The sequence below is a fragment of the Oenanthe melanoleuca genome, chromosome Z (assembly GCF_029582105.1).
Source record: "Oenanthe melanoleuca isolate GR-GAL-2019-014 chromosome Z, OMel1.0, whole genome shotgun sequence".
NCBI classification, from domain to species: Eukaryota; Metazoa; Chordata; class Aves; order Passeriformes; family Muscicapidae; genus Oenanthe; species Oenanthe melanoleuca.
The window spans coordinates 8,600,255-8,709,818 of NC_079362.1; the positions used below are offsets into that span (position 1 = coordinate 8,600,255).

The following is a 109,564-nucleotide window of genomic DNA, read 5'->3' on the forward strand; positions in this document are numbered from 1 at the left end:
ATCCCTGACAAAGATGGGCTGCGTTAATGGGCAAACCGATGACGGTGGGCAAACATGCTTATCCTCAAATACAGTTGCTAATCTTGCACAATTTCTCATTTAAAAATAAACTCAAATTTTATTCAGTGGTCTGCACGTTGTACTTTCGCAGCAATTACTTCAGTTTATTAAACACATATTTCCACATTTTCATTTTGCATCTACATTTTCCCAGCTCCTTCAGTTTTATTTAATATTTCCTCTACCATTTCATTGTCCTTGCATGTGCTAGAAAATGCTTGTGAAAGTTTCCTAATGTTTTCTAAATGCCCTTTACCTCTGAAATGGAACCTTTTAGTGTCTTCACTTTAGAGTGTACTGTACTTAATTTCTTGATTCTTCCATACTTTTAACTGTAAATTTTAACAAGCTGGCTTTAGATCTGTGCTTCAATACTGTGCTTCCTTCCATCTATTATGGAATGACAGATATGCCTGCCTTGCTCTTCATTGGTATCTAAAATGAAAAAATAACCAAAACATAAATATTAAACAATGAGAAGAGGAAACTATTTTAAATGATCAGTGTTTCAGCCCCAGACGTCACCATGCCAGAGAGGATATGGTTCTGTGCATCTCCAGGACCCACAGGGATCAGGGGACGGTAATCACTGCCACTGTCCTGCCAGCTGTAAGAGCAGGAGCCTCAAATAACAGGAATATGAGTGGATCTACGAGAGGAGGAAAGGTTGAGTGTGTTGTAAGTATACTAGATACCCCAAGAGAATATAGATAAATATTGATACAGAATAGAACACTGATAAAATGGCATTAGAGCACCATCCTGTTGTTCACTCATGTTTGCTTTCTGCAACATGGTGTAACAATAGGTCAAGGTTCACCAAAGCCAAGGCAGCGACCAGGGCATGTGGTTCCTGTTCATTTTAATGTATTTTATTCTCTACGTTATTTTCTCAGTGTTCATTGCCAAAAATGTATTTTCTTCACTTTCCTGGGCAAATGCCTTAAAGATGCCTCTGCTCTATTTTTAGAATTGTTTCTGAGGCTGTATTTAAATGTGGCCATCTCACCAAGCAGCTTCTGATTCCATGTGGGTTTTTCCTGTATGAGTGTTACCACCAGCCTTCTACTCAAAACACTAAGTGCTTTTTACCTCTCATTTGTCATAACTGAGGCTGCAAGTTGGCATGGCTTTTTTACTGCATTTTGTATTAAGGAACTCAGTAGAAATATTGTGTCTATACAGAAATAAAATCAGAGTTGTATGTACATATAATGACAATTTATATCCTTAAGCAGTAGTCAGAACATCTACAACCACAGAAGTGTTTTGAAAGTCTGGGCATTATTTTCTAAATTATTAATTAATTCATATGTGTTTGGTTTTTAAGAAATCCTTCCATGCAGGATGATGGGCTCTGTACAGAGTTCTGAATGTGCTATATGCACTTGGTTATGTCATCCATTCAGGAAAGATGCTGTCCAATGCACTACATCCCCAACTAATAATAGCACAATAAATAGGAACAGCTTGCTCAGCAGCATCAGATGGAGTCAAAGATAATTGTTTTATGCTTCATAAACAATTTAGGCATGTTGTTGATCAGTGAAATATTTATTTAGTCCCTACTGCAGCCAGGTATTCCACCTGAGTGTAAGATCAGAAACAAGCACAAATACTTTTTCTTATTTATAACTTCAGTTTAATATGAAATTCAAGGTAGACCTGCTTCTAGGAGATCCACATCCCCTCTGCACATGATGCAGAGGGTTTTTTTCAGTGTGTGGTAGCATAGTGGGAATTGTTACATTTCCCAAGCAGAAATATAACCTTTTAGACCTAGTGCAAAATATTTCTTTGCTCATAGTTACGTTATCTATCAATACAGCATGTAACACTGAGGACGAAATCCTAAATTACAACAGCCAGGAATTTAACTGAGTGCATTTTTCTTCCTTATTGTCAAAAGGCATGTAAAAGTTTGAGGCTGTAGCTGTGTTTTTGTACCCATTTTTCTGATCCTTCAAAGGTTTGCCCATGAAAAAGGGAGACAGGCAGATTTTGAAAAGCCAAACTTTTACACAAGACACCCTATTTCCTTGCTTGTTAGTAGACATAACTTATTTAGAACAAGTAATCCTTATTCAAAGTTCAAGTCCATAATCTAGAGCCCAGCTCTCTGTTGGCTGCAGTGGCATCTCTCCAGACATCTGTTCTTGGTGTGGGCATCAGTCTCTGCAGCTGGTACCCTGTGGCTTCACCACGTCCACACTGATGTCCAGCAAACCCATCCCTTGAGTCAGAATGCACTGAGGAAGGCTAGAGGAGTTCAGGAGCTTCAGCAACTCTGAATAGTGGCCAGAGCTCTGTGAAATTTATCTGTTACAGGTTGGGAAGCACAGGCATGGAGCTCTGCAAGCTGTGGATTGAGAAAGCTGTCACAGAAATGAAAGCAGGAAGAGATAAATTGAAAAAGATACATTTCTTCTTTGCACCTTGGAGAAGAGGAGCAACTGTCTTTTTGCTGAGGCAGTTAAGGAAAGAGCAGAGATAAACAGGAGCAGGACATAAAAATCAAAGGCAGGTAAAAGCACCATGTTTATCTGCAGGAAATTCAAAAGGGTTCAGGAGGCTGTCACTGTTTTATCATTTTTGTTTTGTTGCAAGTATATTTTGGACGAAGAAAGGTATTATGTAATGACATTTTCCTTTAGATCAGTGGTAATGTAAAAGCCAGGCAGAAGATTCATCTCTGATGTCATACCTTGATTAATCCATTTGATTCTGTAAGATCAAGCTAAGCATATTTTGTCTACCCACAGAGCTTGCTTTGAATAAGTAAACTGAATTTAGATTAAAATACTGGTTTTTGATGGGCAAAGAATAAACCCTCTCTGTGAGAAATCAAAAGAGGTTTGTTTAGGGAGCAGGAGGAACATATCCTGTTACTGAGTCCCTGCACACATTGTTGGGTTGACAGAGAGACATGAGACCAGAGACAACCAAAGCAGACTTGTTCTGTCCACCGCAAGCCTTGCTGTGACAGGAAGAGTGATGCAGAGACAGAGACATATGCTGGGGGGAAACAATCAATGCACGAGGATCAACATTCAATCCAGTCTTAGACTACATATTTTGGGTGCTGATCATCACTAGCCTTCACCTCTTAAGTGTGGCCCCCCAGCTGTTCAGCCATCATTCTTCTTTTATTTCTCCCCGAAGTGCATTCACCCAGGAGAACAAAATCTTGTAGAAAACCTGTTACATAAAGGGATAATGTATGTTTCTGCCTGCAGCTCATTCCAAAATCTTCCTGGTTTTAACACAGCAAGGCCGGTAGGTTTACATGGCTGTTGGGAGCTAAATGCTTTTGTTTCCACATAAAACTTCAGGCTATAAAGTATAAAACCAACAAGAAGTTGATATTATTTTACTGATTCTATTTGAAGGGTCCAATCTGAGGGTGTTAACACCATTTGAATGGAATCTGTGTTTTATGTAGCTTTAATTTGCTAAGTCTGGGCACCAAATTTTAAAATGAGAGTAGCTGGAAATGCAGTTTGATGCCTGAAGTGCTTGTGGTGGCTGCTGCAGTTTAATTAGGTAAATACTAAAAAGGGCTGTGCTGCTTTTATTTAATTTGGCTGTGGACCGAAGAACACTCTTGAAACCCACTCCTTTACAGTACCACTATTTCTTTTTTCACAGAAGCCAGCATTACAAAGCAGTTGAAGGATGGCATAAAAGAGGTCATATGTGCAGGCAATCACAGAGGATAAGGGGGAACACCTGTTTTTCCATCAATTACAGCCTATGAGCTCATGGGGCATATTTATTCTGGGGGCATTACATTTGCTTGGGTAATAGTGCATGAAACATTTCCAGTTTTATAGCAGACAAACCCCGAGAAGGAGCTAATCATGTCTGCACAAATGAAACACAAACATACCCTCCTGGCCATACACGAGGTTAAACGTGGGCCCTATATACACCAGGAGCCAGCAGGAAGCAGTTGGGGAACAACCACTTGTTTGTGGCCACCTGGATAGTACTATTTGCTCGAGGACTGAGGCCAACACAGGCAAAAAAGCCCTGGCAAAATGCAATAGGTGGGGCTGGAGGAGACATGGATGCCTACAGAGAAATAGCAATAATCTGTTTATTTGGTAAGGACAAAGTCCAACTCAAGTATTTTACTGACGGTAATAGAAAGAGCTATTATTTGAGTTCATAATCTGAAGGGGGGCTTTGAAATCCTGACAGAAGAAGTGACCAAAGAAAGAAAATATTCCAAGGAAATATTTTATCATCTTTGTCTACAAACCTGACATTTTAAATTTCTTCATTCTTGTGTTACACATTCAGTAATATTTTATTTACAGTAATGTTTTTATTGTCCTTGATTGCAAGCTCTTCAATAAATCCCTATAGGAAGAAGAATAAATTAATAAATCTGTTGATGATTTATTTTAATAATAACATAACTAATATTTAGCCTTGATGAAAACATTTCTGAGAATTCAAAATTACTGTTTTAGTTACACATTTATTTTAAAGGGGGTGGTTTTGTATGAGTATTTTTAGAAGACTAAGTACATTGATTAATTATTTTAAATGGCTCTTATGCTGTGTTCCTCCTCTTCATGTTCCATTTCAAGTAGGATGAAACAGAGAAAAGACCGGAAAGAACAAAGAGCATGAATACATGAGAGAAGAGAAAAAAATAGATGGAAAAACAGATTAAACCCCATTCAGAGCTATATAAAAAGCTGTATTTAAGAAATACCTTGTCTCTTTCTCTCTCTCTGTTCTTTTTTTTTTTTTTTTTCTTAAGTAATGAATGGGTAACAAAGAATGTCAATAAATGATGAATTTAGGTTAAAATTTCAGAAAATATTTGTTTTGAGGAAAAGATAGTCCAGCTGAAGAAAACTGGGAGAAACTAAATTGCCAGTGATCTTTACCAAAGTCAGAACTGACTGGGTCTATAATATACACAGATAAAAGAATCACAGAACAGAACATGATGGCCAAGGTTGGACAAGACCCTTAAATCCACCACACCACTCCCCAGCCCACCACTCAGCCACGTCCCTAAACTTGCTTGAAATTGCTCTCATTTCTTCATAGAGCATAAAATTCCTCTCCTTATTGTTTCACTGCTTAAAGCACTTAACTTTGGCTGTATTATACCAATGAGGAATAACTAACCTTCCTTAAAATGAGATTAAAATGTCCCCATGCTGGTTTGGCCAACATAGCATCAGACTGCAGAAAAGCCAGGCCTGTGCCTGGGTTTTGCTGCTCCTTGGGGCAGCATCTCAACTGTCTGTGTGACACAACCTGCCCTGCTGGATGACACTTGGCCACACATTATGCTTTTGGGTGCTTTTTCACGTTTTTGGTTGCTTCAAGGGCTGTGCCATCTAAAGGCTGTGCTTAGATGGCTGTGCCATCTAAGAATTCAAGCGGTGCTTTATATCAAATTATTACAATCTAGCATCAAAAGTGCAAGAGTTTGGGCTACTGAAGTACCAGTGATGGTTGGAAAAGGTTTCTTCAAATATCCTTTGAGTCCAGGTTCAGGTGTGACAAAGCAATGGTATTTCAAAGGAAATCATTCAGCCCTGTCCAAAGCTGACAAACACATAAAACATGTCCTTCTGTTTGTGTGTGATGCATGTGGTTGGAAGCATTTTTACTAGTGCTGTGGCAGCCAAAGCAAACACAATTTTTAAGGGTAGGGTATGTATTTTAGAAAACACCTAGGATGCACTAGGAAGCTCAGAGGTTTCCCACAGCACATGGTGATGCACCCCTCCCTCTAACTCTGTCCCATAGAAGGTCTATCCAGGGCCTCTAGGTTCCATGGGTCTTCACCATCTCCTTATCATAGACTTTTCCTGAATCCAGAAAGGAATGCCAAATATGTTTCTTTTATATCATGTACACACTCATCCCACTAAAGCTGCCTGGATCTTGTTGTGCTGGGCTCTGCATCTGTTCTACTGCTGAATTCTTTCCCCGGGGGATTTCCTAGAGAGGTTTTCAAAAACCTGCACCACAGGAAATATAAACTCAAAATAACAAAAAAACCCCAAACATTTAAGGTGTCACCTTAAATGAAAGAGTATAAAGTGCTAAGAGTAAAAAGCTATTAAATATCTTCATATGTGTGGTGTGATGGCCAGGACTGCCTGTCAGGCCTCTACCCTGCTGCTCTCACCCACATTCTTCTCCAAAGGGCAGTGGAAAAGAAATAAGCAGCAGCAGCTCAGGGGTTGAGATAAGGATAGGGAGCTCACTACTTGCCAATTACTGTTGCAGGGTAAACAGATACAATTTGGAGAAAATTAATTTCATTTAGCTAATTCAATTGAATTGGCAAGAATTCATGACTGCTTGGGAATAAGGGTAGGATGGTGAGAGACAAAAAGGAAAACCTGTGCTTTCCACTTCATGGGCTGGAATACGTGATCCTGTGTTTAAGTGTCCTGTGCCACAGCAAATGGAGCTGCTCTGGCCCTGCTGATCTTAGGGAGGCTTCTAAAACTAAGAAGACTTCTGAGAGGTCTCCTTACCAGTCTGTTGGGTCTTGGCTGTATCTGTCCCAGCATTCAGCACCATTAGAGGGGCATGGTTGAGACAGGGACCCATGCCAGCAATAAGCACAGAAGAATGGACTGAGCAGCTTCCCCTTCAATTTCTGCTCATGGGCTTTCAGCTTAGAGGTGTGTCATGGTGTGACTTGGGTTTGCCAACCTTAATATATTAATTTTCTTTTAGAGGCAGGACCAAGGAATAGAGACAAGGCAGGCTTAAAACTTAGAAAGGTACAAGAAGAAATTTATTAATAACACAAAAAAAATATTCATAATAAGATCCCTAGATTGTTCCCTCCTCCCCTTCATTCAACATTTTTTACCAATCAACATTCCAAGAGCACTTCAGTCAGTTATATATCCAAATAATCAGTTCAGTTCACTTAACAGAGAAAAGTCCCTTTTTAGTTATGGCTTAGGGGGTGTCTTCACCTTCACAATCCACATTCGCCCGGGAAAATATTGCAGATTATGATTCTCCTCTCATTCTTTCACAGTCTTTCCAGACCTGTGCATGTTATGTTACACACATGGGGTATTACTTTTAAAGGCAGGCTGCTGAAAAACAAAATTCTCTTCATCTTCTTCTCTATCAAAAGTCTCTGTTCCTATTCCAGTCCCAGAAACAGAGAGAAAACTCCATTCCCCGAGGCAAAAAAGTCATCTTTTTCTCCCTTACATGTCTCTGTTCACATTTCAGTCCCAGAACAGAGAGCTCTATTTCCCCAAGGCAAAAATAAGGTCTTCTTTTCAAGCATCCAAATCTTCCCAAGTATATTTCACAAGTATATTTTTTAGTGAAGTCACAATCCCCTTAGCCCACAAAAAGGTTTTCAGCTGCTTATCAGTCGCATCTTTTCAATCTCTTCCCACCAGGAACTTTATCTTCATTCCGCTGACCTCCGTAGTCTCCATGCTTTATTTCTTCTCATTCAGGGGAGCTTAGAAAAATCGAGGATCTTATCCAGGCATAAAGAAGTTACAATTGTATCCAGATCGTGAAGAACAACAGGGGCAGCTGGAGGCCTGTTCTCTCAGAGTGAGGAGGGGAGGGGGGAAGGGAGAGCCTTTGGTAGCTCCCCGATCCCCCCTGCTCGGCCATGCCACATGGAGAGGGAAGCTCCGGGACGCGTGGAAGCCATGTGGTCAGGGAGGGGGTGCCGGGACCATGCGGCCAGGCCGGGCCCCCCACCAAGCTGAGGCCGGGGTCCCAAGCTGGGCCTCCCGCAGAGCCGGGCCCCTGCAGAGCTGAGGCACCGGGCCGGACTCCAAGCAGAGCCCAGAGCCGGGTTGGGGCCCCAGCCAGGGACCACCACCCCTGGAGACCGGAAGCCGAAAGAGAGCCAGCAAACCTGATCCACTGTGATCTGTGAAAACGAAATAACTTTTCATTGGTTTCTCGAGCTGACAATCACCAAATCAGCTCTCTGATTGGTGGCAGCAGCCCAGGGGAAGCTCTCAGAGACGGGATAGTCCCTCCCACTCCCCAGCCTCATAGAGCCTGTCCTGAGGTGAATCCACCCCTCCCCCCAAACACGTGAAACCAACACAAGGTGGTTTCGCCATCTCATTTTCCCATCTTCTCCCCCTGGAAAGTAGGAAGAATAAGAGGATGGCATCTGGATTTGCTTTTCCCCCTTCAGTTAGGAATAAGAAGGATCTGGTCAGATATTTGAGATAAAGACAGCAACTGGGAGAGGCAGTGGACAAAACTTAGACTGGTACCACCCAGAAGAGTGGAATAATTGTGGGGAATATTTAATTGTTGCAATATTGTGAGGGGCCAAACACTGGAGTTTTATCATGTTTGTAAATTGGCCACTTTTGTTGGTGTTGTGATGGTACTGCTTTTGTTTTGATGTGGGGAATGTGTGGATGTGAGGAGAGCTCCTGTGCAGGAACTCATTCTCAGCCAGGAGCTGTGGCTTACAGAGCGAACACACACTGGCATGGGCTTATCTGAGGGACTGCAGCACAGGAAAAGGGTCTGTGCTGGAGCAGTAAAGGAAGTCTGAGGAGAAAGGAGTGTCAGAGGGAACGTTATGAGCTGCTGACTGTCCTCATTCTTCATTGCCTCACATTGCTTGGGTGTAAGGAGGTAGAAGGGTTGAAGGGAAGGCTTTTTTAGCTTCCATCTTAGCTAACCATTCTTCATTTCTACTTGGCACTGATAATATAATTTTCAGCAAACCATGTCCGTTTTTCCCATGATGGTAATCAGTTTGTGAAACTCCTGTCTTTATACTGATTCATTACTTTTTCATCTCATTTTTCCCTGCTGCACTGAGGAAGGGGAGTGAGAGAGCTGCTGGCTGTGTGTCTGTCTGCCAACCATGGTCAACCCACTCCAGCTCATCTTGATGCCAGTCTGGCTGGGATGGAGGTCATTTTCCTCACACCACCCTGTGTGATGCATTGCTGTGAGCTGTTGAGGTTTTCTCTCTCTTCCCTCCACCCTGTCCCAAAGCAAGGCATCTGGGGGTGTGATGGAAGTTAGGAGGGGACATGGAGATATTCAAGCTGACCTTGGGGCTATCCCATGCCTTATGATGTCAGGCTCAGCAATAAAAGCTCAAAGAAAGGAGAAGGAAGATGGCATGTTGGTGATTATGGCACTTGTCTTTGCAAGTGACCATCAACCAAGCTGAGGCTCTGCTTCTCAGGAAGCAGCTGGACATCTGCCTGCCAATGGCACATGCTGAATGAATCCTTTATTTTGCTTTGCTTACATGGGCAGCTTTTGTGTTGCTTAAAAAACTCCATTATCTCAACCCATGAGTCTCTTTGCCTCCCTTTGAATTTTTTCCTCCCCATCCCCCAGAAAAAGGGAATGAGTGAAAAGGATGCTTGGATGCTGGCTGGGGTCAGTCCATTACTGTGTCATCTATAGATTACTACAAAGGTAATGTACCTGTTGAAATTTAGGATGTATAACATTTGCAATGAAAGACAGGGGAGTCAAAAAGAGACACAAGACCCTTCCCCCACCTGTACTGTGTCTGCATCCTGGACTGCCACATGAGAGGGCTGAAGTCTCCCACAAGCAATGCAGAAAACAGGTGCTATCCAAGAAGCAGTCAACTGTGCTAGTGGAATATAAAAGGAGGTGCTGCATGCTTTAAGCAGGCACAAAAACTGCTTCTAGACACATGTATTGGCATTCCTGAATTTACTGTGTAACCTGAATCCATCTCTATGGGTTTGTTTGAGGTGTTGTTTGTTTGTTTTTGTTTGGGTTTTTTGTTTGTTTTGTTTTGTTTTTGGTTTGGTTTGTTTTTTTTAATATTACATTCCATACAGTGTCTTCAATTGTCCGAAGAAGTATTTCCTTTGTGATCTACAAAAGTAGCAGCTTCATGCTACACTGGATGTTTTATTATCATCCTGTATTTGAGGGAAACCAAAAAAGGAAGAAGCGTGTATGTCTTAAAAAGCATTCCCCAAATCACCTTTCTAATGCCAAACAATCACAGAAATCTATTCCTTCTGCCTAGAAAAGACATGTTGGGATTTCCCCAGCTACCACTGTTGGGTCCAGGGAAGAGTAATCTGCCATCCTTTCCTCCAGGAAAATATAGCTCAGGCAGAGCACAGAAACACAGGATTGTGTAGAACCTTGCAGGACAAACAAAGCCAACCACATAGGCAAAGAAAATTCAGCTCTCAAAAAGCTAAAATTAATTCCAGTGGCAGCTGAAAATATTAAGCATCTTTCAAGATGATGGTGTCTAGCCACAGGCAAAAATATCCTTTCTGGGGAATACAGTCACTCAAGCATCATCAGAAGAGAGATATAAAAGGTTAGAGAATTCAAAGCACATGCATTTGAAACTTCAGTCATCTCACACCAGTATTTCAGTAGTCCTGCAAAAGCCACCAGACTGGGTGCAGAACAAAAGGTATCCTACCATAACATTGCTGGGGAGTTGAATGGAACTACATAAATAGAAATACTTGAGAATTCTTAGAATTTTACAGAACATTTAACAAGTCCTCTTCTCTGAAATAAGCCATTATGGACAGCCTGCTTTTCTAAGCTGCTTTCCATCAACCCATTTCCTTTGTCTTCAGTTGTCCCAATATGTTTGAACAGATGTCACATAAAGATGTATTTAATCACACTAAAATCAAAGCCTTTGTTTAGGTGCAGGCAAGCACTCCCAGTTAGTTCCCCACAGATCAAATACTTTCAGGTTTGTATTTTATTGTTCAAATCTTCCCAGGAAAATAGTTCTACCCAGGATTAAAACTAGGAACGTTTCTGGAAAAGGTTATGCTGAATCATATTGTTGGGTGTTTTTGTGTTTTTATGTAATCCACATGAGATCTTGTTGCTAAGCAGAAAGCAAAATCAATATAGAAAGCAAGCCGTACCAGCTCATCTTTGAATTGTTGTAGACATTTTACTTTCTTTTAACTGCTTCTGTTTTAATGGCTTTCCCCCATAAAAATCTGACTTGACTATGTGACTAGTGTTTTATATTTCACCATATTCTAGAATATATCACATAGGACATTGTGCTATTTGGCTTAAACATACCACTTTGATGAAACTGCTAAGACACTCTCCATTATTAAATTACCTTCTTTATTGAATGAGTGAAATGGGATAAATTTTAATTATAGAATTCTTCAGCCAAAAACAGCTACTCTGTCAATATCTGCATGTGTCTTTTTCCTCCAGCCAAATCCCAGCAACTTTTATTGAAGTTCAATATTGCAGAAAATTTCTTATTTTCAGTCACAAGAACCACTTAAAGGTTCTCTCTAACCATCAAGTAAATAAAAAGTTTCTTTTATTTTTCTAACAGAGTACAATCGCTAAACAATCAATCTCCTGTTTCATAGCTGCTAGTAAGGGTGATGCAGGTGAGTGGAGTTCCTCCTTTGTAACTCATCCTTTTTCCTTCTCATGAGTCTGGCAGAAGTGTCCTGTTCACACCAGCACACCTGATGTGTGTTATAGTCCAGTAATTTTAGCCATGTTTCCTTTACAATCATAGACTCATTTGGATTGGAAAAGCTCTCTAATATAATCAAGTTCAACTTAAACCCAGCACTGCCAAACCCACCACAGAATCATTTTCCTTAGTCCCACATCTGCATGTCTTTAAATCCCTCCAGGAATGGTGACCCCATCACCATTGTCCTGGGGTGCCCTGGGAAGCCTGTTCCAACATTTGACAGCCTCTTTGGTGAAGAAATTTATCCCAATTCCAAATTAAAACCACCCTGGCACAATCTGAGGCCGTTTCCTCTTGTTCTATGGCCTCCAAATGTTTATCCTCCATGGGGTCTGGACTAAGATTATTTTGGTGCACAGTGTAGTACTGGTTTATGATATAATATAACAGTGTTTCTGGTTGTGAAACTCACCTTGTCTACGTGTTCAGTACTGCAATCACCTTCATACTTCAGGAGTCATCTAGTAGAAATATTTTGCTTCATTTTGATCCTTCCCTGAAGAAATGGGCATTGACAAAGTCATTGGGAAAGTGACAAGAGCCTCTGACAATTTGGCTGCTGCCTGGGAACAGCTCCATAATTGGAACCCCAAGGGCACATTCCCGCAGTGCTTGGAAATTCAGTGGGGATGGTGTGCACCACCTGCTCATGGCCATTAACCAGAGCACTGTCACAGCACTGTCTGTGCCACATGGTCCTGCAAGGCTCATCTCTACCCACTGCTCTCTGCACTGTGCTCTAAGCTGTGCACAGGTCTGAAATGACCTGCCAAAACTAATACTAGCACAGCCAAATGCACAGTTCAGCATAGACAACAGCATGATCAGAATGGTCAGTGACATGCCAAGACCTGGACTGGTGCCTGAGCAGTCACAGTGCTCATCCTCAGCCACAAAAAGGAGAGAATGTTTCTGGGTGTCTGGCATGTGCATCCAGACTCTGAACTACGAGGACACTCATGCTATCACACTATGCATGCACTTCAGTGTGGTGTGAAGCTCTGGACAAAACCAATCAAGCAAACAGCCTCAGCTGACCTTCTCCCTTTTAGACAATAGGATTGACAACCATGCTGCTAAATCTCTCTTCTGTTGCAAGAAACAACTGTGTCACCTCTTTAAGCTGGAAATTCCTCCCAGTATTTGTGAAAAAAAAGAAACCAAACAAAAACAAACAGACAAACAAACAAAAAAAGCAAAAACAAAAAACACACACAAAAACCAAAACACCAAACAAAAAAAAACCAATAAAACCAAAAAAAACCCCAACAACCAAACCAAAAATATTCCATCCTGAACACCCAGAATAGAAATAGATGTCTCGTGATTGAGCAGATATAGCACAGCTTTTGCCGGATTAAAAGGATGATTAATTCATACACTTTATACTTACTAAGTTATTTTGGAAAGAGCATGAGCAATATATGCCTGGAAATTCCCTATTAGATTCAAGAGCATATTGGAGTGAGCAAGCCCACGCCCACAGGAGCAGATGTTTGTTTGCACTATCACAGTGTCATGTATCACCTACACAACTGATTTCAGAGATGAGAGGGGTGGTTAAACAGCTCTGCATTCAAAGTGACCATGGCATTCATTTCAATTTTGCACTTCTCAGAATAAACAGTTCTTGAAGAAAATTTCAGAACAAAATGCCAATGAGAGAGAGAGAGAGAGAGAGATATATATAGAGAGAGAGAGAGAGGGAGAGAGAATTAAAATTCTAACCCTCTTTCCTGAGTGAAGGGTTTCTGTGCTGATATTTTGCTTGGAGGTAAAAAAAAAGGTCGGAGGGTGGAGTATAGGGGAAAATGGAGGAAAAAAAAATGTTGAGCATGGTGTCAACCACCTGACAGTTTTCTAATTACTTTATGGGCTTTAGTAGGTTGGAAATGGTCTCTGATGCAATTCCCTGGCCTCTCTGGCATCCTGGCATACAGCTCCCCTTCTGGATTTTGGGGCACTTGTGTTCCTGCTCCTCTGTCCATGTGCTTCTTCTCTTCTCTTCTCTTCTCTTCTCTTCTCTTCTCTTCTCTTCTCTTCTCTTCTCTTCTCTTCTCTTCTCTTCTCTTCTCTTCTCTTCTCTTCTCTTCTCTTCTCCTCTCTTCTCTTCTCTTCTCCTCTCCTCTCCTCTCCTCTCCTCTCCTCTCCTCTCCTCTCCTCTCCTCTCCTCTCCTCTCCTCTCCTCTCCTCTCCTCTCCTCTCCTCTCCTCTCCTCTCCTCTCCTCTCCTCTCCTCTCCTCTCCTCTCCTCTCCTCTCCTCTCCTCTCCTCTCCTCTCCTCTCCTCTCCTCTCCTCTCCTCTCCTCTCCTCTCCTCTCCTCTCCTCTCCTCTCCTCTCCTCTCCTCTCCTCTCCTCTCCTCTCCTCTCCTCTCCTCTCCTCTCCTCTCCTCTCCTCTCCTCTCCTCTCCTCTCCTCTCCTCTCCTCTCCTCTCCTCTTGCCTTTGCCTTTGCCTTTGCCTTTGCCTTTGCCTTTGCCTTTGCCTTTGCCTTTGCCTTTGCCTTTGCCTTTGCCTTGCCTCTTTAAACTGATGAAACTTAAGAGATGCTGTGTCAGCACCTTGGTGGTCTTTCAGGTTGCTTCCTTGAACAAAAGCCCATCCGGGTTCCCAGAGCAATGGAGGTTCCAAGACAGGCATCCTGGTGTTTCATTTATCTGTTCCATGCTCATTACGTGCTCGTGTGCCCACACCATGGTGTCCATCCCTCTGGGCTCCTCATGGCTGCAGATCCAGGGCAGGGGATGGTCCGTGGAAAGGTGGGATAGGCTGTCTATCCTTTCTACCTTTTCTTTTGGCTTGTGGAAACTATGGATGTGGACTCAGCCCAACCAAACACAGAGCTGCAAATCAGAATTTTCTCACTGTGTACAAGGTAACAAAACCCCAAACCTATTCAAGCATAAGGTTCTGCCAGCATTTCTAGAACCAGTGTGCCAGCTCTTATTTTGGAAACAATGCCAAAAATCATAGATCTGTTTCAATTGAATAAACAATGACATCTGCTCTGGTTTTACAAATGTAAAGCATATCTTAAGGAGAAATCCAATGGTTATTTAATATGTACTCTGACAGCATCCCGTAATTCCTCTTGGGAGAAAGACAAGTTAAAAGATAAAACACGAATACATCATGATTCATCAACTTACTCTTTACAAGGAACAGAATTGTTTTTCTGTTTTATTCAGAAAGAAACCGGAGGAACAGGCAGATGCCATGACTTTGCAGGGACCATGCAGGCAGACAGATAAAATCTCAGCACCCAGAGGAAAAGGCAGTTCTTTATCCAGACAATGTGTTAACTTTAAAAATCGGTTTCATTCCTTATATCCATTGGAAGTCAGTTTTCAGGCATTAAAATAGCTTAGTTAGCTCTTAATTTTTCCACTAGTGTGAGTTGTTTTTGTCCCTCTGCAGAGAGGAGAAGGTGGCTGTTTACTGATAAGCAACAATCACCATGGTGCAGAGCTTTGAAATCCCAGACTGTACTCAGCACTTTGCTGATACCAAGAAAAAGTCAACAGATGTCCACCAAACATCAGCAACATATTCAATTTTGGGGAAAAAAACCCTGGCAAACATTTGTATTTACTGGAACCTAATTTCTAGGATTTCCTTCAAAATCCTCTTCAAACTATACTGAGGACAGAGATAAAATAATGTAAAGTCCCACCACTGATCATGTTGGCATAATTTTGGTTAAAATGTGGCCTTAGATTTGAATTCCCCCTCCATAATCATAAAACCATAGAATTAAAGAAACATTGAAACATTGAATCATAGAACAGTTTGGGTTGGAAGGGGCCTTAAAGACCATCCAGTTCCACTCTGCCTGCCACTAGACCAGGTTGGTCAAAGCCCTGACCAACCTGACCTTCAGCATTTCAAGAGATGGAGTATCCACAACTCCTCCGAAAATCTGTGCTAGTGCCTCACCACCCTCACAGTGAAGAATTTCTTCAAATGTGTATTTCTCTTAAATAAAGTTTTTATCTAAAAGCAGAAAAAATCCATAGCTGTGTTGTTTTGACAGCAACCCTGCCTGGTTTTTCCTTGTGTAGCTCCAGGGGCTGCCCACATGTGTTGGTTCATGCCCTGAGAAGAGCACAGAGACCCTCAGAATGCAGCAGCAAGGGTGCCAGCAGGTTTTTGGGAGTGTGTGGCCCCTCACCTGCCAGTGGTAATCCCATGTAGCCCACAGTTCTGCTGCTGGATGCAGCAAAGGATCAGGGCAGCACTGTGAAAAAGATCTATGCTCAAGGCATTTGGGTCATTGTGAACACATTTTTATCTGCTGCACTCCTGTGACATGAAGAAGAGCTTGATCCTGGCCTTTTTTTATTACTGAGGATCTGTTGTGCTCTGTCAGGGCAATGCAGATCCTGCCCTGTTTTTCCTTCTCCTTTGATGTGAAATAGATGAGAATCAAGGCTGCTCTCTGGCTCCCTGTCTGCTGTGCTAATAAGGGTGCTGGAGAAAAAGGCACAAGAAGGAAGGATGAAAAAAAAATTGTATGAGAAAAAGTGGAAGCCCTAAAGGAAAGTTTTTAATTTCAAAACATTTGTTGGCTGCTTGTTTGGAGTGCTTCTATTTAAACAATATGCGAAAGGCAGTGGCCTGAATCCTCCCAGTTGGAGCCTTGGGGAGACCAAGGGAAGTGCCACAGCTTCTGCTGCTCTGTGCTACTAAGCAGAACACAAGATGCTCTTGTTTCAATTTATTTTTAGATATGGAAACCTCTGCTTCTCTCTGATACACAGCATTGCTGCACTGGGAGGGCTGTCAGAAGAAATTCAGTTTCTATGCTCCCTTTTGCTGTGAACTTATAATCTACAGCTCTGAGCTTTGCTCAACATTTCCAGCAAAATCTTATTCTTCAGACTGTCTTGATGTTTTTTTAAGCACTGATGCCACTCATAAAATTTCAGAAAAATAAGATAATTAGCGCTGCTTGTAAGTAACTTTTAGGGAAAAGTCAGCTGCTCTGCATTCAGCATATGCTCAAGCAGCGTTCTTCAAATGCTTGAAATTCCATCTACAGCTTCCTGTAGATGAACAGGTCACATCTAAACTGTCATAACTGAAGTGGCACCAGAAAATTATAGATATCAGAAACCTGCAGACTATGTTAAATATGGAAAACTAAAATTAGCACTGAAGAAAATAGAGCAGGTGAAGTGAGATTTGTGGTAAGAGCATTGTGGTAGTGGAGGATTCTGTCAATGCTTTTAGGAGGTGTGTTTACCAGGAATTTTGGTGTTAGCTCTGATCTCAGTTGTCATCTGCCACAGTTAAACAATTTACAGTTGTCCTCCTACCCCTTTTCTTTGGGGTAAACAGCACTTCTGAGCCCTTCCAGCTTCCAAGCTGGCTCATGGTTTCTTGAGAGGAAAGGTGTGGGTGAAGAAATCAGCCAGTGGTGGCCACCATCCACAGGACACAGGTCACTGCCAACATCCCTGCTGCCCCACAGGCACCACTTGCCTGGCAGACCATTAACTTTCCCTGCTGGATTCATAAATACTGTCTCATTCTTCTCAAACATTGCAGTAACCCCATGCTCCTCCATGCATGCTTGAAAATTACAGAAGTAATCAAAAACAATGTTCCCAACATGAAGGTAAGAGCAAAATAACCAAGCTAAGCAAGCTGTCAGATAAATAATATTAATTTATTTTTCAATGAGCCCTGATTCCTTTGAAATCGGTTGCAAGCTTGAAAGAATATATTTCTATATACTGAGTTTCCTGCTTAATTGCTGCAGCTAACCCATTCCAGGCAGGCGTCCTTTGCCCTACTTGCTCCCCTTGAGAGAAGCAACAGCCTGTTCTAATGAAGAAGCATTTCTCTTGATCTCTGTAGAGCCTCTCATCCTAATTGCAGCTATCTCATTTAAAAAGTCTCCTTATCATACCAATTAGAAATCAGCCCCAGGGTTGGATTTCTGTCCTCTCAGCTCCCCAGCAGGGAGCTAGAGGCTTGCAATTAAGCTTGAGCCTTGTTCCCTGTCTCCTGAGTTGACAGGTTGGTTCAGAGGAACTGATGAAGGCAGAATGTATTATTTGTGTAAGGTCCCTATCAGCAAACCCAAGATACAACCTGCAGATACCCACCTGCCAGCACTACAGCTGACAGGCTGTGCCATAATAGCTGCTCACTTTTACAGTGCTCTCTAATCCCCCAAAAAAAAAAAAAAAAAAAAAAGGCAAGAAAAAAAAGAAAAAAGAAAATAGAAGGGAAGCGTTCTGCATACTAAACACCCTCCACTTCTCAGCATGGATGCACAAACGTGTTTCCAGTTGTTCCTCAGGGGTGGGGAGTGGAGGTGTTGCCAGATGTGGGCTTGGGAGCACATTTCTGAAGTCACTGATGATAGCTAACAGTGGTAGGCATGGGTGACAGAGATTGACTGCCTTCCAGGGGCTGAAAAAGACTCAGATGTCCTGCTTCCAAGGGCTGGGAGGACAGGGCATGCTCCCCCCAGCCTTCTTCAAAGCCTACTCTTCCATTTCAGTCCAGACCTGCCTTTTTTCTTCCTCCCATATTTACCCTTGGAGTCTGACTCAAAAGGCCAGTTGTCTCACTGCAAGCCTGGATAATTTCTTTTTCTGAAAAAAGCCCAAACCCATGCAAGTGCAGGATTTACATATAACTCCCACTGACTGCCAAGAAAGAGAAAAAAACCCCCAATGTTTAAAATCAGTCTTTCTCACTGATGGGAGAGGAGTGCTTAGTATTCAGGACACTGCATCTGAATGCATTGAGTAAATTATATGTACCAAAGTATTCACATTTCGCCTGACTATAAGATCTACTCACACAACCAGCCACAGAAATGACATAATTAGAAACCTTCAGCTTATTTCCAGAATACAGATATCCTGTCTGGGGAGCCAGCCTGACAAGGTAATTTGTGCTCCAGGAGAGGGGGGATGTACTTCTGCTATAGGTACTCATTTAGGGAATCCAAAATCTGGCATACCAGGCAGATCCTGGTATTTCATGCCTACATGACCCAGGCAACCCTGTTCTCTTTGCATACAAAAATTTCACTTTTTCTTTTATCTCATCTGGGGCTCTTTCCTGCTCAAACAGGCTTAGGATGATTAAACTGGATGTGTCAGTAGGTCTGAGGACTAGTACCATTTCCCACAGAGCTGGTAGAGGGAAGCTCTGACAGCTGGATGCATGTACAACCTTCCACGGAGGCACTTCAGGAGCACACTCAGGGAAATAAAACACACCATGCAGTAGCTACTAAAGGGAGGAAAGAAAGAACAGTGTTTTCAAGTAGCCTCTACAAAAAACAGATGTAAAAACGCTACCTGAAGGGTTTGGTTGCATTTCTGGCTCTAGCTCACACTCTGAAGGGTTTTCTCCAGCTCACTGCCATGTGGGAACACTGATGGATGTGCTGTCTCTGGTAAGTGTCTGACACAAGCCACCTGTAAGAGTCCATCTAAGAGCCTCTCCTTTGTTCTGCCCAACGACCCTCACCTGAGGCCTAAAGAACTGCAGTTTAAAGGCGCTGGCCAGTGAAGAGAAGAATGCCAAGTGACTTGTTCTCAGGTGGTGCCCATCCCAACCAGGCCGGTCTGCTCCCACAGGTGTGAGAACAATGAACTGGTCACGGTGTGTTGCTCCTACGCAGGCTACTTGCTGCAGAACTGGTCACAAGGACTGTTGGTATGCCTGGAGTTTGCCATGATGCACTGCTCCTACACAGGCCACTTGCGCACCATCCTGTTTCCACCTGCTTCTTGGAGCAACGATCTCCACATACCATAGTCCATAAATCTTCCCACCTTTTGGCCAGTCGCCTGACGCCTTGGAAAAGACTATAAAAGACACCCTCAAACTAAAGAACCCCGAGATCTCCCCGGACGGCAACGGACATCTATTGGCTGGTTCCACGAGGATTGTCTGCCCGTCTTGGTAGCTATAATCCCAACCCCTTTTCTCTCTCTCTCTCTCTCTCTCTCTCTCTCTGTCTCTCTCTCTCTCTCTCTGTTCCTCTATCGCATTTTGTTGGCACTAAATAAAAGTGCATTTTTTGCAAAATAAACTGTTTTTGTCCCCTGCTGTGTCTTTTGCGCTTTGAGATCCCTAAAAGAACCTATCAGGACTCTGCATGTGGTGTGGACCCTGACACCACCCCAAAAAGAGTCTGAGACTCACTTTGAAGTGTCAAACCTCTTTAAACTGAAATCAAATTCAATGAGGGACAGGATCTCCATCCTTTGGTTGTGGGAGATTATAACCTGAAGTAGCCTTTACACACACATTACCTATCAGAGGCAATGTGGGAGGGGTGGACACACCAGAAATTCCACTGAGACGGCAGCTGTTTCCATAACCTGTGTTGCACATATTCTATAAAGCCATATTTTCCCACCTGTAACATTACCCCTTTAGCGGAGCTTTGGAGAAGACTGAGAACCTGGAGTGAATACAAACTGGATATGAATAGACTGAAGCAGGCTGGCCAGCCAAGTCCCAGCCTCTGTCTGCTGTTCAAACTTGTTGCCTCCTGCCACCTGTCCAGCATGTTCCAGAGTGCTCCAGAGTAGCCCACAATCAGCAGGTGGCTGGGAAATGGATGCCAATGAGATCAAAAGAGCAAGCAGACAGACTATTCTATATTTTCTGCTTCAGAGAGAAGGTCCAGAGACAAGGTCACAGCCAAGGGTGGGTGAAACACCACGTCTTGGCTATAAAATGTGGGAAGGACTTAAGAGGAAAGGATAGGGTGTGTGGTGTGGCCCACAGTGCCAATCATCTCACCATATATAATATGCACAAAGAGCAGGGAGGAAGGGCTGATGAAGGCAGCTTGGAAATGGGGATAAGTAATCCCAGAGAGCAGAGATCAGGGTGTGTGTCACAGCAGATGGCAAGTCTGGTGATGGCTGAGAGAGCTGAGGTTGCTCAGCCTGGGGAAGAAAAGGCACTGAGGAGATCTCAGAGCCCTCTTACAGTACCTAAAGGAGCTATAAGAGAGCTGGAGGTGGACTTTGGACAAGGGCCTGGAGTGAAAAGACAAGGAAAAATGGCTTTAAACTGACAGGAGACAAGGTTAGATTTTGGGAAGAAAATATTAACCATGGGAGTGATGAAACACTGGAACAGGTTTCCCAGAGAAGCTGTGGCTGCCCCACCCCTGAAGTGTTCAAAGCCAGGCTGGATGAGGCTTGGAGAAGCCAGGTCTAGCGGAAAGTGTCCTTTGCCCATGGCAGGGGTGGAACTGGATGGTCTTTTATGTCCTTTCCAACCCGAACCATGCTGTGATTCTTTAATCTGCATCTTAATTTTGCCTCAGGCAAGTGAAGCTGCAGAACATTTGGTCCAGCCTCAGATGGGTGAGAAGAGTAAGGATCTTATTTCCATACATACATTCTGCATAGACTGCATACCACACTTTTTGTATTTACTGTAGCATGATTCTCGAGAGATGTGCTGCCCTGCAGGGAGGCAAAGACTAAAGCTGAGATCATTAATCCTTAATACTAAGTAGATGCAGCTTGTTAGTTTGCATTTCACTGTGTAATTATCTCCGCCATGAAGCATTCTCAGAAATGCTGAGCCACTATTCCTCCACACATCCAACCCGAAAAGACTGTGGAAAAGGGGGCAGAGGCCAATGACATGATGCTGGGAGCATTGCTCACTCATTTGTGGGGCAAAAGCTCAGCCATAGACATTATTTTCAGAAGCCTCCTTCAAGTCTGTGTCGGTGAGAGCACACTGACAGCAGCTCTGAAATTGACTTGCAGATTGAAGCAATTAATCTGAATTTAAATACAATGTGTTCAAGGATTTCATAGGCAATTAATGATCCCAAATGCAATCTTCCCAAATGAAGTCCTAGCAAATTCTTCCGGGATCCTCAGCCACAGCCTCCCATTGCTAGGTCCAGGACGGCAGCACCAGGTTTGATTCTGTTGATCTTCTTGTACAGACTTACTTGCTCATGGATTTATCACACCCACCCCAGGAATTCTCCTGAAGCATATGACAACATGATACACAGGGCTACCATCCCCCCCTTTCATCTTCTTAATTGTTCTATTCAAAGCAGTTATTCAGCTCAGAGTTAAGATGCTTTGTGCAGTATTTTTTAATTAAAATCTGAGTCTTGAAAGAGGGTGACAGTTCCACCCTGGAGGATAGATCCCCCACTGAACAGACACAAGGCAGGCAACTTGCCCTGTCTGCTTGTGGAAGCGTGAAGACAACTTCATACTTACTGGAAAGTGATGTGACTCGACTGGGAGGAGGAGCAGCCCTTGTGCCATCAATTGGTAACCAACCAAAATTGTCTCCAGCCACAAAGGTTTTACTAAACTACCACAGGGCTCTGCAGGAGATCAGTGAACATGTTTGGAAAAATAAGTCTCTGCTCCTACCTGGCCAGGAATGATGGAGGGAGCCATGCTGACACCTGTGGCCACAGTAGGACCAGAGAGTGAATGAGGCAGCAGTCACAGGGATGGCAAGGTTTCTGAGTGGAGTTTTGGGAAGAGATTGTACATGATAGGGGTGCTGTTATGCTGTTATGACCCCCTGGAATAATGTTAAGTTCCTGCTTCTGAAACAGCATTAGGATCTGATTAATAAAAGATGCCTCTGCCAGAGTTATGGTGCAAATGAGACCATATGCCAAAGCCAATAGGAATGGATTTTATTTAACAGTAAATGTGAGGTAGAGAAGGGGATAGAGGGGGAGAGAAAGAGAGAGAGAGACAGATTAAGGTCACCACCACACAGGTTCCTTGGTGTCCTGCTGGCCCCTCTTCCTCTGCTCAGTGGAGTGGGTCCCTGAGTGTTCTTCTGGAGGTACAACTTTTATACAGCCCATACCCATAAGCCATATGAGCTGTTTCCACAGCTTGGGATGGAATATATGGAAAGAGTCGCTTCCTTTCCCACAGTTTGCCACGGTGGAAATTTTTGTCTGGATGAGTTACCCAGAAATGCCTCACCAGGTCTGGCATCTTCCTCTTGCTCCCTCCCTGCTTTTTCCAAGTTTGCTCAGTGGAATCTTGTCGAGTGTGCTAATTCCAAGCCTTTCACCTCAGTGCAGTCCTGACATTAATGCCTTCCTGCTTGCCATCTGTGCCTGTTGTGACAGCTCACCTTGCAGGAATATCCTCCTCTGACAGTCTGGGAGACAAATTGATGGCATTCTTTATGTCCCAGCAGGTGTAGACAGGGATCCAAAGCCTGGGAGGACCTGTCAGACTGCAGGTGACAGTGAAGCCACTGGCTTTGCTGCTCAGCTTCTCCTCTTGCTCTCCTGCAGAACACAAATCATCCCCTGATGCAAATACTCTGTGCCTTGCCTTGTCCAGACTGCAAGTTACCACAGAAGTTTTTGTTCTTCATATCCATTGCAAGTCAGTTTTCAAAACAAGTTAGTTATTTGAAATATCTTACTTAGCATGTTCTTAATTTTTCCACTGGAGTGAGTTGTTTTTGCCCCTCTGAAGAGAGAAGAAGGTGGCTGTTTACTGACAAGGAACAATCACCACTCTGCAGAGCTTTGAAATCCCAGGCTCTATTCGGCACTTTGCCGATACCAAGATATGTCAAGTCCCACCTCTGCCTGTGGTCATGCTGGCATAATTTTGGTTTAAAAGTGACCTTAGGTTTGAATTCCTCCTCCAAAACTGTAGAATAATAGAATTGAAGATGCATTCAAGCATCAAGTCATAGACACATAGAATCACAGAAAAATAAAATCATAGAATCTTAGAATGGTTGGAAGGGGCCTTAAAGGCCAACCAATGGCAGGGACATCTTCCACTAGACCAGCTTGTTCAAAATCTTCTCCAGCTTGGTCTGCAGCATTTAGAGAGATGGGTTTGCACAGCTCCTCTGAAAACTGTGTCAGTGTACCACTACTCTCACTGTAGAAAGCTTCTTGCTTTTTTCCAGTCCCAGCCATGTTAGAAGTACAGTTAGGATAGCACAGGTTCACTGATGGCCCCAACTAGCATCCTCCCCTCCCTCAGCACATCCTGCTAGGGGGGATGTGCAGATCTGACATTAACTAACAGGAAAACTCTTTTTTGCCAGATCCCTCTGCTTGCCCTGCCACAATGAAAGCATTAGGGCAGGAAATCTGGTGCTGCATGACTCAGGAGTGATCTGCCAGGCTTGCTGCAGGCTGCTGCCTGACGTCCTGCATGTCACCATCGTGATACAATCTCCTTCTGCAGAAATTTAATTAGCACACTGAAAGAGCTGACCTTTACCAAGATTTTATTTTTCACACTATGCTAAAAATATCCCACTGAGTATGTCAATAGTATCCTTCCTGTGCAAAGCACTCTGACAGCCTGTTGTAAAGGGAGAGGAATTTTAAAATTATGGTTTTCATAGAGAACGAGAAAGAAGCTTTTAAATACCCTTTAAAATGGGCCTTGAAACATTTGGAATCAAAATTATTATGATTGTCTTATGTTGATAAAAAAAGCAAAACAAAACTAAGCAAAACAAAACAAAAACTGAAAGAAAACCCAAACAAAAATAACCCCAAAACCAAGCAACCAAACAAAAAAAGAAAAAAAAAAAAAAACCCACAAAAAAATCACCAAAACAAAACAAAACCTGCAAACAAACAAAAGAAACAAAACCAGCAAACAGCACACCATCTTTATCATGGTGCATTTACAGCAGGACTAGTAATCAATATTGCAAGACATTTTGCAAAAGGATTTTATTTCTTAATCCATCACTCAAAGACAAAGGGGCTGGGAAAATTAAGCTGATTTTAATCTTTATTTTTTAACTGATTTTAAGATGGACATCCTACAGGCTGTCCATCTTTCAAGTTCTGATCAACAAGGATAGAAATCTGTTTCTTTACCACTTGCTAATGTTGCATTTGCCTTCACTGAAAGAGCACCAGCTGTTGCTGTTCAGTATGCTAAGTGCCTATATGTATGTATAAAATGTGAATTTATGTATAAAATTTTATGCATATATATAGAAAATGAAACTTAGATTGTTTTAGAGCATGGGCTGCCTATATGCAATTTGCTGGTAATCACACTGCCTCATAGCCAGTGATAATTTCCTGCTGGAAATCTTAGTCTTCAAAGCTGTAAAGATAAATAAAACATTCATATTTCCAGATTTATTATATTTTTTCTATAATAAAAAACATCTATCCTCTTTAGTGTCCCTTTTCTACTACTTTCGTGTGAAAGAAAGTAGCAGCTGGGTGATCCAGCTGGGCCAGGACCCTCTTCTGCCCCCACAGCAGGTAGTGAGCTCACATTCTGAGCTCACAAAGCTCAAATCTTCATCTCTTTGACAGTAAATAAACACCTCTTCTACAAAGTAAACACGCATTTCAAACCGGGAAAATGCTTTTTCTTATGTATTTATGGGAGTATTATTTATGTATTAGTGTCTTGGTTTGATTTGGGTTTTCCAATTTTATATACTCAATTTCTCTTGGAGATAGGATTTATGAGGAAAACAAGGCAGGCCTAAAACTTAAAAGGGTATAAAAAAGAAATTTATTAATAACACAGAAAAAAATTTAAGAAATTCAGAATAAGATTTCCAGATCATTCCATCCTCCCCCTCCACACCTTCCGTATTTCTGAACAGCAACATACAGAGAACACTTCAGTTAGTTTTCCACTTAAATAATCATTTCAGTTCACTCTAGAGAGAAAAGTTCCTTTTTTGGTTTAGCCATAGGGGTTTCTTCACTTTCACAATTTTCATCTGCCCAAGAAAATCTGCAAATTGTGGGACTCCTCTCATTTTCACAGTCCTTCCAGAGCTGTGCTATGGGTTATAAGAAACACATGGGGTATTACTTTAAAGAGCAAGCTGTTCAAAGACAAAAATTCTCTTAATCTCTTTTTCCATTAAATGTCTCTGTCCATCTTTCCAGTCTCCAGAACAGAGACCTCCATTTCCTCAGGGCAAAGGATTCTTTTCTCAAACACTTCAACCCCCCCAAGTAGTTCTCCACAATTTAAAGGAATTTTCAGTGTAGTCCAGTCCCCCCTGCCCACAGCCCACAAAAAAGGTTTTGCAGCCAATTTATCTGTGGCATCTCTTCAATCTCTTCCCATCTGGAAACCTGGCTCTTATTTCACTGACTTAGTACACTTCCTGCTTTATTCTTCTCATTCAATGAATGTCAGGAGATCTGCAGTCTTATCCGATCATCAGAAGGGTTAAAATTGTACACAGAAGATGAAGGGAGCCGGGCTATGCCATCTTGGAAACCGTGCCAAGACTTTCCGGCTGCACGGGCTGCATGAGGGAGACTCGGCTGGAACAGGGCCCGGCTACAATTTCTACCAAGCTGGGTGGGCAGCTGGGGGGGGAACTAGGATCTTAGCAAAGGTTTCTCTTTCCCCTGGCCATCCGGGCCCCTAGCTGAAAACAGAGAGAGGGGCTGGGGGGGCCCAGTAGCTCCCCTACCCCTGCCTGGCCAGGCCGCATGGGGAGGGGGGCCAGCCCAGGCTGAGCCGAGCCAAGATGGTTGGCCTTACCTCCAGCAAGCCAGAAAGCAAAAGAGAGAGATTAACTTTACTGGCGTAATTCATGAAAGTGAAATAACTTTTTAATTGGTTACCCGGCCTGTCAATTATTAAATCAGCTTTCTGATTTGTCCCGGCAGTTCACAGAGGATGTTCTCGTAGAGGAAAGAGCCCCTGTGTGTCTCTGTTCTTTGTGCTTGTCCTCTCAGGTGACTTTTCATGCACAACCAGCACAATTAGACAGTGCTAGTCTTAAGACACAAAACTTGGCTCAGAAAAGTTAGCAAATTTTACAGGTAAAATAAACCCAGATTTTCTCCTGCACCTGTTTTTGAGATCTCTTACATAGTGTTATAGACTGAGAGTGAAAACTCAATCAAGTCAGTCTTAATCAATTAAAGTTTATTACAGCAAGCAGCAGTAAACAAAACAGCGTTGGGCGGCCGGGGAATCTGTGCTCCACCAACGGCACACGCTTCCCTCTCCCTCCCATGGTATTTTTAGGTAGCTCTATTTCAGCTGGCGTGTCCTTCCTTGGGGTACTCTACGTCTGCGCGGCCCGTTGCTGAGGAGTCATAAGTCTGTCTGCTGGTGGTCGCAGCGGGGGGAGGGGGGAAGTGCCCGATTCTTTCTTCCTGGTTCCTCCTGGCCTAGGAAAGAATTCTTAAAAACCGGTTAAGCAACTGCTGGTGTCAGCAGAAGTTATGCATACCGTGCTCAGTGATCTGAAACTATGTGGTCAAAGTCTACACTCGTTTCACCTCCTGCTGTAATTCATTGTTCCTTACTAGGAGTTTTAGCAAACAAAGTGCTTATACTGTATCACACATAGTATGCTTCTTTCCAAGAAAAGTTTGGAAAAGAAAGTGGATCCACACTTTCAGGATTATAACTTTTGATGGAGTTGTAATATATATTATAAAATAATTTGTGTTTGTGTGAAATTTATGTGGAATAAAACATGCCTGTATGAAAAAAATAAAAATCTTTAGAACACACACAGCAGTTGGGGAAAAGGATTGCCTCATAGGATTGTAAAACTACAGCTGGTGACAAAGAAAAGAGATCTAAATTATCAAGTTAATAGATGTGGCTCCAGCGGAGATGGACCATTTCTGAGACAGTCCAGGAAACACCCAAGCGATGAACACTTGATAAGTATCACCAATCAAGATAACCAGAGTAGTCAGGAACATACATCTCAATACTGGATTCCCATAAACCAACATCAGCGTTCATCAACGTTAGTCCTTCCCAGAAATGGTTTTGTCCAGCCCATCTCAGAGAAGGGAAACTACATGAATATGCGAAGCAACGAAAAGAAAGAACCTCTGCTCCAGGGGGGGAAAACTGTATAAAACCAACCCAGCAGAAACGACATACGTGAACAGAGGGGATCCGAAGCAATAGAGTTCAGATCAGTGTGTTCACCTAGCACTGAACCTGGACTCCAGAAGTTTGATTGTGGCTAAGACCGTATTTTAGTCGCGAAATAAAAATATTTTCTTTTGATTATTCTTAATTCGGCTTGATCATTTTATTACCTGTAACAGAGTGAAAAAATAGTGAGTGTCAAAAGCCTGTGCCATGCCCATGTAAATTATAAGAGTGACTTGGTTCACCTTGGCATCATAAAACTGGCATCAAGCACAACAGCCTTCTCATTTGCTGGCAGATATTTATGATGCCTTTTAAAGCTCTTTTGGCATTGCTCAGGGAATAAAACAGCAGTATCTTGACTTTGTATCTTATTTTACTGCAGAAGTTTGGAAGCCTGGGTGGCTGTGAGGTAGAGAAAAAGGTAGTGCTCTTTATCCAGGGGCAATAAAGGCAATTTCCATCTCTTGGACAGCAGGAATGCCACTGGCAGTGGGGAGGAAAGGGATGTCACCATGATCCTTTTGGGGATGCTTTTCCTTACCAGCTTCAGGGCATGCAGGACCAAAGCCAGCACTCAAAACTCACCTTCTCCTTGGGGTTTGAGCTTCTCTGAGGCAAGGAGGAGTTTTACAAATAGGCTGCAAAGTGTCTGCCTGCCTGGCCCTGTGGCCAGCACTCATCCATTGTGCTGACACAGCCTCTCAGGCTGTATTGATCTGCCCTGAATGTTGGCACCCTCTTGGCTGGTAAAACAGCTCAGGCAATTTAGCTTGTTGTGGACTCTGCCCCCTGAAACGTGAAAGTGTTTGTATTTTCTATACACCTTAAAAAGAACAATTTTCCTCTGATTTTTGGGGTCACACAGCAGCCCAAAGCAGTACCTGAATCTGGATTTTAGCAGATATAAAACAAAGGAGTGATTGATTTGAACATGAAGGATTAATCCACCCTGAAGGATTTGCACTTCTCTTTATGCAGCACCTGAGATGTTATAGTAGCATGAAGACACATTATTTGTGATAATGCCAGGTTCATGAAGCACTAGTTATATGCATTAGTTGTAGCACCACAGTTTTTCATCTGTTTTGGAGGGGATAATAGGGAAGAATCTGTTTCTGTAGGCACTCACATTTTTCTTGGTTGACTTGTAACCTTCTTAGTGGCTCAACGGGGTCGTAAAAGAAAATGCCTGCTCCTTCCACGTGAAGCATCCCCATGTCCAACCCTCCCCTCACGCTGAACAGCACTTGGCAGATCCCCAGGAGATGGGTTAAACTCTCCAGCACTGACCTCTTGGTGCAGGAAAAATGATAGCAGGACCAACAAAAACTGGAAAAAACAAGGTATTTTTCATGAAATTGTGATGCTTATTTGGTGTGCAGTTCCACTCAATTGAGACGCTGTTAATTTAAAATTCAAACGGGAACTGATGTAGAATTTACCCTTCAGTGCTTTCCCTGAGGATTGATAGCATCCTGCAGGCCTGAAAGATCTGCAAAAGCAATTCATAACAATAACTGTCACGCATCAGACATAATTTTTGGGGTGGTGCTGAAACACAAAATGTAGCCCAGCCAAAACCAGAGGTATATAGTTACTCTAGCAAGGTACACTTGACCATTTATCTCCTGGGCTGCTGCTTGAACTTCTGCTTGAAGGCATTTAATATCAGGGTATGCAAAGTAGAGAAAAACTTTCATATGCAGAGAGAGTAAGTGTCAGGCAATGAGGATAATTTAAGGAGGCTGATGCAGTAATGGTTAGTCATTTTTCAGATATCCTTTGCATAGCCATTTTTAATAAAATCTCTATTGGTTTATGGAGTGCAAACTTTCACAAATTCTAGGGAAAGAAATGATAACTAAAATCATCTTGAATTAATCTTCAAGAATATTTAAAGAATTCACAGGGGCAGCAGTGAGGAGGCAGAGCTTGCTGTCCCTGCTCTGATAGCTGATGTCCTGCAGCAGCCACTGACCAGCTGCCATTTGTAGACATTTTTGGTCTTTTTGTTGTGGTGTTTTTGTTTTGTTTAGGATTTCCTTTGGTCAGTTGGCTTTTTTTGTTTGGTTGGATTTTTTGTTTTGTTTTTAAAAGGGTTTTCACTGACTTTAAAATGTAGAGTAAATATGATTTCCCACACAGTATCATAGACAGCTCAGCCATCTCTGTATGTGGCTCAAGCAAATTGAGTTGCAACATTCTCACCTAGAGGATGGGGTGGGGTGGGATGGGAAACCTCATGCACAGTTCACTTCAGGAAAATATCTTTCCACTGATTTTTCCTGCTGGATCTTCATAGCTGTCAGTGGACCTGCTCTTATTTAACCAGCTAAACTCAAAAGGTGGAGCTAATGCTTGGTATTGTCTCAGAGCCATTCTGAAATTAACCATTTATGGTAAATTTGCTATTTGGTAAATGACCACCAAATCAATGAAGACAAATTCCAGAAAAATGTGAGCATAAACACAAGTCAATTAAGTCGTACCAGAAGGGCAAAGGAATGGCTCTACCTTGCATAAAGTGTTCAATGATAAATCAGTTATTTTAGTGTGTGATCACACTGCTTATTTCTTATTTTCATCCTTGATATCATGGCTACAGCTCTTGAAAGATGAAATAAATTATTCCTATTGTTTTTACCATTACTTTACTGCTAACATTATTTTTCTTATTATAGAGTAGACCAGTTGTGCTTGTTTTCTCACACATACCCTTGTTGATGGTGTAAGAGACACTTTTCTTCATTTCACAGAATTTTTTAAACCCCTTAGATGATTTTATCAGCACCAAGAACTCTCTCCCATTGCAACGCCAGAGCTCCTTTGTCTCTCATCTTCTATTAAGAAACAATGAGTCACTTTCTGACTCCTCCCCAGCAGTTGTACCTGCAGAATAACACGAATTAAACATTTATGAAGAGTTCTGCATAGTCACAAAGTTACTATGAAAATCAAAGACATTGAAAAAAGTGGTAAATGCCCTGTGATGCTGGGGTTATGTAATATTAGGTAGTCCTATGGTAAAAGTGCTATTTATGAAAAAACAAAGTGGTTTAGTTCCCCATGTCCAAGAAAACGGTCAGTAATTCAATCAGATGGTCGTAGCATTCTCTGCTTTCTCAAAAACTCAAAAAACAAGACATATGCTCTCTCACATGATGCATAATAAACCATTTATTAATGGCCAGTAAGTCAAATATCAGAAAATTATGTTTGATTTTACTCCCTAAAAAGCTGTCTGTGAATGCTGCTTTCCCAAGAAGGCTGATAATACTTTCATAAGGATGCTTTCATAAGGATGCTTTCACATCTTCCTTGGCCCAAGACTGTACACATTCTGTTTTAGGCAGTTTTGTCTCCTTCCCCCCCATCCTTCTCTGTTTTGAGTTTTTTATCATTTTTTGTGGGGTTTTTTTTCTGCTCTTGGGTTCCAGGATACAGAAATACTTTATCTGCTGATGCATTACACCAGCTTTCCTTACCAGTATGGATACTAAATGCAACCTGTACTTCACTTTTAGGATTATTTTTGTTCAATGGCTTTTTCCCTTCCTATTAATCCTTTCTTAATTTTAAAAAAACTACAGAGACTTGTACTTTGTATGAGATGTGAGCCCATTCAAGACCTGAGAGGGGGTTTTTATCAATTAATTTGAAGCTCTTTCCCTCCATCCCCCACCTCCCTCCTTAAAACAAAACCAAAAAAACAAAACAAAACAAAACAAAACAAAACAAAACAAAACAAAACAAAACAAAACAAAACAAAACAAAACAAAAGAAAAAAAAAAAAGAAAAAAAAAAGAAGAAAAAAAAAGGCCTGAGGTAATACAATTTTTATTTCAATTGCTATGCACTCTAGAGAAAAATGAAGAGTTAAAGGCAAGATATGCTTGAACAAGGAGCATTTTTGCCATTTGCAGACTTCAAGTTACGATGTTTTAGAGCAATTCCCATTTTTCTCTAGAGTTTAATATAACCTTGGGACAATATTTTATTAGAGTAAATCCAAATATCTTCATTTTGCTGCTGGTCACAAATTCAGGTACACCCAACAAGCATAAGGTTGATTGATTAGCAGGAAATAAAATGAGAAAATTGATCTCATTATGGACACCGAATAACTGACAAAACACTTTTATCAACATAATCAGGTGTCTTCCCAAAGCAGAATGCTAGGAGTGCAAATGACACATTAAAATTATTTAGGAGGTGCACATAGAGAATTGAATTTTCTTTAACTGCGCTCACACTATGGATCTTTACCTTCACCAGTCATGAAAGGTCACCACCAATGCTTTGTTATCATGATTACTCTTTGGGGGACCATTTAAATGTCTCTGCTTCGTGGCCCACCAGGAAGACTGTCTGTCCACATTCTTAAAAGCAATAAAAGGGTTGATGCCACCCTGTCCAACCAGGAGCCATTTTTATAATAGATCTATTTTATCAAATTAAATAAAATAAATAAAATAAAAGTTTACCCTTGGAATAAAGGGATCCATTTCTCTTTTCCCATGATCAGAACATAAGGACAGCAGAGATATGGCTGTGGCTCCTCTCTGGACATTGATTTTTTAGCTGCTGATGTCTCTTAAATCCTGTGCATAATCCTGTATATAGAGAATAATCCTGTATATAAAGAAGGGCAACAGGGCTGTAGAAGGGTTTGGAGTACAAACCTGGTGAGGAGTGTTCGAGGTAGATGAGCATGTATAGCCTGGAGAAAATGAGGCTCAGCAGGGATCCTACCACCCTCTTAAAAAAGGTTGTAGCAAGAGGGAAGTTGGCCTCCTCTCACAGGTGAGAAGTGAGCAACAGAATGAGGGAATGGCCTCAAGGGGCACCAGAGCACCAGAGGAGGTTTAGATTGGATATTAGGAAGGAATTCTGCACCAAAAGGGTTGTTAGGTCAGGTTGTGTTGGCACAGGGAAGTGGTGCAGTCACCATCCCAGGGCAGAATTTAAAAGATGTTTAGAAGTGGCTCTTGAGGACTGGTTAAGTAGTAGCCTTGGTAGTGCTGAGACTCGGCTTGATGACCTTAAAGCTCTTTCCAACCTGAATGATTCTATCCCTCTGTGATTTACAGCTGACACAAGGGCAAAGGCTGTAGTTGAGTACACGGTCTTTATTAACCAGATTATTCACAGTGAGTTTGTTCCTCCTAAAGTTAAAGGAATTGCTGTTCCTCCAGCATGGGGACCAGCAGAAGAGCCTGGTGTTGCAGTTGGCCATGTGTGCCTATTCAGGAAGTCTGTGGAATGAGGATGAAGAGAGAGGGAAAAGGAAAAATTGACTGCTAGTCCTAAGGAAAAACTTCGGAATCCCTGCACTAATACTTGTGCTCACTGACATTAATATTATTAGAGGGAACACACAATTTTACCTTGATTAATATTAAGGAGGACTAGTGGATAAGATAGCTTCCCTATAAATATTAAATAGAGCAGGTTTTCTAACTCCCATGAAGTACAATGCAGGCAGGAGAACACCAACACTGCTCTCAAACAAACATTAAGGAGGAACATTTCAGCTTGCTAATCATGCCTATTTCTTTCCCAATACTTCATCAATAAAATTCCCATTTGCCTGATGTAGAATATCCATTTCCTTGTGGGCTGTTGCCAATTATGGTAAAGAACTGATCAATGAAGTAAAATTATTGAATTCATGAAAAAGTCACACATAATTTTCAGGCCATGCTTAATTCCAGCCTGCTGGAAATGAGGCAAATGTAAACCAGCCTAACTACCATGCTCTTCAGATCATAGGAAAACCAAGCTGAATTTCTGCTTTTGGTTAAGGTGTAGAAAGTATTTTCCTGATATTTTTAAAGCAATCAGGAGATATGGACATGAACAAATATTTATGACTCTGATTATCTTCTTGCATGCTGACGTAAATTAGTCTTGTGGGAAATGAAAGTTATTTCTCAACATGCCCTTAATGGTCTGAGTCAGAGCTGCAGATGATCTGTCTCCTACAAGGGTTTTATAGTAAAAATAGAGGTGACAATAGAAGTAGGAACTGAAATATTTCATGAGTGTGAGCTCATCCTCAAGTGCGTCACAAGCACTACAGCCTAGCAAACAGGGCTCTGGGTGGACATGAAATGTTTACTTTTCCGTTTGGATCAGGTCAATGGATTATTCCAGCCATTGACATTATCTCTGCAAACAAGGAATCATGCCTTGGATGGCAGTCAGGATTTTCAAGGTGGTGAAAGTTGCTGGTTGTTGAGATCACCCCTCCCCCCGTGTCAAGTGTATGGGATGACTGATGCACTCCCACATCCCCTCTTCTGATCCTCCCAGCTCTGCAGCTGGCACCAGCCCAGGGTCCCACCTCACAAACTCCCACTGATGATGCTTAGTGCAGGGTAACAATTTTGGCAAGCCACCACAAAGCCAGGAAAGAAGGGAGCCATGAAACCAGGTCATTCCCAAGATGTTTCCTTGCTGTTTCTGTTTCTTCATGCTGTAACCATTCCATGTACAACCATGGTAAGTAGAACTGCAAGTTGTGAGCACACAAGGTTTGTAAGGCCACCTGCCAATGAGCTGAGCTATGAGGAAAACCTCTAGAATGCATTCAGATATGCTTATCTCTTTGCCAGTGGGACATCTCTCCTCATGACAAACTTCCTGGGTAGTTAGAACAGTATGTGGCCTTGGCCTGAAAAAGGGTTGCAAAGGTGGTGATCAGATGCTGAAGCAGGATGATACCTGGAAACACAGGTAATTGTCAGCTGACCCCAGATGTTCCTGTTATTTGGCTACTCCAGAGCAATTTTAAAAATAATTGGTGTCAGGGTACTTTCACAAACTTCTGTTCCATTGAAATGTCATTTATGGGCATGATGAGACAAACTAGCATCAAATTTTAAAGTTTTGGCTTAAAACCAGATAACATGATAGCCCATGCTCCCACCCATTGGTGCAAAGCGGGTGGGCATGGACTTTGGTTCAAGAGATCCTGTCTTGGTTTGAAGGACAGTTATCTGCCAATAAAGGCAGAAGCTTCTCTTTGAAATAGAAATGTAAACCCCCTCCCTCCAAATTATTATAAATTTGAAATTAAGGGACTCTCAGGCAAAGATATGGGAATTAGGAATAACAGTTCTTTACTAGGAGAATTAAAATAGAAATAGAGTATTACAAAAACCAATTCCAACCCTAACAGAGTCAGAATACAACCTGACACCCTGTCAGTCAGGGTGTTGGTAGCAGTCTGATCAAATGGTGGCTACAGTCCTCCTGCAGTGGCAGGTGTGGTTCAGCTGAAGCAGTGCTCCTGTAGAAGGGTGCAGCCTTCCTCCAAAAGTCCAGGGATGATGTAGAAAGGTCCGGCTTTTCCTCTGGAATCCGGTGGAAAGAAGGGTAACTTGCAGTCCAACAGCTCTGTTTTTATCTAGGTAGGAAAGGCTTGTCTCCTTTCTCTGGATGGAGCATCTCCCAATGGGATGATGTAATTTTATCAGTCATACAATGGGACTTAATGGTCCAGCAGCAGATGATATCTTCCTGGAGGGAGGATGGGTTGTGGAGAGGATTAAGGTGATTGCCCCATCTTGTCTTTAACAGATAATATGTGCCACGGAGATAAGGAATCACTACCCTGCCTGGTTTTAACAGATGGTGATAGAACACACATTTCTGGCTACATCAACCCAACACAGATCCCCAGAGGAAAATCTGCATCCAGCACCTTCTCTAGTCTTTCCTGGAGAACTGTGATAGCTCCACACCAAGAGTCTGCCATAAGCATCACTTTTACAGGGATGGGCCAACCTGTGTATCATGAATGTTCACATTAGTGGAAATTCTAGAAGTTACAAGTAATAGGACAAGAGAAAAGAGCCTAAAGTTGCTCCAGGTCAGTTTAGCTTGGATGTTAGGAAGTCTTTTTTCACTTCAAAGGGTTGTCAAGCATTGGAATAGGCTTCCCAGGGTGGAGTTACCATTCCTGGAGGGATTTAAAAGACACTGTAGATGTGGCCTGGGGATATGGCTTGGTGGTGGACTTGGCAATGCTTTTTGGACTCAAAGATTTTGGAGGACTTTTCCAACCTAATCTTGGAGAAATTTTCTGACCTGAATGATTCTGTGATTCTATGATTTTCCTGTTCCCTGCCTGGCAGAACCTGCCCTGACAGAGGAGGCAGCGAGGCTCCTGGTCACAGTGATGATGGAGGGGAATGCTCAGATTCAGCATGTGCTTAGCCTGAACCAGCTAATTCACATTTATGCAATGACCTTACGAGATTTTTTTCCTGCAGCATAACTTTTTTAAAATTTATTTATTTATTTTTTATTTCAACCATAGTTATTTTCATGCAAAGATACCCTGCGTGGATTTCTAATATGTTTTCGTGCAATTAGACGGTAAGTTTTCATCTCGTCCTGGCAGAAAGTAGTCTGTGTTTTAATAGCCTGCTCTGTGAGGAATGACAACAAATTCAATCCTCTATGCTGTCTCTCCTGATGAATTATTTATCTCCACTTATTTCTCAGGAAAAAAATAAAGATGTAGATGTGCTCTCTGCACCACCTACAGAGTGTCTTCAAACAGAGCTCCTCCTTCTCTGTTCTGCTGTAGTTGCCGCAGAACAAACTTCTGGAGCTGACCACCCCCACCACTAGATCTCTTCTGACAGCTTTCATCTGCCCTGCAAGAGGGGAATGCTTCCAGGTCACCCAAGGCTTTGCACAACAAGCCCAGTGCATCCTGTCATGGAGCTGGGTCCTGCCGTGGCACTGCGTGGTGCTAGGAGAGAGAATGAGGTCCAAAAATAAATAAATGAATTCTTAAAATAGCATTTTTCTTTTTTGAAAAAGTAATTTTTACTGTTTGCACTAATGGGTTCTATTCTGGAATAATTTCTTCCTTTTCCTGGATAATTTTTCCGTATCTTATATAAATTATGCCGCCTCCCAATCCCCATAAAACACATGACAAAGCTTTCACAGACTTTGATGAACTCAGAAATGGAGCAATTTTAAACAGAGGAGCACTAATTAACCCATTATTCAAATGAGGCAGAAATCCTTCCACTGCTGTTTGGAACACAGTGATGCCTCTGGGGGAGTACTGGGGGCTGGATCTGAGATGGATCTGCTCCTTGCCTGGGGACACAGGGCCAGGGCTATGGCCAAAGTGCTGGTGTTCAGCCCCTCTGTCACTGCTCTTACCATGGGAGAGGCTGGGAAAGAGAGACAGCTCCAGTGGCTTGTCCATACTGCTGAGGCACAAATCGGGAAAATTAGTGCTTGTAAAACAATTCAGTCTCTTCTGGCCAGGGTCTGCAAAATGCTGCAGCCCCATTTTCACCAAGAGGGAGTACAGAGAGTACATCACATCATCTCATGTGGAAGACGGACTTCCCTAACCTAATTTGTACAGACTTCTCTATAAAACACTAAAAACTGTCTTTCACTACTGTGCCTAGGAGGCAACATTGAGAAAACAGCAGAAATGCAGCAGATATTACTGCCAGGACCTCCTGATCCTCCTAAATGCAATGAGGTGTGAGTTGCAGGTTTCACAGAGCCAGTTTTCCTCAAGGTTTACAATGCAACAATAAGCACAGGGCATCCTTTCCATGGCACCAGTGCAATTTGGCTGTCCTCTTTCAAGCTGTGCAGCTCTGTCTGAACCATGTCTGGGAAGAGTAGGAAAGGACAGGGGTGTTTTTGAGATGTTTGCAGCTTGACAGAAGAGAGAATGCGGTTGGACAAGCCTGTAGAGATTTGATTGCTACTTTGAAGAAGTTCATGGGAGATTCAAGGCAATATAAATTGGACAGTCATGGAAGGGATTATGAAATAGGATTACTGGGAAGAAGCATTTGCTGCAGAGAGAATAATAAACTTTAAATGAAGGTAGACTCAAAGGAGAATTACCAGAACACCAGCAGAGATGACAGGAAGGTATATCTCAGTGGTCTGATGTATGATATTAAAATGCCTCCATGAGTTTAGAAGAAAACCATTTCACCAGGTTCAGCTGGGTCTCTTTTTAAACCAAGCTTAGCCATAGTGAAAATGGGGTCTCGTAAGTCATCTCAGCATGGAGAAACTGAGTTTTGTGATCTTTATCATGGCTGGATGCAGCCATAGCCAACAGGAATGCTCACACAGTCTTTATTCACAGAATCACAGACACAGGGAATCATGGACTAGTTCAGGTAGGAAAAGCCCTCTAAAATCATCTGCTCCAGCTGTTAGCACAACACAGCACAGTCAATTTTTACTTTTAGGTTTAAAACCATTTTTCTCATCCTTAAGAGTATGGGCAGCCTTGCTCAGAAAAACAGAGCTCATGCTTTGGCCAGCATGTTTTCTTCTCCCTTGCTTTTGGGACTGTGCTTGTTCCTGTGGAACTGCAGATCCTGTGTGTTCACAGACCCTGGTAGGTGGACATTCAGCTGGCCCTGGACACAGTGAATGAAGTCCATCTAACTGTGCATTGGAAACCATCCTAAACAAAGAGGGAACAACCACAGAAATGCCCCTGTACTTCTGCTCGACCATCACAGTGTGTCGCCCTTTCTCCATGTGTTGCTCTGCTGGGTTGCACTTGTGAGGAGTTGAAAAGTGGATGAACCAGCAGTGCAGAAGGGCAGTTATCATGTTGGAATCTAACCTTCCTCATTGCTGGCTGGCTTGTTCTCATTTGTCTTTTCTGCTTTCCAGGAGAGTATGCAAACACTGGGCAAGAGCTCAAAAGTCTTTACATGTGTTGGCCCTTCCTTCTCCTCAAAAAATACAAATAGTTTGAAAAAAAATCCCAAAAAAGGCCTGTAGCTTTTACTGTAGAACTGTAGATTGCAAGAAAAGGGCAAATATGGACATCATTAGCATACAATCGTGACCCAAAAGACTTGTCTGTAGTCCAGGTCACTTGCTGACACTGCTGCTTCCAGTTTGACCATGAAACAACCCAGAATGAAAGAATCGGTTTCATCATGCAGACTAGACACAGATTCAATGCATTGGCAAACAGAGCTGTAACAACAGGGCAGGTCTTGCTTCACCAGCCCAGTCTCCTTCTGTGACAGGGTGACCTACTGAGTGAGCGAAGGAAAAGTACCTGCTGAGGTCACATCTCAAATACTGTGTTCGGTTTTAGGCCACTCATGAAAAGAAAGGCATTGAGGTGCTTGAGTGTGTCCAGAGAAGTGGAGCTGGGGAAGGGTCCAGAGATTAAATCATATGAGTGGCTGAGGAAGCTGGAAGTGTTTATCCTGGAGGAAAGGAAGCTCAGGGGAGACCTCATCACTCTCTACAACGCCCTGAAAGCAGATGGTAGCAAGGTGGGGACAGATCTCTTCTCCAAGGCAACAAATTACAAGAGCAGAAACAATCCAAGAATACAAGAGGTGAGGGAGGAGAATCTTGTCTCTGCACAAGAGGACATAACTTCTTCATTGCAAGAAAACTCAGAGTAAGATGACATAGCCCAGAAAACATTTCACCTCTGCCAGCAATATCCACCTACAGTCCCCATGTTTCTTTGTAAAGGTGGTATTTGCACCACTTAATTAGTGGCTTGTCTGAAGTTTCTTCTGTCTTTACTAAAAGTCAGGATTAAAAACATGAAGGAGACTAATTTTCTCATGTTCAGGTCTGGTTGTTTATTAAATCTTATCTAAAGTACTGAGAGTTCGGCAACATGTCTAGCTACCAGCTAAAAGTGAGCAAAATGGAGACAAATATAGCTAGTCACAAGGTCTCTTAAAGCTAAACAGTCCAACAAATAATTAACACTATATTATTTATACTTTCGACCCAATAACGAAACTCCTTGATCCACAGTGCAGCACTAGCTATCCAACCAAAAACTACTATATGAAACAATGAAGAAGAAGGAAGGTGAACACCAAAAGAAACAATGCCCAAAATCCTCCATCTTGTCCCATACCTATTACTACATTATAAAACCTTCAAAATTAAAACCCTTCACCATGTAAAATCACACACTTCTATTTAACAGCAGACCTGTAACTCTAATTCCATCACTCAAATTTAAAAGCCTTCTCTAGGGCCTCAAGTAAAAAATAGTATTATACAAAAAATAAAAAAAATCCTGAGTTTCTAAAATCCAACAGGTTACAGCTTTGCAAGGTCTGGTCAAGGGTTGCCTTAGTCCAGAGAGTCGCAAAGGGCTCCTGTGGCTGGACTCAGGGTGGGGATGCCCAAGACCCATGGAACTCAGCAGTGGGGACCAGGCTGGAGCCAGCAGGCTGGGAAAGCCGGCTCTGGGGGTTTCAATACCATGGAGGATGTGTCAAACTGGAAACTGTGCCAGGGACATCATCAGGCAGCCCCAGGCACAAATCCAGCACACCTGGATTCTGGCAGCCAGTGAGTGCACACACCCAGGGAATGCTGGGCTGGATGGGGGCTGGGAAAGATGCCCTGGAGGTTTAAAACCAGAGTGAGAGCTGGGACTCTCAGGGCAGGGCTTGGTATCTCTCTTGGGGCTGCAGGTAGATGGAGCTGGAGGCTCTCAATGACAGCAGGTGCCCAGAGATGATGTAGGGACATTCCAGGTGCTGCCAGCCCCCTGCTCCCTCCTGTGGGAAGATAGGTTTGCAAAGATAGTGCAATCTTTCCCAATGAATTACAGCTGTTCTGATTACCAGGCATTACCAAGGCAATCTTTCTCAATGAATTACAGCTGTTCTGATTACCAAGGAATAGAAACAGCCTTACCTGCCCAATGAGGATGGGTTTTATAAAAGAGTGGGCTAGCTGGCTATTAGTTGCAGCTGGAGCTTAAGACCCAGAGTCTGCTACAGTTTGGGATGGAGCCTGCTGACTGTGCTTTGAGGAGGAAGGGCCATGTTGTTGTGTAAGGAACAGACAAGATAAGAAAATGCTGTGTGAGGGACAGACAGGGTTAGGCAGCCAGGTAAGGGACAGGTTGGGAGTTAGCCAGTCATGCAGAAGGAAGAAGGAAACTTGCAGAGAGGAGAGAAGGAGTCAGTGCTGTGTGAAGCAGCTAATGAGGAAAGGTGTCAGTGCTGTGTGGAGCTGCCTATGAGGAAAGGAGTCAGAGTAACCTGAAAGAAGTCCACTGACAGAAGGCACGAGAAGTTTTTAATAAAAAACTGGTGATGGTGCCAGTCTTATCTGTCTTGACATAAATGCAACACCCTCCCAGCCAGGCTTACTGAATGCCTTCTGCCCCCACTCCCTCCAGGCCATGGGTCCAACAACTCTCATCCTGGCTCTGCTGGGCATCTTGCCCAGCCTGAAGCTGAAGCATCAGGTTGATGTGTCCGCAGCCAAAAGGATACAGGAGCATGAGGAATATCTTCATCAGGAGATGATTTGGCTCCTGAAGGAGACTGAGGCGAGCAGTGGCACCATAGAAGCCCTACTCTCATTGGCACTGCAACATCAGTGATGCTTTGGACCAGTGCCGAAATCTCCAGTCAACAATTTATGGTTCATTTATGAATCCTCACAAGATTCAAACAAGTGTTCCTGTGATGGCACTGATAATCTGCCAACAGCTCTTTGGTATAACAAAATCCCATTGGTTATTTTCTATTTTCCAAGTGTCATTTCTTTTCAGCCAGTCCCACCTCCCTGTCTCTCCTGCCATAACAAATGTGTGAATCTGGAGACTTGCCCTTTTCCAGGGAAATCATGATATTAGAAACAACACTTGGCGTGAAACCCAAGGGTGGGTGCTTGGGCACACAGAAATATCAGCACTGTAGATATGAACATTGCAAACCCAAGGCTCCAACACTGTCACAGCCTGAGGTATCTCGTTATGCTTGAGAGCACCTCAGGAGGACATGAAGATAGTGTGGAATTCAGGTTTTTCCCAACGCCCGCCAATGAGAGACTGCAGGAGGCTGTCCTCTGAGGTTTCAAGGTTGTTTATGGTTTCTTATCTCAGGAATTTTTTGTCCAGCGAATAGCAGTCTGTTTAGCCAGACGTCCAGGGTGAAATCTTCCTGGCAGAGGCAGGACTTATCTTTTATATTCTAAATTATGTACTAGATATTTACAATTAATTCCCAATACACTACAATCTTATTACACTGTCTAGTTTTGTCCCCATCCAATCTGAGACCCCCAGCATGCCATCCAACATGGGTGACATGAAGAAGAAAGAAATACACCACGCCCCAAATCCTCCATGTTGGTCATGAGCCCCTTAATATAAACATTCTTAGAAATCTGCCTATTCCACATTCTAAAAGTCTAATTTACAGTCTATTTATTTTTGCGCCTTGCATTTCTTCCCTCAATGTTGGTAGATTGTTCCAAGGAGTTAAATCCAGCCTCTGAGACACTTGGGTCTCATTCGGGGGTCTTTGGGGACCCTGCCAAGGGGGTCTTGAGGCCCCCAGGGAAGCCAGGGGAACAGCCTGGACTCCCACACAGCACCACCTTCTTCCTGGCTTTTGGAACGTGTTGCCCCGCAGGCACTGTGCAGCCTCTTCCAGCAAAGCCAGAATGGCTCCCCAGGGAACAATATCAGATTTCTGGAACTGCAGCTCTCGATTACAGCAATGCTTTCTTGTAGCAGGAGATGAACGCAGAAGCTGAGCAGCAAGAGTGGAGCCACACCTCACACCAGGGTCAAGATGTGCCCACAATTTCCACTTAACCACCTCAGGGTGGTGTCTGGAGGGAGCTGTCCCTAGTTCCTCTCACAGCCTTAAAAAACATGCTACTGAGACAACGAGAATTTGATGGTTTGTTTTTCTCTTATGTCCTCTCTTCCTTCAGGAGGAGAACTCCTCAAGCCAATGAAGGAAAGGGTTTGGGCTGCCCTTGTGAATACAGGAGTGCAACCTAAAGGTTTTCATTAAGAAATCTCAGTTAAGAAATTTTCACTGGGGAAGGCTGCTGCTGTAATGGGAAGGTGTCTTAAAGGACAATTTGACTAATGCAAGGTATAACAAATGTCTGCAACAGCAAACAACAGCAAGAAGTCGATGAGCAAAGTCCCAGCCTGTATGACTCCATCCTTTAACCCCTTAGAGCCCGCTTCTGGAGCAGGATCAAATCCCTGCTCCACTCCAGAATACACATCCCAGTGGAGAATTTTTGAGACACAGAGAGGGCACACTATGACACAGGGCTCTCTGTGACAGCAGCAAACTCAAACAGCCTTTCTGAGGAGAACTGAGCCCTTTCTGAGCCCTGTTCCCCTGCACAGATTTAGTGATGAGTCTCACACGGGGACTTCAGCTCCACACCCCTGCTGGGGATGTGGGAGCACGCCACAACGGGATGTTGTGGCCACGGAGAAGATGCTGCACCTCACAAAAGTGCACACGAAGGGATGCTCACAAACTCTCGTTCTGTCTTCAGCCTCAAAGCTGTCGTCTGGGAGAGCAGAACAGCTGACTTTAAGCTGATGAGGAGACTCCTGGAATTTCCCTTGCCTGGCCAGCCACGGCGAGCAGGACCAGAGCTGCTGCAGAGCGCCAGCTCCGGGGCCTGCCTGCGCTTGGCAGCGAGTTGCCATGGCTACAAAGTGAGCTGCTTTGAGAGGGAAAAGACGATATCTGGCCTGGCTGTCAGTCCGCAGCCACCCTGAGAGCCTGGCAGTGCCGTGGCAGAGCGCATTGTAACGGGGAGAGGCCCCGGCGCCTCCAAAAGCCGCCGCCCATTCCAGCGCTCCCGGCTCCCAGGTGCTGCGCACGAACTTTGGAACAGGAAAGCGAAGTAGGTTCCTGAGCTGTTCCAGGAATCGAGGAAGAACTGAGCACTTTTCCCACCTTCACTGTCGTTGGAGGGCTCTTGTCCCCATTCCCATTCCCCGGCCAGCTGCTGGCACGGGGAAAGCTGTGCCTGTCCCCACCATCTCCATCTCCTGGGTACTACTGAGCTGACGCACAAAGCTGTCCTTGGGCCACATCCAGAGCTTTGTCTCACTCCTCAGCACGGCTTGGCAGGCTCACCATTCCCTCTCTCCAAAGTGTACCTCTGCCTCAAGAAGGCTTTTTTTAGAATGCAGCCAGGCACTGACAGTATGGTGTTAAGGGTGAAGTGTGGGCACACAGCTGCATGTAGAAATCTCTTGGCCATGGATTAGTTTTTAGCTCCTTGTTCTGCCTTTAAAAGGACAAAAAGAGAAAAATAAAACAAACAAAGTGCAAAACACAGGAAGGGAGAAAGAAGAAAGAAAAGAAAAAGAAGAAGGAAAATAAAAGGAAAAATAAGAAGGAAAAGGAAATGGAGTAAAAATTCTTAAAAAATCAAGCAGATCCCATGCCTTCACCAGGTGGCACATATTTTAAGTGTTTCAAGGGAAAATAAAGAATTAATCAACAGACTATGCCCCAAGACTATAATCCCTCTTCTGCCAGTTTGGCTCTAGTTTGCAATTAGTAGTAAGAAGTGCATTTAAAAAAATTAAACAGGCTCTGTATTACTGGCATTTCATCTGTGCCCTCGCATGTGTACTGGCAGAATACCCCGTGCATCAAATTTTAATTGCAGTTCTGAGGTTACAACACTGATTCTTTTATTTATAGCAGTGAACCATCACTGCTACAGTGCTGCGTTTTACCTGTTAAAACTGAAGTCTGAAAAAAACAGGATGCATCTGACAGAGTTCACAGCAGATTGCTCTCTCTCAGCTGTAAGAGGACTGATATTTTCCCCATGCGTCTCTCTTCACATGACCTGAGAACAGCCTGGACACTGATTTCACAGAATGATTTTTATTTTTCATATTTCTCTACCCTGCTGCATCTTATCTCAGGCCCAACACAACAGCAATCCTTCACTTCCAAGTGCAGGATCCATCAGCCCATCTTTTTGGATGTGGCGACTCTAGTAACTCTTCACAGAGCAAAAATCTCATTGGTACATCCTCAGTGGACTTTACAACCCAATGAGTTGAAAAAATAAAAATAGACCTTAAAAGTCCTTATTTTCCCCTGTAGCTGTAGAAAGCCAAATACCAAAGTTAAGTTATATTAAAAGGGCATTGCATAATTTTAAGAATCTTACCACTCAATTTTCTTTGCCACCTGTTCCAAAATTTGTAGAAATAGTGACACAAATCAAATCCGAGTGACAGGTGAAAAAAAATTTAGGCAAGGCAAGATAATAACTAAAACTTCTGTGTTTTCAATCTCAGAAAGGATTAGTATCTTAGGCAAAGAAAGATCATCTATCTTGAACAACATAAAGTTAGAAGTTCCACTGCATGTGGAAGTATGGTCCCACCCACAGGGCAGGGAAACGTGCACCCCAATTTCCTGGCCAGCTCACTTTCAGGATGCCTTTTACCAACAGAACTGGCGCTGCCAGCATGGTTACTTCTGCCTTCATGCACTGCTCAAGCTTCTAATTCATATTAAATTGGAGACTGAAGCTTGAGGTTACTATTTGAGCTGTATGTCTCCCCACATTTGCACAACAGGATGGCTTTACATGCAAATAACCAGATTTTTTTCCCCCACTTTTCCATACATGTCACACCACACATAGAGCCTCACAGACAAGGCTCTCTACGTGCTGCAGGAAAGGGGACAAGACTTCCAACAACATGATATCGTCACTTGTTTTTGTAACAAGTTTTGCTGCTGCAAGGGGGAAGAGGGAGCTGTAAGCCCTGGCAGCAGACAGGATGAGATGAGCAATAGGGAGGAAATGAGTCACAGCCCCAGAGGGTCAAAGGAAGCTCCCCAGAGAAGAGACAGGAGAAATCAAAGTCTGCTGTCCTCCTGGGACCCTCTGAAGAAGAGGAGACACAAGCTGGGACAAAGGGTACTACTGGACAGGAGAACCCACCACTATCATGCCACTGATGCTCGAAGCCATTTTGAGCTGTGGAAGGGCTTTGTAGGTCTAAGATCTTAACTCCTCAGATTCTGTCTTTCTGCTACATCTTTCAGTATTTCTCAGTATGGTAGGGAGATGCTTGAGACTCACAAATATCATCAGAGAATTAGAATAAAAAGCTGAATAATGTAATTTAATCAAAGTAATGATTCATAGTTGACACTGTTTTGATTCCCAGGAATGGTAGAAACCGGGGTACACCACAGACCTTTTCTGGGGGACTTGGGGCTGAGGACACAAAAGCCTGTGTACAGCAATTATTAACCCAGGTATGAGTTACCTTGAATGAATCTGCATTGCCAGAAGGACAATTCAAAGCATCCAGTAGTCAAAAAAAAAAAAAAAAAAAAAAAAAAAAAAAAAAAAAAAAAAAAAAAAAAAAAAAAAAAGGTGAAAAGCACGGCAGTGAAATTTATTGGGAAACGTCTAGAAACGTTTAACAGACATCTTCAGCTGTGAAAGACAAGGCTATAAAGTCTAGTACCTCCTGGATGTGTGGTGTAGCTGATTTTGGGATGTTTTGCAGAGCCCTGGTCCACACGGTGAGGAGATGGAGAGGAGGGGAGGCAGCGCAGCGCAACCGACAGGAGGGAGGCTCCCCCAACAGCACAAGCACAGTAGTGCCCAACTTGTCCCAAACACGTCGTTTCTCTGCTCAGAAATTCAGATCCGAGCTAGAGAACCTTCCCGCACAAGATTTCTGGCAAGACAAACAAGAAAAACAAAGAGTACAAGTACAGTCTTGTCAACAAGTCGGTGCAGCGGAGCCCGGCTCATCTGCAGAGTCAGGGTAGGGAAAGGAAAGTTTCAGCTTTAACAACACAGTCCGGGCACTGCTGGGGGTGAGTCATGCCTTGAGCATCTCATAAAGTCTGCTCTGTAAACACGGCAGGCAGCGAGGAGCAGCGAGGAACGGCAAGATTGCTGCAAGAGGGAGAAAAATCACCCGGCAGCCAAGCACCCACTCCTGCCAACCCTGGGTACAGGGCGTCCACCTCAAAGATAAATAAACCATCGTCCAAGCAAAGGGCTACTCTCCCTCTCAGATCCCTGCCATTTCCTCAAGCTCTACAGTGCTGTGGAATTCCCCTTCGCGTTTTGTTTTGTGGGCTGTGCTTAAAATTTCCCATCTTCACGGGCGTCCTGGTTCCCCCATTCTCTGTTCGGAATGCGGAGTCATTCCCCGGCTCTCGCTGCAAGCCCACACGGTTCGGACAGCAGGGGCAGAGGATGTAGAGGGAACGTCTGTGCCAGTATCACCGCACGGATACAGGCACACTGGCACTGAACCCTTCAAACTATTTGTTCTTCACTAATTCCCATTCTGGTTGCGAGCACTGGCAGCGGGTTTGGCATTTAAAAGGATGTTAAAAGGATCGGTTATCTTCTGGCAACAGCACACAATGCTGGCAGAGCTTTCTGGAGCCTTTTTTAAAATGAAAACGTGGCTCTCATGATTTATCCATTTTTTCCCTACAGTGGGAAAGGGGATTTTCACAGGTTCAGGTATCTTAACCTGGCTCATGCAAAGTATTGTTTCCACACTTTACTGTTGATGAAATAACGTTTTTGGACTTGATCTGAAACTTAACCGAGCAGCAGTGGAAAGCCAGTACTTGCAGTGAGGTTTGAAGCTGGTCCCTGGTAAGAACAAATGACCATATTTCCTCCAGCTGCGGCAAATTCTGAGGGGTGGAGGAGGATTTTGATTTCCTGGTCTCCCTAGTAGGTGGGTGCTCACACTCATACTGTGTTATTTGCAAAAGTATTCTATTTTAAGGATCTGAAGAGCAGGATGCATTTATTTTCCCACTCAAGGATGTTATTTTTGCCACATTTAATAACAGCACATTAATTATTTAGCTTATTGCTTCACCCCAAAACTGCTGTGCGGCTGGCCTGGTGCCTCAGGAGAGCAGAGCAGGACAGATCTGTCACGGAGCTCACTGAGGCGAGTCACAGCAGAGCTGTGAGGGGAGCAGCAGGCATGGGGTATCATCCACCTCCCAGCACGAATACCGGGGCTCTAGCCCCTCTTCCCCACCAGAGAGCTTCTCTGCTCCTCATCCAAAAGCAGCCTGGGAATTTGGACACGGGGCAGGGGAACTCTGCTGGTGTACAGCATCACTGTGGGCAGCAGGGGTGGCCAGACTGGTTCTGGCAGCACAGTGGGTCTGTCCCGTGCAGTGCCATCACAAGGCACTCCACGCAAAACAAATCCATTTCCTCAAGCAGAGGACCTCCTGTCACTCCTTTGCTGCTCCGTGGCAACTTGAATCACTTCAGACAACATTTGGGGTTGCTGTACACAAAACCTAAGTTCCCCCAGAACCACCGTGAATTTGTTATGCACGCACGTTTGTGTCACACTTTTGATGTGTCTGCAGATGGAGTTTTGTCACCTTCACAACACCCACAGGCAGCTCTGGGGTGGTCATTGCCCACAGGGAGCTGAGCATCACCTCAGCTCACAGGGCTGTCTGGCCCCTTCAGCCTGCCTCGGAGAAGTAGCATGTGGCTCTTCGTAGAAGCGACACATTTGCAAGTTTGTGATGTTCAAAACCTCCCTCCCCTCCCTGTCACAGCTTATAACGATTTGCATGTCAGCTGCATGTAAATCGTGCTGGGCTGCTCTACCAAGTGGTTTCACCACAAATCAAGTTCTCTGAACTCCTCCTGCTCCCAAATATACACGGAAATGGGTTTTGTCGCACTGCAGGGCTGCCCCACTGCACATCTCATGGCAAACACTAACCCAGCAGATTAAAAGAGAAAGGATGAACTGAGAACTGCTCCCACGGGAAAGTGGTGTGTGCTGAAGTGTAGAATCTACACGATTTTTTTGGCTCCATTAATGCCATATGTCTGATGAGCAGGAAAGGAAGCTGCTGCAAGGAGGAATGTCCTCAGGCAATGTATGGCAGAGCCTTTCACACAGCCAAGCTGCACTGGTTGCTGTAGCCCTGGAGCTCACTTATCTCAGGTTCAGCTCAATGCCCATTCAATCTCCTTGCTTGTTTTTTTTTAACTATGAAAAATGTCTGCTGCCCTCAGAGCAACACACAGCTGTAAAATATTTTCCATGCTGCCCATGTTTCCTTTCTGAGCAATCCCAGTTCCATGTATTCATGGATTTCTGAAGCAAGGAATAATTTACTGCGAAGCAGTGTTGCAATTTACCACAAAACATTCCTGTGCTGGCGTGTCCTTAGTTTGGCTTCCTTTGTGTGGTTTTGACTGGAAGTCGTGCTTCTTAAGAGGCACCGAGGGTGGCATTAATTTAAGAAAACACCAGTCAAACTTTATCTGTAGGGAGCTATCATGCCAACAATTGAGAAGAACTGAGGAAACATATGAGGAGGGAAGTAATGGCAGAGTAGTGGATATAATGGATTCAGGAAGGCAGGCTGTAAGCAGATACATGGTTGTTAATATTAATGCAGCTTTTATTGATGTCACTTTCAGAAGAGGCACCAGTTAACCAAGTTAAACACAGGATGAACCAGATGCTAACAAGGCTGATAAAAGCTCCACATCCACCAGCCCCCATCCAGCCAATCTGCAATTATTGAGCAGACAGAGCTATGAATTGTAATTTCCCTGTCTCTCAACAGGAATTTCTTATTTGCCAGAGGGTTTTTTTCCACACTGTCACAAGTGCAGAAAGAAATACTATGGAAGTACTCTTGTAATTACTGACATTTTGTTTCACAGGCAGCTGCTGAAAGAATACAAGAAGAATCACAGCATCACAAAATAATTGAAGTTGTAAAAGACCCTTGAGATCCTCGAAATCAACTCTTAACCCAGCACTGCCAAGACCAACACTAAACCTTGTCCCCAAGTGCCACATTTACATGTCTTTTAAATCCCTCCAGGGATGGTGACTCCACCCTTCCCTTTGCAGCATCACTCTCCAAAAAACATAGGATCAGGGAAGAATTTTCAAACCCTAGGAGGAAGCAGAAGAGGCATTTCTTCAGTCCTAGCAAAAGAGCATTTTGTTTTATAACAACCAGCACTGTCCAGTTCCCTCCCAGAAACACAGTCCTGAAAACCCCAAGCTGCAAAATCTTTTTTTTTTTTGTATTACAGGGTCATGGCCTGTACAGAACTCTGTGCTGTTTCTGTCACTGACAACTACAGATGATACCCAGATACAAGCTGCTGTTCTGGATAACCCTTGCAAAAGCTGAGTGGAGGCAGGTGGAAGAGGTTTTTTCCTCACATTCCTCTCTAGATGATCTCCAAGGTTTCTGTAAAAATTCTGCCTTACGCTAGCATTTTGGTGTGTAACTTCATTGCAAATTTATTATACCTATCAGTACTGTTTTTGAGTTATTCTTCTTCAGTGTTTAGTCATTAATCCTTTATTCTACCTGTGAATCATGGGAACATTGGTTTGTGATATAGTGCATTACATCTTGTACAAATTGCAAAATATTTATGTATGTATGCACACTATATATAAAGTAGTTGAGAATTACCTTTAATTTTGCTTTTGGATTAGTTATAAACTGTATTTTAATTTGGCTTGGGCTTTTTTCAACCTTGATTGCATGTGTATCTGTGCATGGGCTAGACAGCAAGAAAAAGAAAAGACAAACCAAAACATAAGCAGGGATGTGATGACATGTAAAACCTTCCCTTCATCACCTTGGCATTAAAAGTCATCTACTGGATCTTTGCAAATCAAAGCAGACAATTTTTAACTTCTTTTGCCGGATACATTTAAGAAAACCACAACCCTTTTTCACAACTCTTCCTCTTAATACCAAGAATCTCATGACTAATTTCACCTCAAGAAGGGTACTGCCCTGAGGGGAGCATTGTTCACCTTGATGATTAAAGATAAGTGCACTGTGGCACTGAAGGGAATGCTATCAGTCTCAAGCAAATCACTGTTTCTGTAGCAAATGGAGACTAAGTGAGAAAATGCCCAAGGAGTCTTTAATCCCTTGCGTGGATTTTATAACTTGGCATAGATCAAAACATTTTCCAAAAATCCGCACGTTGACAGTGTAAGCTATACTTAAAAGCTATATGTTTTATTTTGTTAGCATGGAGACTTCTATTGATTTCGAAACCCTGCTGTAAAAAGAGTTCAAAGTATATTTCTAAACACACAAGGCTTTTCTGTCTCAGCTCTCACAGAACTCACTAATCTGCAATTTCTACCTACAGACTACTCTAATTTTACAGTTTAAGAATCCAAGATGAATGGTATTGTCATTTTCATACGTATTAACCTTTACAAATCAGGCTTACAAAAAATCAGTAAGGCTTAGTTCATATATTTTTCGTATTTTCACAATTCAACTTACACCTGAGAGAATGTACCTCATACTGGGAAAGTTCTTTTCAGATAAAGCCAGTACCCAGATATGAGCTGCAGGCTGGCCACTCCTGCATAGCTGCAATATTTGACATTCACTGGGGCAACGCCTCACTCATTGTGCTGCTCTTCCTTGTGGACTCACTTTGGGGTCACAGCCTCATCAGAATCTGTATTGAGTCCAGAAATATGCCTGTGATTTGCTAAAAGCCTAACTTATGGATGGTGTGGTTTTCAAGTAAATTTGAATTTCTGCTGACTCCCAAACTGACAGCACTCTTTGGCTTCCCCAGCAGAAGCTGGGGAGAGACCAGAGGACCAAACACACCTGAGTGGAACACAATCCAGGATGATGAAGGCTACAATTTTTTTTTCCCTTATGGTTGTGCGTGATGCATTGTACTAAACTTTGAGATTGGCTGCATTAGATAAAAATTTTCACACATATCACCCAAATCTGGCTCCAGAAATTATTCAAGATTAATTTCAAAATGGTTTTGGTTTTTAATTAATGTTCAACTGAGTATTTAGGGAATTACAAAATATCAAACCTCAAGGAAGACTAATTTTCTCTTCGTTGGTGTCTTCTGTCTGAGGGGAAGAAAATCTCCACTCAGGAATGGGATGGCGTCCAGCAGGAAAAACTCTCTGTAAACTACCAGAGGACATACAATTCATATGATAAAAGATGCTTATAATGTGTGCAAAAATATACTTATCTACAGATAAGGAAAAAAACCTTCATTTTCAATAGTAAGGATTGGCATTATTGCTTTCCAGAGCAAGAATGATATAAAACTAGGCTTATCAACAAACAGAAATCCATGACTTAAAATTCTAATTTCTATTTATTGAACATGCTATGAATAAAAACAGTAGCAGAAGAAATGAAATGCATTTGCTCGTCTTTGTTACTGTGGGTGTGATAAAACAGGGACTGAACACACCAGATTAAAAAGAAAAAAAAAAAGTAAATCCTGATGGTTTTGGTTTCAGAGGAAGACAAAAGAACAAGAACTTGTAATGAGATTCTTTCTAAGCCACAGGAAAAAAGAAATTTTAAAAAAACTATTTGTGTAACTAATTTTTATGCTAAGACTTCTTTTAAATTACTCTAGATAAAAATCCAGTTACACAGGAGATTTTGTTCTTTATTTTGTAGATTTTGTGAATGACTCATAAGCTTGCAGTCATACCATTATGCAAGTTATATTAATAAAAAATGTATGCTTGGCAAAAATTTCATCCCATCCTGCCAGAATTTTGAGCACCTTTTTATTGAGAGGCATTTGACGTCAACTGGTGCCCTTTGGAGATGATGCATGGTGAGGAAAATGAATCTGTGATTCTTCATTCCAATTTTAGTCTCCTAATATCTTGAATTGCATGGAAATGTATCCATGACTATTAAAAGCACACCACAAACTCTTTTTGAATACTTGTTCACATCACACATCATTGCAGTAAAGAACAACCTGTCAACTCCTGATGTGGTCACCTACTCTTTTTCCAGCCAATAAACATTGAAAAAACTGCTGTTTGTGCTGTCCATCACTTCTTGCATGTGTTTCTGATCAGCCCTGTGTAGAACTTCATGGCTAATGCCATGTAAAATCTCAGCAAGCCTCAGTGGACTTGTTCACTTGCACATGTTCTGAAGGAATAAGTAGAAACCATGACAGAAGACAATGTGATTTTGATACAACACACTTGTATGCTGATGCAAGGAAAACTTATTTTTTCCTAATTAAAGATTGACTTGGATAATTACTAGCAACTGCTCCACTCAAGTACCCAAATCTTTACTCAAATGAGTAAGTTGCTGCAGTGGTGTTTAGGCCTGCAGTATTTAAAATGGTGACTCAGGCATCCATCAGCTAACTCTTCTTCTGTCAGACAAACAAGAACCTGCTTTACCATCCCCAGGTAAATATGTGCTGCCTACATCCTTTACATATACAAGTGATCTCAACCAGTTAAGAATAAATTTAGGAAGAAATTAATAATAAACAGTGGTAGAAGCAACAATGCCAAGCCCTTGGCCTTAAAGCAAGATTTCCTAGCAAGGCTGGATGGAGCCCAGCCAGTTTCAAAATACTGCAACAGCTGCAGGAACTGGGGCAAGTGTCGGCCAGCTCCCCTGCTCCCCACAGCAGAGCTCAGACCTCATTTATAAACTGAACCTACCAGCAGAGCTGGATTGGGTGATGTGCTTCTGGGTCAGCAGAACTCTGCATGTCTAGCATGATGCAGGCTGACATCACCGAGGGTTTCAGGTGTTACTGCTCCGTTCCTGTGCAGCTCCACCACTCCAATTCCTGCCAGCTTTGGCTGATGGTCATCAGGCACATCGCAAGAAGATGGGTGACGGCTCCTGAGGGCTCCCTAGGGCTGCCTGAAGGAATGCAGCACAATCTGATAGATCTGTCAGAGTGACCCCAGCTACACCCACACACATCTGCCCCATGTGGATTTTAAACATGGCCCTTGCCTCCACCTCCTCTGGAGCACCTTGCCTAGGTGCCACATGCTGAAACACTTCAGAGTCAGCCACAAATCTGCATGGAACTAATCAGAAAGGAAAAGCAGGGACAGCTTTAGGCAGATCCATTTGAACATTCCCTCTCTCTCCACAGAACAAAGTCATTTGGCAAGAGCTCAGGGGAGGCCTCACCCACTAGTCTCTGGTCTGGTAGCCAAGGGCATGGGTACTAATTGGGTTTGCAGGCTTCCTAGCATGCGAATTAGTCCTACTGCCTCTTCGCTAAGGAAGTAGATGATGAGCACTCCCTAAAGACTGGGACACATCTCCTTCCTCTTGCTGATAGTCTCCTGACACATGAAAGCTTTGAGGAGCTGCTGCTGTTATCCCTTCAGAGCAGTGCAACTCATCCAACAGCTGTTCCATCCATCCAGCCCAAGCCTGGGGCTCCCTGGCACAGAACACCCCAAACACGAACTTTTTTAACTGCACACAACCTGGCAAGACAAACCCGTCAAACGGTGCCCATTCCTGCGCACAACACTTGTGTTTTCCATTTTAGAACCTGACCAGCAACAAACCCCCTGGATGTGAGGGTTACCACCACATCAATCCAAAGGCTGCCCATGTTTGTGTGGTGGGAACGAGTTCTCTCCAAGGTGACGGCCAAGGCTGGAGCCAGCTGGGATGGCACAGCTCTAGGGGAGCTGGCATAGGAGCCACAGGCAGGGATGCAAAGGCTGGGGAAGGAGGCTGTCATACGAACAGGGTGCCCAGTTTGGAAGGAAGCTGGCACAGGAGCCGGGGAGAGGCTGTGGAAGAGAAGGGTGTTTGGAGCGGTCCCAAGCACCCTCCGCCCGGCTCCATCCCGGGAGAAGGGAAAAATCCTCGCTGGCGGCTGCCATGGAGCCTGGAGCCGCCTAGGGTCGGCTGTCGACATCAAATGCTTTTCCAAGGGGAATGACCTTTCGTGACGAGAAAAACGTCTGCGCGCTCTTCCCCCTACCCTCCCCAAAAAACACTGTTTTAAAAATCCCTCTCTCGCTCCAGCTGAGCACCGTCCTACCACAGCCTCCCGGCTACCTCATCCCGGCCCCGCGGCACCCCGCCCCGGCTCCCCCGTCCAGGCCCCGGCAGGAAGGGGAGGGACCGGCGGCCGCTCCAGCCGCCCGTGGAGCTGGGAGACACTGGGAGCCACCGGGAGCCGCCGCTGCTCTTCCCCGCCATCGACATGGCAGCGCCTGCAGCGGTAAGGCGGGCCCAGGGATGCGGGGAGGGGTGTGAGGAGGGCGGCAATGCCGCTCCTAGCTTCCCCCAGGTGCCCCGCGGCCCTGGCGGGGGAGCGGCTCCACCGGGCACCGCCCTGGACGCGTCCTGGGCCGGGCCGGGCCGGGCAGGGCAGTGCAGACAGGGCAGGAGGAGCAGCCGCAGCCGCGCCATGGCTTTTGCCCGCTGGTGGTACGCTATGGTGAGTGCGGGGGAAGCCCCGGCAGGGCCGGAGCGTCCCGGACGGGGGCGGGGAGTAGCGGGATGGGGCGCGCGGTCGGGATGCTCCCGGCGATCGGTATGGAGAAGGGGGTAAGGAAAGATGGTTGTGATGCGGTTGGAGGCGAGACAGCGCTTTAAAAAACAACAACAAAAAAAAAAAGTCCCAGAACTTCAGGTCGCGGTGCGCTCCGGTTGTCCCTCCGCATCCCATCCGCTGTCAGAAAGCGACACAGAAATCTGGGGTTTTGGTGCTGTTCGCAGTTTTCTTCGTCGCCCTAGTAACGCAGGCTAGCGGGGTGGTGAAACCGCGCTGAACGCGTTATGACAGGATTTAATGTGGTAGTGTTCCTGTTTTGGGAAAAACTGCGCTGCGCCTTTTTCCAGGAGCCTGCTCCTCACTGCCGGTGGGTGGTGGCTGTGGTAGTGAAGAGCCAGATCCTCCGTGAACAAACCACAGCTCTCTGACGGCTCCGTGTGGTTTGGATGGACTTGGGTTGCTGCTCATTACTGTGATGAGCCCGCCACTGCTTTAAAAGGCTTTAAAAAGCCTTTTAGAAACCTTTATGGTTTATTACACATAGGAGGAAGCTGTTGGTCTCTGAATAGAATGATGAAAAGGAAAAAAGTTTGCATTCTGTTGAAGTTTTACAGGAGGTATATGTTGTGAAATGTTGGTTTAAATCTTTAAAATTTTAAGAAAATACCACTTTAATGTAGTTCCTAAATATGAGATCAGGTTGATGAAATCTCTTGAAGTTATAACTGCACTTTTAAGTTGCCCCATGTGGCTTGGATCAGTTTTTTAGCAGCTTTTTCAGGTATCAGTCGTTGTGTCAAATCAGTGTGGTGGAGGTGACACAAAATCACAAAGGGGAAAGTTTGAGAACTACTGCACTAGGCCTTGTTTGCTCTGTGTCATTGCATCCAGAAAAGATATTTAAATACAGCTATATGTGGTCAGGTAAGAAAGTTGCTCCCACAGCTGCTCTTTTGGAAACCCCTGGTTGTGGTTTTTGGCACTTGTGGGTCTCCCACGTGGGACTGGAGTCCTCTCCTGTGCCTGTGATTCACGCTGGGGACCTAGGAGAGGCAGGAAGGGTGGGTGAAAGGAGCAGAAACACATTAAAGTTTTTACTGACTGGTGTAGTTAAAGTTGGGTTTGGATGCAATAAGAATCTGGGTTTCGCCTTTCCATTCCTTACCTGGCTTGATTGTAACTCCCCTAGCAACTCTTTGCATGACAGTTTACAGAGCAGTGTCAAAGATCTCTCTGTCTTCCTCCCAGTTCCAGCTGAAAGCACAGGTCAGATTCTATCTGTAATACTGAGTTGATTGACTCCAGTTGAGAATCTTGCAAGACTTCACTTCTCACCCATTCCTCCAAGATGCTGGGCAGTGGCCTTAGTCCAAAGGCTTGTTAATGCCTTCTAAATCTCCTGAGTTTTAGAAGGAATTTCTTGGAAGCAAAGCCTTTAGTGAGGGTTGGATTTTTGTGCACGTATTCAGCTGTTAGTAATTTTCTCTGTGCTTTTTCACCATTTACTTTCTAGTTTATGGGTGCTATTTGAGTCAGAAGTTTCAAGATGTGTCTTAATAGCGTGGTGACATTTTTGTGCGCTTCAGAATAGGATGAAGATCTCAGGATAAACTTTCTTGCTCATGACACATGTGAACATGTGATTATGGGTAGGATTGTGTGGGGTTTTGGTTTTTTTTAGTTAGTGAGATTGGAAAATATTTGAGCCAGCTTAAAAGCTACAGGGAATTGTTAGCTCATGAGTTAAACTAAAATTGTAACTTCAGCTGTATGCTCACTGTTGATGTGAAAGCTGCTCTGATCCACTGCCTTGGTTATGAATCTGTATTTTTGGCGCTGTTAAGGAAGATGAGCAGGGAAAGGAAAGAGTGCTGAAAAAAAAAAGTCAGTTTGTCATCATGGTTTGTGAATATGAATGAGCAGGGAATGTGCACTGTCCCACAAAACCTGAGCTTAGCCTTCTGACTAAGCAGATTAATTTACTGCCTGTTTTTTGGTTTTTTTCGTATGTTTAATTTTTTTTTTTAGTAGAGGGTTGGAAAACCAGATAAGGAAAGAGCTGTTGAACGGTGTTATTGAAACAGGGCCCCTCATCATACCTTGTACATCAGCTGTTGAGGGAGCCAGTATGGTTTCCTCAGGTGTACTGTGAAGCTGTGCTTTCCAAAGTTACCTCTTCAGGACAGCAGATTTCCTGCAAGGCTGTACTTTCACAGGCTGTCCCATTATCTGAGGCCAGGGAGTGAGTGTAAGAGCTCTGTGTGTACACAATGCATTACTCAGCTTACTGGAAAAAAAAAAACCAGAACAAAACTACTTTGGTCTGGCCATATGTGCTTTGTTCCCTGAGTTGGAATGAACATATTTGGCCTCTGAGTCAAAGTCTCTTTATTACAGATGCTGTTTGACATAGCCTTCTGGAGGGAAGTTGTCATGCTTCTAATATATCTCTGACTTGAGTTTAGGGATAATAAAGTTGTGGTCCTTGTCCTGGTCTGTTCTGCATCCTCACTGCATCCTCAGTGAAGTTGCCCTGGGGTCCCTCAGGGAGTTGTTCTGCCTGAGAGGTGGTTGAGGGAATCCTGCCAGTCCCCTTCCATATCTCCCTCTTCCTAATCTGGTTCTGGATGCCCTTTTAGTGCCATGGTCCTGTCTGCTGTGAGTTTCTTTGGAATGAAGATGAGGACGTGGACTTAAGGAGGAAGGGCTACACCAGATTCAGCCCTGATGAAGGCCTGGCATACTCATCAGGAAGCAAGTATTTAGTTCCTACATTCCCTGACCTGGTTTAGAAAAGAAAGAAAGAAACAACTAGAGACCCTACACTTCAATTGGTGTTGCTGCTTTTAAGGTTATGTCTGAATTTGAAGAAGGAAACAAGTGAAAGCAATAGAAAACTTTAATAGCTGGATTCAGGATAATACTTGATTTTTGGAGCATTTTGATGCTGAGAGTATCCATGCAAGAAGAAAGCCTTATCAACAGTGTTCTTCTTTAATTCCTGAGCCTTATGGCAGGGCTGGCTCTGAAATTCTTGTTCTGTCAGCAACAGGACACTCACTGGCATTGCTCTTACTGATATGTGTCTGATATGCTTTTATTGTAGCAGTAAAATGCACTGATAGCTGGGTAAATTGTGTGTCTGCTGGAAGTGCTGTTATAAAGCAGGGAATCAATTAATCTCTTATGTGAATAGACATATGGGGCTTGTTTTTCCTCTGAAGAGGCACAATTAGAATATGAGTATAGCATTTCCAATTTTAAAACTCGTCGAGTGTCTTAGTCATAACCAAACCCTTTTTAAATCCTTGAATTGATAGAGGTTGTCCAAAACAACTACTGAAATTTTTGTTGCTATAATACTTTATCAGCCTGCATTTTTTCCAGCTGATGTGCTGAACTGATTCCTGTTAAAGACAGTGCAGTGATACATGGATCATTGCTTTTTCCCTATAGCCATGTAAAGAAAAATCTGCAGGAACTCATTACTTAGTGGATTAGCAGGTTCTACCTCCTGCTGCTCTGTCCTGAAAACAGAAGGGAATAAATGGCTCTTGAATCATCTGTCTTTACTTAATGAAACAAACCAGATGTGAATCCTTCCTCCCAGATGTCTCAGTTGCTGTGGGAAGTTACACTAACTGAGATACTAGAGAGTAGATGTATTATATTGCTTTTTATATTAAGTTCTGGCTTTTTACTTTTATTACTTTTGAAAACAGATATTTTGAGGGACCATATTCACTACTTTTCAGAGATACAGACAGTTAGAACACGCTGGATACCAGTGTGTGTGCTGAGCAAAACGTGTCTTTCTTTACATTGCTGCATTTGGAAAGCTACTAGGATTGTACATCAGGTTAAGTGAAAGAAAAAGGCAGAGATAAAAGATGCAGGAAGTTCAGGGATCCTGGAAGAACTCTATTTCCTAATGTGCACCTGTGCCTGAACTGTTAGAGCATTTTATTTTTTCAGCACCAGAATTACAGCAATCATGGTAACAGCTTTCTTTCAGGTGAGGAGGGCTGGGCGTAACAAGCATTTCAGTGTGTCTCAGGGGAGTTCAGATATTGGAGTGTGTTGCACATATCATGTTGGTGTCTCTGAGAGTTGTTCAGTTGCTGCTGAAGCCTATGGTTCTGACATTTCCAAAACAAGCACTGGAGAGTGCTTTGCTGGTGAGGGATGAGTGATAAGCTGAATATCTTCCAGAACTTTTCATAACAACATGGAACTGCCCTAACAGTTATGACTGACTAATCTTATGACTGATTTCTTCCAAAGTTATCCAGCTGGCCATTTAGAAATCCTGTCCATTAGTGAGAAAGAAAACTTGAAGTGTTTCCCTGCTGTTATATTGTGGTAGCTGAAAAGAATCATCATTTACACTAAGAAGTTTCAGAATTTCTTTGGGTGGAAGATATGACTTAAGATCTAAATAACTATACATCTGTTTTCTCTGTTCACAGCATGGTGACAAGAAGACAAGTGAAGCTTCTTCCGAGGCAGGAGAGAAAAAAGCAGAAGTGGAAGAGGTAAATTCAAGTGTCTGAGCATGTTAAGAAGAAAAGTAATTAATTTCCTCCTATACTGATTTTTTTCCTTTTGATAGCAAAATGGTAGTTTTTGGAAAATTAACTGGTGATTCCAGATAGTCATTATTCATCGCAGGAATGTTTAGTTTTGTCTTGTGCTGCTGGGCAGCCTACTGGAAATGGACTTTTTTTTTTTGCTCTGTTCATATTTTCCATAATACTTCACATTGGTATCTGTGGAAGTTACCTCAGTGGAGAGTCTGCTATGCAGGGCTGGTACAGTGTGGGACACATCTGATCGCCCTGATTTTTCAGTTGCCCAGAAGGAGAGGTGAAGGGAATGCACTGTGGTGCTTTCCACCTAATGCTCCATTGTCTTAGTTTAATTTAGGTTTGCCAATTTTGATAGTCTGAATTTCTCTTTGAGATAGGATTTAGGAGCAAAACCAAGGCAGGCCTAAAACTTAGAAGAGTATAAAAAAGAAATTTATTAATAACACAGAGAAAATCAGAAATTCTGAATAAGATTTCAAGATCACTCCCTCCTCCCCCTGCACCTTTCGTATTTCTTAACAACAACATATAGAGACACTTCAGTCAATCTTTCACTTAAATATACATTTCAGTTCACTCTAGAGAGAGAAGTTCCTTCTTGTTTTGGCCATAGGGTTCTTCACTTTCACAATTTGCATCCGCCCAGGAAAATCTGCAAATCGTGGAACTCCTTCCATCTTCACAGTCTTTCCAGAGCTGTGTTATGGGTTATGTCAATTCATGTGGTATTACTTTCAAGGGAAAGCTGTTCAAAGGCAAAAGTTCTCTTAATCTCTTTTTTCCATTAAATGTCTCTGTTCGTCTTTCCATTCTCCAGACCAGAGACCCCCATTCCCTCGGGGCAAAGGATCCTTTTCTCGAACACTTCAACCTCCCATGTATTTCTCCACAATTTATAGGAATTTTCAGTGTAGTCCAGTCCACCCCATCGCTTACAAAAAGGCTTTTTTCAGCCAATCTATTCACGACATCTCAATCTCTTCCCATCTGGAAACTTGGCTCTTACTTCACTGACTCTAGTATCCTTTCTGCTTTACTCCTCTCATTCAAGGGAGGTCAGGAGATCTGCAGTCTTATCCGAGCAGTAGAAGGGTTAAAATTGCACACAGAAGGTGAAGGAGCTGGGCCAGGCCATCTTGGAGCTGTGCCAGGATTTTCAGGCCACACGGGCTGTGTGGAGGAGGCTGGATGAAACTGCAGAGCCCAGCAAGCGAATGCATGGTGGGGGGGGGGTTCTGCTGGAACAGAGCCCAGCTGCATTTCCCCAAACTGCGTGGGCAGCTGGGGGGCTTTGCCTCCCCACAGCTGCTTCTGAAACGGCAGCAGGGCCCTGGCTGAGCTGTGGGCACACTGGATGGGGGGAAACTAGGATCTTAGCACAGGTTTCTCTTTCCTTGGCCATCAGAGCCCCTAGCTGAAAACAGTGGGGGCCTCGGTAGCTCCCCCACCCGTGCCAAGCCAGGCCTCATGGGGAGGGGGGCTGGGCTGGGCCGGGCCAAGCCGGGCTGGCTGGCCTTACCTCAAGCAAGCTGGAAGTCAAAAAAGAAAGTTTTCACTTTTACCGATGTGATTCACGGAGGCAAAGTAACTTTTTAATTGGCTTCCCAGGCTGTCAATTATTAAATCAGCTTTCCGATTGGTTCTAGAAACACACAGAGGAAGTTCTCATAGAGAAAACCACTGTGTGTGTGTCTGTGCTCTGTGCTCCTCCTTCTAGGTGACTTTCATGCAAAACCAGCACATCCATTCACAGCAGAAGCTGTGTGGGAAATAACTTTGCGTAAGCCTGTTTGACTGCACTGTGAATCAGGGTCAGTGAATGCTTTTGTTACAGTCCTCTGAAGTAGATGATTCAAGCAGTTGCTTTTATTTTCTGTCCAGAAAACAGGGAAGGCTTCTCTAGTCTGAGAACATATTCCTCCTTTCCTCTTCAGACAGTTTTTTTCATAAATACTATTGTACGTTTATGCATTTTTGGTTTGATGCCGTATTCTTTGACTGCACATTGTTCTTCTTAGTAGAGAAGTGCTGGCATTTTATGTGGGAAGGGTGGGAGTTGAAGCTTGTAGTTCAAGGTTCTGGGGTTAATGTTTCTGACCTCTTATTGAGAAGGTGAGTTTCCAACAAAACAAAACCCTTACTAAAATTTATTGTCCAGATACTTCTGCTTTTTGAGTCCTTAGAATACTGCATGTATGTTTCCTCTTGTGAATTTCTTCTTATGTTTAATTTATTCCATCCCCTCTGCAGTGCTTAAAAGTGGAAATAGACCCACTGGGAGACATTTAACTCCACTGTGACTCATACCTACCTCCAAAACACACTGATTTGTTAAGCAGTTGAGGAAGCAACTCAAAATCTTTTAACTTCTTTAACAAGGGTCTTCAATGTTACATTTTTGTTTAAAAGTCAGAGATAATTCCTATAGTCTTCAATTTTTGAAGCAGAAATTTGTAATATATATGTAGGGAGCTTTGGGCAACATTGTCTATAATACTGAGTTTATTCACCGCCTACTAGAAAAGGTTTGGCATTAGAAAAATTACAAGAAAATATGAAGATCTTTGAAGAATTTATATTCATACTGAAAGGAAAATGTCAAATCAGTGTGGTTGTTTAACCAAAAATAACAGCAAACAACTCTTGTCTCTCAGAATCTTTGGTTATACAGTCCTGAAGGAGTGAGAGGAGGAGGGTAGAGCTTTGAAAAGCAGACTTTGGAAGGGTCTGACACTGGTTTGAGTGGGAGATGCCAACTAGTCACAGTATCAAGAGGAATTCCCCATTAATACTGTTAGAGTGTAGAACAGGCATCTTAAGATTAATCTTGAGTTTGACAGTCAGTCAGCCCAGTGATGTATCTGTGCATAGAGCCTTGTAAAAACAGGCAAAAGATGTGCTGGAAGTTCTAGATGTGTTAGGATATGTAATTGAAAAAAAAATAAAGGCAGTTCTTCATCAGTGTAGATGTCAATAAAAGTGTATGTGTTGTGTTGTATTAGGCATTGCTTCAGGACAAAGGCTCAAATCACAGGGATCTGTCTTAAAATCTTTATGCCTTGGTGTTAGAACCTCTGCATTTGTTTGAGTTCACCTTCTAGGGAGAGCCAGACACTTGCTGAAAATCTCAGTCAGCTTCACTGGAATGTTTTCATTCCTTGTGGGTGTGTGTATGGAGGGGTGTTAACAGAAAAGAAGTGGTCGTTGTTGGAATTGCTGGTTGCTCCTGCACGTGAAGCTATGGCATACTGTTTCAGCTGGCATGCAGCTGCCACCCAGTAAAAGTGAGTGGTGTGCCACAGGTTTCCCATATCTGTCCCTGTGTTCTCTTGCTGTGATGTGACATTGTGGACCTGAGCCAACGTGTTTGCAGCATGCCATTGCAAAATGTTTGAAATAGTAAATTTCCTTTCTTCCCCTTGATTCCTGGTGTTCCAAGGTGTTTAGCAATTTGTCAGTGTGTGATGGACAGCTGATGTGGTTTTATTTTATCCCCCACCTGGACTTTGTCTTCAGCTTATATGTGTGTGTGCCTTTCTGCCAATTTCAGATCACTTCCACTTTTGAGGCCATTGAGGCACTAGTGCTCTAGAAGCTCTTGGATGCTAAACAATAAATGCTTTCAAGGGCAGATGGCACAAAATCACTGAAGAAAAACCCAGGATGGTTTATAAAATACATTGAACTTAAGAAGTCCTGGCCCACAAAGTGAGTCTAGAAGAGTATTTAGAAGAATCATCTACATGGAGCTGAATTGTTTTTACATCACTGGTTTTGTCTTCTTTCCTATTTGCTGCTGACCACTAGAGACAGGGCAATGATAAAAGTGAAGCATACCTGAATTCAGGAAGGCAAGTCTTGCACTGATGAGGTGTATGGTCCTGCTGTCCTAATCTTGCACATCCAGTCAGAAAGCTTCCCCTTGGGGCTCAGTGTGTTCTGCTACACAACCGCATGAAATTCATAATAATAATAGAGAACAAGTGCTCACACTGTGTGTAGCTGTACCCTGGAATCCCTCTGCTCTGGGTCTATCCATGCTAATAATATGGAAAAAGACCTCTTTTCTTTTTACTGTCGCTGAGGGAAATAGCAAGGAGAATTTCTGTATCTGTAAAAGCTCAGCCTGTGCATGGCTGCTATCTGGATATGAAAATGTGATATTAAAAAGGAAGACAGATCCATATATCCTAGGAATTGGAAGCCTCAGCTAGGAGTGAGGCCATATTTCACCAGGTATGGTGTGAAACAGGGCCCTCTCTAACATGACCTGGCATTTTGAGTTGCTCTTTACAGGACGGTAGGCAGAACCTGTGCTGCTTGCTCAGTTCATTGTATTTTACTTATCAGGAAATACATTCTTTACTTGGGAAGGTTGACAGTGATGATTGGTTCTAAAGCATCTCTATCCTTTAGAATTGATTCTGTGCTCTGAAATCAGTGTGTCTGTGACACTTTTTAATCCTGACGCTTGCCACTTAGGATTCCTTATCCAGAAAAAGCATTAATGCTGAGTGAAGGCATTAGAACTGGTGACAATCTTGTTGGGGTGCCCACTGCTGGTCTGAGTGGTGGAAGTGCATGGGTAGTTTTTACCTGCAGCATTTGAGGTTTCTTTTTACTTTGGTACCAAATTATCAATTTTTCTGCTTTGTTTGTTTGTTTTCTCTCCCCCTTGTGCCTCACAGCGCCTTGGCAGTGGCAGAGGGGATTGTGACCTTGATCCATCTTCAGTAGAGGAGTGGGAGGGTTCTGAGAAACACAGCAGCAGCTTCTTTATCGGTCTCCCTTTAATGTTTTGGTGCTCCTTTTGGCTAAAATGCCAAGGGTAGTTGAAAAATAACATTATTTCACTAAATTCTGGTACTAGCTGAGACCTGTTGTAGTATAAGTCTCTGCCTTCAGACGGAATATGCCACAGGAAATAGCACAGATTTATGTATCATTCATAAAACACTGCAAGAGAACTCAGGCTGTTCTGGGTGTGCACATTTCTGGGCTCTGAAATGTGCCTATGTGAATTAAAGTTACATAGGAGAATTCATTTTTTGGTGACTCGCCTTGCAAAAATGTTCTAATGGACGTTCTGAAGTGTGCTTTTTCTTTTTTTTAATACTTTGGTTAAATTGGGGGTTTTTTGTTTTTTTTACAGTTTTACTTGGCTTTTCTTTTCCTTCATCGGCATTTGCGACCTTTGTTATTGTCTTTTTTTTTTTTTTTTTTTTTTAAAAGAACCAAGCAAGTGCTTATGTCAGCCAGCCGCCCAAAACAGAGACAAGTGGAGCAGCTGCTTTTGCTAAGGTAGTGTATACTTAAGGAAATAATCTTTTTTATAAATGAAGAGGATGTAGTGTGACTCGATCTCCTGCACTGGGGATAAAAAGCTGTTTGTTTGCCAACATGCAACACCACAAGGGTGTTCTTCATGATTTGCTAGAAATTGTAGCATGTTGAAATGAAAGGGGGGCACAAGTGAGCAGAACGCCGGTGTTAACACAATGAGGAAATAGATGGTAACCTTCTCCCTTTTCATATGTTCTTTGTTAGTCTCCCAGTTATTTTCAAGAATGCTGGCCCTGTTGATGTCAGTGTACACCTTGATTTGACTTTTCAGGTGCCGTGTTTCTTTTTTCACCCGGAAGGGTTTGTATTTTTTGGGTTCTGTTTACTTGGTGGAACTTGGTGAGTTTGAAGAGCTGGCAGCTTGTCTTTGGTTTCATTGCCCCCAAAAAGCAGTTCAGCTTATCATTCAAGAAGCATTTTAAAATGCTGCAAAGGACTGAGGTGCAAAGGACTTCAGGTGATATTTTCTGAGGGGAAGCAGGGTGCTCAGGTCTTGCAGGGTGTTGGAAGAGAGGGCTAAAAGTACATTTACTGATGCTGCACCTGGCAGCCATTGTTAGGCGCGTAGTTGTCTGTCACAGGGGAGTAAAAGGCAGATCACTTAAAAGAGAAGCAGCAGAATGTTCTCTTGAGGTAAATAAATATTTTAGATGGAATTCAGTGAGGTTTGACAGTAAAGTTTAACTCCAGCTGTAGTTCAGGGAGAACTCAGATTGGGCCCATTTTGATGACAGTATTCAAGAGTGAGGCGGCTGGGTGCTAGTCAGCAGTGGAGACAAGATCACTGTCTTTGTTTACTTCTGGTACCATGCTCTGTACTTTAGTTACCTTGAAATTCTGGGTTTCAGAAGCAGCTTTTGACGTATTTCTCAACACACTTTCACTCCCATGTGTGAGCCAGGGGCTTTCCAGTTCCTCAGTTCTCACCCAGGATGTGAAGCTGGCTGCTCTTTAGTTAAGCTGAGAGGGGTCCACAGACCCACGGCAGTGTTCCATGTCTAGATAGACCCTGTTGTCTGAAGGGTCTAATAGCAGGAAGTATTTCTGCTTTTGAATGGGATTTTTTATTTTCTTAATAAGTGCTTTTGTAAAATAATTCACCTAAAGATATCTGCATACTTCCTGAGTAATCTATTTTTCCTTTCTACTCAATGAGGGAGGAGAAAAAGATACAAATCCTCTTGTCCCTTTCTTTCAATGTTTCAGTCTATCACTACGGATAGCCCAACATTTTTGGTTTTTTCTTTTCTTTCCATTCCTTGCACTTTGCCAAGTTTTTCTTCTCCTAGTCAACCTGGATGTCACCAGCTGCACAGTCTCAGGGATTCTTACATCTAATTTGTTGACTGACACATCTGAGTATTTTTTTTCCAGTGTATGTTCTTTCTGTGATAAGTAGAAAGAACTTTTAAGTGTGGAAGGCACAATTCATACGTCTTATAAAGCCTAAGAACTGGAAGGTGTTGTCATGAAAATAATGCAATGGAATTGCCAGGAATTGCTGTGTATTAGGTTGTGGCAGCTTAGGTTGTGTATTTTAGCAACTTAAATTGGTGTTTCTCCAGTTTCTGTGACATTCCAGCATACTTACTGGTAAAGATTATGTACTATGAAAATACTTACCTCATACTATCTAATATCAATGTTTAATCAATACCTAATTTAAGTTCAGCCTTTTAAGTTCCCCCTGAGCTATCTCCACCTTTTTTCATTTAGGCTAAATCTTCTGTTTATTGTAACTTTTTCTCTCAACAATCTCCTGTGATCCTCTATAGTTATTTAAAATAGAGGAAAACTCAGATATTTTTTGTAGTTGGTGCCATCCATACCTTTTTTTCAAGCCATTTGTTTTCTTTTCTGCCTTTATTTGTGTTTGCAGAAATATCTACTGAAAACAAAAATTTTGCAGTGTTTTGGTTTTTTTAACAGGAATTTTGCAGGAATGGAAGTATTTCTTGAAAAGGCAAGACAGCCCTTTCTGTTTTCCTGCAAAACCAGATCAAATCTTTTAGTGAGATCAGAAATACTCCACCAGTTTTTGGACAGTTTGGGGCTGCTGTTTCTTCTATTATTTATTTCCCCCTGAGGTAGCTTTAATAATTCTCTTGGTTAGTAGTACTTACTTGTCATTACTTATCCTAGATAAATTTCTAAATCCTTACCAGAGGCAAGGGAGGTGAGATAGTTAAGTTGCTCCAGCTGACACTTTTTGTTTTTCTAACCTATTCCTACCTCATGGTGAAATTAATTAAACTGAAGAGCCGAGAGAGGGTTTGCTGCTTCCACATCAGGCCTGTGTCACTCCTGAGTTCCTGGAATTGCAGCCAGTATTTACTCACTGTCTGTGCTCTTACAGGGATGTTAATTTCTTGCCTGAGTGTCCCTGTGGTGCAAGAAGTGCTGCCTCTCCTGCCTCCTCCTCTGCACTAAGGTCACTCAGGGGCTCAGTCAGCAGCCTGGATGTGCCTAGTTTTTGTGTGACTCAAATCTAGATTAGTAATTTGGAGAGGCTTCATTGAAGCAGGTGTTCTGACTCCTTTGTTTTCCTTTGATAAGTCTTCATTTCCTCTTGGATGGGGGAAGTCCTCTTCAGCTGTTGGTTTGGACCAGGGGGGCTTGCCAAGTGAATGGAGTGAAAAGGGAGGCTCAGGTAAGGCTGTCGTCATCAGGAATGTTTACTGGGTTGAGCAAACCCTGACAGCAGCCTCTTCCATGTCCACAATGTCTGCCAAGGTGCACAAAACAGGTTGTGGCTGCCAGGATTAGTAGGCAGCAGTGGGGAGGAAAAACTGAACTAACCTCTTTCCTCTGCAGAAGATCTCCTTCTGGTACTGCTGTTTTTCCTTTTACAGCCTTCAGTGAAGATTTTGCCAGTTACACAGCCATCAGGAAAGCCAATTTCCACCTCAATCATGTCTATTCATAGAAGGCACTAATACTTGAACACAGCTGGATCCAGCCACTCTTCCTGGATCTTTGTGTTCTTATTTGTTATTTCTATTTATAACAGATGAAGTTTTGCTGCTTTTTGTGTAGCAGATTTTTTGCATTGCTCCTAATGAGTAATTATTTTCTTTTTCTGGCTGGCTGCTATAGCTTAGAGTAGTGAGAATATTTGCATGTATTACTTTCATGGACTATTGAAGCAGTGCTGGGAGAGCTCAACAACAGTGGTGGAAATGTAATAAGAGTTATTTTAATTTCTGATTTTCAGAGGAAGCTTCTTGACCTTCATGATTTAAGGAATTTAAGGTTAATTATTTTTAACTGGCTCCCAGATTGACACTGTTTTAAAGGGGAATTCCCTCCACTTTTTTATGCAACAAACGAGAAAACAAGGAAAAAGAAGAGCAGTTGCTAAGTATCTTTGAGTGAAATCCCTACTATTTTTGCAGTAGGCAAGTTTATCTAGTTTATCATCAAAAGTGATGATAAACACCTACAGTGATTTTTTTCTGCTACCCACCTTATTAAGTTTGCTAAAATCAACTTATTTGCTTTTAATAAGTTGCTCCACACCTTATTAGCTGTCACCAAATTTTTATTTTGTGGGGTTTGCAGAGGCACCTTATTGTGAAGGAAGAAATTTTTTGAGTAGAAGGAATCTGAAGTCAGAGGACTGCTTGGGGATGTCTACAGAAATGCATAAATTTGTTCTTATATTCCTAGTCATGTTGTGAAGGTTGGAAAGGCTATCTCTAAAATTTGAGATTATTCAGAAAAATAACAGTTCTAGTAATCTGAGTACTTCCTTTCCATGTTCTCTCTGGGGTAGGTGTGTGCCATGACACAGATTCAAAATTTTTAGGTGTTCTGCAGCAGGACTGTGGCAAATCATGGGGCTCTTTCTGGAAGCTGCCCTCAGAGCTGTTGGCAGCACTTGAAAATCAGAGGGCTGTGCCTGTGTGGAGAACAGTGCTGGCTTTCTTGGTGGCAAAGGCATGCGAAAAATAGACCTAAACATTAAAAATTGTAAGCTGCTGGGGTACAGAAGATGCCTCATGCGTGAAAGAGCTGGCTTTGTGTAAAGATACAAGATTTGCAGTTTATAGAGCTGTGCAGTGGTCAAAATAGCACAGTCCTTTCACAAAAAAATTCTATACTTTACTCAGAAATGGGGTATTTTCTTCATCAGTCTGCAGATGTTTATCCCTTTCTAACTCCTTTCCAGGGCTGACTTATTTCTTATTATTCGCACAAAATAAAGGGCAATACAGAGGCTAATATGAAAAAGTGGCTGAAAGTTTTGTTAGTGGCACATGAGCTTTTTCTTTAAAAAAAGCAAACTCTCCCATGCTACTACAGGTATTGGAAATGCAATTATATGGCAAAAAGAAATTTAAGAGCAGATCATTATTGGTATTTCAAGAAGTGCCTGTTAATTTCTGAACTAATACAGATTATTTGGATTTGTTATGCTTAAAAATAGGCCTAGTCAGTCAAGTTTAGGCCTTAAGTGGCCTAAACCTTCTCAATTACTTTCAATTAGTAACATCCATGTGCTCAGAGAGTCTGGGCAATCAGTCCAAATTTAGAGCCTGTAAACTTGTAGTAGGGCTATTACTCTACTGAGAGGGAATGAGCAGGTTCCTTCCTTTGGCACCAGTGCTGAAAAACCAGAAGGTGGGAGGCAAATACTGGTTTTTTGGATGGTGAATATTGCTTCACCCATTGCTTTTGCTGCAGTGACAGCTCAGTGACAGCTGTCTCTGCTGGGACATCCTGGTCTGGCCAGCCCCAGGAGGAGCAGGAAGGGTTTGCTCACTGTGGCTCAGTGTGGGAGCCCCAAACCTGCTGCTCTGGGTTCCCTTCCCATGCTGCTGGGTGGGGACTCAGCACTCAGGCTTGCCAAGGGCTTGGCTTGGCCAGCAGCTCCCGGAAGCCACAGCCACAGCCCCTGCAGTGCTGGGGCCAGGAGCAGCTGTGTCCCTGCAGAAAACAGGAGCCACACGTCTACTAAGTGAGTTAGCTGCTCCTGCTTTGCTTTCCTTTGTGTTTGTGTTCATGCTGTAGTTCCTTTTCATTTTCTTTTGTTGTTGTTGTTGTTGTTTGTTTGTTTGTTTTCTCTCCCTCTTCTGGGAATTCTATGGGCTATGATAACACAAGCTGCAGCTCCGGGGTTTTCTGGCATGCCTGCCCGTGTCAGCAGGCTTGAGGCATTCCAGAGTGTAGTTAATAAGCTTTTGAATATATTGTAGTATACTGGAAACAGCCTTTTCAGACACCACGTGACATGACAGTTTGGAGAAGGGAGGGACAAGGAGGAGCAAGCTTTAAAAGTGGTGTCTAAGTTGTTCTGTGTTTATTATATTTTTGTTATGGGGCATGGTTGGTATTTTTTCCTTTGCTCACAGCCCGTGCTGTTCTGGCTCCCAAGACATGTGTGATTTTTTTGGCATACTAGTGCAGAGCCTATATGCCTGGACAGGGTGTTGCATAGTCAGGGTGTGGTGATCTGCAAGAGCAACTTCATGTTTGAACTATGCTCAGGTGTCAGTGGTTTATTGCACTTAAAAATATATGATCTTAAAGGTGCTAAAACACCTGTGAAAAAAGTAATACTTTTCAATAAATTATATTGTTTCTGCCGCAGTGAAAATTAGGTAGGTAGATATTGCCTAAGCTGTGCCACTGTTTGATTATTGTTGCTAATATTGTTTCTCCTTTGGAGAAAGTTGAACTAGTGCATGAAATAGCCCAGCATTTTTTAAACATTGCAGACACCTCTACTGAGTTCTTGATCTCTTTTTCTTTTTTCTCTTTTTTTTAGCTAGTTTTCTCAACATTGTATTTTTTTAGATTTACATAAAACAATTTATAATAGCTTCTTCTGCATTAGATATTATCTTTTTTAGACTAACATTTGTACACTTGGTCTTTTATATAACACAATGCTTTTTTGGTTTGGGGTTTTAGGGGTTTTTTTTGGGTTTTGGGGATTTTTTTTTCCCTTTGAGTGGTTAGATACATAGGGTATATAGAGCTTGTAGAAGATTCTGCTTCTGATCTTGGAATTGCAGAAATGAGCTCCGTGACCAGTTTTTCCTCACTGGCTCTGGTTGTAGAGCTTTGCATATTAGGGGGATACTCTCAGTTTGAATTCTGGGCAAGGCTGTGCTGCCCTGGTGGCTCTTGGAGGACTGCAAGCAGGGGTAGAGAGGAATCCACTGTCTCCAGAAAGCAAAGGAACTGTTTTCTCACTGAGTTGATCTCCAGTCTCTCCACTGTCACTATTTCTGCCATTTCTTTCCCTGAGAGGAGGATGCTTGTGCTTGTTAACACTGTGGGGCTTTGTCCAGAGTTTTTTCTGCAATGAGAGAACCTGCCAAGGAGACAGGGAGGGTGGTGGCCTTCAGCACTCTTTGGGAGCTCCTTAAGGATCGGAAACTCTGCTGGATTTATGGAAGAGGTCAGGTCTGTGCCTGCCTTCATGCCATGCTCAGCACAAGTGCTGGAACCAACTTGAAAATGAACATTTTTGTTTCCCAGGGGGAAGACTGCTGTGAGGCAGGATAAAACCTCACCAAACTGGAGATACTATAATGCAATTATTCCTCCAGGGAATGCTGAAGGCCCTCCTGAAGTGATTTTGAGTTGCCCCTTTTGTGTGGGAATAATAAAACAATGTTTAAATTTTCTAAAATGATTGAAGAACAAAACCCAACAACACACCACCACCACCCCTGTTTATGCAGCATTGCCCATAGATGATATTTTAACAGCCAAGTTGTATTAAGATACCTTGACTTGGTGGTTTTTTATTTATTCTCCCATGTTCTCCGATCATTTTGGTAGCCATGTGTGTGTGCTAGTCTGTACAGCTTTTCATGGATAATTTTTTCTTTTCCATTTTCTCTGGATTCTGCGAGTAAAAAAAAAAAACCACAAAAATCCTGCTCTGAGTGCTGCTCTCACACTGGGTGTTGCCTGGCTTGATTGTTGCAGTACGAGTAATTGACTTCATAACCTCAGAAACCTTCAGCCTCAAGATGAAATTGTTTTTACGTAACTTTAGTGTCTTTTTCAACTCCTGTTTTAGAGAGCAGTGGTTCTGCTTGTGGTTCCCTGGTACTGCTTGTAATTCCCCTTTTTATCCCAGCTTTGCAGAGCAGGGTGTTTTGTGACACTCCAGACCAAGTGACACAAATCCTGGCTGAGCTCAGCAGCATCGCATGGCATATGGGTGGCACCTAATCTCCTGTTTTCCTGGTGTTTATTTGTCAGCCTGCAGTTTGCTGCTGCAGACAACTGTGGAAAGTTCTACTGTTTGAAGCAGCATGCTGAAAATGGAAACAGTTGGCAGGACAAATTGCTACTAAATGCTCACGAGGCAAAACTGAAAAGAGGATTTTCGAGCTGCCTACGAAAATAGGAGAGCTTGTTTGCAGTGACCAGTTCACATATTACTGTAATCCACTCTTGTGCAGAGTGGGAACCTGAGAAGTGGCTTGACAGGACTGGGGCACTGCTTCTAGTATTTGATTATGACTAAATGAAAGTGAAATTTCAGTGTGTGCCAGCTTGTAGAATTTACTGTCACAGAAATTTCCAGGAGGAGGTAATTGAAGAGCATGCTTTAAGGAGAAATAAGAATGGGGAGTCTAAAGCTGACTGTTGATTAATTTAAAAGAAACAAGGATTGTGCAGCCTGAGATACTGGAGTGGTCTGTTTGCAGGCACACAGAATGTGAAGGCCACGGATGAAGTCTGTTGCCCTGCTTGGAATATACTGACTTTGTTTCCAGATTACTTCCAGTATCATGGAAGGACATTAAATAGAAATTGACTTTGTATATAGTAAAGCCTTTAAAGCAGTAAGCCATGCTGCACACATGGAGTCTAACCACAAATTGAACTGTGAGTATGTAAAGTTCTTCCTGTAAAGATTCTGTGCATGACCTGTGATCAAACTTTGCTTCCAAAAGAAGCAAACAGGCACAGTGCTTCTTGCCATCAGCTGTGGGATACTTATCAATTTTTTACAGTCCTATCTTTCATATAGGAATATATTGCATATAAGTGAGCATAAACTGAGGTGTTTGAAGTTAAAAGAAGACTCAAATAGTACAAAAATTATTGGAAGTGAACTGTCATTCACTGGCCTCAGCTGTGTTTTGTTCCAGCATAAAGCTGTTTCAGTTGCTAAAATAAAGAAAAACAAACATGCCAGTATTAAGCCTTGGGCCTGAATTAGGTTGCTGCAATCCAGACATCTTAAAACAGACATCTCACCTGAAGGTGGTTCGGCAGTTTCTAGGAGGTGTGAAGCCTTGTTCTATGGTAAATATAGTTTTGATCTTTTTCACTGATTTGCTTGATAAATCATGTAGTGTGACAAAATTCAAATGAGAGTAGGTTGCCTCTAAAAACACTGCTTAAAAATGTTTTGCATTAAATTTGAGCTGGTTAATCAGCTTTAGCTGATGCATAAAATTCAGTAGTGAAGTATTGAAGAGTTTCATCTGTGTGCCAGAATGGCAGAAATTTTACTCTAGTATTCCAATAGAAGAAAGCAGTGAATGTGTAATGTCCCATGATCGTTAATAAATTTAGCACGACCTGAGGCTGTAAAAGTCTTTACAAGCTAATAAGGATCTCAATCTCCTGGTTCAAACCAGTTTCTTAAAAAAATTGTCATGTTTTTGTTTCGTGAGGAAGTGGCTGTATTTCCTTTGTCTCTTATACCATCTCTAAATGGTGGTTGATCTTGCTTCTGGGTATAGATTAATAATTGCTGCAAATGCTTGTTCTGCATGATGAGAAAATGGCAGAATAATGAAATTTTAGGGTTATTCTTTTCCAGAATAGTAGTGGCAGAAATTTGAATTATAATGATAGTAATAGATTGTACATATTTTTAGTTGTATTCACATCAGCTGAGTTTATGAATGCTGAAAGCACAAGTAAGCATCTCTAGAGACAGGATTTCTTGTTGTTGTTTTTGTTTGTTTGTTGTTTTTTCAAAGAGAGGTACTTAAAACCAGGTATTGATTAATTGAACTACAGTAGCCTGAATTTAAAAACCAGCCAAAATAACAACTTTGGCAAAGAGTTTTACATTGAGTTAGAATAGAGCTATATAAAGTAACTGGAACTGCCCTCCAAGGATTATTTTCCCCCCCATCTACCCTCAGTGGCTGGCAGGGGCAGGAGGCTTTGTTTGTAAGATGCAGTATTGATGAGTTTCAGGGATGAGAGTGGGCTTTGGAAATGAAATGGGACTTATGTGGGCAAAGTCTGCCATCAGAAATTCCAGTATAAATGGGAATGGTTCTCATCACTTCTACGAAGAAACCCTTCAGAACAGGACAGCACAAGTAAACCAGTGTCTGAGTAATGCATGGGTACTAACTAGAAACCTGCATCCTGCTCTTCCATTTAATTGTGTTCTTAATATTAAGCCTCCACAAAATTAACTGAGAGTTTGAAATCCTGAGAAGAATAATATTTTCTTGGTTGTTGTGGATATTTTTATCTTTCTCTTAAAAAGCTGTTGTTTTATTAGAGATATAATAACATAACTTCATGTAAGAGCAGTAATTGCAAAAAAAATGGGATATTTCCAAAATCGCTTGAGATGGAAAATATCACTGGAGCACTCAAAGTTGTAATTTTTTAACTCTGCTATTATAGGTACTGTAACAATAAAAGATACATTAAGAGTTAATTCTTAATATTTTTTCCCATTTCAAGTCACTGTGTGTCTGACATGCTGTGTAGCTTTAAATGTACATGTTGATGGATTTATGTATTTATTTGTAAATGTGCATACACACCCCTCTTGGTGCTATCCCTGTCCCACCTTCTGCCTCCTATGTGTGTCCAAGGATGGGAGGGCTGCAAAGCCCTTGCCTCACACCATCAAAGTAAGTGAGAGGTTTAACCTCTTAACAGCTCAGGTGGTATTTCACACTTGAGCGAAATAACCCATTATTTTTCACAATAGTTCTTGAAGAGCTTTTGCTGCCCACACCTTAACAAGTGCCATTAATTAAAGCTCAGAATCAGGGGCATTCATGGAAAGAAGCAGCCACTCATAGTCAGGTAGATTGGATTTTCCCTTGCATTACACACCCTGTGAGTTACTAATTGTGAAATCATAGGTGTTGTGAGCTCTGAGCCTGAAAAACAGTACCAGCTCAGTCATACCTGAAGGGTGTTAGCCCACAAGAGAATTTGGGTAGCTCTTTAGTCCTCTGTTCTAGACTGAGTTCAGCTAGATCACTCTGAAAATGTTTATACAGGCTTCCCCAAAAGGCTGCTAGAGCTGGAGGTACCTAATTTGTAACTTTTGCCTCACACTGACTCTTCTCTCCAGAAGGAAGATGTTTGAGCACAGACCTGAAAGATTCTTTATTAAAGGCTAGGTCACTTTCTTCTTTGCTTCTTGTTCTCTTGCGTCCCTGACCAAAGTACAAAACATCAAGTTCTGACTTGCCTTTTCCTGCCACTAAGTCCCTCATACATACTTTTTCTTAATTTCTTCTCCTTAAACTTATCCTCATATCTTTCAGTACTCATCTCTGCTGCAGTGTGGTGGTGAAAATTGCGCTAGCACTTGACATAGAGAAGCTCCAAGCTGAAGAGGATGGAGGCTATATTTTATGTTTATATTTATGTTGTTGCAGCAACGGATAACTTTTTTCCCAGATTCTTCTTCCCTAGTTTGTTTTTGCCAGGAGAATCTCAGCCTGTGACATGGCCTTTGCATATTTTTGTCAGTATTACTGCCTGTCTAGAAGGGTTTGGTGTTGTTTTGGGTTTTTGTATTGTTGCCTTCAACCTACCACCAGTGTCCGAGATCAGGAGCTCTGTTTTATTCAGCTGTCTGAAATCAAGATTGTAACCCAGTATTATAGACCAATTTCCCCATCTTATTTGAGAAAATGTCACCTCAAGTAAAGTGAAAACTTGCAGTGACAGTGTGTTCTTCTCTGGAGATTTGTTTCTTTATTCTTGCTGATTCTTATTTATCCTCTTGTTGACATCTCAGCATTTCTGTATGGGTTGCTTGGTAAATATTGGCAGGTTTTGAAGGTTTCCACCTGGTGCATTGTGCCCCTAATCGAGGTTGGGCAATGACCTTCCTCAGCCTGATGCATCTTGCACATGAATTTTCAAAATTTATAATCTTAGTTGATGTTAGCTCTCACTATGCTTGGGGTAGTTCCAATGATTTTTATTTCTGTGAAACCGAGAGCACTCATTGATTTTTTTCCCCTGTTTTATTTTTCTAGAGGGCATCTACATCCAGTTCTCTGAGCTGTTCAGTTTTTTTAATTTTGATATTTTCACCACTATTTTCTTCTTCTCCTGTTACACTTTCTGTTTTTCATGCAGATTTCTGTGATACTCATAATGAGACCAGATAGCCAATTTTTGATTGTTTTGTTTTGTTTTGCTGACCCACTGCTTGGCATCTGTGACAGTTTTCTTTCAACCATAGTATGAATACTGTCCTTCTAACTTGACAAATAAGTTTCCAAGGGTATTCGTTCTCTTAATTCTATCAAATGAGGTCCCAGATCTCTTCGTCAGCCATTCCTGGAAAGCCATCTTCAGACTCAAGAGCACCTGAGGTCCTTTGGTCAGCTCCTGTGTAAAGACTGATGATCCCTGTTAATTACCCCACACTGCAGGTCGCCCAGCACCAGCTCTGCTATAATTATAATAACAGGGATCAGTCTTTTCTTAATCAATGCTGGCCTGTAACCTCTTCCCTGTGTGTTGAGTCCCTGCTGGGTGGTCTCAGGAGTTTTAGGAAGAGAGCATCTCCTGCTGGGCTATCAATGGTCCTGGATGCCATGCTGTGGATTTGCCTCCCAGCTCGCACAAGAGCTGAGTGTTCGTTATCCCCCAGGCTGGGATCCCTCCTGCATCTCTCTCACAGGGCACCAGGGCTGGCACAACACCCTCCAGAGCCCACACATGGTTTCAGGCAGGACCCAAGGGGTGCAGCTGCAGGAGAAGGGGACCAACACTGATCCTGCTGGGTGTCCCCTCTGGCTCTGCCCTCCAGGGATCCCTGACAGCTGAGAGGACACCCCACTCTGCCTTTGCAGCGTCTACTGACTTTCTCTGCCCCAGCCTTCTGGTCTGGTTAAATCCTCACTGTTTGACAACCCAGCGTTGCAGCAAGGGGGTTTTCTCTTAAGCGCATCCATAGGTGGCAACAAGGCTGGTGAGGGGCTTGGAACACAAGCCCTATGAGGAACGGCTGAGGAAGCTGGGGTTATTCATCCTGGAGAAAAGGAGACTCGGGTAACCTTATCACTTTCTACAACTTCCTGAAAGGTTGTAGTCAGGTGGGGTTGGTCTCTCTCACCAGGCAGCACTGACAGAACCAGAGGACACAGTCTTACGCTGCACCAAGAGAGATATAGGTTGGATATTAGGAAAAAGATTTTTAAAGAAAGGGTGATAAAGTACTGGAATGGTATGCCCAGGGAGGTGGTGGAGTCACCATCCCTGGATGTGGCACTCAGTGCTATGGTTTAGGTTAGGTGTTAAGGCATGCGTTGGACTCAGTGATCTTGGAGGTCTATTCCAACCCAGTAATTCTGTGATTCTGTAAATTCCATTGTGGCTGACCATGCTGGGGTGCAGGCAGGGTGTGCCACAGCCCCACAGCAGCTCTGTATCAGGAGAGTTTTGTTGTTGGGTTCCAGGCAGCACTTCAGTATTTACGTCCACGCCAGACACACATCCCCGTGTTGCTTCACAACTTCTACAGTCCCTCTGTGGAGCTGTGCCAGAAACATCTGGGCACAGCTGGCAGCAGAGCAGGGTCCAGGGAACAGGAGCACCAGAGCATTGTGTGGTTAGAGGCTGATCCAGGAGCCAGGCTGGTGGTGACAAGGTGGTGATAGTGGTGACATCCAGAGGGGTTGAGCTCAGCAGCCTCTTGCCGTTGTCAGCCTACTGGCTGAAGGACAGGGAGAATGAGGACCCTGCTTCTTCCCTGGAGTGGCTCTTTTTGGGGAGTGGAAAATCACGGGTTATTATAGTGGAACTTGAGCAGGAAGAGAGGGAAGCGAAGCAAGGCACTCCCTGCTGGTCCCTGTGCTCTTTTTCTGTCCTGCTTTTATCCTCAGGGCTTTATTCCCCTGAGTTAACCCTGAGTATCCCTAGGGAGAGGATGGCTTGGTGTCCTCCACAGTCACTGGTCAACAGCCATACAGTGAGCTGTTTTCTATTTCCAGACTGCTCCTCTTCCTCAGTTCTTCACCTTTTTGCTTCTGCTGGTCACTGCCCTCCAGCTGGACAAGGCAGGAAGAAGCAGCTGGGGTTTTGGGAGGTTTTCATTCATCCCTGCAGGTTGTGGTGGTACTTCTGTGTGGCGACATGGGAAAACATAATTTTTCGATGCATTTTAAGACAGTGGCTTGGTAGAAGTTTTCTGAGGGCTGGAAGGGAGAAGGGCTGAGATAAATGTTTTTATTACTAAACAGATGGGACTATGGTGACTAATACAAAGGTGTAGAACAGATACATACTTGTTAGTCATGCAGAAGGAATTCAGATTAAATTCTTGTAGAAGAAAGAAAAGAGAGGGAAAATTGTTAAAAAGCAAGTGAAGAAAAATATTGTGTTGCCAGCAGGTTACCTGATGGTGGTAGTGGAAATGGGTTAAAAGGTTATTAAAATATTTAGTTCTTTGCCCTGGTGTAGGAGGCTCTGTACATTCTTTTGTGTCTCTCCACCTATGCAAAAGCTCCCATCTGTTGAATAGTCAGTCTGTAGGCATATGGAAGCAGATATTATTTGTTTACTTTTTTGTAGTGTAACAACTGCAGATTCTCTATAATAATTAGAACAGTCAAACCTCTCACTGAGGTGTATGAGACACAAACTAAACTGGTAGGGAGACCATGCTGCTGTCATCATAGTGTGCATTTTAAGTTCTGTACAGCTTTTCTCTTACTGCTGAGAAATGCTTATGCTGCAGAAAGTTAGGGAAATTAAAATTTTTTCCATGTGGAAGTAAGAAGCCTGGGGTGTGCAGTAGTAATATGGCTTCTGTTCGTTCAAACTGAGTGATTTCATACTTCAAGTAGTGTGGTAAACAGAGACAAGGTTAAAAATGGAAGAGAAGAGAAAAAGTTAAAAAGAAAGATATACTGTGGTGTAAATTTAAATGTGACATATGAATGTGTTACTCTGACAGAGATAGCAAATCACACAATCATAGAATACAGATTTGAGCATATGCAAAAATACAAAATATACCTTTAAGCAGAGGAGTGCGAAGCAGGAATAGAGGAGTAGTACTTGTTTATGAAGTATTGATAAGACAACTGGAATGTTCTGGGCTTCGAAGTTTGATATGGCTACAACAGAAACACACCATGGTGTTTTTGGATTGACATCCCTAAAGCCAGGAGAACAGACTATGTCCTTTGTGGAGTTCCAAAAACGTTGGGTGATGAATAGGAGCACTGAGGGGGAGATATGGTGTTGCTTACATATTAACTACTCCTTTTATCTTGACATATTTGAGTTTGATACTTTAATATTAAATATTTTCTGTAACAAACCAGTAAATCCAGAGGCACAGTTTTTGTTTAAAATATTTTAAAAATAAGTGTGGATGAATCCTGCAAAGTAAGTATATGTGCTTCAATGTGAGAGCAGGATTTGAGTTTGTCTGGGTACTTGGTGGAAAATTTGCTGTCAGTACATGTCAGAGGAGAAAAAATAATGTTTAAGGAAAATCTGCTGTCAGTACATGCCAGAGGAGAAAAACTAATGCTTAAAGAAGGTCTTTGGGCATCATCAAACTGTCAAAATTCGTATGTACTGTGGAAATACAGGCCAGGTAAAAGATCTGAAATAATAACTGTAATTTTCAGAAGTAGTTTATTCTTAATTTTCATCTGGATAACAAGTGATTTCAGATTCTTTATGCTTGCTTAATACAACTATTTATTACAAAATAAAGTTGGTTTTTTTTACCCCTTAGAAGCAGTCTCCTGTGGATGCATCAAAACCACGAATTATGAAGCCGTCTAAAACTGAGGTAAGAATTTCAGAAGAAAATCGTGCTTGCACATGTGTGAAGCCATGGAATTTCCTTTTTAATGCTTTGATACTGAGTAACTGTGCCTGTATTTCTTATCTGTTGCTTAGTTTCCTGTGAAAAAAAAATCTTTAAAAGTGCTGTTCAAAGCAATTCATAGTAGAGGTTTTAACAACAGCAATAAAAAGAGCATTAATTGCAATGTTTTATTTTAGCTCATGTTTTGTGACATGTGTATAGCTTCCCCCAGTGTAACTGCAGGGTTATTTTATTTTACCTGGTGATGATTTTTCACATCCTCAACAAACCCAGGGTGAGATTCCAGCTTTCTGTGTGCATACAGTTGCATCTTCTTGTTAATCTCTTTTGTTTCTCTGTGTGACAGTTCCTCTACCTTTCCCCTTCACGCTTGTTCTGTCTTGTTTTATGGCTGGGGCTTCCTCAGGGCTGTGTCATCACTCCTGTCCTTTGCTTGTTGGGAGAGAGTCATCATCCTCACCTTGCCTAACAGGCTAACAGGAGCTACATGTGCTGTTTAAACAAATGATTAATGATTCTCCCTCCCACTTCTTCCTTTTTCCACCACCACAACAGCAAAAACAACAAAAGCTGGGTGCCAGAGCAGGCCAGTAGGGACTTGTGTGGTGGGAAAGGCTTGGGCTGCCTGCACGTTGTGTAGGTACCTTTAAAGGGGTGAGGGTGGGAGACGTCTCTTCAGGTGCTCTGGTGCAGGTAAGTGGCAGTGCTTGGGGACCTGCCAGGCAGCTTTTGAACACCTACAGCCTGTTGGCACAGTCAGATCTGAGGGTTGGTTACCTTCACAGTATTTTATATATATATACAGTATTTTAATATTAATTTATATATATATATATATATATATAAAAATATGTTTATATTCCTTTTGTTTTCCATTTATCAAATGGTAAGTTTCTCTGTGACCTTTTCCTCTTGTCTCCAGTCATTCTGGCCTGGATCTCCATCTCTCTGTTTGAACTTGGCCATTACATCCCCCTCAGCCTTTTGAAACCCTTTTCCTCCATGTGTATGTACATCTTAAGAGCTGAATGGCAAACAAATTATCCGTTTTTGCACCATCATCATTACTCACAAATGAAGGCGTCTGCCAGCCTCTGGTTTCTCCTCCCTGTTGTGTTTGTGGACAAACTCATTTGTGTCATGTTCATTAAAATGGGTGGTTCTCCATATGTCTACTCCAGATGGCTATGGTCTTTACCTACTTGAAATTTAAAACAACTCGCAGAAGAATGTGGTAAATGAGGCATGCTTCAGCACTGTAAGACTGGTAAATACAAATCCCTTTGAAATAGCGGCCTGCATTTGCATGTGTAAAATAATTAATTATTTATTTTAATGTCTGTTGCATTATTAATATATTTCTCCTACTGGATTAAACAAATAATTTGCATTTTTCACAGCAGACTTCTTTGAAAAGAAGTAAGGTTGCTGAGTCACTTCAATTTCTAGTCCTAAATTTCTTGCAAATTAGCAGGTCTTTCCCAGTTGTCTGCTATAACCACATCTCATCTGTCCTTCCTGAAGTCTCTCTGGTGTGCCACTGCTCTTAAACCTGCTCTGGACCCCTCCTTAACCTTCAGTTCTCTGCTTGTGTCCTTTACCTCTAATGAGCCCTCAGCGTTGTGCCTCTCTGAGAAACCCCTGAGTTCACTGTGGCAGAAGAAGGAATGTGGAATTTCTTGATCTGTGGACAAAGCCTGGCGTTAGGTGGACAGTTTGGAGGAGCAGAGTGTAGAACCAGCACACTGTCAATTTTTTTTTTTTTTTTTTTTTTTTTTTCAGGGTTGGAAGAAACAGGGTTCTGCCTCCATCAAAAACACGTCCCCTTCAGCTGCCTTCCTTTTGCACTTGTTTGGGCAACTGTACTGTGAGCCAGGGAACCAGTGAAAAAGTGTTATTTTTTATTTCCAGACTGTTTTTCAGTGAGTTTTAAGTATCCTATCAGATCTTGGCACAGTGCAGTTGAAGGGGAAGTGGAACATCTTTTTCTCCGTAGGAATTCAGTTCACGCCATCAGCTGATTCCATGGCTTCAGTCTGTGGCTGCTCACAGATGATTCTGTTTAAAGGATGGCTGAACAAGTCCTCTGAATGGATAGCCTCATACTAAAATTGTTGGTTTGATTACCTGGTTTTTTGTTTGATTTTTTTAAACAATTAGATTTGAACTTTGTAATTGCTAGAAGCGTATCTTGAGCAGGTGTTTATAATCATGTGTTTTATTGTGGCCTCGGCATGCTTTTGTGTGCAAGTCTTGAATCAAATCCTTGGCCATATGGATCCATTTATTCTTCAGCATCATCAACCATAAATTTATATTATGGGCAATTCTGCATATTTTAGACATTACAAAAGGATAGCAAATGGCATACCTCACACAGAAGATGCATAAAGTACTCAGTAAAGTAATACTTACCGTATAAAAAAGAAGACAGTTGTTCATAACTGGTTTGGCAGGTTGAGAATTTGTATTCAGTGTTCTGTACAGGTGTTGTTGGGTGTGGGCAGAAGTGCAAGTAGATATATTTTATGACCCTGCAGAAATAAGGTGTGTGTTTAGTCTTCTTCTAAAAGTCAGATAAGAAAAAACTGAATTTGTGCTTTGACATCAGGGTACTTAGAATCTTGAGCAGGCAGTAGTCCTGGAGTAAGAAAAGTCAAACTGTGTTTTTTGTACTTCATCTTTTCACTTCGATTACATTTTTTGCATCTTGCTGCTGAAGGACACCTCATGTCTGATTGGCTCTTTGCTGTAGATGCTACAGAAATACACCCAACCTTAATTTATCTTAAAAACTAGGACTATTTCAGATTATCATTTCCTTACAGGATTATTTAGTGTACAGGTACAAAAATAACAGAGTTAATAGTAGTTATGTAATAAGGACACACAAGTGGGAGCATATAAAGCATGACTGAACCTGATAGTTGCTGTGCTTTAATCAGGTTTTAAGCATCAAGACAAATGCAGGGAATCTGGGGAAAGGCTGGGAATCTGTGACCTCGAGAGATGATTTTTTTTTTTTAACATTTACTTATAATATTTTTTTCTCACTTTGAGAATTTTTGCTTCTCACTCTCCATCAGTATTTCCCCATTGTATGTGTGGTTGTGTGTCCCTCAAAGCTTGGAGACCTTTGCCAGGATTATGCCCAGGCATCTGCATTTAATGTGTGCTCAGGATTTCCCAGCCAAGCGTCTGCAGTTCAGTGTGAGGTTGTGGATACTTGCATAACAAAATGTAAACAAACTTAGCAAATTTCTCTGTGTGGTCAGCCAGAAAACAGAAGCTGAATGATTCTAAATGGTAATGAGTGTTGGGCAGACGAAAGGCTCTTTTTATGTTGCTCATAGTGCAGCTGAAGTAGCAAGAAAAAGTAGGAAGAAAAACATAGTGAGGAGGCTGGGTTTCTCTCTTCTTAGCAGACATTACAATTCTTACATTTTTCAGTTTTAGTTCTTGCTGTTGTAGATATTGCTTACTGTACTTTGAATGAATCACAGGGCTTGATTTTATGGCACGGCTGCAGAAGATTTTCCTGGTGTTAACCCTGGAAGTGCAAGCGTGTAATACTATCCTTGCCAGGTTGTCCAGCTCTCTTGTAAAATAAGAGCATTAGGAGGTTACAGAGGAGAGAAATATCACAAAATGTCTACTGTGTGTAGATTAAGGATATAAGCTGAACATATCCCACTCTGTGTAGGTGCTGTTGAATCTAAGTAATTAATGTCTTTTCCATCAGGACTACCTGCATTTTTATAATTACTTACTTGACAATTAAAATTATTTTACTGATAAATTAATGAAAAATAATTCATTAAATAATATTTCAGACTATTTCAGAAATTGCTAGTGGCAATTTGGGTTTGGTATCCAACTGGTTACTATATTTTAACATCTCTCCCTCTCAATTCCCCATGTGAGGAATGAGTGAATGTGTGTGTGGATGTTTGCACACATTTGAATGCTCCTAAACCAGTCTGTGTTAGGATGTTGTGAACTGCAAGATTAGTGTGAAGTAGTTAGGCAGCATGTGTGCTGACAAGTGTGAACCTGTCTGATACTCTGCTTTACATAGTCTTATCCTCTGCAAATAACCATGCATATTAATCTCTGCTTAAATGTTGTTTATATTTCAGTCCACACTGACAACAAGAGCAGGATCTGAAAAAAACATGCAGTCAAACAAGGTAAATACCCACCTTTCACCTTTGCGGAGTTGCTGCACTTTGGTCTTTTACTAACTTTGAAAAAAGAGGCTGAACTCTTGGCTGTTTCTGTGTTACATTAAACTGGTGTGTGATCAGTAACATTGCTGTGGATAAACTTCAGGACAGCCCAAAAAGTGTTCTGTGAACCTTCTTTAGATCTGTCTTGCGCTTGTTTGGACTAGCGTGGATCATGTTCCATAGCACTGGGTGATGGAAATGGTAAATTATCTCATTTTTTTATTTTATGACAGCCTACAGACTCTCAAAATAAGCAGCTGTCTGAAGAGAAGCAAAAGGAGCCCAGTGATGTAAGTTGTATAATTTCTAACTCTCTCTATCTCTCTTTGAACTTTTTAACTTTTTAGAGGGTTCCTTCTGGTATTTTACTTCTATTTTTCGCTTAGAAAAACAGTTTGTAGAAACAAAAAGTCCTCCATATCTAGTGATAATAGTTTATCGCTACACAGGGAAAAAGCCAAGCCATACCTACTGTGACAACAGCTTCTAAACCAAATAACACAAGAAAAGTAACTACAGGTCAGGCTGACCAGCCTCCACCTGCAGCCTCCACAGAGACAGCAAAGGTATCGTAGAAGCAACAACCACTTTTTATTATTTAAGCCAATTTTTGTATTTTATTGAGGGGATGTTGGGAATGCACATCAAGATGGATTCTTTAGCTGAATATTGTCAAGTTAAGACTTTTGGGTTCCCAAAAATCACTGTGTAGATAAGCTGTTGGCCAAGCAAACAACATTAAGAACATCACAATTTTAGGCCCGTTCCTTTGTCTTTGAGGCTCTTCTGTTTTTCTCTCAGTTATTTTTTTAAAGTTCCTTGTAGCTACACAGCTGTCACTGGTTCTTTGTCAGGCTCTTCCCTTCTCACTGCAGGGTTGGCTCTAAGTGTAGCAGGTCAGCACTGAAGAAGGCTCTGAAAAAAACTTAAGTGAGGAAGGTTGGGGAAAAAATTTGGGGAGGGGTCATTTTCATGTGGCAAATGGAGAAAAAATGTGAAGGAAAAGCATGTGGTGGCATCAGGATGTGGATGTTTTGGTCTGCTGGTTGTGCACACATGTGGTGACAAGGCCAAGGTAACACCAAAGGCTCCTGCAGCTCTGCTACAACACACATTTTTTTGGCAGTAAATGGGAGTGTGAGTAATACAGAACTCTGCATTTTGCATGGTGATGTTGCTTCTCCACCTCCCTGCCTGCAGCAGTTTCCACCCCACCTGCTTGAGCTCCTTTTGCAGCTGGAGCTTAATGGTGCATTGAGAGCTACCAGGAGTAAATGGCAGATTTCCAAAGAGGCTTGGAAAGGGCCTGGAAGTCCTTTTTGCCCTACAGATTTCTTTCACTGGCAGCATATAAGAAGGAGGTATAATATTTAAAATAGAGAGCTTTATTTCCCATAGCAGAATCCCACTGGAAACAGAGCTTATATGGTGGTAGCTCACTCTGCCCAGGCATCTGGGTGCTATGCATTTGCACCAGCCAGTTGCTGAGTCCAAAAAACTGCACAGCCTCAGCATTGGATGTTTTACTTTGTTTTATCTCTATTTTAACATTGCAATAAGCTATCTCTTAATTTTTCTCTTCTCCAGCAGAAGTCCAGGGAGATGTCCACAGTGGCTGGTGCAGCTGCTGGAACAGACACAGCTGGTGCAAGTGTGGTTGCTGCTGCTGACAAATCAAGTACTGAGGTTAGCAAACATAGCCGCAGACAAAGACTTCTCTTGTAATATTGTCTCAGAGAGTGCTTCTCTCTCTGAATACTTTCCGGAAAACTTTAGTTTCAAGGAAAAAAAAAAAGAATGGGTAACTGGTAAAATACGGATACATCCTCAATGTATATATGATGGTGTAGGGACATCTGAAGGATGAGGTGAAAAAGAAGTGGTGTGTCATTTGTGTTTTGTCAAATAGGGCTTCTTAGAAGCTAGCTTGAAATTAGTTACTCCCTATCTTTGGTTGTATTTGAATATGTATGTGTATCCACTGATAACACAAATAAAAAATATCTTGTTAATGATACTGGAGAATTGAGTTTAGAACCATTCTTGCTGAAAAATCTGACAAGTATATGTCCTGATGAAGGAAAGATTTTAGGTTGGTTTCTAGGAATATTCTGAAGATTCACCAGATGCTTCAAATTGTTTTTTGCCCCTGTGTACACCTTGGTAACTTCTGTAATGGTTTGCATATTTTTTTAGCCTGGTATGGATGAGTCAGCACTTGATAGCCTAATAGACACCCTTGGTGGACCTGAGGAAGATGTGTCTACTAATCCTGTTTACTCTGGCCCAGAAATTACGGTATTTTACACTTCACATTCTTATTTCTTAGAAGATTCATCCCTAAATTACATCTGTATTTGCTCATTACTGTATTGATTCAGGACTTGTACCTGTGATCTGTGAAGAGTTAAAACAGAGAGAAGAGTGTGCACAGTTACATTTTAACGTTGGTTTTGTTAATATGGAAATGGCACAGTTTTGGGAATTTGTTGAAGAATGCATAACTTTCTGAGTCTGAATGGGAGAGTCATGTAAAAGGGATTAGATTACAAGCTTAGTGGTTCAGCAAAGCATGACAAAAATTTTGGAATTGTTAAATAATTAAAAAGCAGTGTAGATTAAGCAATACATCCTATGGTCTGAGAGTGAAATGGCTTAAATTAGGAATCTGGGAATGTTCTGCTGGATGATGAGCACTGTTGAAGCAAGTGGGGAGGCATGTACGTAGTAATAGGTACTGAAAGACACTATAGAGTGTCCTGGTCAATATTTACATTTTCTTTCTGGTGGTATCACTGTAGATAACTCTTACCAGAAATTTATTTCAGTAAAGAACGGTACACAAACATTAATGCGTGCATTATTTTCACAGGAAGATATATATTCAAGATACTTGGAAGAAATGGGCAAACGGGAAGGTAGTCTACCTCCAGAGTATGTTAAACTGTTGAAGGTTAGTGAGTTAAAAAACACATTATTCATGTGTGTTTTCTGTAATGTTGGGTATTTCTGCTTCCCATTTACTACAAAATTCTCATCTTAGAGCAAAGAATATGGCAAAGACGTGGTCCCACTGAAACCAAATGAGCAAGATGAAGTAAGACTTTTTTTTTAAAATACTGGAAGGTGAAAGTAACCCAGGTGGAAGTATCATTGGATTCATAGGAAAATATAAATGTTGCCTTTTCTCCAAAAGTCCCAGGCAATGGGAGAGGGATGTGGGATGCCAAATAACCTAGCTACTGATAAGACTAAATCGAGCTTGGCACAGATGTTTTTAATAAAGATGTTGGAATTTTCACAATGCTGAAGCAGAAATGAGTCAAATAAATCCTTACAGAAATTACAGAAATATTGGGCATACAAATAACAAAGGGCAGAAATACTGTGCAAGCAGGAGTCTCTGTGTAATGCCTTCAGCAAAGACTACTTGTATTTCTACACTTGGCTATAGATTTCTGTCAACCAGCGTAATTTTGCTGGTTTGGAAGTTTGACGTACTAAAAAGCTTATCTGAGACATGAATCAACTAGTGGGTGCAAGCACCTTGGTGTTTTCTTTTTTTTTGTGTCAGGAACTTGTGCCAGTGAGGTCACTGTGTGAGTAATTGTGGGACACACTCAAGCTGTAAACTGAGTTTTCCCCATGATGATATTTTAATTTTCTCATGATCATAACTTGGTTTGCAATTCCTTGCTCAGAAGCCAATGACAGATGAGGACCTTGCAGAGGCTCTGTCATCTGACTTCACCTGCAGTGCAGCTTCTGCTCAGGAGAAGAAGACAAGTCTGACAGAGGTATTGACACTTTCCTTGCTGTTCCATGCATTTATTGTGTGGAAAAATTGATGCTGTTGTCATAATATTTCATTTTAAAGGAGATAAAATTTCCTGCTTGTTTTCTGTTTTTACAAATTTGCTTGTAATTTCATCTCACTTGTAGAAACCAAATAAAGAAGGAGAAATTGTGCAAGCACAAGCAGCAAGTTCAGTTAAGACCTCAGTTCCTCCTAAGGAGAAGACAAAATCAAAAGAGGTACACATAGTCCTTCTTTCACCGGTTACCTTATAATTAAAATATAAATAAATATGCTGCTATTATGTGTTTTTGCTCTCATAAAGATGCTCATCATTCTCATTTTGAACTGTAAATACTCTTTAATATAGAAAATACAGGAATAACAAGAAATGCCATTGCCCGGATTCCATTGTGCCTTAAAGATCTGACTTAAGTGTATTGGATCATTTTCCTTCTAGATTCTGAGGAATAACTGTGGTTCTTCTCACTAGAGGAAGTAGAGTAGCAGTATTAGTAGGAAATTTTTTTTAGCTCTGTGATCTGTGCATAAAACTTGAATATGATGTAATTTTCTCGTTTTTATGAACCTACCCCTCTGAATAGTGCAACTTTTTCAGCTTGCCATGTCAAAGCATATGATAATTGTGTTAGATGACATTGTGACACTGTGGTTTCTGGGGGGCTTTTTACTTCCTTTTTTTTATCTCTCCTTAAGAAAAGCCCCATGTCTGAGTTAAGCTGTGCTAATTCTGTAACATAATTTGGTATTAAGGAAATTGGGTAAAGCCAAATCAGAAAGACCAGCTGGTGCTGACTGTTTTCTTCACATACAGTATTAAAATACATAAGGTAAAAACCCATGTCAGTTTAAAGAAATAACAAAATGATTTGCGTGTTTTCTTAAAATACAGGAAATTAAAGATGATGCAATGGATGCTCTTCTTGATACTCTTGGAGGACCTGAACCTGAACCTGAAGAAGATCCCACCCGTGTTGTAGAGGTGTCAGAGGTAACACCTCGCTCCTTTTTTACCCTGGCTTCCAGACTCTGGCTGTGGAATCCCGAGTTCTCTTTGTTTAGACACTAAACAAATGTGTAAAATAACAAAAAAGTGACTTTGATATCAAAGGCCTCAGAAATGTGTGACTCTTCAGTGATTAAGAAAATGAAAAACATTAAGAATCCCAAGTTGATACAGGTAGAGTAGAATATAGTAATTTGGTCTGGGAAACTGTGAGCATGTGATTTGTTTGCTTATACAAGCAAACACACATACATTCAAGGGTAGATACAGCTCTGTTTTGGGGTTTTTTCTCCCCAGCACTCTATACAATTTATATCAAGCTTTCATTTTGTACGTATTTGCTGCTTGATTTTTGACATCCTGTGTGTGTGCTCCTTTTTTCATCAAACTCCATTATCCTTCTAATTTGAGTCTTTCGCTGTCTTTTGAGAGTTTTGTTTTTCCCCAACAGATAGAATTTAAATAGTTACCCTGTGTTTGCATGTTAAGCTTTAACTTTTGGGCTTACTTTTGCAAACTCTGTCTATAACCATAAGTTAGAACAGGTTTTTTCCTGTCTTCACTTATAGCCCAGAGAAAACAAGTTACAGGGAAACAGTAAAAAATCTGTTGCTGAGCTAAATCTTCACAAAATAAGAGCTTCTTGTATTGCAGATTTAGTCAGTCTAGGCCTTCAGATAACTTAGTGGATGCATTTCTTCATGAAGGGGGCCCAGAGAATTAAAAACTTTGTTTTGGTGCCAGTGATGGAAAAAGACACAGAATTATGCCTTGTGTAATCAGAGTGCTGAAGTGCAGGAAAATTTGATTATTTTGTACACACAAAAATTCTAGAAGTACCTGCCACAAAGAGAGCTCTGAAAACTGTCTAGAAGTTTTTAGGCTTTAAAATAATTTAGCCATATTCACATATGGCATTTAATCTTAAACCACTATGATTTTACCACAGACATTTGGCAGAAGTAAATTGAGGGATTTTAGTATCTTGCTATCCTTTTGTACACAGTAGGCAGAAGAATCCTGATAGAGAAGTTGTGTACTTGGAGCTTTAGTTCTAATTTCTTTAAGCGTTCTTTTTAAAATGTTGTTTCTTTTTAAGGCAAAAGCCAAAGAGAAAAAGGAACAAAAAACTGGAGAATGTGATGATACAATACCTCCAGAGTACAGGTTAACACCAGAGTTGGTAAGTTTTTCATATCTCCACTGCTTTGTAGGCAGGGCACTGTGCCTGACACTTTCTTGCATTACAGAGAGGGAAAGAACGTGGGGAAAAGAAATTAAACTAGTATTTAATCAAAGGCTTTCTCCTTGTTGATTTCTGTGCCTCTTATTTCTTCCTCTTCCTTTGTGGGCATCATTGTTCTTTCCAGGCAGTCTGGGCAAAAATTTTATCATGAGATGGGTGAGTCATCTCAAATGGCAAAGTCACCCATTCCTTCTACAGGAGTAGCATTTCTTATTTCTGACATTAAATCTCAGCCTTGTAAAATCCATCCCTTTGCAGCAGTGCTCTTTGGTATCACTTTGTAATGTAATCCTGAAACACTGGTGTAAAATGGTGGGGAAATTGCACTTTTTTTTTTTTTTTTTTTTTTTTTCCTCTGGATTGTCTTCCAAAGTGATAGAGATTGAATCAAAGTTAACGAAAACAATGCATTTTGGTCCCTTGTAGTGTGCTGACATCCCATTTTCTTTTTTGATCTACTTATCTGGCCATGTAAAAATTCCACGTTTAGGGGAACTCCTGTCACTGATTAATTCTTGAGTATGTAATTTCCTTTACATTATTTTGCTGGTGATTTTGCTGAGTATGGTGCTTCTTGTAACAACAGAAAAATGTCACTAAGGCTTAATTTCCTTCTAGGATAAAGCTGGAAAACCAATATTGCCGAAGCCTGAAGAAAAACCAAAGGTTAGAAAACTGACAGTATTGTAGGAGTGTGGCTAGATATCCTGTTTTCTCCCTCTCTGTCATCACTTCTCTCTGTGCCACGATGTAAGTCTCTTGGTCTGCTTGTGTGTTTTACTTCCTTGCACAAACCCTGCTGGTCAGAAGCATCAAGTGGAAATTGGTTTTATTGAAATTAGCTTGTCTGTGAATGAAGAACACATACAAGGAAAACGTTTAGAGTTCAAGACAGGAGAGAGTTACAAAAATTACTGCTGACTCAAAGAAAGGCTGTGTGGGAAGTATTCTATAGCGGTCTCTTGGAGCTGTTAAGGGTAGAGAGAGGTGAAGCAGGAAAATCTTTTGTTTTATTGACAGTTTCCTCTTGCTAGTGATCAAATATAATGGAAAGAAGGAAAAAAAGCTGCTGTGGACATTTTCCTAATAACAAAGAACAACCTGGACTTTGCAGAGAGTATCCATCATGGCCTAGAAAGTGCAAAAGAGGATTAAAATACTGAAAGAGACAGTAGCAGATACTATTTTAAAGACACAGGAAGAAAGTGAAAGAACTCTTCACTGAAGAAACTGAGGGCTCCACTTTGGAAGTACTGTGAGCTAAGTGCTGCCAGAAATGGGAAAAGCACAGGAAATCTCTACTCTCCTGAAATGAGTGTGAAGATCAGGAGCAGTTTGAGTGCCTTCTGAGCAAAAATCTGAAATAATTCATATTATTCAGGGTTAAAGAGTGGAAGGAAGGAATGCAGAGTGCTGGAAAAAAAGACTTTTGGTCTCTTAAAAATTTTTGTGTCAGGTCCGACGTGTGGTTGTTTTGAGTGGTGGATGTTTGAGAGCTGCACAGAAGGGAGCTCCTGTCATGAGGAGTAAAAGGGACTAGCTCTGCTGTAGGGGAATAGACCCTGCTGCCAAGAGAGAGCCCTGTGGGATCACCACTGATATTTATTTATCTACATATATATCTATATATCTATATCTATATCTATATCTATCTATATACATATATATATGCATATGTATATGTATATAATACAATACATGTTATATTGTATCATATTATATTACATTTTTATATTTTTATCTTTATTTACATATCAGAAACCAAAATCAGCCAAGTGGGAAAAGCTGTGTTAACAGCTGGAAACCATCAGCCACTTGCTGTTCTTCCATGATTTCTGGTGTACTTCCTCCAAGATTTCAGCTAGCGTTTTGTTTTGGTTTTTTTTTTGGCCCTCCACTCTGCCTTAAGCATGTGCAGTGGCATTTTCCTTAGTGAATAAAAGTTACTACCTAAGTGCCTTAATTCTGTTCTGTTGTACATAATTGTGAAAGGTTATTTCAGTGTAAACTACAGATGTTTTCCTACTTTATGAGTAGCTGAAATACAGTTCTTGAAAAAGTCAGTTAAAGAGAGGCAGTGAGTCTCCTGTTTCACATGTGGGGTTTTGTTTGTTTGTTTGTTTGTTGCAGCCTTTGAGTGAATCTGATCTTATTGATGAATTTTCAAAGGACTTTGTCTGCCCTGCACAGCCTGCAGTTCAACCCAAAGCACCAAAGGCCTGCAATATACCCAAAGTATGTCTTTCTGGTTCACTGGAGAAGCTGACACTGACAGCTTTGCTAAGACTGGGTTGTGCTACTGTTCTTTCAAAAAACCCATTTATTCTCTTCCTGTTTTTACCCTTCCCATTGCCTTTAGTGTAACATACAGTATTGGCACTCTTCATCTTCTGCCTTTAAATTTAGACTTTTCTTTCTCACTCAATACTGTATTTAGAAAAAAAAACCAAATCCATTTAACGTGCACATTTTGTGTTTCTAAGCATATTCACTAAAATATGGTTTAAAATGTTTTGTTTCAGAAGCCATCAGTTTCTATTTCTGCAAAAGCCACTGAGGATAAAAAGGTCCCTTGTGCCACAGCTTCCGCTGTGCTGTCTGCAGTTCCTGTGTCTTCAGTGAGTAGTGGAGCCCCTTCAGCTGGAGCTGAAGAAAAACTCACTGTTTCATTTATGGATCATCAGGATCATCATTTCAGTATTGCATGTTCTTCCTCCATTGTGGTAACCCACAAAGACTGAGTGGTTCACAAAACAAAAAAAAGAAAAGAAAACAAAAAAAAAAAAACAAACCAAAACAAAACAAAAAAAATTTAAAATCCAAGTCAAGTGCAAACTGGCTGGTCAGTGACCTTCCTCATAGAAGAAGCCAAACTGATAGTTCTTGTGGTGTCCTCCAGCTCTTACTGCCCTAAAAGAGGATGCTGTTTGTGAACTTAAGAGAGACTGCAGGAAAAGGTAAAACCAGGTTTCTTCAGACTAAAAATTGTTTTTCCCTGTAGGGAAAACCCATGCAGGTTGGTCCTGTGTCAGATGAAGCACTGGAAGCCTTGTCCAGTAGCCTAGGAAAGAGGGAACCTGATCCAGATGAGAAAAAGCCTGCTGTGGACAAAGTTAAGGTAGAGAAAAAAATCAGACCCCAAAAAATAGACTGTTGACGTAATCACCTTCAGTGTTACTCCATTTCCTCAGGTCACAAACAAAGTAGACTTTTGTTTTTATTTTTTTACAAACAAAATCTCCTGTTGAAAGCAGTTATATTCTGCTTAGGAAGTACTAGTAGGATTTCAACACAATGAGTACGCTTTGCTAATAATTGTGACTATTGCAGTGCAGTAGTTCCCTCAGTTTCTGGAAACCATTTTGTTGTTGTGTTCTTCTGAACTGAGGAAGAATAAAGATGCGCATCAGGGGTAGCAGACAGTATGGTCCTTTTTCTGAAGGAACCAAATTTATGATGAGGGGTTTAAATTAGGAATAATGCACAAAACTTTTGGGGTTTATATATTTAAATTGTGCCATAAGTAAGTCACTGAATTCCTGCCCAAGGGAATGCTTTTCATAGGCAGAGTCTGAATGCCCCCGTGTGCCACCCTAACCAGATGGAATTGGCTGGAGTGAGAAACCAGCCCTTCTGGTGGCTGGAAGTTCTGAAGTTCCCGAAGTTGGCTTTAGTCTCTTTCCTTAGTTGGCATTTTCCCAGCATACCTTGTATAGGAGTAGTAATTTTTGAAGTGAGCCACTGGTTTCTCTCTTCAGCCTTCATTTGCATGCAGTCCAGACAGCTGTTGAGTGGATTTCCAAAAATGTAAAGAATTAAGACCCAGAGGTACTTTTTATTTTGATCCACTGTTGTCTATTCACTTACCTGTGCTACCTGCACTGAAATAGGTAGAGCCACTTCTGATACACAGAGAAAGAAACAGGCAGGGGAATGAAGGCTTTCTCAAGAGAAAATGCTTTCTTATAACTTTCATGAGATTTGTGTCTGGTGGTTGGATTGAATGAGAAAGACCAATTTGAATCAAAAGACTGAAGTCTGGAAGCTTGCTCATGTACATTTCTGTGGGTAGCTGTTTGTCTCACTGTGATTACTATTTTGCCTTCACAGGAGAAAACCAAAAAGGAACAACTGGGTGAAGAAGAAGAAACAATTCCTCCAGAGTACAGATTAATAGAAGCCAAAGTAATTTATTTAATGTGCTTGGTCTTGCTTACCTTTCATTCCTCAAAATGTGTGGCTGAAACTGAGACTCCCATTTCATTTTGAAACACTGATGTTTTGGTTCAGCCATTTTTAAAATACCTAGAAATTCTGGTTTGTAGTTCCCACAAGTATCTGTCATGTATCATTGGCTGCCTGCATGGGCATAGAAGTGGTTTAGATGCAGGTACCTGAAGATTAATAATTCTGTTTGAGATTAGTCCACCGGAGTCTTTCAGCAGCTTCTGATACTTTAGAAATAAATAAATTGTGATTGGTTAAAGCTGTTAAGAAAACCCCAAGGACCTGGATGTTTTAAGTGGCATCTTGAGTAGCAGCAGTAGATGCTATAGAGGCTGCTGGTTAAGTCTCTGTCCTGTCTAAATAACACTTGCTCAGAGAAGCTCCCAGAGTGCTTGCATTGTGTGGTTGTTTAAGGTTTAATACAAGAGATTTTTTTCTTCATAGGATAAAGATGGAAAACCACTTCTACCAAAACCAGAAGAGAAGTCACAGATAAAAAAAGTGATGATTTCATATAACTGTTTAATTCATTACTTAACTTACCTAATGTTGCCCAGTGTTCAGTTTAAAAATGGGATATGTTACCTTCTTACTTTTTAAGAGATTAAGATATTTATAATCTTCTTTTTGTTCTTGTCAATGACAGCCTATGAGTGAAAATGATCTTTTAGAGGGTTTGACAGAAGGATTTTCCTGTTCTCCATCACCACCTGCACAATTACCTACATCAACTGTACTAAAGGTGAGTATATTACAGTTCTGAAATCTGGTTTTATTTTCAAATTGTTTGAATAATCATGACATTTCCTGTGTTTCCTTTATAAAGTTCTTTAAATGAAATCCAAAAACTAAAAATTTAAAATACTCCTTGCAGTAAGTTAATAGAAAAAACAAACAAACAAACAACTAGTTATATGACCTGCCTTTTTGCCAGTTGCTTGCATAAGTAGTGCTTTGTAGCTGCGAATTATAGAAGGGTTTTTTGGGAATATTAGATGGCTTGGTGAAATCTCAGTTCTTTTGGAGCCATCTTTAACCTGTTTAAACTTCAGCTGTGGCAAGGTTTAACCCAGTGGTTGAGGTAGAAGAACAAACGGAGATGAGGAACGGTTGCACAGTGTGTGTGGGATGGTATGTGTTTCAGTCTGAAATAAGCAAAGCTCCTTGGGACAATTAAATCCTAGAAATCAGCTGTGTGGGTGCTGTGTTTGGATTCGTTTTGGGTCTGCTGAGTGTTTTTCTCTGGATCCCCTGTGTTCTTCCAGAAAGCCAAGGATGGTGTCAAGCACATGAGTTCCTCGGATGTGATCTCTGCTGCTACGGTTTCCTCAGTACACTCAGCAGCTCCTGCACCTTCTGCCTCAGTAAGAAACCTCTCCTGTAGGTCCTTTACCCCAAAACGAGATGCTGAGCAGTGAGGAGAGGCAGCAGCATGATCCAGACAGTTTGACCACCGTGGACTGTTGCAAAATTTGATAACTTGTTGCTAAAATTGGCTGTTGTGGAGAAGGAAAATGTTCTGCTGGGAAAAAAAAAAAAAAAAAAAAAAAAAAAAAAGGGAAAAAGGAATGAGTGGACACTCCATTTTCAACAAAGTTCCACGGGCAGCACCATGACCACCTTTGAATCCAGGGAACTTTCCTTCCTGTTGTTTATTGTAATGTTGCTCTCAGATTTTGATCCATGCAGAGGGATCTTCCCCTGTTGTTCCCAGCCTGGTATGGAAGGGGAATATAAAGCTCCTCCTGCCCTGTGTTGGTTTTAAGGGGTTTTTTTGCCATCCAGCTTCTGCATAAAATTGCAAAGTGAATGGGAATTGCTAAGCAATAATGGCCAAACAATTGCCAATCATTTCATAGATCTGTTTTCATTATAGCAGCTAGGTTTATTTATAAAAAAAGAAAACCATTCAGGTAAATTCCATAACCCTTTCTTGAAATTATGTTTTCTGTAGGTCAGAAATGCTCCATATTTTTCAGCTGTTGTGCTACACTGCAAGTACAAAGGGAATGCTCTTTGTTTACTCAAATTCTACAGTTCATTAGCCAGTACTTAAAGTAGATTGATGAATTACATCATTTTTGCAGCAGATGTGCTTTCACAAATGTGTTTCTGCTTTGTTAGGGAGGAAAAGAGATGGATGAAGTCTTGGATCTCCTGTCTGATTCCCTGGGAAAGAGGGAACCTGACCCTGATGAGAACAAACCAGTTGTGGATAAAGTGATGGTAACAAAAGACATTCTGAAACTTGAGCAATTTGGGGAGAGAGAGGGGTGGGAGAGAATAAACCAAACCAACAAAAAAAAACCTTTCCAAAACCCCCCAAATCTGCAGTGGTTCTCAGATGCTCACAGGAGTATGTAGCATTGGGATTTTAGATGTTTTAAGAGTAAGGTTATTGGGGAAAAAAAAATCCATGTTCTTACATATAGGTATATCAACCTCTTTTCAGTCATCTGGATTACTTGTTCTGTGAAAAATTATGATTTGGTTAATGTACTTTAGCCAAGTGTTGAAATGTTACAGGAGTTTTGAAATATTTTAGTTCAGTGCCTTTCATTGCCATTATTCTCATCATTTTTCAGGTGTCTTCTTGGGCCTCAGTTTCTAAAACTGATTTTCTGGCCCTGTTTTTTCAAGCTTTGACTTCTATAACTACAAGTAACAAGTTCACTTAATCAGGCACTTTTTTAAAATTCCTTGTTTTTATTGGTTTTGTCTTCATTTAATCTTTCATAAAATCTATAAAAGCCCTTCTGCCAACAATAAAAAATTTTCTGCATAATAGCAGTAATAAATTGTAATTTGAAATAGCTGAGGTAAAGTACATTACTGGGGAAAAACAAAACCAAACACCTTATGTTGCCTATCAGTAAGTTTAAGCTGGAGACTTAGCTAGAGGAAAAAATGTCTGCATTTTAGAAAGACAAAAATGTTTTTCAACAGTCTGCTTAAAAACTTCCTTGTGGTTTTTCTGTGTGGCATGTTGATGGTATTCTGACAAAAGAAAAATAAATGTAGTATTTAAAACTTTCAGGCATGAAACACACTTCATAGTAAAATGAATATAAGGGGATTTTCTCAGTCGTTTTAAAATTTTGAAGTGAAAAAGGATATTTGTCCTAGGTCTGACATGCCCTCTGACTTGTTTATTGCTAATATTTCTAACATGAGTATTAAATTTGTTAAATAATTAAATACTTTCAGGAAAAGGCTAAATCTGAATACAGAGACAAACTTGGAGATAGAGATGAAACAATTCCACCAGACTATCGAAAACTTCTGGAGTCAGGTGAGCAGGTAAGGAAAAGCTTTCCCTACTTTTTATTTGCAACTGTGGAAATTTGAGTCTGTCCCCTTTGGAATTACAAGTTGAATAAGTGAGTGTCTGTACTGTATTAATATATTAGGGTAAAACATGAAAATACCCTTCCGTGAGAGTAGCTCTATTCTCACATGTTTGTAAGGCAAAAAACAAATGGGAAGAAAAAAAAGTTTTGTTCTTGGTGGTTTGTTTTTGGTTTTTTTTCCAGCTGGGCAGTATGAACAAATAAATCACTTTGAACTACTGAAGAAATCCATTCAGAATGGTGCAGGTTCATTGGCAATCTTTGAATACCCAGTAGTGTCATATAGAAGTACTTGTTTTTTTTAAACTAATCTGTCCAGTTCAAAATGAGGATCTGCTTTTTTTTCTTCCTAAGAGTAAACCAGCAAAGCCAACAGCAAAGGATGACGTGAAATACAAAGGAAAGAAGGTAATGTTTTTATGGGGTTTACTGAGGGGTTTTTTTTTTTTTTTTATATTAATGATATTTATTCTGTGGATTTTTTCATGCTGTGGGCTCTGATTTTGTTTCAAAGTTGTGTCACTTGAGGCTTAAGGGTTGATTCACTGCAAATACTCATAAATGCAGGAGGTAATAGGAACAGTCATGGAGAGTAAAACTTTTGTGAGGAGTAACTCTTCACAATAAATGCAGTTTTTCTGTAACGCTGCATATTGAATGTTGAGGAAATCAAGCCTCTTGAGAGCTTCAAATAGATCTCTCTGAAATATGTGTGGAGTTCAGGAGTTTTCTTTAAAAAACGGACAATTAATTAAAACACACATAAATTCCTCAACCACTAATTTGACTGTGGGAAGCTGGGTTGCACTTTTTGTGACTTCAGAATTAAAATTATTGCAGAAACCTACGGATGACAGTGCAACTATTGATGCCTTATCAGGTGACTTTGATACTTGTGCAAAGGCTCCTGCTACTACACCCCAGCACTCAAAGGTAGGACATTTTCTGCTAATAACTTGCAAAATAAACAGTTTTTCACTCCTCACTTTTCTTTGCAGTAGCTCATTTTAGGTATACAGGAAGCCTGTCCAGATGTAGGGGTTGTCTCACTTCTGCAGTTGGGTGTATTTTGCTGTGTACTAAATATTTGGAAGAATGAAGGTTTGTGGTAATTAGAGCCTTTCAGAAGAGCTTGGAGAAGTAAGTTGAGCAGAGAAATGTGGTAACAGCTTTTAGGACTGTTCAAAAACTGCAGAAAGGGAAAGAAACTTTTGCTCAGTGATAGGAGACACTGTGTAGCAATGGTTGGAGCACAGCAGTTGGCTGGAGACACCACAGTTCAAGAAGGTTTTGTAGAGAGAAAAGCAGGAAGCAGCAAAGACTTTTAAATGTGTGAGGGAAAGAAGAGTTGACAAGAAGAAAGCAGAAGGAATGGATTGGAGAGGTCCTGCAACTGAGAAAAAGAGCAGCAGCTATGAAAGTGATGTTCAAATCAGCTGTGTTTCTGGGAGGAAAGAGCTGTTTCCAAACAGAATTCTCAGGCAGCTGAAGACTGGATCACTGGTGTTTCAAGTGCTGCTTCACCTGCTCATGAAATCTAGAGGTAAATCTGCTGCTGCAGCATTATTGCTCAGTAGCAAATACAAAATCTGCCCATCTCTACCAGGATTTTCTGATGCAGTCTTCTGTCAGCATGGCCTGTGCTGCTGCAAACCCCATAAAAAAGATTATGTTTTGGCAGATGTCAAAGAAAGCAGGTGCTATCAGTAGTCTATTCTCCTTGTAATTGTAATTTTTATTTTTTTCTTTGGAGTGTAGGACAAAAGTGGAAAGGAAGCTACGACCACTAAACCAAGCTCACAGGATAAAGGAAAGCCCAGAGACCCTAAAACGGTATAAACACATTTATTATAGTATGGACAGTCATACAAGAGGGGCAGCTGGATTTTGGATTTATATCACAGGGTTGTTATTTTGAGGGGAGTTTTACATCAATAGGTTGAACTTCATCAGTTGTTTTTTTTTTTGTAAACATGCACATAGGAGAAAGCCTCCTCTCTATTTCAAGGGAAATTGGCAATAAACAGGGGCAAAAAAAATACATATCTTTCAGTCGTCTTCTGTGCACGCTCCACAGCTTTCTCCTTCCAGACCTGTTGATCTAAGAGTCCCATTTTGCATGCCTATATCTGCCTTGGGCAGGATCCCCACAACTTCTCTCATTTCTTGACAGTTTTGATTAACAGCATCTTAAAAGTGATTACAAAATACTCTTACAACCACAGCCAGGTTCCCAAGTTATTATTATAATTTATTTTTTTTTAATTAATGAAGACTTACATACTTTCATAAGTAAGTATGAATGAACATGGTGGGGAAATGCAGGCACATGTTTCTATATTCAAAAAAAGGGGAAAAAGGTGGAGGGAAGGAAAGATAAAAACAGTTGTTTTTTTATCCACAAGTATAGAAAATTGATTCAGGTCAGGGTGAGGCTTCTTCCATCATATTGTTCTCACATAGGATCTGTGCAGTAGATGCCTGAATCAGATTACTACATCTGCTCTGGAAATTTTACATTTCACATGTTGGTGATGGGATTTCTGGTTGTTGTTGTTTTTGTTATTAAGTCACCACAGGTGTCTTTTGTGTGACCACAGAACTGACTTGCAGTTCTCAGTGTAAAACTGAGGGGTGTCTTTATCTCCTCTTCAGGAGGATGTTCTGAGCCGTGACCTGATCACTGGTGTGGGTAAAAGGGTGTTTAGGAACAGGCAATTACAAGGTCAGGCACAACATCAAAGCAGTTGATGGTGAAAAGGTGAAAATATTTGTACACAGTGGGAGTCACAAATACTCTCACTAAACTATCTGTACTTCAAGTGCAAATTGTATTTATGTCTGAACTGTGATTCTGACAAGTGTCTTGTCACTGCCTGATTTCAGGTTTTAGCTTGGTTCAGTTTTTGTCTCATCCTCTCTTTAGGCAAAGGGACAGTCCTCCAGCAGCAAATCTGAGAAGCAGAAAACAAGCTAAACGTTAACCTTACCAGGTGAGATTCTTCTTCCCTGTTCCCTGGGCTACCACAAAGACAATTACATGCTTGTGAATTAAAGCTGAGCTTTGCTAGCAGTCCTTGAACCAAACCAAGACATGGTTAAATCCGCTGCTAAATCAAAGTGCTTGGAATGACTTTTCACTTCATGGTTCCCAGGCAAGAAAGTTTTTTCACACCCTTTTTCCATTCAGTTTCTTACAGAACTACTTCATGTAGCTAAACTCCTTTAGGCTGATGAAATTCCAAGCATTCCAAGATGGGAAGTGCTGCTTCCCTGAGACATTTTCTCAGAGTAAGGAGGACCAAGCACATCTCAGCTGGGAGTTTTCATCTTTAGTATATTAACCTCTTCAGGATATTAACCTCTTTAAGATACTACCTTTGCTCTGGACCCACATGGGGGCTTAGTTCCCATAATTCTTCCCAGATTTATGCTGTGAGTTTTTTTTCTAATTAACAGAAGATGAGCACTCTGACTTTATTTTTTTGTTCTGTTTTCTCCAACCCCCCAGGATCCTGCTGCATCATGTAAAATGTCTTCTGTCTGTGGGTGGATGATTATTCTTGAAGAACAAAAGCTGATGCCTGAAGTACATAGTTATTCTGGGTGTTTTTTTTACGGTGATACTTGCTGGACTTTTTCTCATATTTTCTTTTTTCCCAGTAGTAGACTCAGGTGGTTTGTTTCTTTCCCCCAGCAATTCAGTTTACTAAGACTTATATAATGTCTGACTTTATTGTAATTTCCTTCAGCATTCAGGGGGAAAGAATGCTTTCTATTTGCAGGAAATATATTGCATCAATGAAGAGCTATGCCAAAAAAAAAAAAAAGAGAAAAAAAAATCCGCAGACTTTTGCACATAATCTCCACATAGTGCCTGTAAATTTCTGAGGACTTCATATGTGCTAGCATTTTTTAACGTTGCAATGAATGCATTAAGTATTCTGGAATATGGTGAGCTTTAGTTACCCTCAGCTGATCTGTTCAGCATTCTGCTCAGGCCAGCTGCTGATGGGAAGTTGTAGGCCAGCTGTGGGGTGGCTAAAGAATGAGAAACTGGGGATTAGCTGCTTCTTCCAGTATGTCTGGACATCAAGCAGGTAGTTGGGATGCTGCCTTTAGCCATAGTTAAAGCACACTAGGGCAGGACTTCTTTATTATTATTATTATTATTATTATTATTATTATTACCATTATTTCCAATTGTATCTGTATTGTTATCTCATAATTTCAGGAGTCTCCTGGACTGGACAAATAACAAATGTAACAGCTACCAACACACAACAAGGGTGGGGAAAGAAAGGAGGGGCACAAGCTTCAGCAGCGATCAAAGCTCAGATCCAGGGGCAGGCTCCTTTTTATCTTTATTTTGCACTGTTTCTAGTCCTTCTGTTCCTGGCACTCCAGCAGGGAATGCAGGAATGGGGCTGAAGGTGATGCTGCGGAGATCAAAGCTCCATTTCTCTTGTTCCTTGCCAGGAGAGGCACGGCCAGGTGCCTCTCGTGGCCCTGGGCTGCCACCACCTCTGTGGGTTTTTCCTCTGCCTCCCTGCCCTGCAGAACATTCTTCTGCACATCCTGGCATGTGCACAGCTCTGCTGTGGGCTGGCAAAGGGAAGGCCACTGGCAGCAGAGCCCAGCATCTGCAGGCAGGGATGGTGCAGGGACTGAAGTTGGGGATATTTAGACTTGTGACTGTACTTGCAGTCTGCACCATGCCACTCCAATAAAGTTTTTAAGGATGCACTGTGCCCTTCCTGTCTTCTTATTTATCACCACTGCTGTCAGGCAGAAGAAAGCCTAGAAATAATTATTAAAAAAATTAAAAATCCATAAACACTGGTATATTAAAATTACATCTAATATTTTAAAAAACCACTCAAAGTACAGAATTGCAGAATCAACCAGGTTGGGAAAGAGCCTTGAGATCATCAGGTCTAAGCTATGAATGAACAACAGTTTGTCAACCAGACCATGGCATTTGGTGCCACATCCAGCGTTTTCTTAAACATCTAGTGCAGCAGGGACTCAACACCTCCCTGGGCAACCCCTTCCAGTTCCCAGTCCCTCATTCTGGACATGTTGGTGACACTCCACAAAGGCCTTCACAAGCTCATCGAGGCCCTGCTACGGTTTTTTTGCCCCTTTTTCTTTGGATTTCAAAGCTGCATTGCAGTTGGCCAAATCTAACTTGTGGACTGCCGCTGTGCTGGGAGGAGCAAGATGTAAGTCACTGAAATTTATTGTGCCCAGATAAAGGCACAGTAAATTGACAGGTCCTGAAATTCCTGTGTGTGACATCTTCTGTTAGGAGGGCTGCATCTGGGAGACCAGGCACGTCCAAAATTGAAGGGTGAGGTTAGAGTAATAAGAGGAATCTGGGGTACCAGAAAGGCCACTTATTTTTTCCCTCAGAGCAGAGCAGTTAAAACCAGAAAACAGAAATTCCATTTACTGCTCACAAAAGCAATAGCTGCACAAAATGAGACGAAAAAACACCTTAATATGAAATCGCATGCTATTTGAGTTTTTGTCAGATTCCCCTTTCGGCTCTTAAAAAGTTTTAAAAGCAGGAATCGGCATAAAATCGGCATAAAGCATAAAATGTCACTAGCATGACACACAGCTTTCTGAGAATTCCTGTTTTATATATAAATATATGTATATATAAAAAAATACATAGAATTGCTGCTTTCTGCAGGGCTGTGTAAGAGCTGTTGGCTCTCAGCAGTGGAATGGGGTTCCTTCCAAACACCCAGGGGTTTGGACACCAAACACCCATGAGTTTGGACTCCTTGCGCAGGTTTGACCTGAAAGTGGGATAAAAGGGAGGCACAGTAAAACACTTGGGATTAGTTCTAGATTGTAATTTTTTTTCTCCCTCTCAGTCTTTACCTCTGTTAAAATTCCAACTGTTTTGGCACATCCATGAGGAAACTGGCAGGCTGGAAGCACAGGGGAAATAAACTCTCAGGACTCAATGTCAAGGGCATGCTTGCAAGAGCAAAGAAATCAAGCAGCCTTAAGCACAAGTGGTAATTAATTGTTTTTTGTTAAATTTAATACAGAAAAAAAGAGTTTCCAGCTGGTAAACAGAGCAAGCCATTCAAAACTGCCTTTAAAAAAAGAAGCTTCAGCAATAAAAACCTCCAAGATTTCAACCTTGTTTTCCTGCAGCTGAATATGGCGCTCAGGGTTGTCAGGGTGGCGTTAGAGCCTAAGTTTATTGCCCTGCAGGTGACACACAACGACCATCGGGGGTGACCGAGTGTCTACTGCAGTGACAAGGTCCAGCGACGCCACACGTGACGACAGCGCTGGTCACGCCTCTTTCTCTCTTGCCACGCCCCTCCATATGTCCCAGCCCCATTCTGCTCCGAAGCCACACCCTCGGTTGAGGCTCCGCCTCCAAGCGGCTCGCTCTCCTCTCATTGGCCGGCGGCGTCCCCTCGCGCCTGCCGCGGCCTCCCATTGGCCAGGGGCGTCGCCTCGCGCTGCCGGTGCCGCAGTTGTAATTGCTGTTACTGCTGTAAACAGGAGCGGGGCTGGTGGCAGCTGTAACCTCTGGTCTCCTCTGCTCACCTCCTGTCAGTTCCGGTCACCTTTTGTCATCTTTTGTCACATTTTATCACCTTTTACCATCTTTTATCGCCTCTTATCTCCTCGTATTAAACCCCGCCTCTCAACTGCCATCTCTTTACACCTCCTGTCTTCTCTTGTCCCCTGTCCCAGTCACTTGCCGGAGCTCGCTCGGTGCCTGCCCGGGCCATGTCACTGCGCGGCGGCCGTGGGCTGGCGGCCATCTCCCCGCTGTCCTCCCCGGGCACGGCCGAGTTCACGCCGCTGGCGCTGGACAGTGCGGACCTGGCGGGTCCGGACAGGTGAGGGGGTGGCCGAGGCGGCTTTGTCCGGGGCTCGGCGGTGGGGCCGTGCCCAAGGACGCTTTTGGGATCCCTTCCTTCAGCTCCTGCCCCACCCCGGCGGGGCAAGAAGGGGCACCCGGGGTCCTGACACTTCCCGGTGTCACCGACATTGGAGCGCCCGCAGGTACCGGGGCACCCCGAAGAGGGGGGGCGAGGCGCTGCCCTTCCCGCGGCTGTGGCACACGCTGTCCCCGGAGCCCCTGGCCTCGGACTGTCCCCGGGACTCCGTCTCCTCGCAGCCCACGGGTTCTGGTGAGGGATGGGGCTGCTCCGCCCCACAGCCGTCCCCAACTGCCCCCGGCCCTAGGGTCGTACCGAGGATGTAGGAGGGGGGTCGAGGATGTCTCGGCCGTGGGTCTGGAGGTGGGGAGTCCCTTCTGGGGAGGAATGGGCAGGAGCCCATGCCTGCAATGCCTGGGGCTCAGCTCCGGTGGGGACCCTGCTCAGAGTGACACGCGGCATTCCATGCGGGACTAGTGCTCCCAACGGCGCTGCCACCCGCCTGCTGGGGAGCTCCCTGTCCGGCCCCATCCTGCCGGGAGTCCTGGGCTGGGGCCAGCACCCCGATCCCCCGCCCTGTCCCTTGTTCCCGGAGCGCTGGGGCCGGACTCCCACGCACAGCAGAGCTCCGCAGCCGTGCAGGAAGAGTGAGTGGTTCCATCCCCGTGTTCCCCCGGGACACCCGCTGTCCCTGTCCCTTCTCTGCCTTTCCCGAGCAGCAGGGCACCGATGCTCAGCCTGGTCTTATCCTGGCTGTGACCCCCAGTCTGTGTCTGGGCGGTGACAACCTGGGCTGCTTGGGGGGCCATGCGGACTCCCTCTCCCTCTAAACCCCATCTCTGCTCTCCTCACGGATTCCAGAAAACGATCCCGGAGTTTGGGAGAGCTCTCAAAGAGTAAATGAAGCGGCTCTGTCCTTGCTAGGCTGTCCCCGTGCCCATGCTGTCCCTGTCCCAGACCCAAAAGCCGGGATGTCCCGGCGCCCCTCATGGGGTCCCACTCAGGCCGTTGATGTTTGCTCAATGCCTGCCCCACGTCCTGTGACAGCCCTGGGGAGTTCATACCCCACCCTGAGGACGTAGGAGACGGAGGTGACAATGGCAGAGGGGTGGGACACGGCGATCCAGGATGCCTGCTTTCATTCGATCCTTTCCTTTCCCGGCTCTTGCCGCAGGAAGCTCCTTCGCCAGGGGATCCACTCCTTGCCGGTAGGTGCTGGAGGCTGTGCAGGATCCTGCCGAGTCCCTGGCCGAGTTGAGACGAGAAGGATGGAACCAGGAGAGGGCACAGGACTGTGCAGCACCTCTTACCCCCTGGCTGTCCCACAGCAGTGGCAGCTGGAAGCCAGCCCGGTCCTGGAGGACATCTCCCAACTCCAGGTGCGCAGGGACAGAATGCGGCGACGGCAGAGGGAGCCCGAGGAGATGGTGAGGGGGCAGCGAGACCTGGGGGTCAGGGAGGGGTGCTGACCCTGTGTCCCCCCCGCTGCAGGAGGTCTTTGGCCCCAAGAAGCTGCCCGCCGACCATGGGGCTACCAGGAGGGACCTGCTTGCCAAGAGCCCTTCCCACACACCAGAGCTGCTGGTGTGAGAGGCTGGAGGGCTTGGGAGGGCACCAAGGATGGGTGATCCTGGGGCTGGACACGTGGGAGCTGCCACCACAACCTCCCCGGGTGCCTTGGGCACCTGTGGATGGGGGAGATGATTGGGCTGGGGGGGTCATGGGGACACCTGACTCCAAACCTGGAAGGCACCTGGAGGTGGAAGGAACCTTGGACAGGATCCCTGCCTGGGGATGGGAAGCAGCCAGCAGTATTTGTCCCCTTCACGACCTCCTCTACTTCTCCCCCACATCTCCCCAGCAGCTGCCCTGGCAGAGAAATGTCACCGTGCCCCAGGGGATGGAGAACGTGGTGACCATGCCAGTGATAAAGAAGGAGGAGGCAAAGCTGGTAGGTGGCAGCCTTTGGCAGAGGATGGAGACTCACAGTCCCTTCTTGGGGTCTCCAAAGAAAGGTTTGGGACTGAAGTTCCCTGGGGTGGAGCTGGCTGGTGAGCAGCACCAGCCCTTGTGCTGGGGGCTCCCAGACCCCCAGGCAGCAGCACTGATGGTCTCGCCACAGCATCTGGGGAAGTGCAGCCAGTGCTGGCAGCTCTTCTGCTTGCCCTTGGTGCCCGGCAATGTCCCCAGGCCCATCCTCAAGTAGGGACAGCCCTGTCAAGGCCAACAGAGGAGGGTGGCAGGCAGCCCTGACCAGGAGGCATCAGTGCAGCTGGTGGATGATAGGGAAGGTGTGGGGTGAGGCCCAGCCTGTACCTGGCAGAACTGAGTCCCCACTGTACCAGAGCCTCTGCTGACATCTGGGGGTGTCTCTGGTTGGTGCCTTCACAGGGAGTGGGGCTGGAGCGTTCCAGATCTACCCAGCTTGAGGAGATTGAGAGCCTGCTGGCTAGCAATGACCAGGAGTTCACTGGGGACTTCTCCAAGGTAAGGCCACAAGGATGGGGCAGGTCTGGGGGTGCTGCCTGCTTTATTCTGAAAAGGGACCATCACTGGAGCCCTGCAAGAGCCCAAAGCCAGCTGGTGGCCCTTGGCTGGGGACACAGGGCTGTGACTTCCCAGCCTGCAGCCCCTGCAGTGGATGAAGAGCCCCATCATTGCTCCTCTGGTCCATGCCACAGCCACATGTATCTGCCCCTTCCCCTCCCACGGGTGCAGAACTGACTATTCAGGGCTCCTGGGCTGGGGGAATAGGTGCCACTCCCAGGAGGTGTCCCTGGGACAGGGATGACCCCACAGCCTGTCTCCTCCAGCCTCATCTCCTACCAATGGTGGAGGGGAAGGACCCGGGCCTGAAGTACATCTCTCCTGGCACGACAAGGGGACAGCGACCCTTCCCCAGCCCTGCCAAGGGTCTGCCTGCCTGTTACCCCCGTGCCTGCCCTCGTGTGTCCCCTCTTGTTGATACGCTCCCCCCGCAGCTGGTGGCAGTGCTGACAGGGCACTTCAGCACCTTTGTCGAGAGCAGCATTGTAGTGGATTGCCGGTACTCCTTTGAGTACGAGGGCAGCCACGTCAAGGTCAGAATCCCTTTCACCCTGCCCCAGGGGGAACGGGGCTGTCCAAACCCCACCCACCCTCAGAGGTGCTGAGCCCACCACGAGGGGTTGAGCATTTTGCCAGGAGGTGCTGAGACAACAGGGATTCAGGATCCCCCAGGAATTGTTGAATGCCCTCTGAGAGATTAAGCAAAGATATGGAGCTCCCGGAGAGGAGTAAAGCAGCTCCCTTAGATGTACTCTGAGCCCCTAGAGAGGTTGAGCAGCCCCCCATGAAGGATACAGAGCCACCCAGAGGCATAAAGCAGCCCCATGAGAAGTGCCAACCCATCCCAAAAGGGTTGATTCCCAGCTGGAAAGAGGAGCATGATGGTGAAGGAGGCTAGGGGGCAGCGTCCTTGGGTCCCTGCAGAAAATTAAATGGGAAGCAGAGGGGAAAAAGGTTCCTCCTGTCCCTCCCCAGGCTGCTATCAACTTGCCGCTACAGCGGGACGTGGAAGAATTGCTGCTGGAGCAGCCCATCGTGCCCCTGGACGCCTGCAAGAGGGTGATCATCATCTTCCACTGTGAGTTCTCTGTTGAGCGGGGCCCCAAAATGTGAGTAATGGCATGGGGGGGCACACTGAGGTCTGCCAGCCCCCCAGGCACGCCTAGATCCCTGTGGCACAGGTGCAAATTCCTGCGGGAGAGGGATTGGTCCTGCCACAAGTACCCGCAGCTGCACTACCCCGAGCTCTACGTCTTGAACGGGGTTACCGTGAGTTCTTCTTCCCGGTGAGCCCCCGCCCGGTGTTCCCTCGGTGTAGGAGGGCAGGAGCAGATGGGAGCACAAGGCGGTGGGGACGGGCAGCTCTGGCCCTGTGCATCTGCCCTGCCATGGGAGGAGATATCCCAGGATGAAGGCTGCGCTGTGTGGCTGACAGAGCTGTGGGTTGCAGAGCCACTGTGAGCCCCGGGACTATCGGCCCATGGAGCACCCGGTGTTCAAGGAGGAGCTGCACAAGTTCCACGGGCAGAGCCGGTGCAGCCGGTAGGCACTCTTCGTCTGTGGGCAGGACCTGTGACCATCCCACGTGAATGCTGGACCTGGGATTGTAGGAAGGATTCCTTTGGTCAGGGATGCACCTCGGCTTGGTCTGCTTTGATAGGATGTGTTTGGGATGGTGTTTAGTGTTAAGATTGGTTTTGCATTTGTTTGTTGCTACAAATACTTTTTTTGTCTTTTGTAATAAATATTTTTTATTTATTGCCATACATATTTTTGTTTTTATTGTCATACATATTTTTGTGTTTATTGTTTTAAATATTTTTGTGTTTCTTGTTTTACATATTTTTGTTTATTGTCTTACATATTTTTGTGTTAATTGTTATGAATATTTTTGCATTGGTCTGTTAGGATCGTTTGTTAATTACAATCTCTGTTAATAAAGTCCTATTGCAGGAGAACAAACCCGGCTCCTGAGCTTTCCCTGCCCACACCAGGGCGCTGCAGGGGTGGAGGGATGGGCAGGCTGGGATAGAGGGCTCTGGGGCTTTGGGGACCGGGACAGCTACTGGCAGGGGACAGGGCTGGAGCTTCCCTGGGGCCTGGTGGCTTCCCAAGAGACAAGGTGGGTGGGGCAGGGGCAAATGTTGACCCCTTGGCTGCTGCTCCTGCATGGTGCGGTGGCAGCAGTATGGCCCTGGACCCCTGTGGGATGCTCTTTCCTGGGCACACTGGGCTTGGCACGACCCCTGGGACACTTGGGGCGGCTGTGGGACCCCCACAGCCAGAATACTCTCTCAGGAGGTCTCCTGAATTTTGCAGCACTCCCCTCAGGGCTGGGACATCCATTCTTCCCAGTAGGATTCCCAGAAATGTGGAAGCCCCAATTTGGGGGTCAGGACTCATCAGGACACTCAGGAGCATTAACTCCTCAAATTCTGAGTCCCTCCTGTAGTGATTGCACCCCCCTCTCCAAGGGATCCCCAAAGTAATGAAACCCCTTGTGAGTGGGACTGGGCTCATCAGGACCCCTAGGGAATTAACACCTCATCCCTCTGCCTGGGACCCCCAGAGCCATGTTACCCTCTTTGTAGGAGGGG

The 109,564-nt window shown here is 42.9% G+C and overlaps 2 protein-coding genes and 1 long non-coding RNA gene across 15 annotated transcripts; 2 read left to right on the forward strand and 1 right to left on the reverse strand.

The window, feature by feature from the left end:
• Positions 1–48,713: 48,713 nt before the first annotated feature.
• LOC130265616 (uncharacterized) lies at positions 48,714–54,335 on the reverse strand. The gene is made up of 3 exons (XR_008842637.1): positions 52,813–54,335; positions 51,177–51,280; positions 48,714–49,242 (listed from the first exon to the last, which is right to left on the reverse strand). It is a non-coding gene; the product is annotated as an uncharacterized LOC130265616 (long non-coding RNA).
• CAST (calpastatin) lies at positions 54,319–102,243 on the forward strand. 13 transcript variants are annotated; one of them, XM_056514802.1, is made up of 29 exons: positions 54,473–54,575; positions 59,102–59,167; positions 64,454–64,522; positions 79,527–79,583; positions 83,762–83,812; positions 84,085–84,141; positions 84,301–84,417; positions 85,442–85,537; positions 86,048–86,149; positions 86,724–86,804; positions 86,895–86,948; positions 87,553–87,648; positions 87,794–87,886; positions 88,561–88,659; positions 89,774–89,857; positions 90,539–90,586; positions 92,051–92,155; positions 92,443–92,538; positions 92,922–93,038; positions 94,031–94,105; positions 94,794–94,889; positions 95,413–95,511; positions 96,272–96,373; positions 97,355–97,447; positions 97,852–97,905; positions 98,338–98,430; positions 99,251–99,330; positions 100,424–100,490; positions 101,009–102,243. In XM_056514802.1, the coding sequence occupies exons 1-28, from the start codon at positions 54,546–54,548 to the stop codon at positions 100,479–100,481; spliced, it is 2,268 nt and encodes a 755-aa protein (XP_056370777.1). In that variant the 5' UTR covers positions 54,473–54,545; the 3' UTR covers positions 100,482–100,490; positions 101,009–102,243. The 13 variants fall into 13 exon arrangements, with proteins under 13 accessions (XP_056370775.1, XP_056370779.1, XP_056370777.1 ...); XM_056514801.1 differs by having other exon boundaries at positions 54,474–54,575; positions 85,439–85,537; XM_056514803.1 differs by having other exon boundaries at positions 54,474–54,575; positions 99,256–99,330.
• A 1,941-nt stretch (positions 102,244–104,184) lies between these two features.
• LOC130264949 (M-phase inducer phosphatase 2-like) lies at positions 104,185–108,740 on the forward strand. The gene is given in 12 exon segments (XM_056513635.1): positions 104,185–104,378; positions 104,545–104,743; positions 105,503–105,847; positions 106,282–106,371; positions 106,543–106,695; positions 106,812–106,907; positions 107,234–107,295; positions 107,401–107,500; positions 107,943–108,076; positions 108,149–108,225; positions 108,228–108,253; positions 108,418–108,740. Coding segments are annotated over 12 exon segments (1,491 nt in total). The 5' UTR covers positions 104,185–104,265; the 3' UTR covers positions 108,514–108,740.
• Positions 108,741–109,564: the final 824 nt, after the last annotated feature.

Coding starts and splice junctions, on each gene's coding strand:
- CAST (XM_056514800.1), top strand. CDS start 54,339: ATGGCAGCGCCTGCAGCGGTAAGGCGGGCCCAGGGATGCGGGGAGGGG. Junction 98,431..99,255: donor CTACACCCCAGCACTCAAAG/GTAGGACATTTT, acceptor TTTGGAGTGTAG/GACAAAAGTGGAAAGGAAGC. Junction 99,331..100,423: donor AGCCCAGAGACCCTAAAACG/GTATAAACACAT, acceptor TCCTCTCTTTAG/GCAAAGGGACAGTCCTCCAG.